Genomic DNA, 130,825 nt, shown 5'->3' on the forward strand with positions numbered 1-130,825 from the left:
TCAAGCTCGAAACAATAGAAATTAACAACTAAACAGAAATAGAATTCTTCTCGGTGATTCACAATTCAACCTAACAACAGTAGAAACAAAGAATTATTGAAAAGCATAGTAAAAACTATCATCTTCTTCACGCTGATTCACTATTCAACCTAGAAACAGACTTCATCTTCTTGGTAATTCACGGTGATACTCAGTAATGATTTTATTGTTCTCTGTGATAGCAAGATCAATGGCGGTTGCAAACTATTGTGGGCTGCAGGGTGTTCTTAGATTAGTATGGAATGGGATAGGGATTGGTTACAAAGTGTAAGGGAAAATACTGCATAGTGGTTTGTCATTATCAAAAAGGGGAAATGATGCTATGCTATATGGTTTTGATGATTTTACAAATCAGGGAACAGGTAAGGTACCTGATCCCATGTGCGAATTCAGATCACTGAAAGAGATAGTTGACAAACAGTACACTGTATACTTTGTCAAATCTGCAAGTTTGGGTTGTGCTCGGACAAGTCATTTTGCAAAAGAATAGTTGTCTAACCAATGAAATGCCTCCAGCACGGTGTCTATCATATATACATATATATTGTCTACAATAATTCTCGGTGGCTTTTTGGAATCTGAGTGAAGAACATATTGAAAAACTTTTTCTCTGAAATTGAGTCTCGAAGAACATAAGAACCAGAAGAGCTATCAAGTTCTTATTTGTGTTCAGAGTCTTTGTTTCTTGGTCATATCATTGTAGATCTATTCCTATTTTATAAAGGAATTAGATCAACTCGTAGGTAACTGAAAATTTGTGTTAATATAGCTAGAGTTGATTATGGAGACATCTTGAAGTCTGAGCCAACTAGGGTTTGTTGATTTAGTGGGCAACTAGTTGATTTAGTTGGCAATAGAGCTATTGCTCTGAATATGCTAGTCACAGGGTTGTGGAAAGGATTGTGAGTTCAATTCTTAGATGGCAAGAGTTTGTAATCTAAATTTTGATTCTTTGATTAGTGAAGTTTGAGCTAAAATCCTGTGAGAGAGGTTGTGGTTTTTCTCTTTTGAACAAGGAGTTTTCCACGTAAAATCTTATATTTGATTTTACTTTCTGTTTTTTACTTTTCCCTGACAAATAATGAACACATACATTCTATCACAAACATTGTGTGGCATATCCCACATTCAAACCAATTCTCTTTATGAAGTCTTTGGTTATGGGTCTTAATACCTCTGAGGGAAGGAAATCCCCTGACCCTACAGTGAAAGCACACAAAAGGATGTATGGGGATCGGCTGCGCTGGTGCATACTGAGCAATAGGCGCAATAATAGTAGGGACTAGCGGCGATAGAGGAGATTGAGGAAGAGGAGCCGGTGGAGGAGACGGAGGAAAGGCCTGAGCAAGACAACGATTTCTTTTATGGGGCATGCTTACTTTACCTCATTTATTTTCATTAAGTTTCAAACGTGTGAATCTGAATAAGCATTTGAATATTAAGATGTACATTAAGATCTAGATGTCTACATTTGAATACACATCTAAATATTAAGATGTGGTCTCTAGATCCAAACACTAAATGATTAATACTTTATTTTCAATAATTGAATGTGCATATTAGCCAGCTATATAAAAAAAAGTTGCTACAAACAAGCTCAAATAAAAAAAGTCAATATTATTAACTTGAATATTATAAAGGGTTAAAAATAAGTCTAACAAACAAAGTTACTAAAACAAGCTTACATGAAAAAAGTCAATCTTAATGAATAAGAATTATTGATCTTTCCAAATTTAGTATCAAAATGAGTATGTACTGAAATATTTTTCATTTTAATTTTTAGCTTTTAGTATATCAAGAGAAAAATATATTTTTTTATATACTTTCTTTTTAATATTAATAAATTATTTTTAAAATTTTAGAACTAAACATTAATTATTAAATATTACCAAATCGTAGGAGTATAAAGAAAGAATGATGGACCTTTTTTTAGACATTTTTCTAATTAGGTTTTTTCTTTACCTTTTTTTTGTTAATTATGTATAAAATCATTTTTTCTGACTTTCTTCGACTCTTTTTTTGGACGTTTTTAAACCTGGGGGCCCTTTTTGCCCCTTTTTGGACATTTATTTTTTACCCTTTTTGCTTATTATTTTGATTTTTTTTTTAATCAAATCTATTTTAGTTGGAAAAATATTTTTAGTGAAAGGATTTAAATTATAGTCAATATATAATATTATTTAAATAATAGTATAATAATTGAAAGAAATTAGTGAAAAGACGATTTTATCTAAAGTGAAGTCTTTTAATGAAAGATAAAAAGTTCAATCAACATTTTAAGGGTGTCATATTTTTAATATATATATAATTGTATGTCCTGTTTGAAATCTACCTCAATTCAGTAGTGCCTACTTTATTAATTCTTTTTCGCTATTGTAAAAAAAAAAAAAATGTTGAATGAGAAAATATGTACACAATACCTTTTGAACTTATGATTTTATCTAATTTTACAAAATATGTACACAATGTATAGATAATGTATATTTTATATAAAATATACATATGCGTACTCAACATATACACCCCATATACAATTGAATATATATGTAATGTATACTTCGGTCATATATGGTAAACTAGATGACGGATGGTATATATTAATAACTAATGCTTTCAAATATTGCATAAATATTTTGTGGCTTTACTACTTGAGACGTTTAGTTTGCTCCATATACAGTGACATAGGGTTTTCAGGAGAAATACTTAAAAGTTTCAACTATTTGTCGATCCTAAAAACCTATGTAACTGTATATCTTGAATTATCAGTCTAATACATTCCCAAATAATTTTACTTACATTAACATGTTATCATATAATAAAGAATTTAGTGGCGATTATTATATCGGATTGGACCTACTATGCCAAAAAATCTTATATATATATATATATAAAAGAACCTCGCCAGTGATTCCTTTTAATTTATATATTCCCACAACTACCCTTCCCCTCTGCATCAGAAACGCTGTAAACAAGGGTCACTTCTCCCTCATCAACCTTTAAACTACCGCTTCATTCCTTTTACAATGCTTGCGGCTCTTCAGAACCGGTGTGCCTATGTACAAGGGACGCCATCTCTTATAAAAAGAACCACCGCCTATTCTTTTCCTCCAAAACTACCTCCTGTTATCATCGCTTCTCTCTGTTCTTGCTTACCAACTTTCATTTCGTCCTGCCTTACGCTTTAGAAGAAAGCTTCACTCTGATCCTTGCGTTCTACACGGCTGCCTTTGAAGTGGTTATATCTTTGTCGCACCAACTACGTCGCTAAAAAGGCGTGGCCCCACCACAGGCATTCGCAATCATCTATATTTACAGGTTTTGAACTTTTGATTTCTTTTCATCGCTAAACTATATCTCTGCACAAGGCTGCTAATCTAAAATCATGCTTCCACAAATCTATCTCAACAGGTGCAATAAAAACGCTTTATCAAATCTCCGAACAGTCATTTATCTTTTTTTACAGATTCGAACGTTTCTATTCTTCCCTACATCTTTCCTTCACCACCTTCTGAAACAGAGATTGAAAATTGTTCTTCAGACTTTGAAGTTGTAAAAGAGGCCGGCCAAAAACCCTCCAGACCATCTAGGTATTACGCTTCCGATTTCACACACCCTTTGCTATATTTCTGCCTCAAGAATTTTTTCCATTTAACTTTCCTACAACTTCTTCCATTTTTGTTAACATTCAAATGGACTTCTTCCGTTTTAGATAACATTGCAATCCTCACTGTTGTTAAAAAAAAAAAATTTAAAAATCAACGTTACATAATGTTTTACTTTTTCGTATATTGTTCCTTAAAGTATAATGTATTTGGCCTTTGAAGTATCATGTATCGTTTGTATTCGGTATTCGTGATCATCTTCTTCTTCTTAAAAAAAACAATTAAATGTTGGAGACTCAATGAAGATAGAAGTCTCCACAATGTTATGAACAATTTTGGGTCTTTAAGACTTCCTTAAATGTCCCATTGTTTAGTACTTTAACAATGTCTTATGCTCTTGCAATACTTGAAATCTTATTGTTCAAAATAATGTCTCTTTGATTTCTGTGTATGGGCATATTACCTGCTTGCAGGAGTATAGACAAGGTCATTGAATATAAGGCTGATGATTTTTTTTGTTAACACTTTAATTGCTTTTCAATGTTTGGGTATTTTGTGAAGTTCATCTTTAGGTGATGTTTTAGAATTCCGTATTGATGGGTGGTAATCTCGAAAAAATTAGAGCCTTAGATAACAATGTGATTCGCTTTCGTTGTACTACACTTTTTAATTTGACAACATATTAATAGAATGGAGAAAGAAGATTTGCCAGAAAGATTTTAACTGAAGTTTAAGTGTTATACTTTATTGTGCTGTTGTTAAAGATTGGTTTTCTTACTTGAGTTCTGAGCTAACTTGGTAGAATCTTTTCATGTATGCTTTGGTAGCCTGCGTAAATAGTTTTCGATGTCAAATTGAGTGCTAGAGAGTATTCTACATCTAATGAAGATTTTTCGGTGCGAATTAGAATTAGTCGAGCCTAAAGAGGATACGAACACTAGGTTAGAGACAAAACTATTACTTCATGCAATAATTATTTTTTTTCAGAATTGGTGAAAGTAGCACTTTTTTTTAGTTATTAGCTTGTACGTATGCAACCCTGCCCTGCACATAGTAATGTGTATAATAGGAAGACTATATGCTTTATTATAGAGTAATATACATTTTAAACTTCTCTGCATGTAAAGACAGAGAAGTGGCACCACAAAGACCGCACACAATATCTATGCAATAATAGCGTCAGCTAATGATAAATTTCTTTTATAAGTGTCCAGATTAAATTCAATGGCTGCATCGATTAATAATCAAAGATAAATGTCATATCTCTTCCCCATCCCTGTAACCAACCAGTAATTGCTATGTATTAATGCTGCAGCGTTTGGATTTAGTTCCCGGGCCCAAGAAGGGAATTGGCAAAAAAATATCCTCACAAATATCTCTTGAGAGGTGAAAGTTGAAAGTATAATATATAAAGGGAAACTTACATAAATATACAATATTAAGAAAATATTTATCATTTACAGTAATAAATATTTTTGTCAGTGAACACTTATAATACATTTATAATACAATTTTAATACATATTGCAGAGAACTATTTATAAAACATATATAATACAAGTTTTATAGATGGATAATATATTTATCACATATTTTAATAGATTTATAATACATTATGTTAGTTTCTTATTACACAAGCATAATATATATTTTAAAACACTTATAATACATTTATATTGTATGCATAATTTACTTTTAATACAAGTGTAGATTTATCATAGTATTGCTATATATTGCTATAAATGATAATAAATAAAAAATATCGCTAAAATCAGTAATTAATTTTTAAAAAGCACTCAATCAAATAATTTTTCCATATATAAAAAACAACTGTTCATTTGTAAAACTTGTATATATGTGTCCGTTGGTTGTTATATGAGTTGTTGAGATTGAGATAGGTGAAAAGCATCTTTGGTAGTTTTCATATTTTTTATTATTTTTTTGGTAGTATTTTGTTTTATATAAGATCATTTAAATTTTTTGAGAAATCGATTGATTTTGATGTAATATACAACATGCCTTTTCACTTAATACTCTGCAAGATCATTACAGCTATTATATATTAATATTTCTTTAAACTTTCAAAAACGTGAATATGGTTTATTATATTTTTCTTCTTTTAAAGATTGTAGTCATGAAGGAGAAGATAACAAATATAAATTTGTCTGTGTTACTATCCTTGAGTGAGGTATTGATGATTTACTATCAATTATTTTGTATAGCTGAGAAATACCCAAAATGAGAGCCTTTACATGCCTTATGTAAGTTGTTCCTACTGCTGAGGTAGCAAATGCTTTGACCTTTTTTGAGCATTATGCCTCTTAACTGAACTAAGAGGCTGTCTTTGAAACATTAGGCTTGTTCTTATTAGGGTGGAAAACTGAATTCAAATTGTTTGTTGTCCACATTGATAGGAAAAAAACAATCTAAATTGTAATATTGATAATTACGTAGATTATCTAAATTAAATAAACTTATGCTACTAACATTTATTGTGCCATCTGTTTGTTTGCTACTTTGGCAGAGCAGTGTACATGTTTATTAATGTTTTTGACCTCTAGGTTGAAGTAAGGATATGTGAGTTAAGAGTTTGATTTTACCATTAGACTACTGATGTCATGTAGACTAGAATTCTAAACTGGTAACATATATGACTTTGATTTATGTAGACTATAGAGCACTTAAAAAAATTATTTTGGAGCGATGTACTGCTTAATCAGATCCTAAAAAAAAAATATTTCAAGAAATTGAAGTCTTGACCATAGTGATGAAAATTAAAAAAGCGAAAAATTGAAGAGACCTTGAATAAGAGAAAAACTTTCGAAAGGAATGAATAAAATGTTTATACCACTTTTTGAAAATATAAATATAGAGAATGAAATAATAATAAAAGAAAACTTGAAATTTTTTGCTTACTCAAAAACACGGATATTACCAAATGATCATGGATAAACTTATTGAGGAAGTTCATCACCGCGCTTCGCATAGATAATTTATCTAGTATATATATATATATATATATATTCCTAAAAAAAATCTTTTAGTAACGACTATATTATGAATGTTATTATATTGTTGTGTGCAAGAAAAATTATTTTTTAAAATCCAATTTTTTTCAATACTGAGATGATGTTATGTGAAAATATTATTCACCTATATATCCGTCTTTTTAGGTGTTCATTTGACACCGTTTATTAAATTAAATAACAATAATTAGTGACGATATAACGAATATTATTACATTGCTGTGTACAATTTTTTTTTTTTTAAAAAGTCCAAAAAATTTCAATACTAAGATGATGTTATATGAAAATATTATTCAACTATATATCCGTCTTTTTAGGTGTTCATTTAACACCGTTCATTAAATTAAATAACAATAATTAGCCAGTGACTGAAGTGTCAGAATTCAACTGGTAATACTCCATAAAGAAGCTATTTTTATGTATTAATTTATAAGCCAATCAGATTTGATTAATTACTCAGATTAACATATCATAGATGGGGACAACCTTTTGGCTGAGAAAGATTTCTAATGAATTATTATTAGTGATTGGCTTTTTGCGTAACCACAAAGATAGTGTATTTAATTACCTCTCTAAAGTCTAAAGCACTTGAGAAAGTACGTTTTTAAGTGCCGTCAACAACTTTAAAACCTTTATTTCTCCTTTTTAGAAGAATAAAAGAACATTTATTTAATATTTTATCTTGAAGGAATATATCTCTTGATTCCACTTAAAAAGATGTACCATATATATTACTTTTTTCTAAGACATTGTTTACTAAATGACTCTCGAAAAAATACAATGAATCGAAAAAAATGTTCGATGTCGTTTCAATCATAAAGCCATTAAAACAATTATTTGGGATTTTAAATTTTGTAGTATTTATATATAGTATTTATATATATAGTATTTATTTATTTTTTATGTAATGTGGAGGTTGTTGTAATAATTGAGAAATTGAATAGTATTTAATTAATTGTAGCATTTTTTACGCGACTACCTATTTTGTTAACTTATTTATATTTTGGTGATTATAATGAACCCACATTATAATTCTTACATTTATCTTTTTTATTCCCCAATCATTTTTTATTATCTCATTATTGAATATTCTAATGTTTACCAAACGGCCAAACCTTTTGCATTATACAAAATCTATTGATTTGTATTTATAAAAGGATCAAATTTATTTTTTGATGTATTCTTTAAATTTTAAGTATTACAGCAAATTCATATTAGTATCATTATATAAACTTTTTAAATTTTGAGCCAGATTCTATTATTCTAACTTTATATTATATTTCTTCATTGAATATTTTCATGTTAACATTCTTATTAATAAGGTCTATTTATATCCTACCTTCTCAAGACATCATTTATAGGATACATTGAGTATGCTATAGTTATTCAATTTACATATAACAACTAAAAGAAAAAAATCTTTCTATAAAATTTGACTTTAGACCTCCGAACTTGTTGAGACTGTCCTGAATACTCGTAAATGATAGATAGTTCCTCTACCGAAATATCAGAAGAGAAAGAATTAAGGGTTTTACTATTCCTTTGTTTAAACAAAATCAATATCGTTAATTACATCTTGTTACATCTAAATTTCTCTTTTTGCAAATATTAAATGCATAATAATTAAAGACCATATCACAAAGCACACGTTTATAGTACTCTTCGATTTTCTATATTAAGCTTCAATTGACAACTCATAGTATTTGATATTCATATAGTCTGATTGATCCAAACTTCTAAAATAAGTTTATTTTAATTTTTTTTTAAAAGTGTTTTTTTAAAAAAAGTACTTTTAGTGAGAAATAATTTGTGTTTGGTACCTCGTTAGGATTGGTAAGGTAAGACCTAACCCTCCTTATTTGTACTTATTTACATTGAGGATTTTATTTTATTAATAATAAAAATCCGCTAGACACTAAGTATAGTGGTATAAATTTATTTAAAAAAAGAAAAAATTGTGTTTGATCAATAAATTTAAAAAATATTTTTGAGCAGTAATTAATATTTAACCAAGTTTTTTAAAAGTGTTTTAAGTATATTTTTCTCAAAAGTTTTTTTAGGAAAAAAACTATTTTTTAAAAAACTTTTGAACAACGGTTTCTCTACTTTAAAAAATTAAAAAATGAATATATAAAACTGACCTCATGAAGTTGAAAAATAAAATAAATTCATGATTTTCTGACTTAAATTAAATCAGACAAGTGTTTTTCGGCCTCAGCTAAAAAGTCAGTATCTGGTTGGTATTTCTGGAAATATCGATCTCAGAAAATTGATATTCTAAGATCGGTTTTTCCTAATTTTTTAGTAGTGATTTTCTTCCAAAAGTTTAGATAAACGCCTCACTTTTTAAAATAAGCACTTTCTTTTTTTTTCCTAAAAAATAAAATAAAATTAGCCAAATAAGCTAGTAAAGTTTCAAATTCGTACTAATAAATCTCCTACTAAGAATAAATCGCTCTCTAATAAAGAAATTCTATACTCAAAGCTGGATTTCGAAAACTTACTACTGCACCAACCCTTCTTGGTAGAAACTCGATGTCTTAAATTAGTTATAATGGTAAGGCGACAAAATACTACTACTGGCTAAGACCAAAACTCGTCCTTTCGATGAGTTAGTTATTAGAGATATATATGGAAGAAAAAAGTGGGGAACAAGTGTTAATTGCAGAGAAATGAGGACATTACCAAGTTTGGAAAAATAACCCCAAAATAGTATAACTCTTTTCATGCACTTGGACAGACGTTACAATTTATGTCCATATTTGTTTAATGTCAGCTAACATGTGGAATCTGGCCCCCTATCATTTACTGCCCATCTGCTAATGCAAATTTTCCTAAACTTTATAATACTACAAAGACATTGTCTCCTTTCTAATATCATATGAAACCAATTGATTTAGTTTGGCCAAGTTATTAGTGATAAATTTTATGTAAAATCAAAATGAAGCCAGTCCGCAAAAAAGCAGTAAAAAACGGAGGAGAGTTACGCGTGTGAACAAAACTTACACGTGCACAAACGGCCGTTATCATTGTCGTCTCCAATGAACATCCCGTCACTTTCTTGCTCCGCCGTTTCTGGTCCCACCCACCGCCACCGCTTCTTTTCCGTTAAATGTCGTCGAATTATATTCTATTATTATAAAAATTCCAGCTACTATTATTAAATATTAATCAATCCAACAGGAAAAAAGAAAAAGAAAAAAAGCAATAATTATCAATCTATTTATCTCCCTTTCCAATTTCTCTCTGTTTCTCTCAGAAATGAGAATAAAAGAGTGAGTGAGTGAGTGAGAGAGAAAGAGAACAGCTGTCTGTTTCTGAGATTCGAAATAGAAGGGGCCTCAAATGTATATAGACAAAGCAAAAACACGTCGTAGTAACAACACTTGCCCACTGAAGCTTGATAAATACATGTGCTGTTTACTGCTATACATGTATTAGTTTCATGGGTTTCTAACTAATTCATTCCTCTCCAGTTTCTTTTTCTCCTTTTGAAAAAATTCAGTAAGTTCTTCTATCTTCTGCTTACTTTCTTTTTTCTGTTGAAGTTTTTGGGTTCTGATTTTTGTTTCTTTACGCAGTTTGCTGATTCTGCAAGTTGGTAGGCTTGAGAATGCAGAAATTCGCCTGATTTTTCCTGTTTTATGAGATTTCTATTAGGTCTATTTGCTGTTTTCTTAGATAGAATCATTTGTTTTTTTTCCCCATTGAGTAAGACGATTTTGTGTTTCTGTAATAACTGTGGAACCTTATCTATCAGGATAAGGATAATTTGCTTTAAGTAAAATCATCTTGAAGTTGAAATAATTCGTTATCTATAGAGATGAGATAACACAGGAGAGAATTTTGTTTAAACCCTTATTCGTTTGATATTTCAAGTTAAATTTATTCAAAAATCTACTTTTTTTTCCTCTCTAAATTGAAGGGGAAAAAGTGCTCAGGTTATAAGCTGCTCAATTCAAATTTATGGACGATATAATCAATGTTCACAACTTTCAAAGTCAGGATTTTTTTAGGAATTTGTTAGGAATTTTCTATTCTAGCAGTTGTTGCTTCCTTGGCAATTTTCTTAAATTGATTGGAGGCAGCAGGTGGCTATTAACTTGAATAATTTACTTGTAAGAAAATCAAATGAAGTTTAATAATTTATTTGGATGTTTCATGAGTTGTGAGAATTTTCAAATACTTGCACAAACTACGAAACGGGGAAGTGAATTAGCCAGAGAATGTCTTAATTCATAAATTTATGTTGATAAATACATCATCTTTTCTGTGTAATATGCTTTCATTGTGAATTGTTGAGTTAAATAGCTCCGAGTCAGGGAGGACATATGTTGCCTGAATCCAGTCTGTTGATAATCCAATGCAAGAAAGTAGTTACATTGAGAGAAAAAGAGGCAAATGGGGAGGGGGAAAATTATTTGGTTTGGTTTGGTGAGGAATACCAAAGTAGCGAAAAGCTTCCCATGGAAGCATCCTGCGTCACATGTTTGGAAAAATTCCCCGTAGAAAATTGGTTGTAGCGGTTACAAGTGTTGAAATGTAGTTATGGTTTTCTGTTCTTTCTTTCCTAATGAATCCAAACTCATCAATGGTGGTAATACTTTTACCCTTTTCTCTTCCCACAGAATCCCTAATTAGATGTCCTAAAGGAGTAAAACCCTGCTGTTTCTCTGGCCTTCCTTTTTGTAGTGTTATGGCTTTCAGTTATACTAGATTTTAAATGACCAGGTACTCCAATAGTGATGTCGTAGCTCATTAGTAATTGTTTTCGTTAACAATTTTGTATGGACTTTCACCTATTCTTCTTTGTTAGAAGGACCATAAATCTTTTGATTTGACTTCCATGTTTTTATGTTGATCACTTATTATATATCTGTAGGAATACTATATGTTTGCTTTGTCTAGTGCTTGGAGATAACAAAGTTTACTGTTCAGTTAGTTGATGTTTGCACTCTATTGAAAGATGCGCTTTTAGATGTGGTATTCTTACTGGAATATCTATAAAATTTAAATTCTGATCTGATTGTTTGGCATGATTTTTTCAAGGACATAATCTTTGGCTTTGCCTTTGCAGGTTAGGTGTGATTGTCCAACTCCTGTGCATATCAAGCGTCATGTTGGAGGAATCATATCATGTTTCAAGGGACTTGCCTTGTGCATGCGAGCAAGCGAGCAAGTGGATATACTATGCTTTCCATGTTATTGAACACTCAAAGGGAAAGCGTCCTTTGGAGGATGTAGCAGACATTGGTTTGAGAAAGTCATCCAAGCTGCTTGATGCCCAAGAGAAGGAGGAAGCCGTGCAGTGCCTTCACGATCTTTCGCTATGTCAAGTAGAACACTCAGATAAGCAGCATGATAGTGACACTCACTCTGATTCAAGCTCTTTAATCCACCAAATTGGGCGAGACCTTTCAATAAATTGCCTGCTTCATTGCTCAAGGTCAGATTATGGGTCAATTGCTTCATTGAACCAGAGCTTTAGGTCTTTAATTCAGAGTGGAGAACTGTATAGGCTCAGGAGACAGATGGGTATCGTAGAACATTGGGTTTATTTCTCTTGCAACCTCCTTGAATGGGAGGCCTTTGATCCCATTCGCTGCAGGTGGATGCGTTTGCCAGCGATGACATCAAATGAATGCTTCATGTGTTCTGACAAGGAATCACTGGCGGTGGGTACTGAACTTCTTGTCTTTGGAAAGGAAATAGAGTCCCATGTCATCTACAAATACAGCATCCTGACCAACTCATGGTCATCGGGGATGAAGACAAACACACCTAGGTGCCTCTTTGGCTCTGGAAGCCTTGGGGAAGTTGCAATTGTAGCAGGCGGTTGTGACTCAAGGGGCAATATACTAAGCTCTGCTGAGCTTTATAATTCAGAAACAGGAACATGGGAGACTCTGCCAAGCATGAATAAACCAAGAAAATTGTGTTCTGGAGTATTCATGGATGGGAAGTTCTATATAATTGGTGGGGTTGGTGTTGGCAATTCAAATGTACTTACTTGTGGTGAAGTGTATGATTTCAAAGCAAGGTCTTGGACTGAGGTACCTGATATGTTCCCAGCACGTAACAGAGGAGCTGGAGCTAATGATGCTCCTGCAATAGCTAAGGCACCTCCACTCTTAGCAGTTGTAAAGAACGAGTTATATGCTGCTTATTATGCTGAAAATGAAGTTTGGAAATACGATAAGCAAAGAAACTTATGGGTTACTATAGGAAGATTGCCTGAGCAGGCGACCTCTATGAATGGTTGGGGGCTAGCATTTAGGGCTTGTGGAGATCAGCTCATAGTTATTGGAGGACCTAGGGCGTTAAATGGGCGATTCATTGAGATTAATTCTTGGGAACCTACAGAAGGCGCACCAAATTGGAATTTGTTGGGGAGAAAACATTCAGGAAGTTTTGTCTATAATTGTGCAGTGATGGGTTGCTGAGGTGTCTTATTTTGGATAGGAGTACCGAAATCAGTATGATCTCCTCTCTTCATTTAGATTCTCAAACTCACTTGTTTACTTTTTGATCTTTTGGTTGGCAATTCGTATCATTATCGATTGGTTAACGCGGAAAATTCCTAATTTGTAGAAGTGAACATACAGCAATAAGTTGAAGCAGAGGTAAGGTTCTAGTTTGCCATGAAGATTTGGAAAATATGACTCGAACCATAATCAAAACGGTGTTGTAAATTGATAGTTTGAATTTCATTTATATTTCAGTTTTTCGTTCTTCGGTGAAACTGTTCAGTTTGAGCGTATGTATTATATTTCCTTAGTCTCTCTAGCATTTTATGCTTGCAATATATAATGTTTTTTGGTAGACAAGTATTATGCTGTTCATGAAATGCCAGAGTGGTTGTTCAATTCTGTCCCAAAAAAGGTATCCCTACGAATGGTGTTAGAGCTGTTGTTAATGGGCATTTGCTATAATGTCACATGCACCTTTGATTTCTTACCCTGCTTTATGGTAAAGATTGTCTATCGGGGACAAAGTTATCTGGCACTTGCGATAATGACAAATATTTTGTGGAATTAGTTGAGGTCCGTCTAAGTTAACTCTAACACCAGATTTTTTTTTATTTTTTTTTTTAAAATAACAACTCCTGCAAATTCACGTCCCCTCTATAATAGTGAAGCATGCTGGATACAGGTTTTTGTCGTTCCAAGTACCATTCTGTTAACTAGCAGAGATCCCATTTTGTTTTAATTTTGGTGTCCCCTAAAACAAGTGTCCCTACACATTTTAACATTTTTCCAAGCAGGGAAAGGTTGAAATCTTTGTGCAGTCAGTTCCAACAGTGAAGTTGAAAAAGTTTTCAAAAACCAGCCCTACAATAATAGAAAATAAATAATGCAAGTGATATATGAGGCAAGGGTGACTTTCAAATAGTTCAGTGTTATACGAACAACATACTCAGCCAACGTTCTTCTCTACATCCATTAATTATGTCTTTTTTTATAAAATAACTGAGAAATGTGAAAGCTACGGTAAGAACACATAATGTCACATAGCTTAATAATGATATACTATGAGAAATTTTAGAAGTGCCATTTCTTTGTTTGGTTGCATTTTTATTTTTGATAATACTTAACACTTCCTCACTTTAATTGTTTCTCTTCAATTTCAACATGCCACTTAACATATTTAATACTATAAAATTTTAAAAATATTTTAATATATTATGTATATATTCTTTCTTATTTTCTCAAATTTCATGACTAGTATGGAGGAATTAGTGAATAATATTACACTGTGATCTTGGTAAAAGTTTATACCACATTCAAACGCGAGATAATAATCAAAGAATTAGCTAGTACCTGAATAAAAAAATGGAGAAGGGTCAAATATACTCTTGTACTATTGAAAATAGTTTAAATATATCATTCGTTATGCTTTTGGGCTAAATATATCCCTCCTGTTATACTTTCGGTTCAAATATACCCCTCTCATTATACTTTGATACAAATTCGCCCTTAATTTAACGGAATAACACTTGAAAAACTCAAAATTAAATAATTCATTCCCAATTTTAAATATCTGATTTTTTTAGGAATAGATAAAAATTTTAAATACTAATTTGAGTTTTTTTTAGAAATGACAATACAAAATACATTGCATAATTTTAAATATTAATACATAAAATTTTTAAATACTAATTTGAGTCTTTTTTCATACAAAATGATAAAAGACAAAAGGTCTTCCAACATTGTAAATAAAAGTCTTCCAACAGTTAGTACTTCAAATAGTATTATTAATTTATATTCAAGAACATTGTAAACAAAAGTCTTCTAACAGTTGGTATTATTAATTTATATTCAAGAACATTGTAAATAAAAGTCTTCCAACAGTTAGAGCCCGTTTGGATGAACTTAAAAAAAGTAACTTTTATGTATGAAGTATTTTTAGAATTTTGAATTGTTAAAAGTTATTTTTATAAATAAGCACTTGAGTGTTTGGATAAAAGTGCTTAAATGAGAAAAATGATGTGAATTTTAGGGCTAAAAGAATAAAAAGGGTAATTTGAGAATTTAGTTAGAATATAAGGGATATAAAAGTAATTTTCATGGTAAAAAAATGACTTTAAGCACTTAGAAAAAAAAGTTAGGAATCCTAACTTTTCATTTTTGACTGACTTTAAGAACTTTATGGCTTAAAGTTAGCATTAGACAAACACGTTCAAAAACTAAAAAAGAACTTTAAGTTGATTTTGACCAACTTACGGTCCATCCAAACGGGCTCATTGTTACATATTTAACTTAGATTATGTTAAACACTTTTCTTCCATTAGTTTTGTGGACTATAATTGCACATTTTATTTAATCAAAAGTTAAAATGTGATTATCTGAATAACACAAGTACTAATACTAGAGTAACACAATAATTCAGGGACAAAAATCGTTATTTTCCCTTGTGCAAAAGCCAGAACTCCTTTCCAAATAAAAGAGGGACATTCTCGCCGCTCTTCTGTGATTTCCGACGACTAAGGTGCCGGAATAATCAGCAAAGTATCTTCTTCCCCCAATTGTGTTGTGTTCCAGTTGACTTCAACTTCTTGTTAATATCGTTTTCCGGCTGTTAATCGACCCGAACTCCTGTAAGCTGTTGCAAAAATTAGCAGAATTTTGATACCTACATGGCTTTTCTGTAATCTGTTGCACCTTTCAATTCAATTGATTTCAAGTTTCAAAGCCATTAACTGCAATTTGCATTGCAAGTTGACGATGGACCCGATAATTCGGACTCTGCCTCCGCCATCATATCTGTCCGTCTCGGTCGTTTCTTTCCTCAACGCTAAGATTAACGCAAAAGAAGACCTTGAACAGGCTCCGTCTCTTCTTTCTGAGCTCCGAGCTCAGTGTCATGTCCTCGATCAAAGCCTTACGGATCTCAATACACAGCTCCGGAACTATCTGATCAACCACGCTTCCCATTCGGATCGAACTGGTGCTCTTCTTCGCGATATAGATGCCAAATTAGGAGATCTTCAGTCAGCTTCTTGCTCTTCTTCACCAGGTATTTTTTTTTTCATAGACTTGCCAATTTTTTGTTTATTGATTTCCTTATGTGTAGTAACTTATAAAAATCCATCATTTGTTTGCGTAGATGGAGGATCAGGGAAGGTACTGGGAGAGGAGCTACCGGCATTAGCTAAGGAGGTTGCCAGGGTTAACACTGTGCGAACATATGCAGGTGAGTTCACATGGGAAAACTTGTTATCTTGTCCATTGTATATGTAGAATGAGGGAAAAAGATAGATGACCATATAATAAGAAGATACACTGAATAAGTAAATTCAGAGTTCAAGAAGGAAGAATTATATTGTAAATCTATTGGGAAGTGAAGCAATAACCTTTAGCTAAGTACATCTGTGTGAGAAGAGGTGCTTCCATTTTAGTTCTTTTATCTAACTAGGTTTACATTGGCAAATTTGCCACATTGTTGGATGATCGGTTCAATACCTTGTTGCAATATTCTATTTCTAGGCTTCAGCAGATCAAGCCAGCTCATGTTACTGAGTCTCTAGGCATTATAGACATGACAAGACATTGAGACACATTTATGATTGCTGAGTATCTAAGTGTTTGTTGAATGCCGAAGAGCAAAGGAAATTTATAAGAAGGAATTTCAGTTAGTAGCTTTAGTTATCGAGATATTAAAACATAGCTGGCTATATGACCTGTATTAGTGAGTCGATGCCAACTTTTTTTATTCCAAAAAAAAACCAACTAAGATAGCGTAGATTAGGTTACTCATTTAGTTTGCAAAAGTTTTGGTGTTAGTGTCACCTACATTCAAAAGGTTATTCTTAGTACCGCAACTGATTTTGACCTCTTAAGAACTTGATGATTTGGTGCACATGAATCAATACAGGTTCACATTAACATATGAAGACGAAGACTTAGGTAAAGTACCACAATAAGGAAAATCTAAACTAGCACAGACTCTTAGGAGAAGTTGTGATCACTGATTTAACATACTCAATGAGGTAGGGCCTGAATTTAGTATGATTCTGGTCCAACACATAGGAATTAGTAAGAAACTGTGGTAAAAAGTGTTGGTATAGTACAGTTGCTTTCAGAAGTAATGTCTTTCCTATGGATTAAATATGAAATTTAATGCTCAAGTAGCAGGGAAACTAGACGTGGCATGCTACCAGTATTTGGTACTCTCTTTTCACGTTTAGTCAAGTCCATTAGGATATTTATGAAGAGTAACTAGTTCTTTTCCTACCTAAATGTGCTGATAAATAGGAGCACGACTTATGAGTAAAAAGTTCAAAAAGACTAATTGTGAGATCTACAATCTCTTCGAATCTATGTAGGCTTAGTGAAAAGTCTGACACAATAGAAGAAAAAGATCTTTATTGGCAATACCAATTAGTTGGAAATATGTTTACTCATGTTAGTACATCTATTTTAGGTCCTATGCTCTTGTGGAGTCTTTTACTACTGTCAAAGATTGATATGCCAGTAGAAAATATAGAGAAATTTTAGTACTACTTATTTCTAATTTTTTTTGTATAATATTGGCCTAAGTTGAGCGTTAATGAAGAGACATGGTTAGTGAGGATCCATATAGACAAACTCAACTTGTTTGGAATTGTGCTAGGTTGTTATAGACTTATAGTGGAGATATTCAAAATTTTATTCCTTCAAATTCTGAAGGACACTCAAGTTGGAAATATTTACTATGAGAACAGTAACTGCCTTAAAAGGTAAAAAATTTCATTAGAAGTTGTCTCTACGAGCTACTCAAACTTCTCAAGTTGTCCATCTGAACACTATATCCTTAACCATGAATACTTTTGTTTATTTGTAGCTTCACCCTGTCAAATTTCAGCAGTGCAACTTCTCAGCTTTATAAATCCTCTACATGACATGTTATATTATGGTTTGACTTCAATTCTTTATAAAATGTGGCCTAGTGGTCAGTGAATTAGATTGAGAACCATGAGGTATCATGTGCAAATCCCAGGGGAGACAAAAAGACTAGGTGATATCTTAGCCCGTGCTTGAGATTTTGATAGAAAGTTGAGGTAATGGCTGCCACAGCTGAATATCGACTATGGTTTGAAGCATTTCTCATAGTGGAAGTGAAGATGCCTACATTAGAATGAAATGGATCCACATAGAGAGGAATGGATAGAGAGGTTCATTTATCCAACCCCAACTATTTTGGTGTTGTGGCATAGTTGATATATACATATATATCACTCTCTTTTAACTCCCACCATTGTTATTTGGGGGGATAAAAAGAGCACCTCCGAAATCAATGCAAATACTTGGACATAGGTCTCTTATAAGCTAAATGCTAGAAACTTTTTACACTGGATCATATCTGTAAAGAAACTTCATTTGGTGTCTATGTGCCAGAACATCAAGATATTTTTTTCATGTTTGTTTCAAGTTTCAACATTGTCCTCCCTAAAGGAGATATAGCAGCACTTCATTGGAATATTTGAGTTTTTTTTTTCTTCAACACTTGGGAGTGTTTTCTGGTGTCAAAATTAGAGGATTTTTGTTAGAAGGTAATGCTCCGTAAGCAATGTCATTTCTTATCGAGTTTAAACCTACATGCAAGTTTTTGCTGGGCTGCATTCGTGGTTCCAAGATGATAGGCTTTATATTCAATACTAAATGGTGGGCATATTCAGTTTTTCTTAAATCAATAAAAACTAATTAGGGCATCGTCAAGTTTAGCACATACATTTTTGGTCTGTCAAGTTTTGCTCATATCATAAATTTAAAAATATTTTGAAAGGCTCATGCATTTGAACTCTAGAGCCATCGAAGTAGCACACTGAACAAGTAACATTTTCTTGAGGAGACAATAAATATTTTGACCTGGTTGCCATATGTGCCAGAGCAACAAGATATTTTCTCATGTTTATTTCAAGTTTCAGCATTGTCCTCCCTAAAGGAGATATATCAGTGCTTATTTGGAATATTTGAGTTATTATTTTTTCCTTCTACACTTGGAGAGTTTTGTGCTATCAAAAGTAGAGGATTTTGGTTAAAAGGCAATGCTCTGCAAGTGCTTTTATTTCTTATTGAGTTTTTGCAAACCTAGTTGCTTAGACATGTTCTTGCTGGGCTCTGGGTTCATGGTCCCAAGATTAAAAGCTTTACTTTCAATACGAAATGGAGGGCATCTTCAACTTTTATTTTAAATCCTTAAAAGGTAATGAGGGCATCTTCAAGTTTGTCCCATATCTTTTTGGTCTGACAAGTTTTGCTCATAAACTTAAATAATATTTGGATTGTGTGCCATTGATGTACAGTGTCATTGAGTTTGACATATCTTTAGTGGCACTTGAACAAGTTAGATTTTTTGAGGAGACAATAAAATTGTGACCTGGTTGCTACATGCTGAATGGGCCTTGAATTCCTTGTAAGCTTTTCTTGTTTTCCTAATTTATTGTGTTTGTTTTCAATAATCTTGACCTATCGTTATCCTTCATGGAAGTGGGAATTCAGGTTAGATGGATGTAATAATTGTACAAAATTTAGCATGATGGAAATTGTTATAGAGAACCTTTGTATTTGATAATCGAAACGGGCCAAAAAAGAGAGTTATGGATAGTGAGGATTCTTATTCTGATCAGAGTTAGCTTGAGATTGGGGCGTAGCTATTGTTGATCTGGTGTATACTTGTAGAAACATGGTTTCTTGCAGGTCATGGGGCAGCACGCCGATGTTCAATTGTCTCTTATCTGTGTTGATTATAATCAACATCAGTTGTTTTGTGCCTAACAAGTTTGGTGATCTTTTACTCATTTTGATCTGGAAATATTTCATTCTAACCACCTTTTTTATTGCAATTTCCAGAGATAGCATTGAAGCTTGATACTTTGGTTGGTGACATCGAAGATGCTGTTTCGTCCACGGTGAAGAGAACTTTAAGGAGAGAACAATCGACAAAAAGTTCAGAAGTTAGTGCCCTTTTGGAACAGAAGTAATATTGTTTAACAATTCTGTTATATCCTTATCTAATTTCTCATGTTTTTTCAGGACATGTGGAGTGTTGCCATCAGAACACTGAAGTTAACTGAAGACACACTTAGATTAGTAGCAAAAACACGTCCTCAGTGGACACGACTTGTGTCAGCTGTTGATCATAGAGTTGATCGATCTCTAGCCATTTTAAGACCTCAGGCCATTGCAGATCACAGATCCCTTCTGACTTCCCTTGGCTGGCCACCACCTCTGTCCACTTTAAATTCCTTAGGCCCAGAGTCAAAGCGGTCAACTGATGTCCAGAACCCACTTTTCACAATGAAAGGGGACCTTAAACTGCAATATTGTGAAAGTTTTCTAGCATTGTGCAGTCTGCAGGAACTGCAGCGCCAAAGAAAATCTCGTCAACTCGAAGGACAGAATAGAGAAATTGCCTTGCACCAGCCACTTTGGGCCATTGAAGAGCTTGCTAATCCTATATCAGTTGCATCTCAACGCCACTTCTCCAAATGGGTTGATAAACCAGAGTACATATTTGCCCTTGTATACAAGGTGACCCGGGATTATGTTGATTCAATGGACGAGTTACTGCAGCCACTGGTGGATGAGGCAATGCTGTCAGGTTACAGTTGCAGAGAAGAATGGATCTCAGCTATGGTTACTTCTCTATCGATGTACTTGGCAAAAGAAATATGCCCCATGTATGTTAGTCAGCTGGACGAAGAGAGCACAAGTGAAAAGCACTTTCAGGCTAGAATATCCTGGCTCTATCTTATTGATCAGATGATAGCATTTGATAAGCGAGTTCAGTCTCTTGCTTCACACTCGGGTATCTTGTTTTCTTTGCAGGAACATGCAAAACTAGAGAAACTTTCATCATTTTCTGTATTTATTGACAGGCCTGATTGGCTTGACTTGTGGGCTGATATAGAACTTACTGATGCATTTGATAAATTGAAACCTGAGATTGAGAATGAAAGAAGTTGGTCGACAGAAGTTTGTGGTGTGGCTGTTCTATCTGCCCAAGAAGACAACAAGTCTCCAGCAATTGCCAGTGCCTTTCATCAACGTTTTTCGGCTGTTATTGATCGTTGTCGATCACTGCCTAGCATAGAGTTGAGATCAAGATTTTTGAAATTGGCAGGTGCACCAATAATACACAGGTTTTTGGGTTGTTTGCTTTTCAGGTGCCAAGAAGCCGAAGGGTTAACTGCCTTGACAGATAATGATGCTTTGATGAAAGTTGCAAAGTCTGTAAATGCTGCATGCTATTTTGAGTCTATTTTAGAGGAATGGTGTGAGGATATCTTTTTTCTTGAGATGGGGCTGAACCAGGTTACTCAATTGGACACATCTACTGATGGAAATGACTTTGGTTCAGAGGAATCATCTGGAAATGGAATTCTTTATGAAGAAACTAAGAAGCTGGAAGAATTTAGAACAGGATGGGTTGAGAAGCTGTCTACAGTGGTATTGAGGGGATTCGATGTCTGCTGCAGAGACTATCTAAAGAACAAGAAGCAATGGCAGGAAAAAGGTGAAGAAGGGTGGATGGTATCCCAGTCTTTTGTCGGGGCACTAGATTATCTGCAGGGAAAGATGTCAGTACTTGAAGAAGGTTTGAATAGAGTGGACTTTGTTGGGGTCTGGAGGAGTTTGGCCCCTGGGCTAGACAAGTTAATTTTCAGTGGTATTTTGATGACCAATGCTAAGTTTTCTGACGGCGGCGTTGAGAGGCTTAGCAATGATTTGTCAGTTTTATTCGGGGTGTTCGGAGCTTGGTGCTTAAGACCTGAGGGTTTCTTCCCCAAATTGAGTGAAGGTTTGAAGCTATTGAAAATGGGAAAGAAGCAGCTCCAGAATTGTTTGGCAGGAGGTGAAATATGGTTGAAAGAGAATGGGATAAGACATTTAACAGCAGCCGAGTCCGAAAAAGTAGCGAAGAATAGGATATAAATTATGTCCTCTGTATAAGTTTTAGTTTTGGAAAGTTATTCAGTAAAGGTTTACCAAATTCAGCATAGGAACATGGGAAGTAGTAGTGATGGTTTTTGATGTAATGGTTTTCACCGTTATAATAATGCTCACATTTTCTTCAGTGAACTGTATTTTAGAGGATGAATTATATTTCACCAGCAAATAGCAGGGGAATAAAACTGTATATTGGACATGGTATTATCCTGATGGTCTTTCTTTGTTGGAAAATATGGTTCTTTTTTTTGTCTATTTGTTAAAGTGACTCGTTAAGGCAATTCTTTTTGACATCAGAATAATTAAGATTGGAATATAAGATAAAGCAGAAGCTATTTTGGGTTCTGTTGGTATCTTTGAATTTGAAGGATAGCAAGAAATAAACTGGTTTTGGTTGATTGCTAGCCTTAATTTGTTTTACCTCTAGTCCCATGATATGTTCCTTACTTATTCCTCATGACTAAAACTCAATGTATCAATTGATGGTAAAAGTACTTCTATCAATGACGCATATGCCTTTGATCGATTGTTGAGAAGTTAACATAACTACACTCGTGAAATGATTAACGTTCCTCTACTTTTTAACTACATCTCTTAAATTCGAGTCTCTAGAATGTCAGACCTCTTGGCAATGTAGGACTTTATATTTTTAATGAACTTACTCGATGTGTGTCTGTATTAATCAATGTAGTCATATACATAACATGCTCCTATAGATATAGGAATAGCAATATGGACTAAGCCAAATAATTAAGTTACACCAAAGAAACGTAAATAATGATGCGATTAGGCCAGAAAATATCTGACGATGGTGCAGTAGTGGGACTACTTTATCTTTAATCAGAGATTTTGAATTCGAGATCCGGGTATAAAGAAAATTACCATTGAATAAATCTGTAATGCGCGATCCGAATTTAGTCGGACTTCACGAGTTCCAGAACACTTAGCGGAGAACCAAAAAAAAAAGAAGATAAAATTGGGAGCTAGCTGATGTGGTGTCCACATCACAAGTAACTAAAATGACATGGCTTTGCACCCCACCCCACCCCACGTGGCAATTCATTCTTAGTTAAATACAAACTGCCTACTGTTGCTCTACTCGTACTGTTTCATAGAAAAAAGAAAGGAAAACTGCTGAAAATTTGGGGGTCGAAGAAAAAAAGTATTCTCTGTCCTAATTTAGATATTTTTTTTATTTGATAAATATTTAATAATACTATTAATATTTTATTCATATCTGATGAATTTTATTTATTTGTAAGTGCAGTTTTAAAACATTATAATTTTTTTTTATATTTTCTAAATTTTGTATCTGTTCAAACTATATGGCATAATTTAGGACGGTGGAACAATACTAGAAGGGAAATTGGTTGTTTGGTAAATGAGGCCAAAAAGCCGAAACAAAACAACCAATTAGAATGGAAATAATGAGTCACGGGTCAGCCATTCAATAGGGTATTTGTGTTGCATGCATTTCCTAAGGTTGTCAATCATCCTTTGTATTCATGATTTGTCACATCAACATTCAACTCTTGTTTTATTTTGTGTAGTAGTAGTAAAATGACATATTCTCTTTTTTAATTTATATGACGTAATTTAACTAAATATTGCATTTAATTTTTTTTTATTTTTAATGTGTAATCTTATAAAATTAAGCTATTAGATATTTATGGCTATAAAACATATTATTATTAATAAATTTATGACTATAAAAAAGATATAATACAAAAATAAGCTCTACATAAAATGGAAACTATTAATATATAAGTGTGAACAAGGAGGCAAGTGATGCTTAATATGCGTGTTTGTGCTGTTTGCTTGTCCACCAGCTGATTGTTTGTTCCCACTTAGATTCGCACTTGTATATATAAGTAGTAGATAATTTTCTTAATAAATTCTAAATGAAATTTTCTTCTTCATTTATATTTTGAACTCATTTTTATTTGTCGATTTTAAATTTTATACATTTTTAAAATTAATGATTAATATGATGTATTTTATCACAAGATTTATATTGATTGTTATATATAAATTTTGAAAAATAATTTAAGAATAAGTAATTAATATGTAAAGCAGCGCAGACTGTTTAATTAAAGGAAAAAGGAAATTTGGTTGCAACAATTGTGTGGAAAAAGACAAAAAAATTTGCTTAAAACATAAGTGTTTCACAATGAAAATTTGAAATATAATTAAAAGTTATGGTTCAAATTTTGAAAAAGATGTATAGTTTATTTTTTAACTCACTTTTAAAATAATAGTACATTCAAATATGAATATTATTCCACATATTGTAAAAAGTATAATCAATTCTTATATATAAAAATAAATATTATTGAGCTCTTGCATAACACGAATTATCGTCACTAATATATATATATAAAGCAAGAAAACTGAAGTGATGATTATCACACAATCAGCCTCTTTTTAAATTTCTTTTTCCTTAATGTCGTGCCTACTAATTAATATATGGCTTTTCACATTTTTCATAAGCAAGCATGAGAGGATAAGACATATAAGTGAAAAAACGACGAAAAAGAGAAAAACATTTTCTTGATAAATATGGTGTCAGAGATTAGGAAAAAATAATCTTGAATTTTTTGCTTTTACTCAAATTTAAATATGTACACACATATGTATTCATTTACCAGCTAGGAAAAATAAATTGATAAACATATCTAAATATGTCGTGTTAAGACTAGTAATATATACTCAAATATGTTATTTAATCAATTTACTCTATTATTTCAACGGCTGGCTTATGGATTGTGAACTTCTAAATTCATTCAATTTCGTCACATACATAACAATACCTAGATACATATGGACGTAACAATTTCTTCCAGCTATATGAAAAATTATAAAAAAATTGCGGTTCAATGTTTTTGGTCCATCTAATTATATAATATATTTACAAAATATAAATAGTGCATATTTTATTCTAATTATATGTATACAGGAGCGGATTTAGGTGGAGGCCAGAGATTCATCCAAACCCTTTTTATCGAAAAATTACACTATATATACAATACTAAATTATGGTTTTATGAGTATATATATTAAAATGAACCCCCTGAAAACAAGTGAAAAGCTTAGCTTAATGATAATGGTTCAAGAATTGCTCTTAGGTCATGGGTTCAAGTCTCACGCGCAACACGATTATTGGACGGTGTATCGGCTAATCTATAGAAAGTTTGTAGACTATTTGACTACGAGAAAAAACTTAAGTTGACATTAAAAGGGTGGAGCTGATTGAAGAGAAGATATATCATACAAGCAAAAGTCAAGAATACATTGACTTCAACTTGGTGACTCATATTTTTACAGAATTGCACACAACCAGAGTAAAAGACTCATGCCAATTGGCTAAAGACTGAAAAAGAAGTGTAAGTATATGGTAATTCTTAACGGGTTAACGATTTATCCAATAAGAAAATTTAATAATCCGAGCCCACACCAATAAACCGTTAATTATAAAATTTTAATCCATTCTCCAACCGTTTATTCGATAATTCAATACCAATAAGCCAATTTTGCGGTTGGCTTATCGGTTATGGTTCGGTTTTGAACACCCCTATTAGTTGAGCTCAATTTTGGGCTTGAATCTTCTTCTCCTTTTTCATTATTTTTTCTCTTTTGTATATTTCTTTTTTCTAATTTGTCTTTGCTTAATTTATTAGACATTTTTTTATTTTTTATTCTTCTTATATCTATTATTCATTTTATGTCAACGTAACTCTTTTTTCATGTACTAACTTGAAGAAATTCTTTAAAAAAATGATGAATTATATTAAATTTGAAATTGAGATAGAAATATAATTTTTATTTTTTAAAAAATAAGGTAAATTAGATGTAATTGAATGAAGAAACTTAAAAAATCATCAATATCCTTTTAACAACATCAATTTAATAGAATTCATGGAATTTCTTTTCTATTTATTTTAGAGAGATGGAAACTAAACATATTTGAGTTATTCGTTATTTGTCTTTTTTCACAAATGATGATTAACCTAGTAAATTGAACTATATATGAATTAAAAAAATTGACGACGCCATTTATTTATCTTCTGAATATGCATTATAATATTAGTAATTCTATTCTTACATACTTTTAGAGAATCTTGACGATTTTCATAATAATATGTGATTGAATGAATACTAATTTAATATTTTTAAAAAGTGAAAAATAAAGTAAAACATTACAAAATAAAATTATAAAAAGAACAATTTTTTTTAAGAATGCTCGATGGAGCAGGGTAAAAGTAGGAAGAAATGTTTAATACGGTATGATAAAATAAGTTGAATTTAACGGGTAAAGGTAAGTATTTTTCTTCCCCATCTCGCTCCCTTTTTCATCCTTTAATTTTCACGTGTTTTAGGAATTAACTTATATAATACAATCGATCCACTAAAATTCCTTTTATCAACATATCTTTATTCTCAGTATCTTTGATTAGTTTGATGGTTACTTTTTTGAACCAATGAAATACCTATGGTTGCTTGTACAAAGAGCATGTCGAGGGGCTACTACGGGTATCACACACTTGCACTACCATTTGAGCTTCTTATTTATACTTTGAGCCCCTGAACAAAATTCTGGCTCCGCCACTGTATGTATACATGGACAACATATACAATCGAAGTATATAAGTGATGTATACTTTGATCATCTTGATAAACTATGTATTTACTAAATATAAATAGTGCATATTTTATTCTAATTATATGTGTACATGCACAACATATACAATCGAAGTATATAAGTGATGTATACTTTGATCATGTTGATAAACTAAATGATCGACTGTTATATTTACGCAAGTTTTCCTATAAAATTCTAACACTATCCTACCAATTTTATTCGCTATAGCAGATTAATTATTGTATATTTTAGGTTAATATATCCGTTATCTTTATTTGATTTCTCATTTGTTATCCGTATTGGAGCCTGATTAATTCAAATTCACACCACATAGGGCCTATATGGGGAAAGAGCTTCTTAATAAGAATTTTTCTGTATCTAGGACTCAAAACAAGATCTCTGATTAATAGAGAAGCGATATCATTCACTATACCAATAAATCTTTTGATCGTTATAAAGCGTTACTTATCATATATCAGGTATTTTAATAAATCTAATAGTACGATAATATATACACCAATTCAACTGGTGCACAAATCTTAAAACTCCATTTATATTGTCAGTTTTCAACTTCTACTATTAAACGAATTATAATAAATCCTTTGTTGGTTATAAACCGTTACTTATCATATATCATGTATTTTAATAAACCTAATAGTACAATAATATATACATCGATCCAATCAGTGCACAAATTTTAAAACTCCTTTTATATTTTCAATTTTCAAATTCTACTATTAAACAAATTATAATATTAAACTTTAAATATTCTTAACTAGATTTTATAATTTTTCCATTTTCTGGAATTCATTGCATTTCGACTAATTTTATGAACTCGAGATTTTCAAACATATGATGCACCTTCCCCAGCCAGCTATTATCTTCTTTTTTATGGTCAAAATTAAAATTCTAGCGATTGAAATGTAGAAGCAACAGCAAATCATGACTTTCTCAACTGCCAATTCAACTTTTGCCAAAACTTTAATACAGTTATAAGAAGGTTTGCAAACCTAACCTCCAATAGGTCGAACCAAATTATGTGAACCTTATTTATCTCAAAAACATTAATAATTCAGGAGATTTCCAATTTCTTAACTTATCCAACTTCATAGTCAACATAGATTAGACAGCTAAATCCCAAAATCAATGAACCACAATTACATGCATCAATTTTTTCAAACCCCTTAATTTTGGCCTAACGATCAGGTGGTTTAATTAGATTCTCAGCTTCACAATTAATCACTCGCTTATATATTACCTGTTATCCTCAACAACAATAAAAAGTTTCTACTGATTCCTCCAATCTATTTTATTTGTCATATATTTTCTTTGTACGCCCTTTAAAAATACATTAACTAAAAAGGTAATCTAACTAAACTATCTTTATTTATTCTATAATTTCAATTCAATAATACTAATCTCTTTTTCACCACATTAATCTTCACGTTTTTTGAGTAAGGGTAGAAATGGATACTAATAGTTAATTATAAATCTTTCACTTTTATTGAGTAAAGGTAAAAATGGATACTACTAGTTAATTATATCTTAATTTTATAAAATAACAATTATTTTGGACCATCCATTTTAATAAGAACGACAAGTGGACCAGAGGGAGTACGCTTTTGTATATTTTCCATCCATTTATAAAGTTTCAAATTAACATAAGCAAGTAAAAGTGAACGAAAACAAAGTTCCAACTATATATCCCTTTATTCGTGTTTAAATGACGAGTTATTAATAAGATTTGAAAACATGTTCCAATTAAGGGTTTGTGTTTAGTAGGGTGGGAGGATATAATAAACAAAGATTATCACTTATAAAACTTATTTTTCCAATTTTTTATTAAAAAGTCATTTTCTTCATTTAAAAAAACTTATTTTTCTAAAGATAATATTTTCTAAGAAATTTGTCAAAAATCAAATATGAGAAAATAAAATAAAAAAAAATCTGCGTACCAAACACGCTCAGTCAAAAATTGTCGGACAAGGAAGTCCTTTTCAATTTTCATCCCATGAGTAAGCAATAATAGGGTCTTTTGTAAACAGGGTGAAAAAAAATTAAACTATTGTTGATGGTCGAAAAATAATAAAAATTCTCTAGCTTTATATGAGTTATCAATGACTTATATATAGTTTAGCGACACCGTTAAAATCGTTTAGTGAGTGTTCAATATCTTTCCCTTTTCCCTGTTCTCAAATGTAATTATAGAGTTTTTTTTTTTGTTGTTGTTGTTGAAAAGGACAAAGATTATATATATAAACATCTCAATTAAGAGTGAGGTCAGTTAAACACCTGAAATTAGTTGAAAATTGTCTATTTACAAGCACAATATACATCCAGCGGAATATTAATGGCTTTTGATTTGTCTAGAAACCTCTAATCATAATTATCTACATCTATACATTGCTCTCATACATTTTGTCCTATATATAGAAGCAACCGTTTTGATTCCCAATCTGATAAACAAAAACGTTTAATTTAACATATACATTGTATCAATAATATAATACATATAAAGGTAACATAACTTGACCCCCCTTTTAGTTTAGCTAGTGTCTATAGATAGTCCAAAATCATTATGAGAGTAGATGATAAATTAATACATACCAAAATTTGTAAAAAGGGAGGGAGAAGGCAATGCAGAAACATGAGGGGAGCATAGTACCAAGTGCTTAAGTACTCGGAAATAAAAATGTATGCAAAAGAGAAGACAAGGAATCTTTTTGGTGGCGTACAAAATATTATTTTACGAAAATAAGTTTTTTAAAAATAATTTTTTTTACTTATAATAAGAAAAATAAGTTTTATAGATGACATTTAATTCTGCTCCGCCCCCCAATTCAATAATATTCTACTTAAAATAGGGGAAATAGGTTTCATAAATGACATTTAATTCTGCTCCGCCCCCCAATCCAATAATATTCTACTTAAAATAGGGGAAATAGGTTTCATAAATGACATTTAATTCTGCTCCGGCCCCTAATTCAATAATATTTGCTTAGATTATATTTAAATTTGCTTCAGAAGATGCAAGTTGCAGAAATGACGATGGTGAGATAAATATGTAGGCATTTTAGGAGTTATAAAATTAAAATGAGGATATTCGAAACAAGATGAGAGTGGTATATATCCGTGGTGGACAAAATGAGTGAAGCAAGATTGAGATGGTTTGGGTATGTGAAGAGGAGAAGTGCAGATGCCCTAGTGAGAAGGTGCGAGAAGTTGGATATAGTGGTTACGAGGAGAGGTAGAGATAGATGTAGATTGAAAAAGTATTGGGGAGACACAACTTTAACTTATCAAAGACATGACCTTAGATAGGAGAGGGTGAAAAGTCGCGGATTAAATTGTTTAGATTATATTTAAATTCTTTTGAGATAATATTATTTTTATTTATATAATATCAGAAAACAAATAAAGAAACTGTTCCAGGAAAACATTTCCTTCGTAACGAACACACCTTTAGCAACATCTTATTAAGTGCACTTACCGATTAAATGCGTGTGCTTAACAGTTAATTTATGACTATATAGGGTTGTTTGGTTTGAATACAAGTTATAGTGAAATTAATTATATTGGGATTAATTGTTTTGATATTGTTTTTTAGTTGATTGTTTGATTTGTTTAAAAAAACACGCATTGCATACTTTTTTTTTAAAAAAATATTTGCTTACAAAAATTACCCTCTACTTTATTTAGTAAAAAATATTTTGAGGGACCTCAGGGGTATACTTATTATTTTCATCGTTTTATAATTCCATGGTACTATTATTTCACCCTCTGGTGAAAATAACTTATCCCACAAATTACTAATTCTGATATAATTTGTTCGAAAATTAGTAATCAAACAAGAGATAATACAATATTTAATATTTCTCTCAGAACTATCTATGTTTGTTCATCATACCAAAGTACCCCATTTGTTTAATACTCTAATAATCTAAATTAGGAAATTTGATCAAGAGTTTGAGCCACTTTTAAAAAAATTATTAGTTGATAGTTTGTCTTAATTAAGGCCAACATAATTAATACAAACAGAAGCAGTCTAACATTAGTTTATGTTTAGGTAGGTGGTACTATTTTTTTCTTTTAGAGGGAAGGTATTAATTGGTGACCTCCTAGGCTACTTTCTTTGTTTTGTCCCTACATATAGCTTGTGTCCATAACTCAAACCTACATGGCCTTATAAAGCAAATCAAACCTCTTCCTCTTCAACTTATCACTTGGCTTATTCTTATCATTGTAGAAAGAAGGAAGACAAGTGGAGAGATCTAGAGTTAATATATAGAAAAATAATAAGAACAATTAAGTAGTCATGTCTAGCAGAAGAAGATCAAATAATAATTCAAGATTCACTCAAGATGAAATTAATGATCTTGTCTTGAAATTACAATCTCTCTTGCCAAATTCCTCTGCAAGGTGCACCTCCACGGTACGTCCAATATTTTATATGATGTTCTTTTCTATTTTGTTCTTCATTTTCATGTAGTCTAGCTAGAATGACGGAGTCAAGATTTTTGTTCAGGAAGTTTAAAGTATAAAAAATAAGCTCAGATGGTAGTGCAAATGTGTGAAACTTGTAGTAGTCCCTCGACATGCTTTTTGTACAAGCAGCCATAGGTATTTCATTGGTTAAAAAAGTAAACATCAAACTAATCAAAAATACTGAGAACAAAGATACGTTGATAAAAAGAATTTTAGTGGATTAGCCGTATTACATAAGTTAATTCCTAAAACACGTAAAAATTAAAGGATGAAAAAGGGAGAGAAATGGGGAAGAAAAATACTTACCTTAACCCGTTAAATTTAACTTATTTTATCATACCGCATTAAGCATTTCTTTCTACTTTTACCCTGCTCTATCAAGCATTCTTAATTTTTTTGGGGCTTTTTATAATTTTATTTTGTAATGTTTTACTTTATTTTGCACTTTTTAAAAATATTAAAGTAGTATCCATTCAATCACATATTACTATAAAAATCATCAAGATTCTCTAAAAGTGTGTAAGAATAGAATTACTAATATTATAATGCATATTCAGAAGATAAATAAATTGCATCGTCAGTTTTTTAATTCATATATAATTCAATTTACTAGATTAATCATCATATGTGAAAAAAAGACAAATAACGGATAACTCAAATCCGTTTAATTTCCATCTCTCTAAAATAAATAGAAAAGAAATCCCATGAATTCTATTAAATTGATGTTGTTAAAAGGATATTGACGATTTTTAAGTTTCTTCATTCAATTACATCTAATTTACCTTATTTTTTAAAAAACAAAAAAATATATTTCTATCTCAATTTCAAATTTAATATAATTCATCATTTTTAAAGAGTTTATTCAAGTTAGTACATGAAAAAAGAGTTACGTTGACATAAAATGAATAATAGATATAAGAAGAATAAAAAATAAAAAAATGTCTAATAAATTAAACAAAGACAAATTAGAAAAAAGAAATAGGAAAAATTACTAGAAAAATCACTTTTTAATAAATAATTACTGATTTTAGCGATACTTTTTATTTATTACCATTTATAGCAATATATAACAATATTATGATATATCTACTATGTATTAAAAGTGAATTATGCATGCAATATAAATGTATTATAAGTGTTTTAAAATATATTATACTTGTTTGGTAAGAAATTGACACAATGTATTATAAGTGTATTAAAGTATGTGATAAATTAAATATCCATGAATAAAACTTGTATTATATGAGTTTTATAAATTATTCTTGCTAATATGTATTAAAATTGTATTATAATTGTATTATAAGTGTTCAGTGAAAAAAAATATTATTGCTATAAATAGTAAATATTTTCTTAATGTTATACATTTATGTAAATTTCCCAAAGAAATATACAAAAGAGAAAAAATAATGAAAAAGAAGAAGAAGATTCAAGCCCAAAATTGAGCCAAACTAAGTTTTTACTATGGGACTTTCCATTTTCCAAAACATTTAAAATGGAAAAAAACTTGCTGCTCATGAGACTTAAACCCATGACCTAAGAGCAATTCTTGAACTCATTATCATTAAGCTAAGCTTTTCGGTTATTTTCAAGAGGTTTATTTTAATATATATATATATATATATTTATAATATCAGAATTTAATGTTGTATATATAATGTAATTTTTCGAAGAAAGAGGTTCGAATAAACCCCCTGGGCTCCACCTAAATCCGCTCTTACTAGCTAGACTACATGAAATTATGCTTATTACTCATAATTAATATTATATTACTTATATAGTAGATGTTAACACTCTTCAACAAATGACTTCACAGAATTAATGTGTGCGTTTCTTCGTATAAGTATGCTTTAGCACAAGATCAAAAATAAAAAATTATCCCAAAATAAGCATTGTTGCTTTAGAAGTTGAAGGCAAAAATAGTACTTGTTTTCAACTTTACCCTTATATTAAAAAATTACTTTTTCTTAATAATGCTCAATTCTCAAAAAACATTTAATAATAGGGGTAATTTAGTGACCTAAACCTTACATTGACTTATTCCATCCCAAAATAAATGTCATTTTAACCCATTTAAAAAACAATAAATGTAAGATAAATTGATGAAGTGGTGATTATTAATTAATTAAGCTCACTTAAAATGAACAGGGATATGATACAAAATCAAAAATACATCGGAAGACTGTTGAATTGTCCTACATTTGTTAAGGAAGTTGATGGTGGCTGTCACATAATATAATCTTAAGTAATCCTCATGCTCATGAACTATTTTTTTTTAAAAAATAATATATTTCTAGTTAGGTCTGAAAATGTATTAGTTGTATATATTCTCCACTATATGAAAAGGCGTATTACATCGTCTTACATTGATGGAGAGAGCATGTTGTTTGTCTGTTAACATGAGCTTAGACAATCTTCCTCGCATGATTACGTTTAATGTCCTTCAAAAGTACTTTTTTTTGTCTAGAAAGATTTAGCTTTAGCAACATTTTACGACCAAATAGTACACTTTTTTTTTAAATAATCGTAGAGTCCAATTATCCGTGCCAGCTTGCATGAAATTAATAATTTCAAGGGATATTTGTTCATTAAACTAGGAAGCTTCTAAGAACTTTTTTTTTCCTTCTCCTTAATTAACTTTTTGATCACGTACAGGAAGCATCATCATCAAAGATACTGGAAGAGATATGTAATTACATCAAAATGCTGCACAGTGAGGTGGATGATCTAAGTGAGAAGCTATCCCAAGTACTGCCTTCTGTGGATACTAATACTGCTGATCTTATACACACTTTATTAAGTCTTCTTCAACAGTAAATAAAAAAACAAACAAACAAGGATCTAGGCATCTCTGAGTGTTTGTTGAAGTGTTTTTATAAGTATATATATATATATGTGTATAATGTCTACCTAGAGTTTTATATAATGTATCAATTACTATGTATATCTTAATTATTTGTTGTAATATTTATTATATATAGATGAGTAATATATACAGTATAAAATTATGATGTTTAATTCGTGTATTTGGTTCTCGTCAGTACGTAATTCTCAAATGAACGCATATGATGGTCCCACTGAAATGTGGCTGACCTTGGATTTTTATGTAAAGAGTTTGATGATCTAATGATTGGACATGAAATATATTAGCCTAGATATAAAGGTGTTACTCCAAGAGAGAAAAACACACAGTATAAATTCTAAGTAGAATTTAGAGGTCCACCTTTATAAAGTGGTCTTTAAACTTTTCTTCAATAATCTATCAATAATCAGAATGAAAAAATTTCCTGATAGAAAGAGTTTATCCTTAAAGGAGCCTACTCATCGTTAATCTAGATAATTTGTGATATAGATCAGACCCTTGTGGTCGGGCCCTTCCCCGGACCCTGCGCATAGCGGGAGCTTAAGTGCACCGGGCTGCCCTTTTTTTGTGATATAGATCAGTTATAACAACAAACTACAACGACATACCCAATAAAATTTCATAAGTGGGGTCTTGGAAGGGTAGGATGTACGCAGACCTTATCACTACCTCATGAAGGTATAGAGGCTGTTTCTGAAAGACTCTCGGCTCAAAAGTCACAATTCCAAGTACGAGAGAAAAACAATCTGTATAGCATAATGCAAACAATAATAATAATAATAAAAATAAAATAAAATGCAAAATTTATAAGACACGAACAATAACTATGGCTATAATTATAGAAAAGTACAGCGATAATCAAAGGCAATAGCAACACAACTATAGAGGCACGCCTAGACCTATGACCACCCTAAATCGACACACGGCAAGACACCATTCTATCCCTACTAGTCTTCTATCCTAATCCGAGACCTCCATTCTTTTCTATCTAAGGTCATGTCCTCAGTGATATGGAGTAGAGCCATATCTTGTCTAATCACCTTGCTCCAATACTTTTTCGGTATACCCCTACCCCTCCGCATAGACTCCAAATCCAACCGCTCGCACCTCTTAACTGGGGCATTGATACCCCTCCTTTGCACATGTCCAAACCATCTCAGTCTCGCTTCTCTCATCTTATCGATCACAGATGCCACTCCAACCTTCTCCGGAATAACCTGATTCCTGATCTTATCACTCCTAGTGTGTCCACACATCCATCTCAGCATCCTCATCTCTGCAACATGCATTTTCTGAACATAAGAGTTCTTTACTGACCAGCACTCCACTCCATATAACAACGTTGGTCTAACCATCATTTTGTAGCACTTACCTTTAAGTTTATGTGGTACTTTTTTATCACACAGGACTCTAGAGGCTAGCCTCCATTTCAACCATGCTGCCCTAATGCGGTGCGTGACATCATTATCGACGTCCCCACTACTCTGGATGATGGATCCAAGATATTTAAAGCTTTTTGTCTTGGGGATAGGTTGAGTGGTAAGCCTCACTTTCCTGTCCTCTTCATCCACCGCAACACTAAATTTGCACTTCAAGTATTATGTTTTGGTCCTGCTCAATCTGAACCCTTTGGACTCCAGCATTTGTCTCCAAACCTCCAACTTCTCATTAACTCCGTCCCGAGTCTCATCAATCAAAACTATGTCGTCCGTAAATAGCATACACTATGAAAACTCCTTCTGAATAGATCGTGTCAGCTCATCCATCACCAAGGCAAAAAGAAAAGGGCTTAGCACAGATCCCTAATGTAGTCCCACCTTAATAGGAAAATGCTTTGAGTCACCTCCCACTGTCATAATTCAAGTCTTGGATCCAGCATACATGTCCTTTTTTGCCCTAATATACACCATCGGGATACCTTTAAACTCCAGACACCTCCAGAGAACATCCCTCGGAACTTTGTCATAAGTCTTTTCAAGGTCAATGAACACCATATGGAGATCCCTTTTTCTTTCTTTAAATTTCTCCACCAGTCTCCACATAAGATGGATTACTTCAGTAGTCAACCGCCCCAGCATGAATCCGAATTGGTTCTCTGAGATTGACACTTCTCTCCTCACCCTCATCTCCACTACTCTCTCCAAAATATTTATAGTGTGGCTTAGTAGTTTGATACCCCTGTAATTATTATAGTTTTAGATATCACCCTGTTCTTGTACAATGAAACCATAGTACTCCACATCCATTCATCAGACATCTTAGCAGTCCTTAAAATAACATTAAACAACTTAGTCAACTACTCCAAACCTGCCTTGCCAGTGCTCTTCCAAAAGTTCATCGGAATCTCATCAGGCCCGATCGCTCTCCCTCTCATCATCCTGCTAAGAGCACGTCTAACCTCCTCAACCTTAAAATACCTGCAGTATCCAAAGTCTCGAAGACTATGAGAGTACACCAAATCACCCAGTACAATGTCTTTGTCTCCTTTTTCATTTAGGAGTCTGTGGAAGTAAGCTTGCCACATTTGCTTGATAGAGGTCTCATCCACTAACACTTCACCTTTCTCGGCCTTGATGCATTTTACTAGATCCAGATCACATGCTTTTCTCTCTCTCGATTTGGCGAGCCTATACAATCTCTTATCCCCACCTTTTCCCCCTAACTCGACATACAGGCGTTCAAAAATTGCGGCCTTAGCATTGGTAACTGCTGACTTTGTTTCCGTCTTTGCCTTCCTATAGATATCGTTAAACCTATTCTTCTCCTCCTCATCCACGCACTTCAACCACTCCGTATAGGCAACCTTCTTGGCTTTCACTTTTCCTTATACTTCTCCATTCCATCACTCATCTCCTTGACGACCTCCAAAGATTCCTCTCGATGCCCCCAAGAACCTTAATAGTTGCTTTTCTAATGCAACCAGCTGTCATGTCCCACATGTTGTTCACATCCCCGCTACTACTCCGGAACCCTAAACTATTCAATTTCTCCCCCATCTCCCGAGAAAAGGCGAGAGTTAAGCCCCCCATCTAATCCTCGGTCGATCATAAAGAGTCTTCATTTTCCTATCCCTCTTAATCTCCAAGTCCATCACCAAAAGCTTATGTTGGGTGGTAATATTTTCACTCGAAATAACCTTTCAATCCTTACAAAGGCCTCTATCACCCTTCCGGAGGAGTAAGTAGTCAATCTAAGTCCTAGCTACCGTGCTACTAAATGTGACCAATAAGAGAGAAAAAAAGACCTTCAATTTATATGGAACAACTTTTTTCATTTTATACTTGCTCTTTCGAAATTCACCAACAAATTAAAGGGAACTCAAAAATATAAGATAAACATGAGAGTGACGACGACATCAAAATTTACATAGTTTCACCCCAACCCGAAGAAATGGACAGAACACACAAAAAAAATGCAACCATATTCTCCTTTTTACCCAAAAATGAGATCTCTTGTCCATAAATATGTTTTTCAGATCTCAGTAAAAAACGGTTGTAAGAAAAAACATAAAACTAAAGACAAACTTTGTAAAATACTAGAAAGCCATTTTTACTTACTAGTTTGCCTAGAATACCAAATATGGAAAATCCAGTGTGATAAGCGATAAGTGATGAGGGAAATTCAGAGGTATTGAATTCGTGATTTTTATTGGACGATTTATAAAGCAGTCCATTTACAAGCTCTAATGAGGCTGAACAGGTCTGAATCTTGTAAGCCAAACAAACCAATGAGCAAATGATTTAAGGTGTGTTTGGTAAAAAAAAAAAGAGACTAAAGGCTGGGTTGTAATTTCTTTATCCTTGATCAAAGATCTCAATTGGGAGTGTTGTACTTCTAAATGGTTGACTTAACAATACGAATATCATTGTCTGAACACTCTATATTGTAAATAATAATTTTTTATTTTTCATCCGTTGCCTAATACCCGCATTAGACCCGACTGATCCGAATTCGCACTGCTAGGGCTCATTTGGGTGGAAGCGCTCGCACCAAAGATTTTTTCATACCTAATGCTCTAATCCTAGTCCTCATGTTAAGGAAGGAACAATCTCATCCACTACACCACATGCTACTTTGATGGTGTATTGTAAATAGTTACAATTACCTCTAATTGACTTAGAGCCTGTTTGGATGGGCTTTAAGTTGGTCAAAATCAACTTAAAACCTCTTTTTTAGCTTTTGGACGTGTTTGCCTAATGTTGACTTTAAGCCATAAAGTTCTTAAAGTCAGTCAAAACTGAAAAGTTAGGATTTCTAATTTTTTTTTCCAAGTGCTTAAAGTCATTTTCTTTGACCATGAAAATTACTTTTATATCCCTTATATTAACTAAATTTCCAAACTACCATTTTTATACTTTTAACCCTAAAATTTCCATCATTTTTCTCATTTAATCACTTTTATCCAAACACTCAACTGCTTATTTATAAAAATAACTTTCAGCACTTCAAAGTTCTAAAAACACTTCATACATAAAAGTTGCTTTTTTTAAGTCCATCCAAACGGGCTCTTAGTATAAAAGATCGTTACAGTGTCTATACATAATTTTTGAGCAATTTTGAGGTGAAATTACTTTCTCATTTTATATGATGATATTTGATCGGATACGGAATTTCAGATGATAAATTAAATTTAAGTATTAGTCATAGTAAAAGAAAATCTTGCATCAAAACTCGAAATTTACAATTAAAGTAATTTGATGAATTTAAATTATTAAAAGTTACATAACAGGTATGAAATGGTGCGAAAAGAGTATGCACAAATTTACAGTAGCAATACTATTTAAGACACAAACTAAAAAAGGTACAATGATACAGAATTGCAGGCCAAAAAAGAACGTACAAGTTGTGCCAATGAAATGTTCTCAATGCATAGTGACACCAAATTTTTGAAGAAGGTTAGGCATATTACTGAGAATTGCTAAGGTGTTACTCATGTACTCCTTAGCATTCTGCACCCGCGCTTTCACTTCCTCAAGCAACGGTGATCCCATTTCATCCAGTCCTTCCAGACACGTGTCCTGATCAGTCATCGCAGCACTTATCCATGTCTGCATGTTCTTCACCTTCATCACCGTCAATGCACTCTCTCCGGTACCCACATTCAGCAACTCGGCCGATTGGCTGAGTTGACTCAGCGCGTCATCGAATAAGCTGATGCAATCCTTCAACGCCGACACGGTTCCCGGGTCATTGACCTTCGAGATCAGCGTCTTCGGCAACGAAGAGACGTTGGTTAACTCTCGCACCGTCGCCTGAAGAGAGAGATTCAGGAATTGTACCGGGTCGGGTTTGGGTCTGGTGCTGTTGAGGGAAGATATGGAGTCAAAGCATGACGCGGGATGCTGAGTCACTGAGCATACGATTTCGAGCGAATCGGTTGAATTGGATGACGGAGATGGTGTGTGGCCGTCGGAATTGGACGCGTGGATAAACGCGCCGACGAATGCACAGATGAGTAAAGTTAGGAAGAGGGTGAGAGAGAGGGCGATGGTGAGGGGACGCTTGTGGACGGCTCTGCGAGTTGGGAAAGAGGATGGATCTTCAGAAGGGTTAACTTTGCCATAGCCTTTCACTAAGTTGATAGATTCCATAGAAATGCAAATGGGGAAAAATTGGGAATTGAGAGGTTTCTGCGAAAGGGAATGATGGCGAAGACGGACACGGTTTGAAGACTTGATAAGAATTTTGGTAAGTTAACTGTTAGCACGTTCTTCTCTTTTTCATTTTACAAGTATTAAATTGGTTTGTGGACAAATCAAAAAACAATTTGGATATTACTCCATGTATTGAGGTAAAATTATAATTCGAATTTTTATATGTTCTAAATTCTAGAATAATCATATGAGAAGATAGTAAATGATAAAACTACCGAATAGAAAATGATCAAAATAATACGCATTTTTTTTTTATCCTTAATATATAAACATGGTACAAATGATTCTTAATATGTTTCAAAAATTAACCAATTTGGTCCTAAATCATTTAAGTAAAAATAATCGCTATTTCTGCTGTTAAAATAAATTGTGACTCTAGATCTCGGTATCTTCCATCATAGACAGGCTACTTAGCTCAATCAAAGATATTACATACTATCTTTTATACTTTATTGAATATATTCATAATAAAAAATGGCAATTATCAAGTCTTATTCCTGCCTTGATTTCTTTTTTTTCCCAGGGCTCTTCCAAGATAGAATTAGAAATTTTATGGAGGGTTTTAAAATCATATGGAATGATGCAAAAGAAATGCATCTGTTTTGTAATTTGATATTTCACGTGCAATGCAAATGTCGATAAATTCTGTAATTTAATAGCAAAGCCCATATATCAAAGATCATTTTAATCATTTTTTTCGAGTTTGATAAACTTGTACATAACTTTCTAGCTTTGTTCTTATATATGCATATTGAACTCCTACTCTTAACCTTCTAGCCCCGTCCCTGTTAATATGCTATCTTCCCTAAATAACTGGAGATTTACTTTGTTATTAACAAATGAAGCAACAATAAGTAACCCTACCATTTTATTCATATGTAATTCTAGAGAACTCAAAGAGTGACTAAACACATAGTACATCAAAATTGAATAATCAAAGCTTATTTATCACCAAATTAAATACGTAAAAGTATACAAACCAAAAGCAGCAAAAATATATACTGCACGCCAAAAATACAGAGTGTATACACGAAGCCCTGATCCGAGAAAAGTAAAGCAAGGATACCTTTCCCCGAGCTTTGAAATGCGCTGATAGTGAAAAAACTGTTAATAGAGGGATTAAGCTTCTCAGAGATGCTGTTCATATTCTCCAGAATCATTAAGCAATTATTCGCGTTTTCCGTGTTCAGTCCCTTGTAGTACTCCAACGAATAGAGGCATCTCACAATTTTGGGCCTTTCGGTTTGGAGCCAGTCAATTATTTCAGATCTCATAGTCATCGTTGCTGTCAAGTTTTTTTCCTCATCGATCGCTAAATAACTGTTCAATTGACTCAGTGAACTGTTGAAATACAGATAGTCGCAGTGACTTGGGGTTGACTGATCAGTAGGGGAATAGGACGATTTGAGTGAGTAAGTGATTTTTTGGAGCTCGTCGATTGCGTTGTGAAGGGAGATAGAGAATATTTGGTCTGAGTTGATTTTTGATGATCCTAATTTGTTGTTTTTGAAGAGGGAATTGGACATGTACATAGAGCATGTCAGGTAGTACTGAGTCGGCGAGCAAATGGATTTGATTGCCTTTTCTGGGTTATTGGCAGGTAATTCAGATTCGTAATCTCGCTTAATCATCGTTAAAACAGAGATAATGGCAGCGATGATGAGACTGGAAAAGATGATTAAAGTAATGAACAACTTGATCTTCTTTCTTCTTCTTGAGTTCGTTTGATCATTCAAATTAAGGCTAACTGATGTCTTTGAGATTTTGTTGGCAGAATCTGATTCCATTGCAGAATTGGAGTGGAATTGAAATCTTTTGAGAATTCTTTTTGGTTAGATGAAAAATACTGTGTGAAGGCACTGAAGGATAAAGAGATTTGTGAGAAGGCCCAAGACTGGGTCAATTCTTCCATCATGACAAGTTTTTCCATAAAGTCAAAGCAGGAAATACTAGACCACAATATTGATTAGTTGACTCTTGACTCTTTGAGAAAAGTACCTTTTACCATGATAGGAGTAATATTTTCCTTTTATGAAAAGCAGCAGTAGATGTGGGATCAGGAGAAAATTTGCACTCTCCCTTATTTCTTAATAATTCAAGCTATAAATAGCCTTAACGCACAAAAGAAAAATTCTCTCAATTCTCTTACTATTTCTTTTTTTTTATTAATTTGTTAAATTCATTTATTTTATAACATTTTCAGAATACTTGTTTACAATAGTAATCTAGTTTTACACTTCTTAACAAATTGTATTTTATTCCTTTTCAATTGAAGAACACTCTCTCATTTCCAATATAATTGCGGGAACGTTTCCATGATCTTCCCTATTTTTTATGACTCTTGTTTCATGTGCAGGGGGTAAACTTATATAAAGAGTGCCTCCAAAAACCAACCTTATTTCGAGCATCTGCAATTTGCTAATTGCCCAACCTAAACGGGAAAGGGAAATGGCGACTTTTGTAGCAACAAAATACACAACTAAATGGAAATCACTATACACGTAACAACAGGCAAAAAAGAAAAATCAAGAGCAAATACTCAAAGCAAAAGAGCCAAACAGTTAGCCCATAATCAAATTCCCAAACTAAAGACCCTAATGCTGTTCCTATTCTCGGATAAAACAGGTCAAAAATATCGTCCATATTTTGCAATATTCCTCTGCTATTCTTCATGTTTTGCTGGGCTTCATAGCTTTTCTCTCTTATTTCCGCCCTAACCGTCGACGGAATCTTTTCCAACAAATCATAGCATCTCTGTACTTGACCCATGGCCTCGCCAATCCACCGTTGCAAATCCCAGACAACTTTATTAATCGCCAATATTTTCTCATCTGGGTCGATACCCAAACTCGTTTCCGATTCATTGAGTTGCTTTAGAGCGAATTCAATCATTCCTTGGCAATTCCTCAATACCCCAACAGTCTTGGTGTCAATCATGTGTACCTCTGAGATTGCTTTTTCAATTGAAGAAGCGACGTTATCAAGCTCTATTCGTGAAGCATAAAGCGAAAGGATGAAGATCCGAGATGGGTTAATTTTATCTCGGGATGGGATTTGGGCATAGTGAAGTGCAGCAATGGAGTCGTAGCATGAGTCTGGATATTCGCTGATGAGATCACAGACTAACGTAATAGCGTTTGTTGGGTAAAACGACAGTGATTTGGACTCTGTTTCGTGTTTAAGTATTATTGAAACAGAGATGATAGCAACAATTATGAGAGTGAAGAGAGCTAACAGACAGATTATCATTCGCAGTTTCCTTTTGGTTCTTGAAGAGGATTTTTCATCTTGCACGAGTCTTTCTTTGTTACTGATTGATTCATCCATCCTTTTTTTTGAGTTTCAACAGATTTTTGAATTCTTTTCGAAGCTAAATTGGAAGTTATAGGAGTGAAGACCGATGTTATTTTTATTGCCGAAGTCAAAGCCAAGAAGAAGGTGCTAAGAAAGAGGAGACAGACACTCAGCAATTTATGTTCTTTTGTTGATTATTTTTTTGATACTTCGATTTGTTTATTACTTTTTAAGTAGATAGTCAAAAACGCACTTAAATTATCATTTTTTTTTTTGCGATATTCATACATAGTCAACTACATATTATTCTCTTATCAACGTAAATTATCATACCCTTTGTGCTAAATTGACCAAATATTGTTCCAACTCGACTATAGGTACATTCATACATAGTCAACTACATATTATTCTCTTATCAACGTAAATTATCACACCCTTTGTGCTAAATTGACCAAATATGGTTCCAACTCGACTATAGGTACATGTAGGTCAGCTTAGCATCAATGCGTTTTAACAAAAAGAGAATAGTTTAGATAAGTAAATAGAACAATAGATTATTGAGATATGAAACTCATTAAAAATGTGATGGTTCTGAACCTGAACTCTTTTTTTTGATACTCTTTAGAATCTTGCCGTAATTTAATGGCGTCCGAGATAAGAGGGTGTTTGATTAGCTAATCATATTAATTTATAAAATAAAAAATCGGCTAATTTATGCATTTAATAAACAACAAAAGTACTTATAAGTCGATCAATCCAATTATAAGTTGATCACCTCAACTTAATACAACTTTTCAAATTAAAAATACTTCTACTATTTTATCTCTAATCGTTTGTTATCTTTGTCACAAAACATAATTCCTAGGCTATATTATATGACATGCATTAATTGTACATCATATAATATAATGTTGTAGATAGGTGTGAATATTATCTAATCACAGAAATTATATCTTACCTGATTTTGGAAGCAGTTGAGATGCCTTTCCCCCTCATTTCGTCATTCATATCTATTCATCTTAGCCCTGCTCGTCGGCGATCACCGTCGCCAAGAATGTCCGCAGCACGGACTTCTTTCATTTCCGAATTAGCTTCCGACAAGTAAAGTTGCTAGACAAAGCCTCCATTTTTCCTCGATAAATCTTTCTCAGCATAAATAAAAAAATACCTCACAAAGATCATGATATTTCGCCAATCTCCCCTATAATAATTATTGAACTTGTATTTGTACATGAAGAAAAAGAAAAAAAAAAATTCCACGGTTTTTCTGGGAGGACAAATAGAGGGGAAAGAAAGAAAAGAAAATTGAGTCATTGACAGGTATAAATTTGTTGTTCCTATGCTTCAAGCGTGTAAAAAGAGTTCATTCTATCTTTTTTCTTTTCACACAGATGTTGGAGATTAAGCTGTACATACACGAGAAGAATCGAACATGAAGGCTGAAGCTCCGAAAGATTAGAAGAAATGACTGTGTTGCTGATATATACAGGAATCGGTTCATTACAGTGACACTAATTACACCATAATAACCTATGATCATGCACAAGATTTACATTCACCAAAGCTAAGAGGAAAAAGTAATAACAAAACCCAAAACTTTTAACCAAACCTCTTACTGTTTGAAAGCTCTCATAGCCAAGCTCCCCATCCAGGAAACATATGACACAAACGATCAGGATCAATGGCGTCGTGTATGAGTTGTTGAACCTGTGAAAAAGGGGGGCGTTTATTACCTCTTTACTATGTCAGCCAATTCTACAGTTAACTATATATGGTAGTCATAGAACTCTACTTCCACTTCCACTTGCCTGGACTAGCAATCTTTCAATATTATTTCAAGAGACTGCTATTTTTATCAACTATTCATCTCTAACTTGCATTCAGGATAAGTTTAGTTTCATTACTCAGACCTCCCTTCTTCCAAAAAATAGTGAAAATAAAGTAGTCCGATCTAAAACCCTTATAGCTATTGGAAAGAATTTTCTGATCAATTTTCCTTCTTTCTGACTGTTAAATATTTGCTTTAGAACTGCAATTTTTTTTTTTATAAGTTGTACTCACTCAACAAGTTAGTCCCACTATGTAGGAGTTGGATTTCATTTGTTCATTATGCACTTCATTCTAGCTGATAGCTAGGACCATAGTTATCTACTTTTTCTTGTATCATATTCTTTTCATTCTTACTATTGTGTTTCTTCGTTTCTGGAAACAATACTGACAGACGAGAGAAAGCACTGAAAGTAACTAGAGTAGCCTGACCCCGAAAGCACAATTTCTGAGAAGAGTATTCATCAAGTGTAGAGTACTTATTTGTGTAGTAGGTAAAGATCAATCCTCTCAAGTTTTAATTAAACAAAGAGCAATTGGACATATCGCTGGCTAGCAGGGATGGAATCAATAATCAGATCAATAATTTTAGTTAGGATAGAAACCTAGGAAATGTTTATTAGTGTAGTGTGTGTGAATTGATGCATTATTCCAATTTAACAATTACCTGCCCATGAACGCTTCTCATTTCACCTTCTTCATATCCATCTAACTTTTGTTTAACACGCATCAAGGCTCTAGCAGCATCCTTGTTCCCCTCATAGTCATCTTGTTGAGAGCCTTCTAAACTGGTTTCCATATCATCGTCAGTTTCCTATCAAGCAGAAAAAAAGTTCAATAAGTCTTTGTGAATACGAAGATGAACTTCATTATACCTTCTAAAAATAATAAAGCAGTTCATATATATATACACTCTTTTAAGTTTAGTTTGTAAACTGAGACATGGCTACAGACTCTTCTAGTTTTGAGCTAGAAGCGAATCCTTGTCTTACTACGTAGGAGTTGGATTTTATTAAGTGTACTTTGGGACAGAGCCATATGAGATCATGACTTGCTCATACTCTTAACCATTCAATTAGTTTTACAATTCTGCGCACCACATACTCTCTGACAAATCTGTTCCAAACTAAAATTTTCAAATTAGGAGTGCTATCAAGGAGTAACGTTAAATTTAGGCTTTAAGAAAGTTGATTTTTGCCAACTTATTCGAGAGAAAAAAAGAGAGTTGGATTTTGTCAATCTCATAGAACTTCACAAGCAGAAAGATTTCTTAGATAGTGCATAACCTTTTTGAAAATACAACAGTCAGGTCCAAAATGCATATCGTGTCTCACCCAGTGTTATCAAAAGGCGAAAAGCGCAAAAAAACTCTAAGGTTTGTTGGGGATGTAAGCGCAAAGCGCAAAGCGCAAATAAAGCATGGGCTTTAATGAAACAAGGCGCAAAGGGACAAAAAAAATACAAATATATATGTTTAGTGCAAGACTAATGATTATAAACATGAATGACAAATATATGACCAAGGAAATTAAAAAAAATTATGATAAAGTGAAATATCAATTGTTTAGTGTCACTTATTTAGAAGAGGCTCATTGGCAAGGAAAAGTTTGCCTTAGAACCTTGCTGACTACACTGAAGCGCAAATAAAACGAGGCAAAGTGCTCAACACGTTTTGACCTCGTTTAGGGCTTAAGCGCGCTAAAAGCGCACCTTTGACAACACTGGTCTCACCAGCTGTAATGTCCAAGACAATCCATAGATCACTGATCTTGTGGTTGCTCCTTCAGACAAACAGTCAGGTGCATAATGCATATGGGCAACATGCCTATAAATGTCACGTTAATGGAAGTGGAATGACAGTCTAGGTCATAAAACAAAAACCAGAATCGTGTCTCACGAGCAGTAATTTCCAAGACAACCCATAGATCACTGATCTTGTGGTTGCACCTTCAGACAAACAGTCAAGTGCATGATGCATTATGGATAGCATGCCTATAAATGTCATGTTAATGGAAGTGGAATGGCAGTCTAGGTCATAACACAAAAACCAGAATCAGAGTTTTCCTATAAGTTAGCCAAGAGTGTGCATTTTCATATGTAATAACTAACAACCAATGTTTAGCATATCTGCAAATACATAATTAACACTTGTATATATCAGCTAGGAAGCTCTAATGCTACAAATTCTGATTCTTTCTTATTTTAGATTCTGTAGACAGGCAAAGTGAGAGAACACTCAAGCTGATAATGTCACAATTCCCCTCCCCTTCTATTTTTCCTAAAAACATATAATATAGCACCTAATTATTTTAAAGTCAAAGGTCTTGCACAACACAAAATTATAAGAAAATATTCGAAGACAAAAAAGTAAATTCAGTAGACACTACAGTTCTCATGAGCAGAATCAATTTTTAATATTTATCCTCAAAACTCAGAAGGTGCAAGCATATCAAAGAAATGATAGGTAAGCTTAGAACGGAAAAATAGCAGTATGCTGAACGACACATATTAGCTAAAAAAAGATAATATATAGTCAAGATGCACTTTGCCAAATGTAACAGCAAAATCTTGATCTGCATTAATATAATATTTATCCTCACAAGAAGCAAGAAAATAAGAGAAATAGTAACATGGGGGTCCAACTTTTTGTAAACCAAGAGTAGAGATGGGACTAACTCTAATACAATTTAAGGAGACAATAACCAATTCTCTTGTACCAATGTGTTTCTTACAGAAATCATGAGAGTTAGTCGGAATATTCTTCACTCATATATTCTTTTCCCTTCTCCTCTTGTCTAGGCAGCTGACATTTAGACATTTATTCATTGCAAGTGCGCCGTGCCAAATTATCGATATCCGTTGATGAAATCCCATTCATTTAGGAATCACAGATAATGACATTTCACCATGAAATGGTTTTACCACTTTTACCTTGTGTTTTTAAATGAACTTTTGACTTTCTGTTTTCCGAATGAACGTGATGCTAAAATTGCAAGTGGACTTCAAAATAGGATAAAAGCCAAATCATTGACATACCTTCTGACGTTGCAAAGCCTTTAGAGGGGATAAAGCCCACTTGTATAAAGGATCATGGATAAAGACCTGCAGCGAAGGTCCATAAGTAAGACTGACAGGCACAGTTTAAAACTCTCAGGGGTCGTTGCAGAGTGTATAAGAATAATGCTGGATAGAGTGCATTTGTAATTTTGGCAAGGAAAAGTTTGTCTTAGAACCTTGACGACACTGAAGCGCACATAAAGAGAGGCGAAGCGCTCAACACGTTTTGAGCCTCACTTCGGGGCTTAAGTGCGCCTTTGACTACACTGCACTCTTTAGCTTTGGAAAATTAGAAATATCTCATTAATCAATCGAACGCATGCATTGAAACCCTTTGTATTACTAATACATGAAAATCCATGGTATTAGCAATACACACCTAAATACATAATAGAGTGTATAACTAATGTTTAGGCTACAGAAGTGTACCAAACAAGGGAACTAATAATACACAAAGCTAATGCATGCATTATTTTTTCTAATACACTCTACCAAACGATCCCTTAATGTGGTAGGAATAGGTATCTTAAATGCTGTACCTCGATAATGGTTAGCAGTGCTTCTTTGTTTGTCCTCATAACAGACAGGGTTTCCTCACAGCATCTTCTAAAAACCCCTTCCACCCCAGTTATGCCCATGCCATCTATTATGTCCCTACTCAGCCTGAAGGGTACCTGCAACAGATCATTATAGATGATAATTGAGATACAGGTTGAAGAAATTTAACAGTGACATGATCTTAGAGAAACAAAAAAATAACACAAGGTATGTGAGAATTAGAGAAAAGATTAGGAATGCATGAAGAAAAGTGACTTGCACGTAAGTTCTTAAGATACTCTATATCACGTATATAACAAATCCATCCAACATGGACATTAACTCATATTTACACATCTGATTAATTTTTCTTTATGAATATATTTATATGACCAACTTCAATAGAACTAATCTAACAGAACAGTACTCCAGATGGAAATAAACAAACCCTTTCGGGAGTTTTCAGCATAAGGCCCTGCTCAAATGCAACCCCAAGATCTATGTGAACAACTTCTGCAGTGGCTTGATCTACAAGGATATTCATGGAATGCCGATCTCCCAGCCCAACAATGTATCCAACCTGAGTGTAAAAAAAAGTATGAACATTCATAATTGTGAACAGTTATGTTTATGATTACACCTTTTTTTTTTTTGGTTTACTAGGAAATATTTAAAGAGAGGGTGCTATTTCACAAGTTGCTAAATCACCATTGAACTCGCGGCCACACTTCTGGTATAAGTAAGCCTCTTTTGAAACCAGTCAGCTGGATGAAAAAATCTCTCCAAGAAAAAGTGATGCATAACAGGCCTGCAGCAAATAAAATTAGATAGCTCAAACAACGTGAGCTCAAGATCTTGGAGGGTTAGTAATACCTGAAGTTAACACAGACTTCCTGGAAGGCCTTTCGCTTGTCACTTGCCTACACAGAAAAGTGAACATTCTTGAAAGCAAGTCATATACAAGAGTCAAGACTCCTGCCTGCATACTGAATATTCGGTAAAGAGACCTTATCTACGAGGAGCTCCCCACCGGAGGATCCAAATTTTCCTCACAAGCATATTTTATCAAGAGGATGCTCTTATATGCACAACTACATCTTTGGTTGAGTTGGCAAGACTACCATGCTACATAAGCTAGTTTACCGGTGAATTCAATTGAATAAGAGAGAGCATCCTTTTATGCATTTGTTACCAAAATTATTTACCTTATCAAAAAAATATCTATGAATCAGTACATTTGGTGGTTAATGTAGAACTCACTCTCATATAGTATGTCTGGTCTTGCAATTGTTTTATAAGAATTTGCCTTCACACGGATAAGTATCCACCTATTGCACAACACTTCCATAAAACATCACGTTCATTCATCATTATTTTCTTAAAAGACAGAGCCTAAATATTTGAATCAACTAATCTCACCTCAACTTCAATTTTCTTATGCTAGCTGAATCTGCAGTACATATAATCCGTCTTACTTTTACTTGTCCTAAAGCCCTTACTCTCAAGAGTGCTTTTCTTCAGTTTATTTTCTCGACAGTTCCATCAATTAACAAAATATCATCTGGAGTAGTATACACCATAGAAACCCACTTTGTATGATATTGAATAACCCCATACATAACTAGACAAAACAAGTACATGCTCGAAGCAGATCTCTATTGTTAAACCCACAGTTAAAAGTACATTTTCTATCCTGCGTGGTTGTAAGGAAATATGTAAGTTGTCCTCTTGATTTGAGTAGGGCAATTTGATTGAATAACCTCTCTATACCTATGGATCTCTATCTACTACCAAAATTGTTGGGAATCGTCCTTAAGACACTAAACTTGATCTATGTTTTTATCATTCTTGTCTCTCAATCATGCTGATTTATACAACTTTTCTCCTATCGCATTCCACCTTTTGGTACAAGCTTATGGAGTCTACTAAAAGAGTTCGTCAATGAAAATCCTTACCCATGCCTATAGTAGCAAGAGGAGAAACTTGTCAAAACGTTTAGTAGTAACCAACATAGAAGATAATGTAGCACTTACCACAGTCATGTGTTGCCGGCATTTCATATATGTCCAGTCTTCTGCTCCATAGCGTCCATGGGCACCTCCATCTCTACTGCTGATTTTTGAATATAAAAGGTTCAATAAGAAACTCAATCCATGAAATATACAGGTAAACAACAATGCAAAAGCTAGTTCTACTGACCTGCCTATAAGATATTCACCGAGTGGAAGAGTGCCATTCACCCATTCCAAAACACCCGCACTGGGAGTAAAAGGTACAACCTATCTCACAAACACGATGGATACATCTAAAATGAGTGACCAGAGGAAGTATTATGCGTTCAAGTGTTAATGCAAGGAAACGCGGCTTAATGAACTAATTTGATTGTTATATCTGGGAAATTTGTACAAGGTCATATAACAATTCATATCTGCCGAACCATGTGGAATGCAGTAGCAAGCATATGATTGACAAAGTATCATAAGATCTTCAATCAATATTTATACAACTCCTAGGCAAGATAGACTTAAACAATCTACTCAATAACATTTAAGGTGACAAAGTTAATAGTCATATTGAGCAATAGAGAATAGTAAATATACTTAAAAATTACAATTAAGTAAAACAAGTGTAATTAGAGCATGGAGATTTTAAGAAATTCGACAGAAGAGTTAAATACTTTGGCCAGCACCCCTTCAAAGGAACTTAAGTCGAGGAATTTTGCTTCCCGTTATAATTTACATTCTAACAAAAGGTGCTTTTACCCTTTTAAGATGTTACCTTGTAAGTGCGAATTCTCAGCCTTCTTTTCCAAGTGTCCCGATGGTTCTGTAAGAAAGTATTGACTAAGCCAAAGAACTGCTCCATCACCTGTGTATTAAGTTCAAAACGTACATCAATACTCACAGAAAAAGAAAAACAATAGCAGGGAATTTGCAATCCAGACATAACATTTATTGAGCAATGCGTACAGCACAAATTATGAGCCGAAAGGAAAGGTTTCCATAGAAATGAAATAAACAAGAGGCCAACTAATAGATTTCGCCAGCACCTGTAAGGCTCTTACTGATGGCTGAAATCCAACAAGGTGATACTACATCAAGAAATCAGGGAAAGGACCGGAAATCACTGATGACAAGGGAATTAATGTTTCCACACTAACCAGCAAAAATATTTATAAGCCTTAAGCATTCACTGGTCCATGCTTCCAAATTTGACAGACATGTAAAGAAAAGAAATAACTATGTGGTATCTGACTCTCCCCTCACTCTTCCATAATTTTCACAGAGATGTAAAGAAAAGAAATAACTATGCGGTATCTGACACTCCCCCCACTCTTCCATAATTCTCACAGAGATGTAAAGAAAAGAAATAAGCAAATGTCATGCATTTTTGTGCTAAATCTCCGTTTGTCTAAATTTAGCGAATGTAAGAAAAATTAGTTTAAACACGTACAGCATCTTGTCTCAGGTCATCATTGCCAGATTTAGCAAGTTGTCGGTATTTTTGTCCATCGGAGCCGAAACATTCAACAACTTTTGGAGCATTTATACCATTCATCACACTGCAAAGCACAATAGTTAGAACACTGGAAACCTATGACAACTGTATCTGAACATCTGTTGTATTAAACTACATCTGGAGCACTTAAACCATTCATTGCACTCTGAAACACAACAGTTAAGTATCAGGAAAACTAAAAGAAAATTTCTAGTGAGTAGCATGTATACTTGTCACTTACGTGACAGAATCTGCCAATCCTTTAAAGTGTGGAAAGGATCCTTCAGTGTATTGACAACTCGGGTCAATTGGTATATTGGCTGTTACCACAGGAACCTGAAAATACATTATACAAACAAATGTTAGCTGTATCAGTCGACCTCCAACAAGAGCAAACTAAATTAAGAAGATTCTATAGCAAACACAACAAGTGTTGTTAAAGGCAAAAGGCGTTAAATTCTATCGGGTCTCTAAACGCAATTAAAGTGTGGTCTTTAGTTAAAAAGGAGCAACAAAGAAAAATTGTATTATATATATATATTAGAAAACAGTAACTTCATTCATAATGATTTCCTAACAATTAATATATCTTCTTGCTGACCGTATTTATTGTTTGATATCACTCAATTCAAGATAGAACTTAAGGGCATTGAGGTGCACACCTTAATGCTTGCCTAAAGTGAAGAGCAACTTAAATGACGCAAAGCACCTACTTGAGCTTCAGAACTTAAGTGTACCTCAAATGAGCCTTTGACAATACAGCACGACACGTCCCACCCCCACCCTAAAGAGATAAAATTTGTTCTTATATTCCAATCCCTCACTTTTTAGCAAATAAAAGCATCAAGCGAGCCTACATGAAGAAGTCAGTTGCACCAAGTAAAGCCTGAAACCAACACACGTGTTGAATTTCCCTAGCTTCGTCCATGAGCTTCACTAATATAAATGAAGCAACAAATCTCAAAGGTCTTCATTCAATGGAATCATGTTCAAAAAAAAGAAGAGATAAAACTGAACACATGCATAATCTTAATATCTATTTTTGGAATGGAAGAGAATGAAGCAGGAAGGTAGAAGGTCCATGTGATACAATCTGAAAATGAATTATTCCTTGGATCAACTTTCTACAAATGATGTGTGTGCAGTGACAAATATGGTAAAGATTTCAACTTCCTAAATACCATGCAAAGATAACAGATGGTCTAGTTACAATGACTGCCAGGCTGATAACCAGGATTACCAACTGGATAGGCTGATGCACCTTTAAAAGAAAAGCCTAGGACAATTATCATCTAAGACATTGCTTTACATTCATTGTGCAGTCACAGATAGTGGACGCCAAGAACAGTAATATAGACTTCAATTACAGTTTGAAATAAACAAATATTGAACTTACAAGTTCAAGCTCTCGGATGCTGCGAATTTCCCTCGGAAGATTAACCTTTTTGTTAGTATCCTGCTCATAAATTCTAGTTGTTAGTTGCGAAATAGCAAAAAATGGTGCAGTTCTACTAACAGTAAAACAACAACCTGTAGAAGAAAAGACAATACCAACAGGATTGTCAATTACAATATAAGTTACTATCATACAAATCCTTGCAGCTACGCCCATCCAATGAGAAGGATAGAGAAAAGAAAAGAGAAGAATGGAACAAAGCAGATAAATATTAAAATAAAAAGAACATGAGGACAGCTGCTTACCTCCCTCTTTGTTTCTAGTTCAGCTAGTTTAATGTAGATCTCAACCATTTGTTTCATCTGTTTACCAAAGAGATAACCACTTTATGGAGCACACAATATAAACATACACAAAAGAAAACTTACTGAAGTAAAATCAAAATTTAACCAGAATGTTGATGAGTCAGTACCTGTCTGATGACAGCTTCATGATACGAAGATAACTCCCTCAGCAGATTTTCTGCAGCAACTTTTTTATCCATGTCAACCACAAAAGAACTTCTGCTACGTTGTTTGTCTTTGATTCTATCACCATTTGCCAAAGCTAGAAGCTGACACAATCAACACGAAAATAAGATACAGACGTAGTATTTTGACAAACATAGTTATGAGCTACTAGAAAGGGGAATCTTTCGAGTTAGGATGTCTACAATTTTAAAGATCCTTCTGGTGTGAAATGCTAGTAAAATTAGCAGAAAGCGAAGATGAAACAATAAGGAACCTTCAGTTTCACATATAAAAATCTCTATCCTGCCTAATTACCTGAAATATTGTATGATATGGATGGTCAATGGTCAGTTTTTTAATGAGAGAAACCAAAGCAAACTGCACAACACACAAAAACCATATTCAGTCATCTAGAAACTGTTTCTAGAAAAGAAAAGAGGAAACAAGTATCATCTAAACCAACAGACATAATAAATCAAAAAGTGAAAGAGCGAAGATCACAAGTACTGAAAGTCGCAAGCTATACCTGGAAGTTTTGAGCTCCCTGACCGTCTTTTGTGCTTCCCATCCTGGAAGCAATTTGATATACTAGTGGTATAAACTTGTAAGACTGAACCTGAAAGTATATGATAAATTGTATTCCAAATAATCTTCAGTCTAGAGCTAATATAAAATACACAAACACAAAACAAAAATATTTTGGAATATACAGCATTGTAAAGTTTACGGCATTGACTCATAACAGTGATTGGAGTATACCTCACTTATTGTGCTGCTCATGCTATCCACGACAATTGGTTTAATTGAGAGACTAAACCACAGCGAAGTAAGTCGGAATACCTGAAAACAGATGGTTAACTCTAAAGATCTAGAAAAAGCCATAGACAGCTTAATGAAATTTCTAGTGACCACATACGCCATACAGCATTGATTTGCCAAAAGAAACTTTGAACATTTCTATTTTCCTACATTCGAATAACTATTGACTAACTAAATACTTAAAAAATTAGTCATTCTACTCATCTATAATCATTGTTGCAGCTGGTTTAGAATCAAATGACTGCATCTCTACTCCTCCCCCGGCCCACCAAAAAAAGATCCAGGTAACTTTGTCTCAGCAGAAAAAAACCATAAAAAAAGAAAGCAACAAGCAATACATACCACCCTGACATCATATTTATCTCCAATGACTAAACAGCGTTTATATTCATCAAGCGCGGTGCTTAGAAAGTTGTCCCTGTCTTCCTGAACAGTCAAGATAAGAAAAGAAAGCAAATTATGAAACTTAACACACATAATCAGTTTCAGCTAATGCGCAACATTTTTTACAGGAAATAACTGCTAGTGCTAAAATTACTCCTCCGGAACCTTAAAAGAGGATAAGGAACAGTTAATAACTTTTAAATACAGTGAAGATTGGGGCAAAGGTTTATTAATATAACAAAATTTAAGGAGAATTATAAAAACTACTTTAACTTGAATCGTCTTTTCAAAGTACTTCATTTGAAAGAGAATAAAAAGATAATATTTTAATAGTAATTTCCCGCCGATATAACCAACAAGATCATTTATAAAGTTCTTATGTACCTTAGCTCTATAAGTAAATTCAAATTGTTACAGTTAGCAATGGAAATTAAGACTAAAGACATTGAAAGCTGCAATGTTTCACGTGATCCAACAAGAAAAACCATTTGGAATATAGTAGAGATCACCTTAAAAACAAAATTAAAAAAAAGATACAAGGGCTTTCCATGAAGCAGTGCTGACACGCTAAAGAGAGTAGGTATCATGTCACCTGCAACTTTTCAGCCTCTTCTTTGTCCATTGCTAGCTGCTTCTGCAACTCTTGTATTTTTGCGGAACAGTCAGTCTTTTCTCCCTAGTATTAGAGTATCACAAGTAGGTACAAAATCAATCCCATCTCTATAACACCAAGAAGAAAGTATGGCCATCATTAAAGCATACCTTTGTTGAACTTCTAAATCGTTTAACCAATGCCTCCAGCTCCTTTGTCTGGAAATAAAAAATTACATGAGTAACCATGGGATTATTAATTTGTCACCATTGTTTCATGACTTCCAATTACTCTTTGGTTTATTATAGTTCTATTAAAAGGGATAAGGGTGGCATACCTTGTGCTTTCTTAAGCGCATTGCTGCCTGCCATTCACTGGAATTAAGTCTTTCTTCATAACTACGAAAAAGAGCATCTGCATAGTGTGCAAGATGGAAATGCATTTGACTTCGTTTTGTGGTGGAAACCATTCCTCTTGCCGTGCAATTCTCAGCAAGAGCGACTGCATGCTTCAAGTATTTCTCTAGTATAGTTCTTGAGCTGCACAGTCATTCTATAGAATCAGAACATGGCGATTGTTTTCTTTGTACAGAAGGTGAAATGCAACCCTTTAAATCTATTGTCTGTAACTATTTTCTAAAGCTACTTCTATTAGGTCCAGTGTTCCTTTGGAGCCCTGATTATAGATGTTTCTATTTGGGATAGGGTGATGTACTAGGCTATAACGAAATGGGTAACTGTAAAGTAAGAACAAATTTATCAGAAGAAATTGAATATGGCTGGACAGAAATAAATCCCTAAATTAACTAGTCAATTGGCCGGGACATCCAAGGAACTTGGCGAAAGAAACAATAAAAATGTAACATACTGGTCTTAAAGGGAAACATAAGTGCAATAAGCTGCAGAGATTAGGACAAGAGGGGAGACGGATTTAGATAAGAAGTCAAAACATATCACACTTGAGCAGATGAAAAGCATCGAACTTCTATGGAAACTTAGTTCCAGTGTTGGAATACTACTGACTTGCTTGTTCGTGTTTCAGCCAGCCACTTCCCAATTAACCGGAAAACATCAGATGTGTTTTCGTTCATCTGGTAGTTTTCTGAAATATACTTTGCAAGATTGATTGCCATCTGATGTTGGCCTTGAGCACGCAGAAGCTTAGCTTCTTCAAGCTGCACCACATGAAAAGAACCGTAGTAGTGAGAGAATAATGGAAAGTGTGAACCAGTAAGCAGAGTTTAGCCATCAAATTTTGAAGTGAATGAAGGGTAAAAACTTGCAGAGAAATAAATATTTGAAGATCTATAAAGTAAACCTGAGCAAAAAGAACTACTTGAGACCCATCATAACATGGACTACACAGAAATTATACGCCATTTTCCCACTTAACTCATCAAATATCAAGAAGCTAGCTATTCAAGCCAAAACATCTTCTAAAAAGGCCGTTTGTGCTTAAAATAAGCCCCAATAAATAGTTGGGTTTATTTGGATGAACTTATTTTAAGCAGTTTATAAGTTGAAAACAACTTAAAAGTCAAAAAAAAAATTGGCTTGCACCTAATTTTTTTTTAACTTATAAGCAATTTTCAACTTATAAGCTGCTTAAAAATAAGTCAATCCAAACAAATTAAAAGTCTCATTTGTTATTCTTTGTTAAATCATTCTCAAATTCTTAGAAAGTGGATATTGTTTTAGCTTATGATTTCCTGACTTGCATTGCCGACTTGCAAACGTTCATGAAATAAAATAATAAACAATGTGCATAACTGATAAGATAATGGACATAAATCAACCCCAAAAGGTACCTTATGTACTGAGGATTGTCCAGGACCATATTACACCTCTCACACAGATGTGGTATTCAATTACCCCACCCCCACCCCCCTGACCAGGACTAGTGTTGAAAATATAATATAGGGGCCTAACATCGGGTAAACCAAGAATTGGGATGAATTTGACTATGATACCCTGATAAGGAAATGGACCTTGGGCATATCTCAACCCAAAAGCGAGCTCATGTAGTGAAAATTGCCCATAAAAATATAAAGAGATCATATTACACCTCACACCGATGTGGGACTCAACAATACACTCCCAAGCTACATAGATACAACAGCACACAGAGTAATCAAATTGGACAACTGTACCATTGCATCAAACATTAATTTAGTAAAAGAACGTGTCCATACCCGTCCAAGCCAGTAAAGGTTGGAATGTTCTCCTATTTCTGCACAAAGAAACTTGAATTCATGCAAAGCTGAAGCAGCCTGTGAAAACCTAGACACCTGTACATCACAAGGAATATATTTAGGAAAGAATATAGAGATCGTTTCTACTTGAAGTACCAATTATAGTAGAATCACCTTGCGGAGAGTAGCTGCAGATTCAAGCAGATGTTGTACGGTATAATTCTGGCAATTTAAAATCTGAAGCAAAACTCTTCTAAATGCCACAAATGGCTCCAGCAAATTCATATGTAACTGTGCTTGCTTTAAAGTGCGCTTCCAGTCCATATCTAGACATGTTAACTTCATTGACCAATTTCAAGTAAAAAGGTACGCAGTATTCAGTACATTATTGACCAGATCAATGATAAGCATCACAAATATTATACATGCAAAATACTTCTTATACTGATGCCATCAGAGGCAAAATAGGTATCAGAAAAATTCAATCTTACATGGAAAAGAATAATTAAGACTATCTGCACGCTTTATATATAGAATGATTCAATGTCAAATTTTTAATATTGCACTAGTTGACAAAACCAACAAGGGTGTCAAGTTTCAACCAAAAGCTTGAATGGTAGGGAAGCACTCTAATGAGTAAGAAACTCAGGATAAGTAGAAGTAAAGACTGAATACATGTACTACAAGTTTAGCCAATTTAAGAAGAATAAGGGTGAGGTGATATTTGATGGGATTGCAATGCCTAGATGCAAACAATTTACCTATGTATGCTCAAAGTTCAAGACAATATTACACAAAGGATCAAAATAGGATGGTTGAAATGGAAAAGTACTACCGAGAGTGTTATGTGATAGAAGGAAACGGAAGGTTGTATGCATGAGCTGGTGTTTCTTTTGTAAGGAAGCCAGTGAGGATGTGGACCATATTCTGTTGCATTGCAAATTAGCTATGAGGTTATGAGAAAATGTCTTTAGATGGTTTGGTGTTTCTTAGGTAATGTCAAGATCCGTGAAGGAGTTGATGTTCAGCTAGAAGAGTGGAACTAGGAGAAGACGACACAAAGCTTGGGATATTACTCCTCTCGCTTTGATATGGGTCATTTGGAAGGAGAAAACTATGAGAGCTTTTGAAAGGGTGGAGATGAGCTTTGCTCAATTGAGAAGTAGTCTCTGATCCCTTATTTCATTTTTGAGCACCCATGTAGTTCCTATTTGTATAGAGGATTAGGTGTCTTTTGGAGAGAACAATATTTTATAGGTTTCTCTTTTTTTTGGGTATACCTCTTGTATATGGACAAGTTGGCCTTGGTAATATTTGTGAGAAATAAAGGAGAAAAATTATTATTAAATCTACATTATTACACCAAGCCCTATTTGTAGATACTACATTACATCCATATCCAAGTAGGTTTCTATATACTATTTCTATTCTTATTCCTATTATAACACTCCCCCTCAAATTGATGCATACAAGTTACATATACAAAGATTGTTATATATGTAACTAAGAGGAGGACTCATGAGGGACTTGGTGAAAGATATCTATAAGTTGATCACTCAACTTCACAAATTTTACAACAATATCTCCTGAGAGAATCTTTTCTCTAACAAAGTAACAGTCAATCTCAATGTGCTTAGTCTTTTCATAAAATATCAGATTTGATGCGATAGAAGGGCCACTTGGTCATCATACACAAGTTCCATCAGATTGATTTCTACAAACTTTATTTCTCTCAGCAACTATTTAATCCAAACTAGCTCACACGTTGTTAGAAACATTGCTTGATATTCTGAAACTGCACTAGATCAAGCAGACACACTTTGTTCCTTACTCTTCTAGAACACTAAATTACCTCCTACTAAAATATAATATCCAAATGTAGAATGTCTATCAAAGGGTGATACTTCCCAATTAGTGTCAGTATATCCAATGATCAGCTCATGGCCTCGATTCTCGAAGAATAATCCTTTACCTAGAGCTGACTTTATATATTGCAAAATACAAACAACTACATCCCAATGACTATCACAGGGGAAAGTCATAAACTACATTCATATTTGATATCCTTATGTAAGTCGAGAAATAAAGAACTTCTACTAGTTTTTTTAATTATTATCATCATCACTATGGGAGGTGACTCAGAGCACTTTCTTTTTGAGATGGGACTACACCAGGGATCTGGGATCTGTGCTGAGTCCTTTTCTTTTTACCTTGGTGATGGATGAGCGGACACGGTCTATTTAGGAGGAGGTTCCATGGTGTATGTTATTTGCGGATGACATAATTTTGATTGATGAGATTCTGAACAGAGTTAATGATAGGTTGGAGGTTTGAAGACAAATTCTGGAGTCCAAAGGGTTCAAATTCAGTATTGCGATAGATGAAGAGGGCATGGAAGTGAGGCTTGCCACTCAACCTATCCCCAAGAAAGAAAGCTTTAAATATCTTGGATCCGTCATCCAGAGTAGTGGAGACATTGACGATGAAGTCACGCATCGTATTAGGGCAGCATGGACGAAATGGAGGCTTGCCTTTGGAGTCATGTGATAAGAAGGTACCACCTAAACTTAAAGGTAAGTTCTAAAAAATGGTGGTTAGGCCATCATTGTTTATATGGTGTGTAGTGCTGGCCAGTCAAGAACTCTCATGTTCAGAAGATGCATGTTGCGGAGATGAGGATGTTGAGATGGATGTATAAACATACTAGTAGTGATAAAATTAGGAACGAGGTTATTCGGGAGAAGGTGAGAGTGGCCTCTATGGCAGACAAGATGAGAGAAGCGAGACTGAGACGGTTTAGGGTTGGTCTTAGGGGTCTAGGCGTGCCAGTTTAGTTGTGTTGTTACTGCCCTCTGACTATCACTTTTTTTGCTATTGGTTTTGTTCTTGTATTGTAGAATTTGCAACGCTTCTTATTTTAGCCGATATGATATATATATATTGTTGTTCTCTCCTTCTTAGGACAGATACTTTTGAGCCGAGGGTCTTTCGGAAACAACCTCTCTATCTCCATGAGATAGTAGTAAGGTTTGCGTATACTCTACCCTCTCCAGACCCCATTTGTGGGATTTCGCTGGATATGTTGTTGTTGTTGATTAAATAGGAATCCTTAAGGGAGCGTTGGTTTTAGGATTTATGTTGAAGTCCTACATCTTCGGGAAAATAATAATATTACAATTTTGGGATAGATTTGAGCTCAAGGGTAGCGGTTAGCTACCTTCCGAAAGACAGTTAGGTGCTGGTTCATATCTGCCATTGCAACATTGAATTGAAGTCCTGCGTTTGTTACGAAATCGACCATAGATCAATTCCCTTTTTATTTGGGAGTATTGACTACACCCCAATTCTGAGCTTCATGTTACTCTTTCCAAGTAACATGTCAGGTCCAGGGCATCCCAATTGGATTGACTGGGATGATAGTTTCTCCTTCCGAGTCTGTAAAATCAGAATTTCAATCAAATCACACATCGCAGTATACTAGTCCTTCTAAGGCATTGATGAAGAGGAGAGAACAACGACGACGCGGTGCTGAGAGAGAAAAAGAGAACGAGGGGCTGAGTTAGACCTAATATCTATTTCTTATCATGATATTAGGGTCAGTCTCATTCCAATTCATTATTTACCCGATGCTAAGCCTCTATCATATATTGTCCACGCTCTAGATGTCCAGCCTTAGATATAGTAGAGGGGGTGATATCGAGTCTCACTTCAGTGGGAATGAGGAAAATTAGTCTCTATATATGATCTTGGGCAATCATCAATCCTCATCTTTTGAGCTAACTTTTGGATTGAGTTAGATCCAAAGTCCATTTCTTTATTACTATTGTTACTATTGTTACTATTTTGCATACTATGGGTCAAGATAGTAAGATGAGCTTAAATATAGTAGCATATTAGTGAGAATTCATTCGTCAGCCCAACTTGCTTGGGATTGAGGCATAGTTATTTTGTTGTTTATCATAGAGAAACAAAAACTATACAATACCTGAGCTCTTGATAGAAGCACAGGTTTAGATGAGACCTTCGGCATCTTCAATGAATCCAGCATTCTGCAAGATGAATTCCAACGTGAATCCCATGCCATCCCGAGGTGATAAAGTATCTGCATAAAATGGTACAACTTGTAAAGGATTGGTACTAATATATTTAATTATTCTTTTCATGGATAAGTTGATTCCTACGAGGGAACCTTATGCATAATGTAATGCATGCAAATGTAAACCACAAATTGCCAGCCCGAGAGATCAGGATACCTGAAGCTTAACTATAGCTTGATAAATGTATTTGGTGCTCTCCTCACTTGCATGAGAGATAGACAGCAAAAGCTCCTGAAGAGATTGAAAAGCAGCTAAAAGGTATAAATGTCCAAACGCACAACTATGAAGAAATAACTATGCATTGGACTTCTTTTACCTGCTTGGAATCTTTTAATTTTATCTGAAATTCATTGAAGCCTCCCTCATTCAATGCTCTCAAACAGCTGAATTACAGCAGACATAATGAAGTGAGGAAAAAGTCAACACGCAGAGAGCACTATTTACATGTAGTATGAGTATTAACTTGCGTAATAAAATGCAGCAGAAATCTAATAAGTAGCATGCCAAAGAAATAATGTATCAAAATATGTACCATCTAAAACTTGACAGATATATCAGTAGTCTGTGTAGTTGATGGATCACCCCTTTTTTAACTTTTTTTTTGGAGAGATGAGAGCTATGATGTCATTACAAGTTACTATCTGTGTGGCAGACACAAATCGATATTAACATAGCTCAGATGCTTTAAGGAGAACTAGCAAAGTACACATCTCCAGAGAGTTCATCCAATTATGGACATATTCCATTAGGTCTTAAGATTATAGAAACTTCCATTAGTTTAAGATTTGAGTAAAGTTTTGCGATGTAACAAAGGGAAAGTTACTTTCCATATATAAGTGATTCTGTGTAAATAACATTTAAGTGGCTAGACATTCAAAGAAAACCATATAAACATTTTCTCAGGATAGGTTCTACAAAGAACTTAATAGGTTTAAGTATAACAGTAAATTTGATGAAGAAAGCCCTATTCCGAAAAATTAAGCATCCATTAAGAACTTTCCCAACCCATCAGTGATAAATCCTTGATTTAATCTATTCAGAAAGTTCTCTTTAATTCCCAATATTTTCAGAGATTTGGATTTTTAAGCTTCACTTGTTTTAAATAAAACTGCCAACTCCTTTTCAAGGACATAAAAATAATTATAAACCACTACACGAGCATTTCGTAACTATATTTAGGTAAGTTTCCTATATAAAAAAAGATAGAAGTAAAAAAAGAGAGAGAATTTCAAGAAATTTAAATAGAAAAAAGTTAACACAAGTAAAGAAACTTAGCAAATCATTCTATGTATGAGAGAAGGGAGAAGCTAAAAACTTAGCAATTCATTCCATGTATGAGAGAAGGGACTGAATCCACTTCAGTAATTCAGTTAGGTCCTGAATGTCTGTACCATTTTGGCAGGGACTGAACCAGGATCGTTTTTTTTTTTTTGGTTAAGTTGAACCAGAGGCATTTTAAACTGTGAGAAATATAGGAGAAATATATTATTGAATTGTATCTCTACATTATTACATAGATACCCTATTTGTAGACACAACAATATAATTCTTTACCAAGTAGGATACTATTTACTATTTCTATTCCTTCTACTATTCCTATTCTAATTAGGATTGTATATACCTATTCCTATTCTGATACTCCTCCTCAAGCAAGTGCATAAAAGTCATATGTACGTCGCTTGTTACAAATGCAATTAATACAAGGACCAATAAGGAGCTTGGTGAGATATCTGCAAGTTGATCACTCGACTTCACAAAATTGACAATTAATTTCAATGTACTTAGTCTTCTCATGAAATACTGGATTTAATGTATAATTGTCAGTCAATCTCAATGTGCTTGGTCTTCTCATGAAATACTGGATTTGATGCATAGTGTCCATAAAACACAAAGTGGTAAATTCCTAAATTGCATTGTTGAACTTCCTAAACCAAGCTTGAGAAGACTGTTTCAGATGACTATAGAGTGACTTACAAAATCGACGTACAAGGCTACCAGACTCCCCCTAAGCAACAAAATTAGGTGGTTGCTCCATATAGACTTCTTCCTTGAGATCATCATGGAGAAAAATATTCTTAATGTTCAACTGATTAAAAGGCCAATCACAACAACCATAGATAGAGAAAGGAACATATGTTATTTTAGGCACGGGAGAGAAAACATCACTCTAATCCAGCCCTAATATCTGAGTATATCTTTTTTTTGGCAAAAGTAATCATAAAACTGGCCGGAACATGCTCATGCGCCGGATTATTAGATTTGATGGTTGAAAGTGGCCATAATCTGAGAAATAAAATTATATGGGTAGGTTCGGAATGATGGCACAACCCTATTGAGAAAGAGACATATGAATATGGTTGGACTGACAGCATTACCCTACTGAAAAAAGAATTATATGAGTAAGGTCGGAATGATGACACGACCCTACGCAAATCAAATTTGAGGAGTCACTGGAAAGATGCATGGAACTATGCAAATCAAATTTGAGGAGCCACCGAAAAGACACGGTTCTATTCAACTCAGGTATGAGAAAGTAGTTCGAAAAAAGTCATGGTACTACGCAAATTAAATATGAGAAGTAGTCCAAAGAGATGCATAGTGCTACGCAAATCGAATATAAAAAAGTAGTCTCCGCACGTGGTCCCCTATTCGTATCATCCGGATGAAGTGATAGGAGGTGATTCGGAATAACAAAATCGGAAGCAGACGTACCGAAAAGATGACACAATGCTACACAAATCAGATAAAAGAAAGCAGTCACCGCAAATATGACAAGGTGCTACACAAATTAAATATGAAAAAGTACTCACCAGAAAAATGACACTGTACTACACAAATTAGATATAAGAAAGTAGTCACCGTAAAGATGGCATGGTGCTACACAAACACTGATGGATATGGGGTTGACACAAACAACCTAGAAAGTCACCGAAAATTGACGCACAGTGACTTGTCTGACTGAGTTTTCTTTTCCTGAATATGGGGTTCATGTATATATCATTGGTCCTACTTTTGTTAACATAACCAATGGCCAGACGGGCAGCATATATGGGTCATAGCCGTTCGTCGGCAGCGGAAGCTTTTTTTTATTTTCAACCAAGATCGTAGAAGCTCTGATACCATGTGAGAAATATTGAAAAAAAATATTATTGAATTGTGTCTCTATATTATTACACAAAGACCCTATTTATAGACACTACAATACAATCATTTACTAAGTAGGATACTATTTACTATTTCTATTCCTACTACCATTCCTATTCCTATTCCTATTCTAACTAGGATTATATATACCTATTTCTATTCTCACATACACTATTTATTTTCTTTGCTGCTTTTTCATTTGAATGGTACAGTTAGTTTCAATATCGCCCTTTTGTATACAAGGTACAGGGTGTAATCCAGATGTACGCTCCCTGCACCACAATCAAATGAATAAAGCAGACTCCATGCATCAACTAGCTTCAGGAGTACCCAGAAAATTGTCCAAATAAAATCCCAGCAACTTAGTAATAGTTCCTTTTTCCATTATGTATTTTCTTGCTCAAAGTTGATGACATGGCAAATACCAATTTAGAACTTCATTAAATGAAACACCTGATCATACCTGTGGAGATTTTCATTGAAATGGTCACCTCCATGCTGAATTGAGAGGACATTAGATTCACCATAAAGTAGTGAGAAATCCCAATTTCCAGAACGCCAAGCAGCTTCATACTACAAATAAAAGAAGCAACACTTTATGAGGAACCAATCTATAACATGAAGCAGGTAAAGAAAGTCGGTAGAAGCAGTGGAGTAGACATGTTTCTGTCCACAGAGTACAGCATGCAGCTGCAGACAGGGAAGGAATGACGAAAGATTCTATCAGCTTGGTCATGGAAAACTCTTTTTCAGCTTGAGTATTTGAGCCATCTCATGTATGGCACTGAATAAGTAGACTGTATACAGGCAACAAGCTGATATTTTAAAGAAACTTTTTAAGTTTGGTCACTAGTATCACGGTTATGCACACCAATGGGGCACTATTACCTAAGCTTATAAGCCACCAGACAGACGGGAGACAGCATTCTTATATTATTAAAACAATAAAATTGGTTATTGCTAGCACACTATTGTACACCAATGGGGCACTATTTCCAAGCTTCTATCCATTCTTCTTCATGGAATAAGTAGAGTTTTATAGAAGATACAATTAAAGTCCTTGTCCAAAAAAGGGAACTTCATCATCATCATATATTACTAAAAGTGGGAAGCTCCAATTTTCAAAGTTAGATTATTATTTTACCCCTATACTAGATAAAAAAAATTTATAAAACATCTAATTAATTAATTATTAAATAGTAATCAAATTATTATACTATTATACTAACTAATAATCATCATATTTTACTAAATGTTAATCCATACTGCACATTCATAATATGTATTAATTTTTGGCATATTTGCTATTCTTGATTGTAACTACTAGATTAACTTTTCCTGGGAGTTGAAATGTTAAAGTTAATCCATATATCTCCACGTTCATAATATGCATTTATTTTAGGCATTTGACATTAATGTAATTACTAGATTAGCTTCTTATATTATTGAATATATAATGTTACGTGATAATATCCTCTAGGCATGAGTTGTGATGAAACTTAACGGTCATTACTTTGATGACTTTTCTACTCCTTAATTAACATATCAACCATCAAGTAAATAAATAAAGTAGCTCTTCATAAATTATAACATTGATAAAATTAATGATAGCTAATCTATTCCTTATAACATGACTATAGAAGTCTAAAAGTTGTCATGAATAATTAATAAAAGATTATCCCTACTAATAAATGGGTTAATCAAGCTATAAAAAGGCTGTAAAGGATTTCTTTCCCTTCAAACCTCTTCCTCTCCATCTTTATGTGTTCACAGAGAATTTTTACGATCCAGATTAATGACTTTAAATTGTTCAATAAGTTTTGTGGGCACATTCTAATGATTTTAGCCTTTATATAGAAATTGTTCACTAACTTTTTCTATATGAAATTTTCATATTTCTTTGTTTGATTACACTTTTGATCTGTCTAAAGATATTATACTTATTTAGGACTATTACACAACTCATATGATGCTATTTTTTGTTCTATCTCACGTATAGAGTATGTATATCTGGTGAAGGGTACGAATATAGTCGTGACAATTTACTCATTGTATTCTCTTCTTGTAAGAGTGTAAGAAGTTAAATAAAACATTAATTTATTTTCAAAGCACATAATTTTTATGTCTCATGATCGATGAATTTTTAGAAGTATTTTACTATTCTGGCGTATAATGTTTTAATTTTATCATTCAAATATTCTCTTTGTACTTTGGTATGTTATTTCTACTTTATGTAAAGAGAGCACTAATGTATTTTTAAAAAAAATCATGAATGAGAAAGTAATTGTTATATCTTGTAAGTTTATTTTTATATAATGGTAATTATCCGTACATAACACGGATTTGCTCAACCCTTTCAAATTCTTTTGTATATTTAAAAAATTAAAATGCCAAAAATATATATTCTTGTAATAAGCAATTAAATTAGATTTTTAATTATATTAGCACCATATTTCATATATTAAACACACTCATTAGAAATAACATTATAAAAAAGGTTAAATCAAATATAAACTACCAATAATGTTGATGTACCTATTAAAATAATAAAGTTCTCTCCAATCAATCTTAAGTGCTTGTTGTCACTCTTATTAAAATTTGTTTGTAATTGTCGCATTCTATTACTCATTACATGTATGTTTTCATAAAATCTTATCGTGCTAACGAGTTTATACAAATTTATATGGGACACACGTGCAACGCACGTGTTCAGAAACTAGTAGTTAGTATGAAAAAACAAAACCTTCAATACACATTATTCAGCCAAATCTTTACGAGGAACATTGATCAAGGCATCACAAAAGATTATAGATAATATTATTGCTTTACACTAGGGGTAGCAAAATCAAACCCAACTCATCCCATTTATTAGCTCAACCCATTTCAACCCGACCTATTTCAACCCACTAAAAATTTGGTTAATATGTAACCCAAATTGAATCATGAAAAATTTTGTCAAAATATTTTTAAAAAACTTTTTTTTTAATTTGATATGTTATACATAGCCATAATAAAGAAAAAAATAATTTTCTTAGGTAATAAAAAAATTTAAAAGAAAAAATAAAACAATTAAACTTAGTAAAAATTGGGTTGGGTTGTGTTGAGTCATGACCCGTTCTATAACTCATTACTTGACCCATTTTGACCCAAGCAAATTTGGGTTGGGTTGGGTCTTGACCCATTATGACCCGCCCAAATTTGACCCAACTTGCCCAATTGCCACCCCTACTTTACACCTTCGTGTCATTTACCTGTAATGCCCCTCTATTCCAAAAATTGTGTCTACTTTCCTTATTGGTTAGCAGAAAAAGAAAAGATAAGAAGCAAACCTGTAGCTCAGTAAACTCTGGATCATGTTGAAACCTTCCCTTTTGAGAGGTCAATCCTTGGCAGTACACATCCAAAAGATGAGTGCAACCAATTTGCTGCAAGGATCTAATAAGGCCCTTATATGGTTTCTTTTCGATCATCTGGTCTACTACAGAACCAGATGAATGAAGAAAATTTTCAGGAGAATAACTGCTTCCTTGAGCCACCGGATCAGATCTAATTTGTAAATCATAGTACTCAAGAGCCTTACTCCAATTTCCTTCATGTTCAAATGTGATAATTTGAGAGGTCAACTGCAAAGACCAGAATTGAAAGCAACGGAGAAAGAGTTGGTCACAAATGGTAAATTTAAAAATTCAACAATTCTTTGGGTAATGGCATAAGAAAAAGAGTAGAGAAATATGACAGACTTCCCAAAGTAAGGCCTAAACTAGTGTTTAGGTTGTGAACATTTTGCATAAAAAAAGAAAATCATTATTATTACTCTTCATCTTATATTAATGTCCTACTGTTAATTGAGTGCCAACTTGATGGGCATGAGCGCTGTACATGGTAGTAACAGAAAATGATTTTAAAAAAAATATTACTCCGACCAAAATGTTCAACAAAAGAAGACAGTATATAAGAACAAGTTGGAAATATCCAAAGCACAGGGACTAAGTTGCACGGACTCTTCACTTCCGATGCCGCACCCGTGTCGGATTCTCCGAAAATACACTACTTTTGGAGAATCCAACATGCACCCACTGACACTTTTGAAGAGTCTGAGCAACATAGCACAGGGAAAGACTGTTTCATTTTTTTTTTTTGATAAGGTAATTTTATTGAGTGAAACAGCATCAAGAGAGTATTTGTAGTTATATCCAAAAGTATCAACCTAACTGTAGTTCTTCACAGGGTGTGCAATGAGTTGAAGTAGTAAAACATGGCTCCGATATCATTTGAAACAGCCATGCTGTTCCAAAAAAAAGTAAAAGAATACTTTTTAACATAAAACAGTGTAGAATCCCTTTTGTCTTCAAGATCTCTGGAGTTTCTTTTTCTGCATATTACCCATCAGACTGCTGCATGTATGGAGCTCTATATTTGGGGAAAGCTTTCGAGATCCCAGCCCTACTCCAGCCATTTTGAGAGAAAGCATGTGGCAAAGTTTTCTTATCATAGAGTTTTTACTTTATTCACCTTCTATTAATATTCATTAATGAAAAGAATAATCGCATAGACTTTTAGGCTTTTTAAGATTTCTATGCTAATAACCACAATATAATTATGATAATTTAAAACAGTTACAGATATACGTGATATTCCAGGAAAGAGAGTACATCTTCTATTTTTTAGAACAATCAACAGTGTGTCAAACTAAAATTAGTTGAGACCAGCTATATGGATCACTCGTGCTGTCAGCTCATTTATAAGAAAAAAGAGTCTGGCAAGTTATTGAAAGGTTGAAAAGAATTTAGAAATCTTTTTAATGGGATACAACGGAAGGGAGGAGAAAGTTTCACTTAGTGAAATGGAGAGTCATCACTTCTCCGAAGGAGTGGCGAGGACTCGGGGTGAAAGATCTTAAGGTCATAACAAACTTTGTTTGGGAAGCGGATATGGATTTGGGGTGGAGGAGAATACGCCATGGAGGAGGGTGGTAGTGGAAAAATATGGTAGCATGGAGAAAGGATGGATGACTAGAAACATCATAGCACCCTTTGGATGTGAATTTTGGAGGAGTATTATGAAAGGGTGGGAAGACTTAAATGGACATCTTTCTTTCAAGGTTGGGGATGAAAGCAGAATTATTTTTGGGGGGGCATGTGGTATAGGGAGAACGAGTTGAGGGAGATTTTTCCTAACATATATAGAATATCATGCCAAAGAGAGATGACAATCCGACAAATTTGAAGGTCATCACACGAGAGGGAAGTTCATTAGGACACGGTGAAGGAGGCGCTGCATAGATGGGCTTTCAAGAGGGGAAATAGAAATACAAGGGTATGAGATATTGCATTTTAGCAATTATGTGGATTATTTGGAAGGAGCGAAATAGGAGAGCATTTGAAGGGGTAGAATAGCTTTTGTATAATAGACTTTGGTTTCTAGCTTCTTTTTGGTGAACTCATAGGTTCTCATTTGTATAGAAGATTGGGTCTCTTTCGTTGAGCAGGTTCTCAACTTTTTGGTATACGACTTGTAGATGGGGTTTTCTCCAATTGTGAATAAAATTATTTACCTTATCAAAAAAAAATTGTATTTCTCTAACAATTCACTCAGTTCTGTATATGTATCATTATACATGACAATATTATGTGCAAGCAAATTGCTCATTCTTTGACAATATTAAATTAAAAATATTGTGATATAATAATACTTTTTATATAGTTTACAAATATGTACATTTCATCTAAAAACCTTAAGGAATGATATTTGAATTGTTACCGAGGTAACATAAGTTGAATGCTATATAATCTACTTTTATAAAATTAATAATAATCACATAAGTTGAATGTTATATAGTCTACTTTTATAAAATATAATTACATTAGCTCAATAAGTTTGCTTATCAAAAGTTACATTACACAAGACCTTACCATTATCTTTATGGGGCAGAGAGGTTGTTTCTAATAGACCCTCGGGCCACGTCTAGAGAAAATCTAACAATAACAATAACAATAACAATAATAATAACAATAATAATAAGGGACCGATAGGTGCTCCAGACTAGTACCCTGCTCTACCACTGGGAGGAAAGAAAACGCTCGACTACCTACGAACCATCTACCTTAATTGTCGACCTACATGCTCTCTTATCTAAAATCATGTACTCAGTGAGCTAAGGATGTGTCATGTTCTGTATAACCACCTCTCTCCAATTCTTGTTCAGTCCGCCTCTACCTCTCCTCAAACCTATCAGTGCCAACCTCTCGTACCTCCCCACTAGGCATCTGTGCTCCTCCTTTTCATATGACCGAACCATCACAGCTTTATTTTTTCCATCTTCTCCTCCACGGAGGCTACTCCCACCATGCCCCGTATATACTAGTTCATAATCCATCTAAGCACTCCACCACGGATGTGAACCTCCATTCAATCTAAGCATAATTCTCTCCTAGTATCCCCAAACATCCATCTAAGCATCTTTCTCATCTCTACTACCTCCATCTTCTGAACGTGCAAGTTCTTGATTGGCTAACACTCCACCCCGTATAATATAATCAGTCTAACAACCACTCTATAGAACTCACCCTTAAGTTTCAATGACACATTCTTATCACATAGGACACCGGATGCGAGCCGCCGTTCATCTAATACAATGTGTGACGTCCTCGTCGATCTCTCAATTTCCTTGGATTATAACTTTGAAGAATTCAAATCAATAAAAGTTTTAACCGTGAACTTAAATGAAACATATCAATAAATTAATTTTGTTGTCTTCTTTGTACAACAAAAGTCAATTTCTTGTTTAGATTTCCAAGAAACTACATTAAAACAATGTAAATCTCATACATAAACCTAAAAGCACGTTAGCTCATTCAGATTTTTCAAGATCTGTATTGGAACACTTCTACGCTTCTTACGTAAAAAATTTATCCGATATCAACGTAAATAATTCCATTATTGTTATCAAATAAACTAGCTTTCTAAACTTTAATCTGATCTGTCAATTCTGGCAAACGGCAAGTATAAACTTGATATTAAGGTTAGGACATTTTTAATGTTCAAGAAATATTACAAATCACTGTGAAGTCCTAACTTTGATGAACTTTATTCTTAAATTAATTATTATCATTATTTAGGAAATAAATTCAGATAAACTTCTTTTTTCGTAGTAAGCCATTTAGCTATGAGATGCTTTGAGGAATTTGGTCTACTTTCCCTTCATTCCTGTTTTTATGTTCTGTCACACCCTCAATACGTTTCTTACAACTGATTAATGTACAAGGTAAATGGGAATGTGAAAAAAACATTTTTTTCTCGATGTGAAATACTAAATTAGATAGAATAGATGGCTGGATATATCTTTTTATTCATAATCAAAACTAACACACAAAAGACCAAAACACTATATTATTGCCACTTCAAGCAGAGGTGTACTTAGAAAAGATTAAAAAGCTTTGGGAAAACTATTTTCATTTTTAACTGTTGAAAGAAAAATCCGTATATACTTCAATCTTATAGAGGATCAGTTAGAAGAATATCACGATTCAGTCCAAGAACACTTGAATGTGCAAATGTAGAATTCCTAGTAAAAACGTAGTATCTTCTCAGATTGCTGAAGGAAGTTCAAAGGGTTTATGAAAGGAAATAATGTAATCTTGATGTAAAAGAAAGCCAAGTATCACGAAAACAGTGCAAAAAAGCAAGAAAGTTCAGGGGGTTTGACACGAAAAGAGAGTGATGAAGGTCCATTGGGGCTTTGAGCGAAAAGCACAAATAAAGCGTGGGCTTTAATGAAAAAAGGTCCAAGACTAATAATTTATAAGCATGAATGACAAATAGATGAACAAAGAAATTGAAAAATAATTATGATAAAGTGAAATATCAATTGTTTAGTGTTGTCTCTTCAGAAGAGGTTCATTGGCAAGGAAAAGTATGTCGTGGAACCTTGTTGATGATGACACTGAAGCGCACACTAAGCGAGGCAAAGCGCTTAACACGTTTTGAACCTCGCTTTACGGAAACACTGAAGCGCATACTAAGCGAGGCGAAGCGCTTTACACATTTTGAACCTCGCTTTAGGGCTTAAGCGCACCTTTGATAACACTGGGTGAAGTGCACACTTCGTTGAAACAAAGTGCACAATTTACGAAATTTTAAAACATTAGAATTTACTGTTACCTTCTCAAAAATAAGATATAAAATAAGAATTTGGAAATACAATAATCAAATAGCAATTAACAAACTAATTTCAGCATCTAATATACAAAAATGTCAATAATGATCCAACTTCTCAAAGTTGACTCAAGAACTGTCCGTCACACTCTGTGCGTCATTGTTTGAAACAAAAACCTCCCTGAAGCGCATGGCTTCATTCATGAAGCTATGACCCTTCATTTCACAAGACTTCATCGCTTAAAGCAATGGCTTTTAAGAACACCGATTTCCATAATGTAATTTAGGAAGCAATAATCCACCACTCACCACACATTAGTATTCTTTCACAGTTTTATTTACTACTGTTTTTCCCAAGTCTACCTCATACCTTTTTTCTCCCTCCTTTCCTTTTTGGTTATTATTTACCACAAGAGGCTAGCACAGAAGTAATAAATTCAGGAGCCATGGCTAAGATTAACCATAGAAGGCAAGAGACGATTACAAAATGAGAGGTCTGAGTAGATAATAAAAATGTAATAAACAGCAGAGATTGGCGTTTACGTGAACTGACCTTGTGGGATTGGATGATTCCATAGAGGCTGTCTGGTTCATTTATTTGTGTCACTGCAGATAAAAGTATTTCAATGTGTTGCGGCAGCTGCAACATCAGAGAAAGTATTAGTTGTAACTCACAATCTCAACATGAGAGAAATCTGGGGAGTGCTAACACAACGGAAACCCTAACAAATGATAACTTCATATAAACAATAAAATGCATGTTGTAACTCACAATCTCAACATGAGAGAAATCTGGGGTGCCCAATGTCAGGGAATTGAAATTCTCTTCACACCAGTGTTCCACGTAAAGAACAGCAGTAAAGTAAGCACCAGAAGTCTGTCATTGAATGCAATGGCATTGAAAAGACAGAGAGAGATTAAAGGTTAGAACATCAAAGAGAAAAGGGAAATGGAAGAGCCTAAAAAAAAAAGTTTGGCACTCACAATTGCAGACCTTGCAACAGCGAGATAATCCACAGGAATCCAATAAACCTAGAAAAACATCAGGAAACGGAGAAGGCATGAGTCAGTAATCTTAAGTAGAGAACTTGGGTCATAAACATATTCTCTCAGTAATTCAATCTAACTTCCAGAACACTAGAGATCAAGAGAGAAGAAATCAAATTTGGAATTCTCAAAAAATCTAGCTTACAACACTTAGAAATGTGAATATGTTTAACATATCCTCTGACTGAAATTATATAATGTTTAGTGCCAATAAGTGTAAGATTTAGGGTTAATCTTTAGACACTATAGATAAGCTTATTTTAGGTCGAAGTTGGTCACGAGTCTCTTTAGATTTGTATAAATTTGTATGCTAGTGCCAATAAGTGTAAGATTTTGAAATCTCTAATCCATCTTGGAATGATTAAGGCCTAAATGAAGAAAAATTGACATAAGAAGATTCGTATAGCAGTCCCAACTATATTGAGTTTGAGGTGCCGCGCATTTAGGTTTAATGGTAAGGGGTCATCATCTACCAAGTTATGAACTATGCCTCAACTGGCTCATGAGAATTTCTCAATTATCAAAAAAAAAACTATTTAAAATGGAGGTATAAATGTAATAAACATAATGGTAGGAATTGCCTATGGACTTGGAAATTCCTGACCCCTTATCAATTCAAAGGGTTAATTCCTCCGAGTTGCACAAAAGACTTAAAAACCTTTTAAAAGATACTGTGACTATCCCATGTCTCCAGAATCTTCCAGGTGAAATAGTTCAGTGTAAGTATCTCCAGGTTTCCAATGGGCTCCGATCATGAGTTCTTGAGAGTGTTAGCCACCAATTCTTGCACTGCCCCATCACAATTGATATTTGGAACTTTTTCTTCTCTCTATATGACCTTTCCTGGAGTATGTCTGGGTTGATCAAGGAGTCCTACATCAGCTGGATCTCTTGGAGAGTTGACAAAGCCATCAAGAAAGTCTGGAGGACGATCCCAGCAATCATTTTTTGGGTTATCTGGAATGAAAGATAGCACAGATGCTTTGATGGAATTTCAACTCCTACCCACTCTCTAAAGACTAAATGTTTAGTTAAATCTGTTAAGTTGGAATTGTTTTTCACCCATCAATAGTGTTGACATGTTTTGGGATTTTGTTAGCTCCATAGCTTTAGCTTAGGCTACTTCTATTAGTGCTGAAATGATTTTGTTGCCCTTCTGGTCACACCTTTTGAAATTTGGCATCTTCCTGATGCCCATTCAATGATAATCATTAACCTTATCAATAACTAGCACCAAACCCTTTAAACTAGACAATCCAGGTGATCCTGGCTTTCATAAAATTGGCACAAAAGCTAGTTAAAAACTAAGCTTAACTGCTTAAGTTCCTAAATTAGAATGTGAAAGTTGACCGGGTATAATGATGGGAAAGGAGTAATATAAGGCCTAACGACAGACCACAAAACTTAAGATTAACTAGTCACACAAGCATAAAAGCAGCAGATATAAAAGAACTGAAGATTTAACAGTTGAACATAACATTTTGAGTATCACTTTTCCTAACATGTACAAATTTTCACGCCAAAAAGAAGATGTCAGTCCATCACATACGGAGGCTACAAGGTGGAGAAGTGCATTGGGATTTGAGATTTAGGAGGAATTTGCATGACTGGGAAATCGCATAGTTCTACAGTTTGACGGAGTTGCTCCACAAACAAAATATTTCACAGTTTAGCCATTATTTTTGAAGGTGGGGGGAGGGGAATAATGTTATTTTCCTAGCTAAGTCTTATTATGAGAAGCTACTGAGTAGAAGGGAGATAGCCTTTCCTTTTCTCGGTATGAACTCCAAGGGTACCCAAAAAGGTGCGTTTCTTTACCTGGCTAGCTAAGAGAAAAACTACATGTGTTATTTGGTGTTTCATGTGAAAAAGCTCGGGAGAAGATGTGGATCACCTCCTTTTACATTGTCAGATTGCAGCTCAAATGTGGTGCGAAGTATTGGGATGGTTTGACATTCAATAGGTGATGTCAAGCACAGTTAATGCTGGGATGTTTAGCTGGACTTTCAGAAGATGGAAAAGAAGATTCAGGGCATGGAATGTTGCTCCACTTGCACTTATGTGAACCATTTATAGAGAGAGAAATAGGAGAGTTCGATGGAATAGAGAAAAACTTTGTAAATTTAAGGAGTAGCCGCCTCTTCTTGTTTGTTGTTTTTTGCTGCACCCACGAAATCCATTTAAGCATAGAAGATTGGGTGTCTTTCATAGAGAGTCAACTATTTTTTTTGAGGTTTCTCTACTTTTCAGTATATGCCTTGTATATGGGTATTTATGCCCTTCATTAATAAGATTTTATTACCTAATAAAAAACTGTTGAACGTTAATCAGAAACCGCATGGTCTCACCACTAAACGAGAACATTTAAAAAAAGAAAACAAATAAAATTGCATCCCGTTTGGACATGAATTTTTTTCCTATTTTTCAACAGAAAAAAGTTCAAACCAACATCTGGTTACACATTGGAGTGATTTTCTGGAAAGGAATTGGAAAGGAATTCGAAGATGAATTTCAAGTTTGAAAAGGCCAATTTTCAAGTGAAATTTTTTTCCACTCACAAAACTTCCACTTTTTTCAAGTTAAATGCATGTCCAAACATAACTTTAACTTCCAAATACTCTTTTTTAACCTCTTTCAAATACTATCACATTTCTTATGTCTAAACGCTTACTTGGTCTGTGAGCAGCCAAACAATAAAGAACAGGAAATACTAGTTTATGACGGTATTCAACTGCACTACAACATAATAGAGATCAGAAACACTATAAATGATAATCAAATACACCGCAGAGTCAACAACTACGTTTTATGTCCAGGATGAAGGAGTTGTTTCTAAAGAAGAATACATGCCAGATTAATTTACCTTTTCCCATGATAATGTGGACAGTGATACTACAGATGAAGTAATTGTCTGATGCTTTGCCTTCAGAGGCGTGGTGCGCGTCTTTGATCCATAGCTAGAAGGCCTTCCATATTGCTGAAAATATTAGCAGATATTACTGATATCATCTCAATTGAGTGAGTTTAATTTCCTTTATTAAGAAAATCAACAGAGAAAACTAAACAACAAATTTGGCAAATTAGTGTATTAGGTATCTTTCTACGAAGAAGTATTAGTGAATTTGCATATCATGTAAACCTTTGAATTTTCTCGCATAGAGGAATTAGAGGATGTGCCTCTTTCCATCACGTGACACAATCGAAGCTCATTAAGGACATCTAAGATAACTTGAATTGATTTGGTCAACTTATTTTCCTCAGTAAGAATGTTCGCTTGCACCTACATACAAAAGGAAAGAATATTGATAATTTTATTCTCAATAAGAAGATGAAATAATATAACTACTGGAACAGATATCCACACGCATGTTTCAAAATGTTTTGTCCATACAGCTACAGATTGGTTCACCAAAAAAGGTACTTATTACAATGTTTAACAAAAACATAACCAGTGTAGATTTCCACAAGTAGAGTTTGGAGTTTGGGGAGGGTTGACGCTACCCCTACTCCACCCTTGTGGGGTATATTGTAGAGAGGTTGTTACGAATAAACCCACGGCTCAAAAGCAAAGCTTTAAAAACCGGATTGTAAGAATAATATGACAACAAAATAGCAACATACAAAGCAAAATGCAACAGGTAGTAATACACAATAAAGAATAAGCGACTACTAAATAGCCCCCACATAAAGTGCAACAACGCTCGGCTACTTACTAGACTTCTACTCTAATCCTCGACCTCTTCTCAGTAAGTTGAAGTTGTGTCATGTCTAGTCTAATCACTTCCCCAGTTCTTTATCGGCCTACCACTACCTCCTTGATCTCCTGTGACAACCAACCTCTTACACCTCCTTACTAAGGCATCCATGCACCTCCTCTTCACATGCCCAAATCATCTCAACCAGGCTACCCTCATCTCATCCGCCACTGATGCCACTCCTAACTTGCCCCTTGTAAAACTTCGTAAATTTGTTCTTAATCATATCTCTTCTAGTATTCTCACACATCCATCTGAGCATCCTCATCTCCATTGTCTTCATTTTCTGAATGTAGGCGTTCTTGACTGGCCAATATACTACCCCATACAACAATGCTAGCCTAACCACCAATTTTAGAACCTACCTTTAAGCCTTAGCAACACATTTTTATCACAAAGTATCCCAGAGGCGAGCCTCTGTTTCATCAGTCCCGCTCTAATACGGTAAGCGATAGCATCATCAATCTCCCAGTCTCCTAGAATTATTGATCTAAGATACTTGAAACTTCCTCTCTTAGGTGCCTCAATCTTAACTTCCACATCCGCCTCATGTGTTACATCATTGAACTTGCACTCTAGGTACTCTATTTTAGTCCTGCTTAACTTGAAACCTTTAGACCTCTAGGTCCTGTCTCAAAACCTTCAGCCTACTGTTAACTCCAACGCATGTATAGTTAATCAATACTATCTCATCTGCAAATAACATGCACCACATCACCTCATCTTGACTATGTCGTGTCAATTCGTCCATCACTAAGGCAAATAGGAACGAGCTAAGGGTTGACCCATAGTACAACCTCATCACAACCAGGAAGTGTTTTGAGTCATCTCCCATTATTTTAAGGGAAAAAACACTTGCACCCAAAAAGGAAAATTATTTACAAGCAGCTACCTCCTTACTTTAATACCCTCCATGTTATTAACTGTTAATTTGTGTTTACTGCTTGATACCATCGTGATGGTATCAAAGAGAACACTACTCGGTTACTTCTTGATACCATTAGATTATATATATAACAGACACGTTTCAGTGAAAATGTTACTTAATTAATGTTTGATACCATCAAAGTATACAGATACTATCAGAGTATATAGATACCATCAGAGTGTGTGTATATATATATACTCCGATGGTATCAAGCATGAAGAAGCAACGATTCAATAAATAGAACAAGGGGGCAGGCAGGTAAATAGTTTAAGTATACCTACACATTTATCTCAGCATCATTATCTCCACAACTTACATTTTCTGAATGTGAGAGTTCTTGACTAACCAACACTCCACTCCACTCCATACAATACAACCGGTCTAACCACCGCTCCGTAGAACTTGCCTTAAGTTTTGGTGGCACATTCTTAACACACGGGACTATAGATGAGAGTCTCTATTTCATCCACCCTGCACTTGTACAATGTGTGACACCATCATCAATCTCTCCATTTCCATTATCAAGCCTCACTTACACGAAGCCTAAAGCGTTACATCATTAAACTTGCATTTCAAGTAGTTTGTCTTGGTTCTACTCAACCTGAACTCTTTAGACTCCAAGGTTTGCCTCCAAACCTCCAACTTAGTGTTAACTCTACCTCGGGTCTTGTCAATCAAAACTATTCATCTGTAAATAACAAACAGCATGGCACCTCTAATTGAATATGTTGCGTCAATTTTTTCCATCACCAAGGCAAATAAAGCAGGCTAAGAGTTGACCCCTAGTACAACCCCATCACAACTGGGAAGTGCTCTGAGCCTCCTCATTGCCCCTACTCAGACCTTGGCTCCGTCCTACATATCCTTGATCTCTCAAATGTGTGTCGTAGGTACACCTTTAGCATCAGAGCATCTCCATAGAAACTCCTTATAGACTTTTTCATAAGTCTTTTCTAGGTCAATGAACACCATGTGTATGTCCTTCTTCCTCTCCATGTACTGTTCACCAGTCTCCTTAAAAGATAAATGGATTTTGTAGTTGAGCGTCCCGACATAAATTTGAACTGGTTCACAAAAATACTCATGCCTCTCCTCACTCTCATCTCCACCACCCTCTCTCAAACTCATTTAATCAAATAGATTGGGTTATATCAATAGAAGTGTAAAACAAGGTCATATACAGATATTTTTGATTCTTTAACCAATCTAGGATAATGTAGGAAAATAATAGAAAAGGAGACTTTGCAAGAACAAAGTAAGAAGAGGACCATCGCAAGAATCCTATGCATACATATTGAACAAGGAGGTTCGCATACTCTGGTAAGTTTCATGACAAATTAAACCCAGTCTGACCTGCTAATTACTTTAATAAGAGAGACTGTACACGATAACATAGGACCTATTCATGCTAATCAGTCAAGAAGTTAGATGGCTTAGGAACCAAAATGAATAGAATAACCATTGAGCAACATATACCTAAAGGTATATCATTGCAAAAGTTTCTCTATGTTTGACTGAAAAGAAGTAATGCATTTGCTTTTGTTTATATGCTCATGCTACATCACAAGATGGTGAAAGTTGTTGAGATAAGTGGAACCCAAGGATAATAAAGATGGAAAAACTAACAAAATGTAACACTAACCTGTGAGGAGATTAGCTGACAAAGATCAACATCCACGTCTTTTCTACTCGATAAATTGACCATCACATGGGGGAACAAGAGTTCTGCAACTTCAGATTTCACCAACACAATATCTTGACACAATCTGAAAGGACCATGGGCTTTACTACTACAGATTAAACAAAAGGAAGAAGTCGATAGTCCTAATAAGGGATAGAAGTTCTGGGAAGAAATTACCTCAGGATCTTATCATCACAATATCCAATCAGAGCACAAACAAGAGGACAAATCCATGTCTCAAATGTTTTTCCATCAGTCTTCCATATAGCAGAATTCTTTAGGGAAAGTGCCTCAGCTGCAAGGATATTAAGCAAGGAGATAAATGAAAAGATGGCAACTGATGTAGCCTTTTGTTAATTTAAGTAACAAAATATCATCTAGTTAATGCTTTAGTTGAGCACAAAATCAACAGAACACCTGTCAGTGTAATACTGAACATATAGAACATCTATGTCTTCAGACATTTAGATTAGTCCTGGTAGAACAACTCTTACAGTTATCCAAAGAAACTTCCACTAGCAGAGACTCATTGTTAGCACCATTTTCCGCAAGCATCTAGCTTCTCTTTAAAGCCAAGGGTACCCCATATTTCCTATTGGACTATTGGAGGGCCTATGCTTCAAAATGCACTAGATTGAAACACTAAGCCTGCTAACTCAATTTTCCCTCCTTCAGTCGTGAAGTCATGAGAGGCAAGGTCCTGAGGTTCCTCAGAGTAACCCCGGGTAGGAAACAATGCAATATAGGGGCAAAACCTACGTTTCTGGATCCCTCAAGATTTTGTCTTTGCAATGGCACATATTTTTTATTTTTCAAGTATAGTATTTGAATGAAACACAGGGGAAAGAAAGTAAATGCTGGATGAGACAGCAAGGAACTGGTGAATGGTGATAACTTTGAGGTGACAGCGGTTGCTTCTGACCAATTAACTATAATAGCCAAATCTTCTCCTTCTTGGTTATACCTCTTGTATGGCCAACATGGCCTGAAATATTTATCTGACCAAAAAAAAAATCTAGTAGCCAGTCCACATGGTATAACCTCATAATTGAAGAGAGGATACAGGACCAAATACTCAGAGAAGATACTTTGTTTTACATGAAACCACAATGTCATCTAAAGGATAGTGTGACATATGTGCCGAAAAAACCCTATTTTTAGCCATGAAACCTATTATCACCTAAAAAATAATTAGAACAACCTTGCTGGAAAGATCTAGTGCACTTGGAATGTATGAAATACTCATTTAGAGAAAACTTAAATGTTATTCCAAAGACAAGCGGGACATCGACTATAAAGGAAGCGCTGATAATTTTGCATAAGAACCTATTGCACGTAAAACGCAAGGAAAACAATTGTTTTAAAGGATGAAGAACTCTTTGTATATTCCATTCTATTGAGACGTCTTTCCTATTATCTCAATGTATCATCATCATTAAGAGGGAAGTAATTGATGGAACTTGTCTTGTATTTTCATTACTGGCTGTTGAATCAATTGTCCTCCCTATTGTTGAATACTAAAAGCATTACGCGAAATAACTCTTGTAACTCGTAGATTCAAGAGCTTACGGCAAGGAATTTCATTCGAAAGAATAGGTTAATACACAACAAATTGAGGAAAGACATTAAAATAACAGATTTTGCATCCATAGAACTATAGAAGTATATACGATACCCAGAAAAAAGCTAAAAAACTTCACCGCATTTGTTGATATACCTGTTTCATAATCCCAACAGTACTAAACTTATGTCCATCATCTTTTGGGAAAGAAACTTTCTTTTAAAAAAATGTAAGTGATGAATATAAAAACGAGTGTCAGTGGAGACTAAACTCGAGGATGACAATGCTGGAATAACTATCAATTCCAGAGCAAAAGAGGACGGTGTGCTTCTTTGGAGTCCGGAGATAAAAGGGTGACTTTTTTTGCTAAATTTCCAAAAGGATGATTAATTTTAAGATGAAACCAAAAAGGAAAAAACGCATCTTACCATGCTACTTGTCCTTTGTCAGTTGAGGGACGTTAGTCAACTGTTAAAGGTGATGTGACTTACAAGTCGCATGACAGCCTGCGACTTACCTTTAAGTCGTAGGCCCTACACATCTTCCCACCCCCACCCCCTATACCATCCCCACCCCGTTGCCCACCCCCAATCGAAAACCTTTTTTATAAATTAGGTTTTACATTTTTTTATAAATTTGTATAATTATATTTTAGCTTATATGAAGTTTGTTTCTTTTAGATAAATTAAATGGGCTCGGTTATTTATACATGTTTTCACTTATAAATTATGTATTTGATAATTAAATTAAATTATTACGTAATAATTTAAAATAGAAAAATACCTAATTATTCTTTTAATAATTATATTTGATTAATTAAAATTATTTAATTTTATTAGTGTTATAATTATTTTTAAAAACTTTGCAGTATTGAATTTAACACACCGCAAATAATTCAGTGCCTAGAGGAAGGCACATGCCTCAAAGCGATTTACATGTCGCATGGGGCAACACTGCACAACTTTGAAATTTTGTAACTTTTGCAGTGTTGATTTGATTCATCATTTACAGAGTTTTCTAAAAAAAAATTAAATATAATAAATTATTTATAATAATTAGTTTATTATAAATATATAAATAACTTATTATAAATATAATAAATAAATTACTATAACCAAATTACCAAATTATTATAAACATAATTAAAAAAATTATTAGAAGTGAAAACATATATAAATAACTGAACCCATCTAATTAATCTAAAAGAAACAAACTTCATATAAGCTAAAACATAATTATCCAAATATATAAAAAAAATGTAAAACCTAATTTATAAAAAAGGTTTTGGGTTTTTTTTTTGGGGGGGGGGGCGCTGGGGGTAGGAAATGGCGTGGGGAGTGAGGGGGCACGACTTAAAGGTAAGTCACATCCTGCCATGCGACTTACCCTTAACAGTTGACTAGCGTCCATCAACTGATAAAGGGAAAGTCGCATGGCAGGATGCATTTTTGCCCTTTTGGTTCATCTTGAAATTAATCACCCTTTTGAAATTTTTGCAAAAAAATGTTAACCTTTCGGCTCCGGACTCTGCTTCTTTGTACGGTTAGCTACTAGAGGGGTGAAAGGTTGTATGCATGAGCTGGTGTTTTCTATGTAAGGAGGCGGGTAAGGATGTGGACCATATTTTGTTACATTGCAAATTAGCCACAAGGTTATGGGAGGATATCTTTAGATGGTCTGGCATTTCTTGGGCAATGACAAGATCAGTGAAAGAGTTGATGTTCAACTGGAAGAATAGAGCTAGGAGAAGAAGTGGGTCATTTGGAAGGAGAGAAATAGGACATTTTTTGAAGGGGTGTGGAGATAAGCTTTGCTCATTTGAGGAGTAGTATCCAATCCCTTATTATTTTTTCTTTTCGTGCACTCATGTAGTTCCTGTTTGTATAGAGGATTGGGTGTCTATTGGAAAAAACCATATTTTGTACGTTTCTCCTTTTTTTGGTATACCTCTGGTATACAGCCAAGTTGACCTTGTTATTAATTTTCTGAAATGAAAAAAATAATAAGGGCAAACTTGGCAATGAAATCTTTTACCTGATCAAAAAAAAAAAATGACCTAGAAGAAGTAACAACAAAAGCAATTTCGAACTTCTAGACGAGCATGAGAAAACGTTTTCCTCTCTTTATTCAACAGTTATACAGTAACATTCAGTACAAACAAAAGAAAGCACGAGGCATATAAGATGGCAAACATAAAATAAACTTAATGACTAAACTGAATCCTACCGTTAAGCTTCCTTTCTAGATCAGCCAGGAGTTTCTGAACCAGGTTGACATTGACACCTTTGGAATGAACCTACAAACACACAAAGTGCAGCTTAACTGCCAATATTGGGAAACAAATGAGTAATTCAAAAAAAAACAGATAATTGTTTAAATTAGTATTATCAAACTGTTTGAACCTTTTTTGACACAATTATAAAACTAACATTATTGAATGTCTAGCAAAATAAAAGGCATAAAATTAAATCCAAGATGCATTCCAAGAGAAAAGGCTGCTGACTTAAATTTTTTGTTAATTAAGTGTTCCATCAAATTTCTGCAGATGTTTAGGTTAGAATCAATCAGATACATGGTTTAACAAACAGCAAGAATTATAACAGTTAACAGTAGATTTTCAGCTACCTCAATAAGGGATCTCTGATAAGAATCAAAGGATAGCAAAGCCCTCTGACCATTTTCAGTTGAAAGTATCCCCTGCTTGAACAAACTAGCTTTAGAGAAAAAAACAGAATTGCAAGATCTTTCGAGCTTTATCCTCAGAAAACCATGACTATTCGAGAAACTATACAGTTATTGCACAGAATTGTTGAGAATGGCACAAAGAAAAAACCATTTAAAGAATGGAAGTGAGAAGATGTAGACACAGGTTTTACAATATATGAGCTCCCAAGATCAAATGGCTAGTTAGCTACAACTGTAGTAAAGAAGAATCTTTTTTTTTTTTTGAGAAATAGTAAAGAAGAATCTTCAATTAAGCACCTTCAATGCTTTAATTAATCAAAGACACTTTGCTCTTGGTACTCTCTAACAAGTTAACTGCATCAGGCCTCCTACTAACACACTCAACTAGAGTTAAAAAAGCACCAATTTTAAGAGCTCAAAACTGACCTGCACCTCATGAACTTGGATTCACTCATCAATGTGAAAACAGCAATAAAAGTACCAAGCTTTTATACCAAGATCCTCGTGTAACATCTTAACCCCTTGTTATGAATATTTGCATCCCAGTCCATGATTTGAGACTTCCCATACATTTAACTACCATTTCAGGAATTATGGGGATGATTCGGGCTGGGACCCAAGGGGCTCGAGTGATTTTTGGGCAGGAAAACTACATTTTGGACAGTACAGATCCTTTATTTTTTCTTGGTACTTGGTGCTTCGTGATCGTGAGGCATTGGGTCGGGACCGCGCAAGCCTAAGCTGCAAAGCATCGCGGTTGCATGAATAAGCGATGAGATCGCGCAGGATTTGCTTTTTTATTCCGCACTGTATGGGTTCTAGATTTGCTTCGATATGATACTCTATTTAACTGCTTTAAGATATATTCTAATCTCTTATATCATGTTTTGATTGAAATGCATTTGGGTTCACCTAATGGGTATGCAAATTGGGTCGTGACAGAATGATCTTGATCTTATTAAATATGGAAAAGGCCTCGTTCTCAGAAATGAATATCACAGTGTAAGATTTTACAAGAGCAACACTTGAAATAAGTATTTCAAAGGTTTCAGGGGGTATGAAACATCAGAGTACATGGACAACGCTAATCTCCTAACAAAGATGATGGGACATAAGCACAACACTGGAGACTGTACATATAACCAATGATGCCTAAGGAATCAATCAGAAGGATCTAAGGAACAGGAACTTGTCCTTAGAGGGTAATGAACATCATGAAAGAGTCATAAGATCCCTGCAACAACACAGATATTCTGTTCACTTCATTTGGACAGACTCGTCGAGTTCAAGCATTAATACATCAGCTAAAAAAGTAGCTACAGGACTCATGAGACAACCATATAGCATTTATCTGACCAAGGAGGAGCTGTGAAACTTGATAACCTAACACTTTATCCAACTCTCTGTAATCATTTAGAATCTTTTCTTTTCCTTTTGTTCATCCATTCTCTTCTATCCGAGCATTCCCTTTTTCTCTCTTTTTTTTTTTGGCTCCCAGGTCGGGAGGCAGGGTGTTTCGATTGGTTGGTCGCTTGGCACGTAAGTTCAGGTAAGTAGATATAAAGCCCAAGTTTGAACCTCCTTAGTGATCAGCCTTATTAACAAGTACAATAGAGATAAGCGATATTAATCCAAAATTCATGCATTAAAACAAACTTAAATGATGAAATCTTTTGAATAACAGTGCCGAATGGAAATATGGGGTTTGGTAGAGATGCTTGAAATAATATTACACAATTTATCATATGTTGACTCACCCGCAAAGCTTGAGATGCTATGTCAATTATCTTTACAGAGTCATCCATCAAATATTTCTTTAAAAGCCTCATAATTGCCACCAGAAGTTCATCCGATATGCACGTACCAAGGTGGAAGTTATGATCAGGTAGAGATTTAGACTCTATAGGAAGATGGAACACAACGCCATGGGGATCGCCAATACCAACCTGCACTTGCAGTTAAGAAATCAGACGACAGAGATACACGAAGAAACAAAAAAGAAAATAAACAGCCAAGATAAATAAATGAAATAATAGAAAAAGGTACAACTCAATAGCATAGCAAAACTAAAAATAATACCCGAGATATAAAATCAGACACCAGCGCACCAAAATTGCCAGCACCATTCAAACTACATATGTGCACCAGATTCCAGACTGTATGAACAATTTCATGGTCAGAATCCAAATATGCATCTTCAAAAATGTTCTCCTCATTCTTTTGTGCTGGGTGAGCTTCATCTTCAAACAATTTCTTGTGTAATGCTTTTAAACTGCCACAGAAGGGGAACAAATCTTAACTGCAAAAGTCACTTGCAACAGAGCAAAATAGATAGCATTGGAAGAAATCTGAAGCAGATTGGTAAACTCATCTATGACTTCAGCCTAGTTGTGAGGATAGTAAATTAGAAAATATTGAGAAAAGGACATTTAACTGTACCAGAAAGAATGCTCAAAGAACGATCAACTATCAAAAAAACACAATCATCAAATCATACATTTAAAGAGTACAGTTATCAAACCAAACTTCTTAGGAGTAAAAAGTGCATTGCAAGGGGATAGAGAGAGTTCATAATTTTCTTAATTACCACACAAAATCAAGAAAGTTTTTTCCTTTATTAGAGCTATACATAAATATCAAATACAATAAGTATTAATTTTAACTTTTTTTCAAAGCTTCTCACGGGTCAATTTGAATTATATATTTAGCCTAACTTTAGATGGACTGTATTTGAACGGTCAAAGAGGCTGAATTAATAAATTGGCGGGTAATAACCCGTTATAATATAGGCGAGTTGGGTGAATCATATTTTAATGTGCTAATTGTGCCACCCCTAATTGAAATGATTATTACTAGAAGCTTAATTACGTGAAAACAGGAAAGAAATTAAAATTCTTCCCTAAAATTGTGATTTTAGATTTAAATTTTGTTTTCCACCTGTTTTATTATCTTTTTTTGTCAACTTTGATCTATTTTTTTTCGTTAGTCCAGCGTTCTATATAGGACACTAGATATGAAGGTTATTTTTTCTTCCTTTCTTTGTAAATTTTCACTCCAGCTTATTATCTTTAACATGACTTGAATTTTCTTTTAAAATTTGGAGTTAAGTTAATTGCTTACAGCCAAAAAATGAATAATGGTGTGGGGCCTAAGTGGTGGATAAAATAAAAGGCTTAACTAACATTTCAATTGTGTGTGAATAAATATTAGGGTGCAATAACTATTGGCCTGTGATAGTAGACACGCTCTATAAATAGTGATCAACCACCTTACTGTTTAGCGAAGACCTTGTGAGAAAAATAGGAGAAAAATATTTTTGAATTGTGTAAGAACAATATTACACAAAGACCCTATTTATAGACACTATAAAACAATCATTTTCCAAGTAGAATACTATAAACTATTCATATTTCTATTCCTATTCTAAGTAGGATACTATAATTTATTCCTATTTTTATTCTTATTCTAAGTAGGATTGTGTACACCTATTCCTATTCTAACACTCCCCCTCAAGCTGGTGCATACAAATCATATGTACCTAGCTTGTTACAAATATAATTAATACGAGGACCGATGAGGGACTTGGTGAAGATATCTGTAAGTTGGTCACTTGACTTCACAAACTTTGTAATAATATCTCTTGAGAGTATCTTTTCTCTGATTTACTGACAATCAATCTCAATATGCTTAGTCCTCTCATGAAACACTGGATTTGATGCGATATGTCGATAAAACACAGAGTGATAAATTCCTGAATTGCAATGTTGAACTTCCCAAACTAAGCTTGAGAAGACTGTTTTAGACCATAGATTGACTTGAGAAGACTGCTTCAGACCATAGAGTGACTTACACAATCGACATACAAAGGCTACCAGACTTCCCCTGAGCAACAAAATTAGGTGGTTGCTCCATATAAACTTCTTTCTAGAGATCACCGTGGAGAAAAACATTCTTAATGCCCAACTGATTAAAAGGTCAACGGAGAACGACAGTTATAGATAGAAAAAGGCGGACATTTACTATTTTAGCCACGAGAGAGAAAATATCACTGTAATTTAGTCCAAATATCTGAGTATGCCTTCTTTTTTTTTTGAGAAAGTAAATCAGAAACAGAAAGAAAACACTACAGGAAAACTCAGATCTCTCAAAAACAATGAAATGGTCACTGAAAAATGCTCGAAATCTGGTATAAAATATATGGAACATCTCGAAATCAAAGAGATGAGTAGATCTTAAACAAGAAAGTCACCGTAAAACTGGCCAGAACATGCTCATGCCCTAGATTGTTAGATTTGATGGTTGAAAATGGTCACAATCTAAGAAATAAACTATATGGATAGGGTCAGAATGATGGTATGACCCTACTGAGAAAGAGAATGATATGGGTAGGGTCGGAATGATGGCACAATCCTATTGGAAAACAGAAATTATATGGGTAGGGTTGGAATGTTGGCACGACCCTACACAAATAAGAAAGTAGTCACAGGAAAGATGGCACGGTGCTACGCAAATCAGATATGAAAAAGTAGTCACCGGAAAGATAGCACGGTGCTACACAAATCGAATATGAGAAAGTAGTCCGAAAAAATGCACGGTACTATGCAAATTAAATATGAAAAAGTAATCACTGAAAAGATGCAAGGTGCTGCGCAAATTTATTCCTATTCTAATTAGGATTGTGTACACCTATTCCTATTCTAACAGACCTAAATACTTAAAACAAATCAATCAAAAACACAGTAATCAAATCAAACTTTCAAAGAATACAATTATCAAACAAAACTTCTAAGGAGTAAAAGGTACTTCGCAAGGGGATCAGTGAGGATTCATACAGCCAACTCCAACTTGTTTGGAATTGAGACACTATTAATATTGTTGTAAGGGGAGAGAGTGTGGCTGTGGGTGTTCCCCTCTATATTTTGGCAAGAATCAATACAGCATAGGGACTATCTCTGACTTGGGACACTGAAAACGCACTGAAGCTTTTATCAATAGTAAAGATACATTGATATACCCCATTGAAGTTCACTTCTTACTTCTTAATTTAAAACTAACAAGTAATAGTTCTTTATTAGCAAGTGATCGACTCTCTATTCACAGACTTCACATGTACAGGAAAAAAGAACACAGAACTCAAATTTAGTCCACATAACCAAATCATGCTTAGAAGGATCACAATTGATGAGACAAGAACAGAAACAATATGAAAAGTAGAGGCTGTAAAAGGACAATTACCTCCAGAGAAGTAATCTTGGCGGAAGGTAACGAGAACGTTTCCCTAACTGAAACAGCCAAATTTGATAAATAAAACTAAGCATGTGATTAACAAAATGAAAGGTCATCAAACAACGACCTTACTTGAACAGGATCTGTTTAACAAGGTATCAAACTGTTCATTGAAGTTCCAAGCGCTACTTACAGTTAACAAGTGCTCCATAGGCGAGTAATTTTGGCATAGTTCCTCATGAAACATCCTTATATCATGAAATAAGTCGAGGTTAGGGAAGGGCTCTAGTTCCTGAAGTAACACATGCAGTAATTAGTATAGCCAAATGAGTAGTGCACAGGCTACTCGGGCACTATGATGGTTCAAACTGTTCAGGTAATAAGAATACCAGAAATTCATACTTTAATGTACTCGTGTAGAGATGGATCAGAGTCCAAGGTGAGTTGGCAGAGCAGTGACAGAACTTGAGATGATGTGGCAGCTGACAGTTTGGAACTAGACTTAGAAGGAACGCAACATATTACCAACTTGGAGATTAAGAACTGTATGGAAAAAATGGCATAAGGTTAAACACACTTGACGAGTAAGGTGTAAATAATATAGATAAATATTAAAATAAGAGCCTAAACGACATCAACCTGAAGCTGTTCACCTAAGACAATAGCGGTTCCCTCCAATTGCTTGATTTTGAATATTTTTAGCAATGAACAAATCATTCGACAACACTGCGCCAGCAAAGCATCAAGGTCCAAGCATTGACCAATCAAGTTGAGGAGATAACTGGAAAAAAAAATTAATGTTAGATGCGAGATCCTCTAAGCATGAAATAAAAGTTTTATGAAAATCGAGCAAATGTAGCACCACGAATGCAATGCAGGGAAGCACACAACTAAAGCATAAAATACCACCTCAGATCAGCCATGTGTTGTAAATAAAATTGAGGACAAACAAAAGCTCAGACAACTTCACTCAGTCTATACTGAAAATGCATCAACGAATTTTAATTCAAAATACAAAACAATTGTAAGTTTGGATAGATTCCTAACAGTAACGATCCATATGTCTCAAATTAATGAGCAGCTATATTGGACAAAACATAAAAAGCAAAGGGAAATGTTCAATATCAACATTTGAAATTCCAATCTAACACAAGAAGAAAATTACAAGGCTATTGCATTTCTCAGATGACCTTTCTCAGCCTGTTCACAACTAACAAGAGAAACGAATTTGTCCTCACCATGAAATACTGTTCCCCCAAAGCAGAGGCGTAATCCTCCAATTTTTATCTTTATTTTTGATCAGGTAAATGGTTTCATTAATCTTAAGGCCAATTAAACTTACCTAGCAGTACTGGGAACAGCAACTCGATGCCCTAATACATCAATAAGCACTTCAATCCCAGCAAGCCTGTCAGATTTGTGCCTGAAATGACCAGCTGCAGAAACTTTGTAATGCATCTTTACTATAAACTGCACAGCAATATAAAATAGTTAGAAACTGCCCACTAGTAGTTATTAGGTAAGACGCATAGACAAACAAAAATTTCAAAGAAGGAATATAATATATATATATATATATATATGCGCATGCAGTACCGTAAATACACGATCTGGTCGGAAGATGTTGATCTTGTCAATAAGGCCAATATTTTGAGAAGAGGCGTCTCTACAAGAAAGCAGTAAAAGAAAATTTAGAGAAAACATGCCAATAAAAACATAAGATTACAAAAATGACCAAGAAAAGATACTGCACATCTCCAAGAATCCATCCACAACTGTCATAATTGCACGTGCAATGGTCTCCTTGGAGAATAAAGGCAGAACAGGTTCTTCAGCTGTTGAAGCAAGAGAGAAAATAGTATTGACAATTGAAACCTGCATAAACATATGGTGGAATTATTTAAGATAAAACTTGGGAAAGAAGTTTGATTTTTCATGTGAAAGTGGAGTAACTTTGACATAAAAAATGAAACACTCATATCGCATTATTGCACCAAACACTACTCTCCATAGGAGCCACTGCTATGCAGAGAAACAGATGTTATTCCAAACTTATGCAATCAGATGTTATTCCAAACTTATGCAATCAGATGTTATGTTCATGTAAGCATATCTCTATACAACAAGACAAATTTCAGCAACTTCCTCGCATAGTACACGCCTCATTTCAGATAAATCAAAATGTCAACTCAAATGTATGTGAGGGAGAGTCATACCATGTGCATCTTTATAAGTTTGTCTCTTTCAATTTCAGATATTTTAGCAATATCCAGAATTGAACTTTCAAGTACGGCTGATCCCTTCTCCCAACCAGCTTTCTTACTGCAATGTAACGCAATACAAACAGAGAAAATATCAACAAAGTGATTCTTAATCATTTCAGCAAGAGGCTCACAAGCAACCTGCAAATGGTAAAAATGTTGAAATTTCAGGTATGGAACAGAACAGTGACTAAAATCTGAGAATATTCAACAGAGAAAGCATGGAACTTGGTAGTATAAGCACCATTAGAATACTAGAGAAATCATATATGACTAACTTAAAATTGTAGCTGAATGGAAAATGACAAAAAGAAATTCCAACCTTCGCAATCCAATTCATGTTAGAGATGTCACCATGCAAGAGTAAAGATGGAAGAAGCCAACGGCAGCAGGACTGAATGAAATTGATAGTCTCTACATTGAAGACAAACAGATCCCTTGCCTGATGTGACGTATAGTTAATGTGTTAGCTATTCGGGTTGGCAACAGATTGTTGATAATGAGTCGGATTAGAAAGAACCCACACATTACCTCGAGAAGAGAAGCTAAACTTACACCAGTAGCAACCCAACTAAAGAGGATTGACGCCATAAGTTCTTCCATATACTGCAAACAGTCAAGATTGTGCCAGCAAGAAATATGATTTAAGGACCAAGCAAGTGTACAATCTCACACTACTTGATCACGTATTTATAAGGCTGATTGGTACGCTCTTTAACCAACATAAAAAAAGACTATCAGAGATTTATTCATACCTTTGACCTAGAAGTATACTTTAACTCCCTTGATAGATTATCAAGGGCAACAATAACAAGTCTCCTGAAAAGAGGATAATGTAAGAAACAAGAGATCTCCCAGAAAAACATGACAAAGTAATGACTTTTGAGTACCTTAAACAAGGGTTAATAGCAGCTATAACACATACCATAAAAACAGCCTGCAAAACAACAAATTAGATAGATATAACCTCATAAATCAAAAAAATTAATCATGGGCGAAGAGTTCTACATGCTCTCTCTAATAATTTCAGCAAATTAATGTCACTGTAAGAAAATATCCATAAACAAATCAGAAGTAAATCATGTTCATCAGGTCAAAGTGTCAGCTGAGTAACAACAAAGTAAAGTAAATTGAATTTCAGCACGATGGGAACATATGCTAACTTCGAATATCTTAAAGTTAGCAAAATCATGACACTCCACTTTTATAAAAGGACCTAATGACCTCTTACCAACAGCAACCAAATATAAGGAAAAGGTTCACGCAAAGACCCTTCTTTAAATTGGAAAAACATAAATCTTTCAATAATAAACCTAGCAGCCGTTTAAATTGTTACCATATCTTCCTCGGTAAGAGATGTTCATATTTTTTAGCCAAAGAAAATGAAAATTATCAAGCAAAACCAGCCTCCTTAATACCTCCAATTCAATCTTTTCACTGTGCAGCGCAAGGTGAGCTAGGGTTACAATTGTTGTTTCCAATATGGTACGAGGCTGAGGACCAGCAGCTAAAACTTCCTTTGCCATCACCAGTTTCTCTCCAGAGCAAGTCACAAGCTTGGTGCCAAAATTTGAACTGGAACAGAAAATTTCAGGTGAATAATTAAAATGTTAAACAATCAAAAACTTAAATGCAGATGGAAGAGAGAAAAAAAGATTACCAATTGTGAAAGACAATGGTATGAAGAAAAATAAACCTAAAAACTGGAACTGCGTAAAAGATGTAGTGGATGTTTTCCTGGTAAATGCTCACACAATGCAACTCCAAATTGACAAGATTATAAGAGGCAAAATAGGATGAAAGATGCTGGTAAGGGAAATTGCTAAGGTAAATTAAAATGATCAAGAATTACCAGTTTGAAAACGAAAAAGAAAAATAAAGCTGTCCCCAACCACTTCTCTTATACCCTTTCCATTCATTAAAATTTTGCTCATTCCTTCTTCCGATTTTCATAAATTCTGGAAAGATATTGATAATGGGCTGGGGCTGCTCTATACATTGTCTTAAAGTTTTCGATTGGATGCTCATTCTTTTATTACATGATATTAGAGCCAAACTTTTGTAAACCTGTGTTCCCACTAGTAAGGCCACTAATACGACTATTCTCTCCCTCTAGGCATCTCTCTCAACTCAAACCTGAATCACTAACTTTGCTTCAAGCCCACTTTTGCGCTTACTCTCTTAACCCTGAACCCCTTCTCAGCCTCTTGAGCTGCTCTCAACACCAGTCCTACTCTCAATCCTATTGAGCTCTCTTAAAATTAAACTCATTAACCAAAAAAGAACTAGACTAAACTTTATCCACATGTAAACCCTACAACCAATTACACATGTCGGATGGTGTTAGACATATATAACACCTAGAATTACTTGTGTAAGAAATTTCCAATTGAGTTTACAAGGTCTTGGGCTACTCCACCTATTACATTAAATTATTCAATTGGATCTATGATCCTTTCACAAACACTTTCAATTGAAAGAAAAAGTGCAACTTCAACTTCTAAACATGCCCACTCTGTGTTTCTTTTATTAAAGAAATAAGATTTAATTGCACATATGTGCAGAAATGCCCGTATACAGTACACCAAGAAAGTGGAAAACCTACAAAAAAGATATGGTTTTCTACAACGAACACAATCTTCAATGCATAAAAGAACCTCATGGGTGCACAAAAAGCAATAGGAATAAGAGGCTATTTCCAACAACCCAGTGGAATCCCACAAGTGGGGTCTAGAGAGAGTAGGATGTACGCAGACCTTACCACTACCTCATGGAGATAGAGAGGCTGCTTCCGAAAGACCCTCGGCTCAAATGTCACAGTTACAAGTACAAGAGAAAAAAAAAATATATATATATAGCATAAAGAAAAAAAGAAAAAATAAAAAATAAAAAATAAAAAATAAATAAAAAGTAAAAATAGAAATAGAAATAAAAATAAAATGCAATGCAAAATTTACAAGAGAAGAACAATAACTATAGCAAAGTACTACAATAATCAAAGGCAATAGCAACACAACTATAAAGGCAAGCCTAGACCTACGACCACCCTAAACCAACACACGGTAAGACACCATTCTATCTCTACTAGCCTTCTACCATAATCCGCGACCTCCACTCTTTTCTATCTAAGGTCATGTCCTCGGTGATATAGAGTACCGTCATGTCTTGTCTAATCACCTCTCTCCAATACTTTTTCGGTCTACTCCTACCCCTCCGCATAGCCCCCAAATCCAACCGCTCGCACCTCCTAACTGGGGCGTCAACACCCCTCCTCTGCACATGCCCAAACCATCTCAGTCTTGCTTCTCTCATCTTGTCGACCACGGATGCCACTCTCACCTTCTCCCGAATAACTAAAAGGCTATTTCCAATTATGTAAAATCACTCTTTATATCCAGTGATATCTCCTTCCCCTCCTAGACCCCAAAAAACTACTTTAAGTTAACATAAGCATAGAAAGCCTTACTGGATCCATTACAGATCGAGATGGAAGTGAAAACTTGTCTATGAGACAAAGACAATCTGACAAATGCTAATAAATGATCAACTCATAATTTTTGATAAGTGAAAGACAAACAGATATTAAATAATTTTTCCTCCATTCAGTCATGTCTCCTTGATTCAAAAATAAGCAACGACTTTACTCCAAAATTTTATTGGTAACTCTTCCTTCTCTAATTCAATAGACCCATTTAGACATTACCAAACTAATTGAAATGATATTTATCAAATCAAGGGCAAAGGACAATCACTATCTTGTTATGGCCAACAGATCCGTCTGGACCCGACCATTTGGGCAAACCGCATCCTTCAAATCTCAGGAATGATGGGATCACCGTTCTACGCTTCTCCACTTAAATACCAGAGTTAGCACGCTTGACATAGGGCTCGAACCTGTGACCTTAGACACAAGTCTCTCAACCTTTGACAATTGAGCTAATCCCTGGGGTAATAAAGGAAAACCATTATTTCAACAAACAAAAGACGAACTACAGTAGAACTACCGAAATCATTGTAACACTCTCAAATCTGCATTCATTTTCTTTAATTGGTAAGCAGATGTTCTTGCCTCAACAAAATGGTATGGCTCCTTAAAGGGGTAGATGGAATAGTTTATAGATTCTCCATGCAAGGATTACAAGCAACGTCTTATTTCTATTTAGTAGCATAAAAAAAAATTGGGGTTCATGTTTTAATCCAACCACAGTAACATGCCCGCGTACTAAATTTAAGTAGAGAAGACTTATAACATGCGCTAAGTTAGAAAAGCTAATCAATGCATACTCGCAGTATTTGTCTTATTAAGCTTTTGATTAACTTTTTTATGACTATTGTCTTCATTCAACTTTTAAGTAACTTTCAAAGAATTCAACATAACAATAGAATTGACAGTGTGATAACTAATAACCATGTTACTTCACTTGAGATTTATTAGGATGGTTATTTCTAGCCAAGCAGTTAATCTTTGACATACTTAAAAGGGTAATAACGCATTAAAAAGCAAAAGAAAAACTAAGCATCATACCATATGTCCTGGAACAGTTCAAAATGACCATCCCAAGTTTGGAAAAGCACACCAACCCGTAGAGCAAAGCATAACCTAACTCGATAATCTGGATCGTGAAGCATCAGCAACAGCTTCTCAATCATGGACTGCTCAAATTTGAAGCAGGTGTCATGAAAGAAAATAATGTTTTTTGTAGATCAGAAATTAAAATGAAACTAGACAAAAAGGAAAAGTGATCTCATTTCAATCTTCCTTTATCAAGATTTTAGAAGGTGATACCTGACCAGTTTGAGGATCCACTAAAATGAAATTGCAAATGCAATCAATAAGTCTAGTCCGTCCAACCCAATCAAAGAGGTCGTTTTCTGAAATTTTATTCACCAGGTCTCCAAGAGAAATCAAGCCCTACAACTCATTTCAGAGGACATGCAAATTGAGAAAGTTCCGTTAGGAACAAGAAAAGAGATTCTATTGTTCAAGAAAGGAGAGAAGTAAAACACCAAGGTAAACAGCTTTCCACCCGATTAAAAAAAATAATACTAAAACATCAATTGAATAAGGCATTAAGCTGCATCACAGATCTGGTGGTGATGTTAGTAGAAATATATAACCTTTGGACCATAAGAGAAATCATCCCCTACAACCCCATTTCACAGGACATGCAAATAGAGAAAGTTTTGTTAGGAACAAGAAAAGAGATCATATTGTTCAAGAAAGGAGAGAAGTAACAACACCAAGGAAAACAGCTTTCTACCCGATAAAAAAAGAATAATACTACGGCATTAAGCTGCATCACAGATCTAGCAGTGATGTTAGTAGAAATATATAACCTTTGGACCATAAAAGAGCAAATATTTCAGAAGAAGAACGAGAAAAAAGTACAAAAATAACAACAATTTTTTGTCCTGAGGAAGTTAAAACAGCTTTCCACCCGACAAAAAAAGAATTATACTAAGGCATTAAGCTGCATCACAGATCTAGCAGTGATGTTAGTAGAAATATATAACCATTGGACCATAAAAGAGCAAGTATTTCAGAGAGAAAAAAGTAACAAAAATAACAACAATCTTTTGTCCTGAGGAAGTTCTGGCAGGTTATCTTTGATATATACTCTTCCATTTCATGCCAACCAATGTTTAAATTGCGTTGTCTAGAGCAGTGTTCTTCATCTTTTTCCTTTTACTGGTAAATCTCATAGGTGGGATTGTCTTTTCTTCTACTTTTACAAGGGAAAGAAATTTGCAATTTTATCTTTAAATTACAATAAGAATCCCAACACTTAAGTGTATGACAAAGGAAATCCAGTCTATAATGATTTAATAGGAATCCGTATCATTCCAATTTTATCGGATGTCTCCGAAGGGAGAGATTTAATGGGAAATAATTAGTAAGATGTCTTAAGTAATCTTCTCTCAAGGAGAGACTAGGTCAGCAACACAGTACTCTGTTAAAGCATTAATTCTATCATGTCAGTAACTAACTACAAGAATCTTAGAGAACTTAAAAGCAACTTAACAGTGTAACAGACTAGTTGTGACCAATTGTAAGTCTGTGAACTATCTGCTACAGAGGTCTTAGTGAACTATCTTCCTATCAAAGACATCCAGATTTACTATTATTTTATCCTATGGAATTTTACTCAATACGGAATACATGATTATTCAGAATGGATTTTTAATGTACTATACAATCTGAAAAGGCCATGAAACAATAAAAGCATACAACAGGAGAAGCATTACCAGTGTACACTGCAGTAAAAATCTCCAAGAACCGTGTTATTTAAATGGAACGTCCTTTAGAATACATAGCTTGGTTTAACTAGAACTACGTTTAGCACAATATAATATGCAAATTATACCTCTTCAGACAATTTTTCCTGTGAAGACAGAGTCCTCTTTGTGTACTTTGCAACACCATCACAGGATAGGAGACTCTCCAACAAACTGCAGATAGCAGCTAGCACATTCAGAGACTGGACCTTGAGATTTGCCTGTATGTCTAGGAAATCATTTAAGGATGTAATCTGTAGAGAGAAGAAGAATTAAGTAATTATCAGAGTTTTCAAAGCATAACTAATTTGAAGTAACTAAGACAAATAAACATCAAAGAGCCACATTACCAAATTTAAGAACTTTCTGCTGGAAGACCAGTGAGGATGTTGACAAAGGCCGTGTATGATTAATTCCAAGACCTAATAAGAAATCAAAAGTCAGCAAGATATTCATCAGGAAACTATTCCAGAACAGACAATTCCAATAGGGTTACCCTTGGATCACTTTCTTTCTCCATGAGCTCAAACATGACATCCCATGTATGAGATGGTAAAGCTGAAAAGAGTTTTGTGATGATTGATATGACTTCAATTCTCTGATTTACAGATGAAACCAATATATCGGCAGTAGCTTTTCCCACAATGTTCACAGAGTCGGTATCTTTAGAACCAACGTTCACATCCAACTCCATGTCTATGATCATACTAGTACGGCAATTTACTGGATGAGAATCTTGACTAGAAACAGATGCAGAAGAGCTAAGGTCACCCCTCTTTGAATGAATATTACTTCCACTACTTGAGGATCCTTCATACAGTTTAGCAAGAACCTTCAAAAGCCTCTCCACAGATTGGATTACTGCAGTTAGTATGTCTATGTTGTTGCCAGCTTGCATTTCATTAAACAATGGAGAGCATAAAAAACTTTCAAAGGACACACGAACGGTACCAACTGTCTCAAATATTGACCTTGAACCCAACAAACCACAAACAAGGTCGTCATAACTCTTCTCTAAGATACAAGCAGCTCGATCCAACAACTTCGACACGTATTGACTCAGAGTGGCAAGGCAAGGCACAAGTTCTTCTCCTACCCTAAGAGTGAACAGCACATTAAGTGTAACACAAACAGAAAGATTAGGCATTCCATTGCAAGCAGGAGATGAAACTTAAAAGCAGAAGGCAAAAAGAGAATGCGAAAAAACAGTCAATGCTGATGATATACCAGTATGGAAAAATGTATTCACTATCAGAGACAATTATTAAGACTAAGACTGAGTCTTGCAAAACATTAAAGAGAAAAGGACAAACCTTGTACTATATGAACAATACATGAAGTTTGATAAAATAGCACAGAGAAAGATGACATCAGATAGAAGCATCCTTTCATGTTCTTCATCTTTAATAATTTCAAGAATGTGATTTTCGACTTCATGACAAAGTGGATCTCTGATCTGTCGGGGTAGACGTAAGCTTTGGCAACAAGGTAGTTGAACGTCCTGAAACCATTTAAAGTCGATTGAGATGAAGACTTTGACCACAAAGAGATGAAAACACAACAAAAGAGTGTAACACCTCCAGATCAGATTCCTGGCCAATCCTTGCAAGAACTTCAACAGAGCATTCAAATAAATCATGCACACTTTCATGTGTGTGATCTTCGACCTACAACAAGAGGTATTTCAGCATCTTAGTCAACTTAACAATATTCATGAAAGAGAGCATAGGCGTAAGCATAAAGTTATCGAGAAACAACAATATATACCTTCACATCATTCACAGTTTCAGGAATGTAGTGTGATGGGGATAATCCTTTATCTAGCAATGGTGTACCACCAGTACAGAGAGCATAAACAGCTGTTGGCAATACAGCAACCAGCTGTTTATTCAAAATTGAACGTTCCTACATGTGAAAGCACCACACCACCATTAACCGAAATACATTGTGCTTTTGCTAAGTGTGAGAAATTAAGAGAAATATATTATTGAATTGTATCTCTACATTATTACATAGATACCCTATTTGTAGACACAACAATACAATTCTTTACCAAGTAGGATACTATTTACTATTTCTATTCCTTCTACTATTCCTATTCTAAGTAGGATTGTATATACCTAATCCTATTCTGACACTCCTCCTCAAGCAAGTGCATAAAAGTCATATGTACGTCGCTTGTTACAAATGTAATTAATACAAGAATCAATAAGGGGCTTGGTGAGATATCTGCAAGTTGATCACTCGACTTCACAAAATTGACAATTAATTCCAATGTACTTAGTCTTCTCATGAAATATTGGATTTAATGTATAATTGTCAGTCAATTTCAATGTGCTTGGTCTTCTCATGAAATACTGGATTTGATACATAGTATCGATAAAACACAAAGTGGTAAATTCCTGAATTGCATTGTTGCACTTCCTAAACCAAGCTTGAGAAGACTGTTTCAGATGACTATAGAGTGACTTACACAATCGACGTACAAGGCTCCAGACTCCCCCTAAGCAACAAAATTAGGTGGTTGCTCCATATAGACTTCTTCCTTGAGATCATCATGGAGAAAAACATTCTTAATGTCCAACTGATTAAAAAGCCAATGGAGAACGACAACCATAGACAGAAAAAGGGACATATGCTATTTTAGCCACAGGAAAGAAAACATCACTCTAATCCAGACCAAATATCTGAGTATATCCTCCTTTTTTCTTTTTGGGCAAAAGTAATCTGAAATAGGAAGAAAACACTGCAAAAAAACTCAGATTTGTCGGAAACAATGCAATGCTCACTGGAAAGTGCTCGAAATCTATATAAAATATATGGATCATCTCGAAATCAAGAGATGAGTAGATCTTAAACAAGAAAGTCACTGTAAAATTGGCCGAAACATGCTCATGCGCCAGAATTATTAGATTTGATGGCTGAAACTGGTCACAATCATAGAAATAAAATTATATGGGTTAGGTTGGAATGATGGCACGACCGTACTGAGAAAGAGAATTATATGGATAGGGTCGGATTGACGGCACAACCTACTGAAAAAGAAAATTATATGGGTAGGGTCGAAATGATGGCACGACTCTACGTGAATCAGATTTGAGAAGTCACCATAAAGACGCATGAAGCTACGCAAATCAAATCTGTCACCGAAAAGACACATGGTGCTATGCAACTCAGATATAAGAAAGTAGTTTGGAAAACTTCACGATACTACGCAAATTAAATATGAGAAGTAGTCTAGATAAATGCACGGTGCTATGCAAATCAAATATGAGAAAGTAGTCACCGAAAAGATGGCACAGTGCTACACATTAAATATGAAAAAGTAGTCACCGAAAATATGCCATGGTGCTACACAAATAATATATAAGAAAGTAGTCATCAGAAAGATGGCACGGTGCTACACAAACTAAATATGAAAAAGTAGTCACCGAAAAAATGACACGGTGCTACACAAATTAGATATAAGAAAGTAGTCACCAAAAAGAGGTGCTACACAAACACTGACGGATATGGGGTTGACACAAAACAACCCTGGAAAGTCAACCGAAATTGACGCACGGTGACCTGTCTGACTGAATTTTCTTTCCCTAAATATGGGGTTCATGTATATATCATTAGCTCTACGTTTGTTAACATTATCCATGGCTAGACGGGTGGCATATATGGGACATTGCCGCTCGCCTGCAACGGAAGCTTTTTTGATTTTCTACCAAGATCGTAGAAGCTCTGATACCATGTGAGAAATATATTATTAAATTGTGTATCTACATTATTACACAGATACCCTATTTGTAGACACAATAATACAATCCTTTACCAAGTAAGATACTATTTACTATTCCTATTCCTATTCCTATTCTAAGTAGGATTGTATATACCTATACCTATTCCTATTCTAACACTGAGAACATGCAACATCATTGTGCAATATTTTCTTTAGACTCTTAAAGCAATATCTTGAGTGAATTGACTTCAGCTTGGAAGGAGAGGATCCTGGAATTTCAAGTACACTTGATTTTGAGGAAGCATATTAACATGTTAACTAGGGCTTGCTGGAGTTTGCTATGAGAGAGAGGGTTTTGTCACCAAGTGGAAAGCATGATCAATTTTTGCATATTTTCAGTCAGGTTCCAGGGGTTGATAAATGGCTCACCAACAGAATTCCTTAACAATAAAGGAGTTTTACCCATATTTTTTTATCTGTTTTGGGCATGAGGACAAGCTGTAGAAGGAAGTCATAAGAAGAACCCAAGTGAAAAGCACCAGAGCATGGGCAATAGAGACATCAAAGAGGGATACTGATTTGGTTCCAACAATTCAGACAGCAGAAGATAATCTCAAAAGCAGTGAATCACCTCAGAGGGAGAAGTGTCATAAGGTCTCAACCTTAACAGAATTACAGATTGCTTGAAGCAAGGTGGGTTCTCTTCCTCCACTTATATGGAACTGCCCCTAGCAACTAGTTATAAAGAAAGCACAGCATGGAGCCCAGTGCTCCAGATATTAAAATTAGTAAGTCAGCAACAAAATTCTCTTGCATAGGAAGAAACTGCTCTAACCTAAAGCAGACTCTCCAGTTCCCTACTTATTTACATAACCGCTCAACTTCCCAGCTAGTTTGGCAGATATAAATGAACATTTTCAGAGGAATTTTCCATTAGACGAAAGTGAACAAAACATCATCCCATAGAGAAAAGGAAGTTAACTCTTCAATTAAGGGTGGTAGTCTGTATGTGAAATATATGACTGATTAATTGGGATTTCTTGGGGGAAGGTTCTGGGTAGAGCAAGAGATGTTGTAGAGGAGTTTTTCTTTTTTTTTTTTGGTAGAGATCAGTGGCTGAAAATCAGATTAGAAGTGGATTGTGGAGAGTCATGAAATACCATTATTGCATCTTCCATGTCCTTCGCATTTTCAGTCACCATCGTCGGCCGAAATCAGGTAACGGATAATTACACTTTTGAGGGTGCTTTGTGAAGGGAAAGGAACAGATGCATCCGGACTGGAGAATATGATCTTGCACAGATTAGGAACTCTCTTTTTTTGTCAAGTTTTGGTGCATCCAGAAGATCCCCATTTGTATAGATGATTAGTTGTCTTTTCTAAAGACTACAACAACAACAACAACGAACCCAGTGTGATCCCACCATGTGGGGTCTGGGGAGGGTAGAGTGTACGCAGACCTAACCCCCACCTTAAAAGGTAGGGCGGCTGTTTCCGAAAGATCCTCGGCTTAAGAGAGAAGAACAAGGGAGGAGAAACAAGGAAAAACAAGACATAGGTCAGTAAAGCCAGGCATATAACAGACAATATAAAGATATGAATAATGAGAGCGATAAAGCGATAAAGTCAGGGTAGGAAAGATCGGGGATAAAGGAGCATTAACTACTATAGATAAAATAGGATACCCAAAGTAGACTGGGCCAACTAATATAAGCAGTAATCCCATGCAAAATCATATGTTAAGACAAATGAGCGCGACTACGACTACTATGGAGAACCGATCGGCCACCTAGCCCACTATCTTAGTCTGAGTCCTCCATAGCCTCCTATCTAAGGTCATGTCCTCGGAGAGCTGCAACTGTGCCATATCATGTCTAATGACCTCTCCCCAATATTTCTTCGGCCTCCCTTTGCCCCTCCTGAAACCGTCCATAGCAAACCTCTCGCACCTCCGCACTGGAGCATCTGTGTCTCTCCTCTTCACATGCCCAAACCATCTCAGTCTCGCTTCCCGCATCTTGTCCTCCACCGATGCCACTCCCACCTTGTCTCGGATATCTTCATTCCTAATTCTATCCATCCTAGTGTGCCCACACATCCACCGCAGCATTCGCATTTCCGCGACTCTCATCTTCTGGACATGAAGTTTCTTGATTGGCCAACACTCCACCCCGTACAATAGGGTCGGTCTAACCACCACTTTGTAGAACTTGCCTTTGAGTTTTGGTGGCACTTTCTTGTCACACAGCACTCCGGAGGCGAGCCTCCATTTCATCCACCCTGCACTGATGCGGTGTGAAACATCGTCGTCGATATCCCCATCTTCATGTATAATAGACCCAAGGTATTTGAAGCTTCTTTTCTTTTGAATGGCCTGGGTACCAAGCCTCACTTCCCCGTCAGCCTCACGCGGCAGGCCACTGAAACTGCACTCCAAGTATTCTACTTGGTATACTACTTGTACACGAGGTTTCATTACCCTATAACATCAATAAAATACTACATTTCCAAACAAAAAAAAATTGATAACCATACAACAATATATTATTAACAAACCTTCCAGAAAGGAAAAGCTAAAACAGCTCTCAAAAGATTTTGCCTCAAATATAAAGTGTCTCTAAGATCACCCTGCAGAAAATAAGAAGAGAAGATATTATTTTAAACGACAGGAACAGAAAAATGTATGTAAGCAAGTTAATTTCACAAATGCAACACCAAAGCACAATATAGCAGAATGCAGAACTACACAAACCATGTATCATGGAAAAAGATCAATACAAATTGTCAGAATGTTAAATGTTAAGTGTAAACACATGTGAAGAATGATTTGCCAACAAATAAACACACCTATTTATAGGTGTTGAATACAAGACACTATCGCATTTGACCGAAGACGGATAATATCAAAAAAAGTATATCAACTTAACATGTCAAAAATTCCAACTCTTTAACATTTTGATACTAACACCTAACACTCTTAACACACTAAATCTTTTCAATGAAGTCGTCACATACTTCAATTATTTTCTGTATTTTACTTTCAAATTGGTTGAGAGTATTGTTGTAGCATCTCTATGATCTTGGACTATCCTCACCCTCTTGAGCTAGGACGAAAAGTCCATTTTCTCAACATAGCTTCAGAATAAGACCAGCCCCTAAGGTTGAGTTATTCAATGTTGGCACACAAGTTATATTATCAAACACTTGAGATGTCTAACCCTGAGTGTGTAAAAGGATATTAAAGACCCACACTGGTTGAGCATAAGGGTTGTAGTTTCTTTACATGATCTTGGACAGTTCTAAACTCTTCAGGTAGCTGCTGAAGTTGAGCTAGGTTGAAGGTCCATTTTCATAACATGGAATGCATCTCTCATGTGATGGAAGAATGTAAAGTGCATCTCAAGGATCACAAACATAAGAGGCATTTCACATGTTGGATATTGTTGTCATGTGCCCATATGGATTCTTCAAGCCATCTCCCTCAAAAATCAAGGAGACATCCTCTTGAAACACTTGCCAACTTTGAAGGAGAGATCACCAGGATTCTTCATGCCATCTCCCCCAGGATCAAAAAATCCTCAACATAAATCTCCTAGACTTATTACCTTATCAAAAAAAATCTCCTAGACTTATTTGCAATACTAGAAGCATTTGGGAGTTTCTCTTAATCTAAGGGAAAATTTTCAGAAATTTCTTTCTTAAATTGGTTGCAGCGGTTAGCAGAATATTGCCAAAAAATGATGACCGTTCTGCCAAAACCTCTCCCTCACTAGGTAGAGAAATAATAACCCATTCAAAGCTTATCCCTCTGAATATTAATCTTTGATAAGTGGCCTATGGCATAATGGGAAGCCCGGTGCACAAAGCATTCTGCGTTCACATAGGGTCCGGGGAAGGGCCGCACCCCAAGGGATGTGATGTGCACAGTCTACCCTAGTGTAAGCATTAGTGACTGCTTCCACGGCTCGAACCCTTGACCTATAGGTCACACGGATCCAATTTTACCGTCGCTCCAAGGCTCCCCTTCAAATGGCCTATGGTATATATAATAAAAACTCAACAATTTAAAAGCTGAAGGGAAATGGACCTCTTAACATGATTTATTCGGGCTTTCACAATCTCATCAGAATATCTAGAAGTCCTCTACATTCCATATAGCTATAGGAGATACCCAGAAATTCCAAAACGTACTTTGATACCAGAATGCAGTAATTAGAAACAAGAAATAAGACAAAGCAATTTGGCAATGGTACTTAAAAGTTCCCGGATACACTACTAAATTCAAAGAAGACAAGCTATCGGATACACTACTAAACTCAAAGAAGACAAGCTACCGGATACACTACTAAATCAATCTGACAAAAGCTAAATTCCCAATGGTACTTGAAATTTATTCAGGCCACATAGATGCTACATCAATCACCTTCACCTGAGAACAAAGCCTGTCCTAGAGCCATTTTTTTTGTTCTTCACTAGCCAAAATAAATCAGAAGTCCAAAAGTACCAACCTTTATTTCAGTGTAGGTTCAGCAGGGTAGTTATGCTAGCTTTCTAAAGCATAAATCCAAGCAATGATCTAAAAGTACAAAAAATGTATTCCCTACTTAGGACAGAGAAGGATCTCTAACATCTAAGAGCACTAAATCTCTGATGAATAGGACTTTTAGATCTCTTGTTGTTTCATCGTGGCTGTTATCATTTATTTAGCCTAATATGAGAGACTTCCTAGGATAAGCAAATTCAGGTATTCCATATAACAAGTCATCTTTCACTTGATTGGATTAGTATTAAAAGGTTTCTGCACATACATCAAATTCTTGATGTGTGTTATTTTTGACAAAGAACAGATAAATCATTTTTTTTGTCATCTACACTTTCTCATTAGATGATTCATCTTTCAGAAGTTCCATCTGCAATGTAGCTTTTACCTTGTCTAAAATCCTTCATGCTAATTAACAAAAGTATAACAAAATCCTCAGTGTTATATTGTCAGAAATTATAAAATCCTTGGTGCTTCTACAATAAATAAACTGATTTTTTGAGATGTTGACATTTCAAATAAGCAGCCATCATTGTATAACCTTTTAGAGGATATAAAACTAGTAAAGATGGAATAGAAGCTTTCCTTTTCTCTGAATCCCAGTGAGAAAACAGCAACCCTTAGATGCACTTTGAAGAGTGGATAAAGAAAAGAAAACATTTACAAAATGCCAGTAATCTAGGGTCTAAAAGATCTATCTGGAGAGATGAGACATTATCTTACTGCATCCACCCAAAGAGCAAGATGAATGATCTCAAGAACTGTGTTTACCACCATGGCTTAATCAAATGCTTGGGATGAAAGTTCTTTCCTAACCTTTATTAGAAAACCATAGAGGACAATAAAGCAAAATCAGAATTGAACTTATTAGGGGAGAACTTACTTGGTAGCATTTCCTTGAAAAGTAACATGAAATGAAGCACAAAACAGATCTGAAAATCAAGGTGGAAAGATGAGGAGATACCAAAATCAATGCAGATCTAAAAGAGTAACAAGTAAAATATTTCAAGTCAAAAGTTTCACAAGTGATCAAACTACTTCAAACATTATCATAGAATAATCATATAATCTCAAAGGACATAAAAGTAGAGAGTCTAGACCATTGAATACCATGGAAACAAAGAAAGATTTTTTTGATAAGGTATTTCATTAAAAGAATGCGCAGAACCCGTATACAAGAGATATAAAAAAAGGGGGTAGATAACCTACAAAAAGAGATGGTTTTTAAAGAAAGACACAGAACCTTCTATACAACAAGGAGCCTCATTGGTGCACCAAAAATAAATAAGGAATCTTCAATACAACAGGCTCATATACTAATTCCTATGTAATTATACGAAAAGAAAATATTACTTACATTGATGGCACACGTTTAAGTAATCGAAGATCCCACAAATCCTGAGGCACAAAATATGCATTTGTTGTATCCTAAAAGAAATAACGAAGCAAAGACATTAACATACTGATATAGCTACATACTACAAGAGGAAGACCTCCAAAATACTCCAACAGAAATAAGTAGAGAAAATATCACAATTTCTGCAAAAGAATAGTGCTCACATTGAGTATTAAGTTTCGAAGTAGCATTAATGCAGCATCCACCTGCACATATACAGAAACAAGAAAGTAAAAAAGTAGCCTAAAAACTCATCTTACACATAAGAAACTCTGAAAAGTCACTTCCCAAGAAAATACTGCTTGCAGACAAATTAAATAACAGATAGAGTTTTAACAAAAACATTTCACTTTCTTTTTTTTTTCCCACCAGTTGTTCAGACTGAAGATATGTTGAAGACAGTCTATTCTGATACCTATTACTTGGATCACTTTTTTCTTTTTATTTGTTGGGAACTACCATCCCAATCACACTGTCTTCAGTTTCTTAAACAAAACTTTGAAGGCTCATGATCGAAACACGTGTTCATAATTAAAGTACTTTAGGAGAAAAAAATCCCATAAGGTAGGGTCCTCAAAATAATTAAGTTTTGAAAATGAAATGAATATCAGGATGAACCAAAATTTTTGACCTTCATCATACTTCATAGTTGGGATTTCATACTCTTTTATGAGAAGCTTTTGATGAGCAAACAGGTTTTCATTGCATATCAATTGATTTGGATCCCTAAGGTGTCACATAAGGTGTATTTTTTCATTTGGTAAGCAGCAAGGGGATAGGTCTTGATGGCTGAGAATCTGGGGAAGGGGAAGGTTACTTATGTTAGTTGATGCTTTATGTGCAAGGGTTCACGTGAGGATGTTGATAATCCTCTTCTGCATTGTCGGGTAGCTTCAAGAAAATTGTGGGAACTTCTGAGATGATTTAGAGTTGAGTGAGTATGTGAAAGCTCTCTTTGGCTGGAAGTGTAGTACATGGAATATTACTCGGCTTGCACTTGTGTGGATTGTATGCAGAGAAATAAATAGGCAAGTTGTGAGGGTGTAGAGATGAATTTGGTACATTTGAGTAGTAGCCTCTTATCCCTTACAGAATCTTGGTGCGCCCCTGAAGTTCCTTGGGTATTGTTCATAGAAAACCATATCTTGTATATGAGCTTTTTGGGCCCAATTGATAATAAAATTTTATTACATTATCAAGAAAATGATTATGTACTCTTTCAAACATTTTTCAACAAACAGTAATCAGTTACTTTTGGAGAAATCTTGTTAGCTGGTAATCTTGAAGAGACAAAAGATAGATTATATGAAATAATCAGCAAATAGGAGAAAAACTCACATTGCTTTAATAACATCTAAGCAACGAAAGTTTAAGAATATATACTCATCCAGACATAAGTATCCTAAAACTATATCGATACTGCTGGAGTCAACAAAGCCAGGCAACCGATATCTAAATAGCCGAGGCAGAATCATTTGAATTCTGTATGTTTGTTTTTTCAATTACATATCACCTGCAAAGTTTGAGTAGGATATCTGACATCCAGAGAAAAAATCCAGATAATAAAAGCATATTCAGATTTAAAGTACTTAGAAATGGTATTTAAGACTTAGAAGTCCTTGCAAATTAAACATCATAATTACTATGTAACTGCAACTGTATTAATCATTCAGAGGTGAAGGACACACGGAACTAATGGACTTTTAGTAATTGAAATAAAATGATATTCATGACTGCTTTCAGTCAAAGATTCTTCCAATAGGAGAGTAAGTGTACAAGTCTAAAGGATGAGAAGTCATGCCTTAAACAACAAACTAAGAACGAGCTTCATCAAACAAAAACAAAAAAAAGGCTAACTGACTAAGAACGAGTAAATAGGGTTATCCAAGACCTATAATAAATCAGTTTCAAGAATTCTTGATATATTATCCAATTTAAACTGTAACCACAATGTGATGATTTTATCCTATTAAACTAACTTTGTATTCACTTCTAACAATCATTATACTGTTTATCATTTTAACATTACATAACATGTAAATTGAATTAAGTCCTTCATACTAATTGCAAGCAAATTGTGTCGTAAAAAAATGGGATGCAAAAAGCGTGAGATACTAGATGAGTTAATTTACTTTCCTTGGATACCTTTCAAGTTATAAACCCCAGCATCTACTACCTATCTTGTGCATGGGGCTTCGATCACATTTCCTTACTGGAAAAAATATAGTTGAGTAAAGATGAATTGGAAAAGTGAGCCAATATTTGGAAGCACACTACTAGTATTATATAACTGCTTGATACTAGATAAAGAAACAGGATTCCATCTTCAAAAGATCAATAAAGTACAACTTACAACTGCTGTAAAAGTACTGAATGTGGGCAGACCACCAGTAACACAGTTCCATATCGTATGCCAACCTGTTTCAACCTGCAAATACAGTCAAGATCTAAATTTAGCAACCGTATTTGAAAGAATTGAACCAAAAAACAAATAGATGAATTTCATCAGTTTGTCTCTATAAAATTGTTACCAGGGACCACCAATCCCCAAGTGACCTATTAAAAGAAAGACTAACAGCTGCACACAAAAATGAGCTTAATATCATCTTAACGAGCTAAAACTACTTCAAGGACAAAAATCAGAACATTTAACAAATGAGAGCAAGCTAATTGGTGTACTTAAGTTTAGTCTATCAAATCTTGCTAAAATACCCCGTACAGCTAAAATACCCCGTTCAAAGTTCCCAATTATCATAAGCAGAAAGGTTAGAAAGGTCACTTCATCAAATTTTAATTAAAAAAATCATTTTTCTATCTTTGCACCATCTAATTGTGTTCTATTTTCCCTGATTTTAGGTTCAGATTTTATAGCTTTTTCAAATGATGAAACACACGAGTACAAGAAAGAAGGAGCAACTCAAAAATGCAAATGATTCAAACATTCAAATAACAATCTTATCTAGCTATAAGACAACAAAAAGTTCTCCCTATGTAACAGCAAAAGACCAAATAGGTCCATGAGATTACTTGAACAAGAGAACATCAAAGTGTCAAAATTGAATATGTCAATTTGGAAAGATCAGACAATTACCCCGCTCAATGTGGAAGACAACTCGGATGATGTTTGCAGTGCTGGAACAGGAAATAGCAGCATCAAAGAAAGTCCTTGAAGACTCCTAGATAGGTTGAGAGTAGATATGAGAAGAAAAAGATGTGAAAAAACGAAACACATTTCTCCTATATATTATCATTCTAATGCAGAATCTTATGGAGCAGTATCATCTAAGTTAGAAATCACCAACAGTAAATAGAAGTAACACAAACAGTGGTAATATATAATAGAAGACTAGTCAGTGCCACATGTACAGTGCAATGCAATAAAGCTAATATATCGACGAAAATCAGGCAGAACACACCTCAATGTCCACAGGAGACCTACATAACTATGCTCCATGTTTGCATCATTTATTATCCTGAAAAGAAAACAAAGATTGCCAGATCCGCAGTTTATACTGACTCATGTATTGGATTGAAAAGCAAAGAGTTCTAAAATTACAAGAGGGGGCCAGGAAAAAATTGCCAGATGCACTTGCAGGACACCAGATCAAAGCATCTGCAACATGGACCAGAAAACTAACCTTTCAAAATTTGCACATATACCTTCAAACCAATAGATCAACAGATCCTTCTTTAAGCGATCATAATACTTGTGGATGAGGTAACAGAAAACTGCATGCCTGTCACTCAAACATACAGAGTGAATAACTTTACAAATTTAAGGAATTTCTCAAGAATTAAGTTGCTTGTGATACCAATCAATTGCATACGAATTTATAGCAGACATGCCAATTTTAGTGCCCATGACCTCAAAATTTGATGCTACCAAACATTTTTGAATGGCCTAGCATAAATACTTTGGGCAGTGGTCAAGAGTGTAAAAAAAGACAAGTGCATAACAAAAAAAATAAGCCTTATTCCCCTTATCAATGTGAAGGCTCTTTCAACAATTGTAATTTTCTACTCTCTACCCACCACCTCAGCATGAGACGAAAAAATGGCGAAGACCACAAACAAAAAAGTTAATGGAAATTATTCAGTATTTTACTTCCTTTTTTTAACATGGGAAAAATTATGAAGTATTTGAAAGGTTTTCTACAAAATTTCATGAGGAAATCGCAGAATAGATGTCAGATAATGCGTACACATAAATAGATAATGCATATAAACAACAGATTTTACTTAAAGAGGAAAAATCAGAAGGTGTGTGTTGCCAACAAACTTGTCTCATTAAATGCTCTTCAGTAACAGATATGATGAATCATGGAACAAAGAAAAAACTTTCTACTTTAATTACTAAGAAACCAATATACCACAAAAACTCATGCAGCAACTACAGGAAGGCCTCCTTCCAAATACTACAGATGCAAATATACAATAGCGATACTTACATCACTATATATTTAGCTAGAGGCAAAGACTAGGAACAGCACGCAAGAAAACATACCATGGCCACTTTCCACTTGAGAGTCTTTCCCATATCTGGACTACAACATGTTCCCTTCTAATTCGTTTATCAGATGACGATGCGATAGGTGTGCTAACACATGCCTGATAACCATATTCATGAAGTTAGTAGGCAATCCTATTTACCTCTAGTGCTTACAGTTATTAAGAATTGATAACAGTATATATTCCTGCTTAAGTTGACAAAAAAATGTGCATTAGATCCGCAAGTAAAGAATCTGATATAGAGATACCAACCTTGCATTTAATGAGAGATATCTAACTCAATTTCACAGGAAATAAGATTGGGGGAACAGTTAAAATTTCACAGAGAACATCAACATCTGATCAAAACTTTGAAGCAAATAATTTAACAAACAACTACCCGGCAAAAGACAAGTGCTGCAAGCTCCATAAGACCGCATTGAGAGCTTGTCAAGCTTCCACATTTGTCATCCCTAGTTGTGTCTTTCCTGTACAGAAGGGCACATCATTAAGACATCTAGAGGAAAATCATAAGATCTGAATTTTATAAGTATAAATATTGCAGCTGGGCTAAGTTATTGATCCTCTGCTCAATTATCATTCAAGATGACATGATGTGCAAGTTCATAACTCAAATAGAAGTTCATCTATGAAGTCCTTCAGCTCAGAGCTAATCTTAACATTAAAGCAAATGAGATCATTCTGCATGCTCGAAGTATAAGAAAAAATGAACATAAATCAGGCATCCAAAATGAATGAAGAAGAGAAACAAATGATCATAATGAGTTGGTGAGTTTGCAGATTCAGATTGGTTAGTGGATTTGCAGAAACAGATTCTAGATGGAAATAATAGCAAAGAACAAAAAAAGAGGGACTTCAGGAGCTGAAGATGGAATGTGCTCTAGCGTTTGGTTACCACTTCACCGTTGTTGAAAAGTATCAAATTTGAGGATGCTTGAAGATTTGAAGGAAAAGCTAGAGATGGAACAACAGGACGGAGGACCATTGGAAGAGTGCTAAGGCAAGATTGTGGATATTGGACAGTAGATCTAGGTGAGCTTTGGGTGAAACTTTAAGTGTCCAACATATACTTTTGAATAGAACATTTAAGGTGGGAAATGAAAAAGACAATCTTTTGTCCATGAATATTTGAAACCCAAGCATGTTCACCAATCACCAGTGACACTAAAAACAGATCAATGACCTCAAGTTGAGCATTCTACACGGGCAGCATGGTACAATTACACTACCTATATGGAACAGTACTAACCAGGGTAAATTGATGGTGCAACTGCTCATTTGATCTAATTCCTTCCCAAGTACATCCTGAAGTTGTTCTAATAAAGAGCTCCCATCAGCAAGATCTCTCGTCAAATTTAATTGTAGCCTTGCATAAAGAACAAGTGAATCCTATAAAAGAAGAGACGGACATTAGAAATTCATGTCCGATGCATAGGTATAGGCATGAAGTACTGCATCTCATAAAATTGTACACCTTTAAGCCACGATCATGAGTTGTCATCCAACATCGGAAGACAAAATGCTGCAGAGCATCATGAATTTCCAGAGATTTAGAACCTAAATTTGGGCCATCCTTCAGCAAATATATGTTAATGCACTCGATTAGCTTGCGTGAAATCTTCCCTTCATCCCTAAACCACAATAAGTAAAGAGATCACTGGAATGTTGACCAATTTAAAAAAAAAAAAAATTACTAAGACCAGCAGTGGCAAAAATAGAGATTAAAAACAAAAAGGCATGAGGACCTGAATACCACTCACCTTACATTAGAAAAAATTCCAATAAAACCCCTGACAATATCCTCTCGAAGAGTATCAGGAAAATCTCCAGGGGGATTTTCAAGAAGAGAATGAAGTGTCGTGATGCAGCGAAAGACCTCCTCTCTTGGATTTATTTGGCCATCACTTTTTTCTTGTAAACTTATTTCTACTTTTTCCATGTATAGAAGCACCAAACCTGCAGATAAACGCAGAAACTATAGTAAAGATGGAAAAAAAATGTCAGATTATAGGCACCTCTTTGCTTACATAAAAAAAAGATGCTTACTTACAACAGTAAACCCTCTTCCTCAAGTGAAAACGGTAAGTTCTCACTGCCAAAAGATGCCGGAGAATAGTTCCATACTCGGATTGAAAACTAGGAATATCCTTTAAGACATCCCAGACATGATTGAAAAGCAATTTTGCCACGGATAGAAGAGGCATATCTTTGCCTGCCAGACATAATAAATATATGAAACAATTTCATCATCTTTATCAAAAAATTGAAATAATTTCATCATTTTGGTGAATGAATAATACCAAGAAAGATTTATTTGCTTGGTTGGTGGTTGGTTGTGTGATTCTGGTGGTAGAGAACTTGAGAAAGAAGAGGATTACATATGTTAGTTGGTGCTTCATGTGTAAACACTCATGAGACAACGTGAATCATATCTTACTACATTGACAGGTAGAATCATATCTATAGTGGGAGCTTTTAAGATGGCCGAGGATACAATGACCCTATTGCATACTACTAAGGATGCACTATTTAGTTTGGCCTTCTAATAATGGAAGAGAATATGTCACACATGAGATGTTTCTCCATTTGTACTTATGTGGATAGGATGTAGGGATAGAAATAGGAGAGCTTTTGAACGAAGAGCTTGATCTTTATACTCTTTTTTTTTTTAGATTGATTGATCTTTATACATTTGAGGAATATCCGCCAGCTTTAATGTCATTTTGGTGCACCCATGAGGTTCCTATATGTACAGAAAATTGGGTATCTTTTCATGGATAAGCATATCTTTTAATATTCTCTACTTTTTCTGTATACCTCTTGTATACAGCTTCCCCTTTTTCAATAAAATTACACTTCACTTGAAAAAAATTAACATCACAAGACAATATTAACCTTTCATCTAAACAGAAATAAGTATATAGAAGGAACTCCTCTCGGTTCCAACAAATCTATGTTGAAGGAATGATAGTTTTAGGTTTTAGGTTCATGCAACTTCAAACGCTCCATTATGATATGAAATTTTCCACAGTCCAATCTCATTTTGCTGGCACAGACATGCAAGGACGTGGGTGAGTTACCTTCCAAAGTTAATAAAATGAACAACAAGAGTTTCAGTGCCACCAAATGTAACCAAAGATAAGCACGAAGGTTTATCAAAGAGAATGCAGTGCAACTCAAAAATATCATTGAAAATGGATCTGCGAATTGCACTCCCACATTGCAATATTCCAATATTTATACCACTTACAAAAAATATCTCTTTTAATAGTTATAGAAGTGCAGACATGTCCAGCTTATTACCCATGCCTGAAAAGTTTGGAGACATAAACTAACAGTTTGAGCTGTTGGCGTGGCTGGGGCAAAAGGCAGACTAATATATATGTGCTGATTCTATGTTGAATTCATCTATATGCAAATGCAGTTCTCTTTTAAGGATCTCTCCACAGGAACAAAGCAAACACATATCTTCTGTGTCTTCACTTGCACAAGAAATAAACAGAAACAACCTAAAGATTCTACAGAGACTAGAAGACAGAATCGACAATGAGAATAAATATATAAGTATAGTACATAGTACCTGAGAATTTAGCATCCTCTGCTCGTTGGACAACAATCCTAAGAGTTTTTGCGACATTCAACTTTGGCAAACGCTTTTTGCCCGCAGATATCTCCAGGGACACACATTTAGTAAGCAATGTAACAAGAAAAGGCCATGTCTCCGCTGCATAAAAATATCTGTCAAGTGCCGTACATAGCAAAGAACAAGAACATTATACGGTTATACCCACAGTGAGGAATTTCATCTGGTTTAAGCCTCGCAGTCTTCTCTCCAATGTATCTACAGAATTCAACAGACCTTTGTCCTTCTTCTAGCCATGCATTTAACAACTTAATCCCCTCCTGTTTTGATTAAAAATCAAAACCAATTAGTCAAATTACAAAAAAAGAAATACCCTTGATAACGTTGTTCACCAACATTTACTTAGAACTTCACTACTTAAATTCAGTTTTCTTAAATTCCGATAATTTCTGTACGAATTCATAAAATTAAAAATGAAGTGTTTATACTTCTCGAGATTTTGCTTTATCTGATGAGAGCTTGGACACGATATCCTGAATATCTCTGGACGTCACCATGATTCGCCTATAGTGATAACACCATTCCAGAAACAAGAATGTGAGAATGGAACTAGGGTTTTATCGTCAGTGTTATTGGATTGACGATACGCGGGAAGAGAAGGAAGTTGAGAGAGTGGAGAATGAATAAACCTGAGATTCTAAAAGGAGTTTAGAGACAAAATACTCCTTTAATAGGCGGGTCGACGCCAACCCGTGTTTTCTGGAATTTAGTCAGCTCTTCGTCCTACCGTGTTTTGGGAAAGAGAAAATAAAACTTACTGCAAATTATTTTCACCTCATTTTATGTTTTATCTTTTATATTTTATATTTTAAATTATACTATTTATTTTGGTCATGCCTCATTTTTTAATCAGTATAAAAAAAACTTTTTCCACTTTTTTTTTCTTTTGTCAGATTAGATAAAAATACTTATCAACATTTTTTATCAAACATTAATTGATTCGTTTTAATTATAACTTTTTATTCAGATAAATAACTTCTTTATTCAAGAATTCGGTAAAAAATAATTTTCTAAGAATTGGTACTTATAGAAGGAAATAACCTTCTTATTGAAAATATTTAGAATTATTGAAGAAGGGAGGGGGATAGTTGAAAAATAACTTCTAGCATTAATTATTTTTATTTATTTTTTGAGTTGAGTAATTCATAGTAAACAATTAACTGATATTTTTTTTTAGTCTTTTCTTTTTTGTTCAATCTTTGTCCAATCATGTTGTGTTATTAGTCAATCGTTGTTCCACTACCAAAACTAAACACTTTTTTTTCTCGAACTTACTTATTGATGGAAATAACCTTCTTATTGAAAATATTTAGAAGAAGCGGGGGAGGGGGAGGGGATTGTTCAAAATGACTTCTATCATTAGTTATTTTTGTTTATTATAGAACTGAGTAATTCATAATAAACGTTGACCAATATCTTTTTGTCTTTTCTTTTCAATCAATTTTTGTCCAATCATTTTGTTCTATTAGTCAATCGTCATCCCAATTGCAAAAATAACGTTATCGGAAACTTTTTTTCTTTTCAAAATTCTTTTTTTTTCCTTGTCCAATAAATTTAGAAGTATTTGTCGTCATTTCTTTGTGTGCTCGTAATTAAGTGACATCACCTTTTTAAATTACATACTTTTTTTAATCGCATTCAAACTAATCTCTTTGTCTCATATTATTTATTTACGTTATCAAAAATATTTATTTCAAATTACTTGTCAATTTATAAAAATCAAAATAAAATTAATTATAATTTTTTCATTTTTCCCTTAAAATCAATTTATTTTTAAAATGTAAATAATATGATCAACTGCATAAATATTATAAAATTTCAAAAAATAATCCATTGTTAATCTTTTTTGTGCACACATTTAGTCAAAAGAATGAATGAATTGCCTAAATACTTAACCTCCCCCTCCCCCTCCCTCTCTCATTCCATTTGCTTATTTATATTACTTTACCTCCTCATCCCTCTCCCTCTCTCATTCCATTTGCTTATTTACATCCCTACAAGTAATTTCAGATATTCATATTTGGTATTAATGAATAGAATAAATAAATAGAGTGTATTAAAAAAAGCTAAAATATAAATTAATAAAACATCCTTCTTATTATAATATTGACACACAAATTATCAGTATTTTTTTATATAAGAACTATGATTAGATTTTTTTTCCTTTTCACGTCATAGGTAAATTTTGTCGGTGAACTGTGTAAAACCTATGTATTTTTTTAATTATGAATGTGATATATATGGTGATCTTGACGGAGTTGTGCTGGGTTTGTGGTGAAAGATTTGATGGGGCATTTTTTTATGTGAGGTTGTATATATGTAATGATTCGAACCGTCGTTAATTAGAAAAGGGTCATTCATAGAAAAATTGAGCGGTCTGGACCATCACTATCCCGCCAGAGCGAGGATTCTAGCCGCCGGAGTGGGATGCTCGGGACAGAACTTAAAGTCGCGAATTCTTATTTTTTTCCTCTTTTTCCTGAGTGCCAAAAAGAGGCAAGAGTTACCCCAGAAAATCCTTAGAAGGTTGCTCTAAGCTTAGGAATGAGGGAGAAGGAGATTTCAGCGCAGAAAAGGTTCCAACCGGCGGAATTCAGGTCTACTTTCACCAGATCGTCGTTTGAAATCTAAGATTGGAGCCACAATACCTCTCCACGGCTACTTGGAGCCCAAGTAGACTAGATTTTCTTATTTGAGTAGCTTAAATCTGTACTTATTGTTTGGTATAAGGAAAATTAACGGGTGGTTTCGTGGTTAGGTCCTCGGACACGAGGTATGGACAGAAAAATGTGTATCCTTAGCGGTTAAATTTGATGTGACCTAGGTAAGGAAGAACTGTCTAATGAATTAAGGGTAAGTGGTGTTTTTGTCTTCCCGTATCGTGTCATATATGCTTGTAACTGCTTTATTTGTATGCCTGATAGCACGGAGATATGGAAGAATAAAATGAACCATATGAGTTGATAGTTTAATGTATTTGTATATAATGAATCTGTTTTGGATATTTGTAACTGTTCGTGAGTACTCATTGTAATTGTGATTATAAATCGATTGTGCTTATTGGGATCGAATGTCATGTTCCGACACATTACTGGATCGGATATCACATTCCAATACATGACTGAATCGGGTGTCACATTCCGACACATGACTGGATCGGGTGTCATATTCCGACACATTACTGGATCGGGTATCACGTTTCAATACATAATTGAATAGGGTGTCACATTTCAGTACGTCATTAGTCTGAGTATGAATTCCATGAAAGGACTAAGTATGTATTGATAGTCCCCTGAGAGGACCAGTTATTATTTGTCATTCTGGAATTTGTGTGATTGCATGTATAGAGATTGAGGGGTGTAGAATACTGTAAATAATCCCACCGATTTAGTTATTAATTCGAATTGAGGATCGGAAGTAAGTATGGTACTATCTGGGGGTACAATTTGCTTAACCTTGTGTGGCTATATTGTAGTGTTTGTGATATTCTATGGTGTTTGGGCATAAGGGTAGAAGTTTGATATTTAAGTTGGGATTCGGTTACTTAGAGTTTAACCAGGTGGTAGCAGTTATTGTATTTGGCGAGAGATGGGCAGAACTAGCTGGAAGGTGTGATTGTGGGGTGACTGGGTTCTGTGTCATAAGGAAGTAGCCAGTCTAGAATGGTTGGTAAAGTCTTGTTAATTAGATGGAACAAGTTAAGGACAGTGTGATGTCATATGGCTTTGTGAGTGCGTAAGGCTAGCACAGTACACTTAGTGGTAGTGATAGAAAGGCTATATTAGATTCGTTAATCAGAGTTCACAACGGATCAATAAGAAATAGGTGAGTGTAAAACTACAAAAATATTGTGAGATAAGGCATTTGTGGGTTAATAGTTGTCGGCAGTGTATTCCCTTACTGATTATATTTTCTCTTGTTGTTTTCTATACATTATGTCGTGGGTATCGGATTGACCAATGATGCCTACAAGTACGTGTTGTTTGTATTGATACTACTCTTGTTATGTCGCTTGGCATGGTCTAGTTGTAGGATCAGTGATGTTCCTCAAGTGAAGACGAAGATGACTCTCCAACAACTTTTACCCTTCCTTCCTTATGACGGGAGTTGTATCGTTAATTTATTCTTACTCTGTATCTGTAGAAGTTCTTGTACCTATTTAGACTAGACCCCTAGGGTGTAAATTATTTAATAGTTTAGATCCTGATGTTGTTAACTCAGTAATTCTTAATTTGTTGGTTTTTAACTTGAAAGTTTTGATATTTTCTAAAATTTTCGCATCTTTGATTTGTTGGGTATTGAGGGTTCTCCTACTTAAGTATTAGAATGGGTGTCCGCACGGCCCGGTGGATTGGATCGTGACAATATAATATGTGTATATACTATATATAATGTCTACACATAATATATCCAAATTATATACGCATCGAATACACATTCTGCAAACTTTATATTGTTATACGAGAGTTTTATCATCTATGTACATTTTTATATAGTGTATAAGAAGTGCATATTCAATGTGTGTATAGAATTTTTTTATATATTATCTTTTAAAATTTGAAAGTTCATTTTGAGTGTGTTTATGTATATGAGCGTATAAACTATTTATTCAAAATGTTAAAAAAAATTATAATACACACACACGGTAAATATAAAAAGTTGTATTTTTTTATTGTGATGAAAAATATAGGCTGGAAAAACAAGTAATGATCAAAATTATTTTTCGATTATGGCAGCTAAAGAGGTAGCGGCGGTGCAAATCTAATTTTACATGTTAACATATGCTATTATTTTTTGTCCATAAGTTGTAATTTAGAATTTGTAGATTCATGACTCATATATTTTGATCGAACGACTAACTATGTCGAATGCCTTAATTTAAATTCATATTGATCTTGAATAATTAACCTTTATTTATTTTGATATATCTTGAATACAGGAAATTATTCAAATTTATGAACTTTATAAGAACATGTCTATAGTAATTTATGTTATGTATTTTATACGAAGTAACAAAAATTGTCTTAAATTATTAGTTTAGTATTAATAATATAAAAGCACAATTCATTTGTGTCAATGTTAATGCTTGAATTGGTTTAACATGAATTAGAGAATAAATATAATTTGTTGAACATTTCCTGGCCCGTTAGTTTGATGCAGTGACTGTTCTTGGCTCAGGGAAAATGTACTGATTTGTCCTACTATCAAAATTATAACTAATTCAAAATATTTTTAAGTCATTAAAAATAATTCAAATATGCAACGAATTAAATAATGATGCCAAATTCAGGAGGTCTTGAGAATCATAGCTTTAGAAAACACAAAAATGCGTGTTTATGGAAAGTCTTTCCTATTTGTGAGATAATTCAACAGTATAGGCTACCTTTGTTTGAAGTTTGAACTAATGAATTTTGATTTATAAAAATTTTGCAGGCACTCTATTTGGTTGTCTCCATTAAACTTTTACCAAATTTAAAAATACATATTAACTAATACTAATATTATGTAATTTGAGAGAGGTTTTTTTTTTTTTTGTTAATTGTTGTAAATAGCATATTTTGAATTTATAGCAACTGAAGTATAATTCTTTGAAGAAATGAGTCTTAAACTTTAAATATTAAGAAAATAAGTTTAAATCTAATGGGTCTTTAATATTAACAATGGCAAATGATTACTACCGCAAAATGGTTCTTAGATTTGTTATTGTTTTGATAGAATAATAATTGGACTTTGTTCTTTAAGATATATAGAACTTATTTTTTAAAATTTGAACTTATTCGGAGTAGATTTGGGTGTTAAGAACGTGAGCTGAATTATTGAAATTCGAAAAATATTTTTTTCAGGCAAAAATAATTAAATTGCACTTTAGATATACATGACTGAAATTATGATATTTTTTTTCCTATGCACATGCATACATGAAAAAAGGATGTTAAATGTGTGTTAGATTTGTTGTTTTGACAAATAGACGAGCGTGATTTATTCTTTATTCTTTATGATACATAAAATTTATATTTAATTTCAAATTTAAACTTATTTAAAGTAGATTATTGAATCGCGTCTTGGGTTGTTGAAATTTGAAAAATAATTTGTTTAAAAAAAAAACAATTACACTTCAGACACCCATGATCGAATTTTGCCCATTTTTAGATGCACTTGATTCAGTCATGCATGTAAGCGTGATTTTTATCCATAACTGACATTAATATCTATACCATTAGTAAAAAATGCCAATGTCTAAGTTGACTTTGTCAAGATCATAACTTTAGTAAAATATAACTAAAGTTAGCCTTGACAAGTTAGATAAGACTTCAGTAAAAAATGTTCGAAGTTTGATCTTGTCAGTAAAAAAATATTTGAAATTGACCTTGACAAAATCATGTCAAACTTCATGCAAAAATGTACGAAGTTAAACACACATTTTTAACCTCAATTGTGTACATCCGAAGTTATTCTCAAAATGAATAAACATTCAAAAAATAATAATAATAATTAAAAGGAGACAAAAATTAAATGATGGCCCCTAAAATAAGTAGAGGAAATAACGTAAAGCATATTATTATAAATGTTAATTACTAGCTAAAACAGTAATTTACAATATTACACAATCTGTCTCAGATGTATCTCAAATGCATTGCATTGACTTACCGGATACAATATATCTCATATACACGCGTGTTTGATTTGGTATATTTTCGACAATTTTAGATTTATGGAAAAATTACCCTTTTATACATATTCTAATACCATATTTATTTGTATTTTCTATTATACCAAAAAATATCCAAAATCCCTCTTTTTTCTTTAACTCTCTCTCACTCACGGATACATCACTCTTCCTCCCTAAATTCTCGCCCTAATTCGCTCCTCTTCATCAATTTTTGAGATTTTGAATTTTTGAGTACATCTGTTACTCAATTTCAAGGTTCTAACTAAGGTATATTTAAGTTTTTCCTTATATTGATTCTCACTTCATCCTCATTCAATCTGATTTCTCCTAAAATTTGTATCGTTTGATTTCTTTTGTAAATCTTTGAAAAATCTTCTAAAATTGGTATCCTTTGCTTTCTTCTGTAAATCTTTCTATTTTTTTAACTCATATCTTCAACGATACATATGGAATTCGTTCATGGTCTTACACAGTTAAAAATCAAGAAATTTTTGTTTCACCGGGTTCTGATTCATCTTGGGAAGGTTACAACGAAGTTAGATCCAAACATAGTAACGATCCAACAGTGATGGATAAGCTACGTGAGAAATTGAAGTTGAAAGCTCCAGTTAAACATGCACCCAAAGAACCAGACAACAAGATTGAAGGAGTTACAACACGCCCTAATTTCCCAAAGGTATGGGTTCAATTAATTTTTTTTAATGTCGTTTTTATGAAAGTTTTTTGATTCTGATACATATTGTTTATGTATCAGATTATCATGTATCAAGCGTTAACGTTTCTGATACATAGTGTTTTTTTTTTAAATGTCATTTTTTGGGAGATTTACTACTTCTGATACATCGTGTTTAAGTGTCAGTTTCTATTGTATCAAGTTTTAATGATTCTGATACATCTACATTTATGTATTAGATTATAATTTATGAAGCCTTACAACTTCTGATACATCTTCTGTATGTATCAGATTCTCATATATCAAATATTTTAATGCGTCTGATACATCGTATTTATGTATAAAGTTCAAGTTGTATTTAACCATTTTTCATGTCAATGCAGGGAATGAAGTACGTCATCAAGAAGATTTCGTCCCACCCCTTGAGATTCGACACGACATATAGGTCTAATTTTTTTGATGATTTTGAATCATCAATAGGTGAAGAAGGTATAAAGTTATTTAGGCAATTAATATTTGGTCACTACTTAGATATGCCAAACTGCAATTTTCAAGGGCAAATCATCAAATGCCTCTTACTTCTTGAGGTAGAGCAAAAAAACAAAGAGGAATTGCACATTTTTCACGTGTAGGGTAATATACTCTGATTTACAATAAAGAATTTTGCTATCATTACTGGTTTGCGATGTATCAGTAATATCAATGACTTTCGGTACTCTGATGACCCAACAAATAAATTATTGTCTATATATTTTTCTGGTGCAAAAGATGGGGTCAACAAAGCTCGTTTCGTTGAGCGTTTTCTGGTTGGATGATGGAAAACAAATAAAGACGCTGTTCAGATGGCCATTCTCTACTTCATCCACACTTTTATTTTTTCTCAACTAGGTGATGCACCTATATCTGTTGATGATTTTAAGATGGTAGAAGATGGTAGGTATGAGCAATAACCATGGGGGAAATAATATTTTTCAAATTGATAAAAAGAATGAGGCAAGAGTTTTCAAATGCCAAACAAATGTATCGTCTAGGCAGCATGCTATACGCTCTGAATGCATGGATATATGAATGTGCATCTCAAGTGCCTTCTGAAATTGTTGTAAGAGTGGGTAATAAAATTCCTAGAATTCTTAACCGGCGTGTTGTTGCCGTGAAGCCAAAATTTGAGATCTTCATATCTACCATCTTCAGTAAGGTACATGCATTGAAGATTATTCGTTTATGCACCAATTCATTATACATAACATCTAAGATACATTCTATATTCGTGACCTTGATACATTATAATTTGATTAATAAAGTAGATGTATCAGGTACTATATTTATGTATCAGGTTATAAATGTATCAAGATATAATGCCCCTGATATATCTACTCTATGTATCAAATGAAAATGTATCAAGCTATAACCTTTCTAATACATGTAAATGTATGTATCAGAAACTCATTTATCAGTCTTTACAGCTCCTGAAAACTCTACCTTATGTATCAAATTATAATGTATCAAGAATTATATCTCATGATACATCTGCATTTATGTATCAGATTCTATTGCTTCAGCTAATGTTGTTTTTCTATCAGTTTCTCATGTATCAAGGATTAATGTTTCTGATACATCATGTTTATGTACCAGAATTATCATGTATCAATTATTCACTTGTTTTCTGACAAGAAACAAATCTTTTTGACAGTATCGATGCTCCAACATTGTGCCATCTCAACATGAAATGGAATCTATTGTCATTCATGGCAGTCAACATCAACCTGAAGCTTCTACATTAGCTGCCAAGGTCAATTTTAAAAAACCTCAAGAAGTCCCCGAATTTAAGGACTTTTCAACAACACCACCCACAGAATTATTAAAAAGATCCAGTCATGTCGGTGATACATCTTCTCCACCTCCTTCCAAAAGAATGAAGACTACACCTGCTAAAGAACCAATTCAAGTAGAAACAACCAACATGCACAAGAATGTTTCTCTTGATAATGTACCGGCTGCGAAGTCAGCGGTAGGAGGTGAATCTTCCGATCATTCGGAGTAAATTGTTCATATGCAATTCAAAGCATTAAAAAAGTCCATAAAGAAGTCTCTAAATAGATACATAAGTTATTACTTTAAGATGTATCACATACAATATATTTTTAATTAGTTGATATATTCTGATTTTTTATATAACTGTATCAAGGTTGACCACAAGTTCAAGCATTTGGAGAATAAAATTGATTCAAATCATATTGATCTTTTGAAAGCCATCGACAGTATAGCGCACCGCATGACTGACACATCATCTCAACTTAAAATAAATGATTTTGATCAAACATTTCATGTGATGGAACAACAACAAGCACCTACTAGATCGAAGAAGCACAATTTTGCAAATAAATCTGACCCACCCCAAGCAAATGACCAATCTAATGTCCAGAAAGATATTAAGGTACATACATCACGTAATATTTGATATTTATACTTTTAAACTTTTGGATATATTTCATTTTCATACATCATATGTAAATGTTATTATATTTTTAGAGACCTGAACCATCCACCATGATACAACATGTGGACAATGTATCAGAAAAAAATATTTCATCACATGTTCCAGAATCATTTGATCAGCATCTTTCTTTTGATACATTAAAGGTAATGTATCAGGAACAAATTGATGACCAATCTGATTCTATATATATATTGTATAAGCTCAACCTCTTTAAATATATAGATATTTAAATATTTCGTACATATATATTATAAGTAAATGTTATTATGTTTTCAGGAAGCTGAACCATAAAACAAGATACAAAAGATGGATGATGTATCAGAACACAACATTGTAGCAGATGATGCAGAATTATTTGATCAGCATATGTCATCAAATACATTAAAAGTAATGTATCAATACAAAATTTGGTGAAGGTAATGTATCATTTCAGCAGTTTGTTTCTTAAGTAATTGTTTTTATTACATTTGTAGAAACCGAAAATATTCATTATTACACCACAATTAAATGATGTATCAGCACACCAAATGAAACCACAAAGAACAGATATTGTTCAGCTTATTGCTGATTCTGATATATATTACAGGTAATGTATCAGATACATTATTGAGATAAATTCAACATTAATAAGTTTTGTAATGACGTTATACATTTCATGTAGAACACTGCAAAGAAAGATGAAAGAGTAGCCGTTGATAAAACTAATAAAGTAGAAGAGCAAGTTGAGGAGATTGAAAAAGAAAAAATCAAACCAAACACATCGGAATCCAATACTTCAACATCATTTTCGACCAAAACCCTGAATGTGATAGATGCTCTAATTTACGGACTTCTATTACTAGCCATGTCATTGACCGTTATTAGTCATGAGCAAGTAGTTCAGGATGAATGTCTATTACGCAATAGCCAGCTAACTACCATTCTTCAATCGAAATCCAATGTATTGCCTGATGATGCGAAGACACCATTTTAAAAAAAGTAGGATTCCTTCTAAGATCTTACAATCGTCGTATCTTTCAAACTTTGAGTCGAGTGAAAAAGGTAAGGAAAAATTGACATATAGTATGCATCAGACACACCCTTTTGAAGGTTTTAGTATATGCTCTTATCCCCCATCCGAGCTTTTCACAGACTACTCTCAATGGATAGATAAAGGACTACTAAAATCGCATGGCAACAAGTAAGTATGATATATACAACTTATATCAATACAAGTTGTGTATTATATATGTTCTGTTATTTAAATACAAGATTCCATTTAGGAAACCGAAGGAGGAACATTAGAGATCCAAGTGCTCTTCATTCGACTTTGAAAAAATAGATTTTGTAATAGCATTTCCTAAAGATAAGAATTGGTTCTACCTAATGTCACAGCCGAACAGATGCTGGAACGATGAGGTAAAAATTTCATCATAAAGAATCTGATACAAGTCATATTTACTATCTGATACATAAAGATTAATGTATTTGATACATATATAATCTGATACATGCAGTTTGTTATTGTATAACTAATACTTTCTTAAAATGTGCAGCACATCAATATAATATTTTACTCCCTTCGGAAGAAATTGAAGATGCAGTTGAGCAATCAGTATCGATACACAATGACAAACTGCATTTTCAAATTTTTTATTGAAACTGCACACATATGCTACTATCATATTCTACCTGACATTTCTACCCAAGAAGATATGGCAATAGCCTCTGTTACAGCTCATCACGAGAGATTTGTGAAGAAAATAATAAGAGGTTTCTTAATACCAGTCGGATTGCCCTGACATTTGGTAGATGAGGTATACATACCCGTAAATTGTGACAGGGATTTTCATTGGATTCTTGCGGTAGTTGTGTTGAAAAAAGATGTTGATACGTGTGTATGATTTGTTGCCTGGATGAAGAAGTAGCAACCCTTCCCAAGAGATCTAAAAGATAACAGCAATGCTACCGACATACCTGCAAGATAATGGTTTCTTTGACAACAACGAACGTACTGATTGGTCGTTGCTTGATTCATACAAGGACAAATCAACTGGTAATATTCTTAAACCGCATCATCCATTTGCAGTTGAATACATTGAAGGAATTGAGCAACAGGAAAGTGACAGCTTGTGAGTATTAACAATTATGTATACATAAATCATTAATATGTCAATTTTTTTTAAAACTTGTGTATTTCTTTCTTTGCAGGGATTGTGGAGTTTTCCTGGTAATTTTTGTTGAATATCTTAGTGATGGAATTTCTATTCCAAATACTGAACTAAACGCCGAATTCTTTCGCTCAAGATATGCCGCACTCTTGTGGAGATATGATTGTTAGAAGGCCATAGATGGTTATGTTAGCGAAAACGATGATCCAAAAAACCCAAGAGAGATATCTCTCCAAGTCAAGGAGAACTGATTGATGTCCACTAGTTTTTTTTGTAATAGTAAACATTTTAGATGTATCTGCTGTTTTAATGTATCTGATACATTAAATGTAATGTATCAGAATTAGTAAGCAACTGAAATGTAATAATCTTTCCATATATCAATTGAAAAGATTTGTATGTTTTTTTCACGTGTCAAACTCGAATATAAAATCAAAGTTTATGTATCATATTCTAATGTATCAAACTTGACTGCCCAGGGCATCTTGCTTATGTATCACAATAACATTTACCAATTTTTAATAAATCTGATATATATACTTTTGTATCACATTCTCATTTAGAAAACAGTAATTCTTATGATACATATTGTTTATTTATCAGATCCGCTTGTATAAAGATGTTATAATTCTGATACTTCTTTTTTATGTATCGTATTCATAAGTGTCAAGTTTTGTGAATTCTGATACATATTGTTTGTGTATGAGATTTTCATGCATCAAGACTTATTGATTATGATACATCATGCAAATATATCAGATTCTCATTTCTCAATATTTATTGATTTGATACATTTTGTTTTTGTATAAGAATTTCATATCTCAAGATTTAATGATTATGATACATCTTGTCTATGTATCAGATTCGCATGTATCAAGATTTACTGCATATGGTACATCTACAACTTATATCAACACAAAATGTTATGTATCATACACAACTCTTGTGGAATTATGGTTGTCGGAAAGCTAAGAATGTTTATGTTAGGGAAAATAAAAATCCAAAAAAAAACATGTGAGATTTTATCTATCCTAGTCAAGGAGAATCGATGGACGTCGAGTATTTTTTTTAAAAAAATATTTATAGTAGTAGAATGTACAATTTTGTTTTTCATCAATTATAAGTATTTTAAATGTATCTGCTGATTTAAGTATCCCGATACATTACATTTAATGTATCAAAATCAGTAATGAACTGAAATGTACTAATCTTTTTGTATATCAACTGAAAAGATTTGTATGTTTATCTCATGTGTCAAACTCAAATAAAAAATAAAGGTAGATGTAATTATATGATTCAAACAGAATGGATACTGGGATACCACAAACATCATATCTCTTTAAGAATAAAATTACAAGTCTTTCTATTGTGGCCTTCATGGCTAAAATGTCCACAAGAATTTGTGCTACTTATTATCTTCTCCCCTTTTTTGGTCTTTCTGGCATCCTTTTGTATATTGGTGGCAAGATAAATTCTTCCAAAATTTCCTTCGAAGCAGACCAATCTTTCTTATCTGGTATTGAAATCATTGGTAATTCATAAGTATTTGTCAATGCCTCTGACTTGTAGTGATCAACACAGTATGGGTGCAAGTCAGTAATGTTCTTGCTCTTCAACACTGCAATTGCAAGTGGACATGGTACTTCGTCTTGTTGAAATCTGCCATAATTGCATGTTTTTTCTTTCAAGACACATAATGTATCTTATGCCTACTTCATAAACAGAATAAAGATATTCTGATGAAGCAACAACCTGCTTGAAATAAATTTCAAATATATGTATCAGTACTTATGCATCACATACACAACTATGTATCAAAAATGATGTAAAAGTGTAATAATTATCACAGGATATACATAACTGATGAAACAACAAACTGTAGAAAGTAAACTTCACATATATGTATCAGAACTTATGTATCAAATACAGATCTGATATATCAAAACTGATGTATCAGTATATAATTATCACAGGATATACCTAAATAATGAAGCAACAAACTGCAGGAATCAAGCTTCACATATATGTATCAGTACTTATGTATCAACTACACATTTGATGTATCAGAACTGATGTATCAGCATATAATTAGCACAAGTTATACCTAAATAATGAAGCAACAAACTGCAATAATTAAACTTCACATATATGTATTAGTACTTATGTATCAACTACACAGCTAATGTATCTATACTGATGTATCAATATATAATTAGAACATGTTATACCTAACTGATTAATCAACAACCTGCAGGAAATAAGCTTCACATATATGTATCAGAACTTATGTATCAACTGTAGAACTAATGTATCATAATTGATGTATTAATATTTAATTAGCACATGTTATACCTAACTGATGAATC

The 130,825-nt window shown here is 34.2% G+C and overlaps 7 protein-coding genes across 11 annotated transcripts; 3 read left to right on the plus strand and 4 right to left on the minus strand.

Moving 5' to 3' along the window:
* Positions 1-9,848: 9,848 nt before the first annotated feature.
* LOC129894388 (F-box/kelch-repeat protein At1g74510-like) lies at positions 9,849-13,400 on the plus strand. Of its 2 annotated transcripts, XM_055970060.1 has the most exons (3): positions 9,849-10,170; positions 10,248-10,326; positions 11,744-13,400. In XM_055970060.1, the coding sequence occupies exon 3, from the start codon at positions 11,784-11,786 to the stop codon at positions 13,107-13,109; it is 1,326 nt and encodes a 441-aa protein (XP_055826035.1). In that variant the 5' UTR covers positions 9,849-10,170; positions 10,248-10,326; positions 11,744-11,783; the 3' UTR covers positions 13,110-13,400. The 2 variants fall into 2 exon arrangements, with proteins under 2 accessions (XP_055826035.1, XP_055826034.1); XM_055970059.1 differs by lacking the exon at positions 10,248-10,326 and having other exon boundaries at positions 9,850-10,170.
* Positions 13,401-15,569: 2,169 nt separating this feature from the next.
* On the plus strand, positions 15,570-22,295 carry LOC129894958 (RINT1-like protein MAG2). The gene is made up of 4 exons (XM_055970560.1): positions 15,570-16,182; positions 16,273-16,359; positions 19,998-20,101; positions 20,181-22,295. The coding sequence occupies exons 1-4, from the start codon at positions 15,891-15,893 to the stop codon at positions 22,080-22,082; spliced, it is 2,385 nt and encodes a 794-aa protein (XP_055826535.1). The 5' UTR covers positions 15,570-15,890; the 3' UTR covers positions 22,083-22,295.
* An 8,670-nt stretch (positions 22,296-30,965) lies between these two features.
* On the plus strand, positions 30,966-34,236 carry LOC129896563 (transcription factor ILI5-like). The gene is made up of 2 exons (XM_055972499.1): positions 30,966-31,168; positions 33,874-34,236. Exons 1-2 carry the CDS (start codon positions 31,052-31,054, stop codon positions 34,033-34,035), a joined length of 279 nt encoding a protein of 92 aa, XP_055828474.1. The 5' UTR covers positions 30,966-31,051; the 3' UTR covers positions 34,036-34,236.
* A 4,598-nt stretch (positions 34,237-38,834) lies between these two features.
* Positions 38,835-39,843, minus strand: LOC129894635 (putative pectinesterase/pectinesterase inhibitor 26). Its single transcript, XM_055970311.1, has one exon. The coding sequence runs from the start codon at positions 39,670-39,672 to the stop codon at positions 38,944-38,946; it is 729 nt and encodes a 242-aa protein (XP_055826286.1). The 5' UTR covers positions 39,673-39,843; the 3' UTR covers positions 38,835-38,943.
* Positions 39,844-40,661: 818 nt separating this feature from the next.
* On the minus strand, positions 40,662-41,610 carry LOC129894633 (uncharacterized). The gene has a single exon (XM_055970310.1). It carries the CDS (start codon positions 41,520-41,522, stop codon positions 40,692-40,694), a length of 831 nt encoding a protein of 276 aa, XP_055826285.1. The 5' UTR covers positions 41,523-41,610; the 3' UTR covers positions 40,662-40,691.
* Positions 41,611-42,191: 581 nt separating this feature from the next.
* LOC129894632 (pectinesterase 1-like) lies at positions 42,192-43,093 on the minus strand. The gene has a single exon (XM_055970309.1). It carries the CDS (start codon positions 43,060-43,062, stop codon positions 42,229-42,231), a length of 834 nt encoding a protein of 277 aa, XP_055826284.1. The 5' UTR covers positions 43,063-43,093; the 3' UTR covers positions 42,192-42,228.
* Positions 43,094-43,885: 792 nt separating this feature from the next.
* On the minus strand, positions 43,886-117,110 carry LOC129895169 (serine/threonine-protein kinase ATM). 4 transcript variants are annotated; one of them, XM_055970840.1, is made up of 79 exons: positions 116,898-117,110; positions 116,618-116,729; positions 116,407-116,550; positions 114,877-115,038; positions 114,587-114,782; positions 114,301-114,457; positions 114,076-114,215; positions 113,206-113,293; positions 112,822-112,925; positions 111,956-112,054; positions 111,734-111,790; positions 111,409-111,493; positions 110,671-110,745; positions 108,482-108,523; positions 108,279-108,349; positions 107,805-107,853; positions 104,938-105,009; positions 100,422-100,559; positions 100,232-100,321; positions 99,968-100,155; positions 99,151-99,751; positions 99,005-99,076; positions 98,744-98,908; positions 97,165-97,290; positions 96,904-97,031; positions 93,797-93,953; positions 93,269-93,315; positions 93,134-93,197; positions 92,910-92,984; positions 92,701-92,820; positions 92,334-92,519; positions 91,871-91,992; positions 91,714-91,783; positions 91,460-91,587; positions 90,757-90,898; positions 90,520-90,660; positions 90,311-90,409; positions 90,127-90,173; positions 86,971-87,163; positions 86,649-86,837; positions 84,832-84,903; positions 84,433-84,502; positions 80,823-80,940; positions 80,607-80,730; positions 77,421-77,561; positions 77,145-77,258; positions 74,219-74,266; positions 74,007-74,111; positions 73,788-73,874; positions 68,410-68,703; positions 65,544-65,653; positions 62,253-62,319; positions 62,093-62,167; positions 61,825-61,941; positions 58,014-58,178; positions 57,840-57,935; positions 56,671-56,822; positions 55,986-56,187; positions 55,819-55,866; positions 55,649-55,732; positions 55,015-55,098; positions 54,613-54,693; positions 54,380-54,469; positions 54,169-54,231; positions 53,817-53,957; positions 53,650-53,706; positions 53,345-53,404; positions 52,190-52,284; positions 51,904-52,012; positions 51,229-51,318; positions 50,650-50,729; positions 50,484-50,559; positions 49,324-49,370; positions 49,159-49,258; positions 48,899-49,030; positions 48,453-48,587; positions 47,893-47,958; positions 45,524-45,670; positions 43,886-44,736 (listed from the first exon to the last, which is right to left on the minus strand). In XM_055970840.1, the coding sequence occupies exons 1-79, from the start codon at positions 116,964-116,966 to the stop codon at positions 44,659-44,661; spliced, it is 9,030 nt and encodes a 3,009-aa protein (XP_055826815.1). In that variant the 5' UTR covers positions 116,967-117,110; the 3' UTR covers positions 43,886-44,658. The 4 variants fall into 4 exon arrangements, with proteins under 4 accessions (XP_055826815.1, XP_055826814.1, XP_055826816.1 ...); XM_055970839.1 differs by having other exon boundaries at positions 50,484-50,562; XM_055970841.1 differs by lacking the exons at positions 116,407-116,550; positions 116,618-116,729; positions 116,898-117,110 and having other exon boundaries at positions 43,887-44,736; positions 50,484-50,562; positions 114,873-114,956.
* Positions 117,111-130,825: the final 13,715 nt, after the last annotated feature.

This window comes from Solanum dulcamara, chromosome 7, assembly GCF_947179165.1.
Source record: "Solanum dulcamara chromosome 7, daSolDulc1.2, whole genome shotgun sequence".
Classification (NCBI taxonomy): Eukaryota; Viridiplantae; Streptophyta; class Magnoliopsida; order Solanales; family Solanaceae; genus Solanum; species Solanum dulcamara.

What these genes read in the sequence shown, in the direction of transcription:
- LOC129894388 (XM_055970060.1), top strand. Translation starts at nt 11,784, where the DNA reads ATGTTGGAGGAATCATATCATGTTTCAAGGGACTTGCCTTGTGCATGC.
- LOC129894958 (XM_055970560.1), top strand. Translation starts at nt 15,891, where the DNA reads ATGGACCCGATAATTCGGACTCTGCCTCCGCCATCATATCTGTCCGTC. An exon ending in TTCTTGCTCTTCTTCACCAG is followed by an intron (nt 16,183 to 16,272) that starts GTATTTTTTTTT and finishes TTGTTTGCGTAG; the next exon opens with ATGGAGGATCAGGGAAGGTA. An exon ending in AATCGACAAAAAGTTCAGAA is followed by an intron (nt 20,102 to 20,180) that starts GTTAGTGCCCTT and finishes ATGTTTTTTCAG; the next exon opens with GACATGTGGAGTGTTGCCAT.
- LOC129896563 (XM_055972499.1), top strand. Translation starts at nt 31,052, where the DNA reads ATGTCTAGCAGAAGAAGATCAAATAATAATTCAAGATTCACTCAAGAT. An exon ending in CTGCAAGGTGCACCTCCACG is followed by an intron (nt 31,169 to 33,873) that starts GTACGTCCAATA and finishes GATCACGTACAG; the next exon opens with GAAGCATCATCATCAAAGAT.
- LOC129894635 (XM_055970311.1), bottom strand. Translation starts at nt 39,672, where the DNA reads ATGGAATCTATCAACTTAGTGAAAGGCTATGGCAAAGTTAACCCTTCT.
- LOC129894633 (XM_055970310.1), bottom strand. Translation starts at nt 41,522, where the DNA reads ATGGAATCAGATTCTGCCAACAAAATCTCAAAGACATCAGTTAGCCTT.
- LOC129894632 (XM_055970309.1), bottom strand. Translation starts at nt 43,062, where the DNA reads ATGGATGAATCAATCAGTAACAAAGAAAGACTCGTGCAAGATGAAAAA.
- LOC129895169 (XM_055970839.1), bottom strand. Translation starts at nt 116,966, where the DNA reads ATGGTGACGTCCAGAGATATTCAGGATATCGTGTCCAAGCTCTCATCA. An exon ending in TAGCTTTTCCTTTCTGGAAG is followed by an intron (nt 100,560 to 104,937) that starts GTTTGTTAATAA and finishes TTTCACATGTAG; the next exon opens with GAACGTTCAATTTTGAATAA. An exon ending in CTATGCGAGAAAATTCAAAG is followed by an intron (nt 77,259 to 77,420) that starts GTTTACATGATA and finishes TAATATTTTCAG; the next exon opens with CAATATGGAAGGCCTTCTAG.